The 143,786-nt window shown below is 40.9% G+C and overlaps 4 protein-coding genes and 1 long non-coding RNA gene across 19 annotated transcripts; 3 read left to right on the top strand and 2 right to left on the bottom strand.

Annotated features, from left to right (window-relative positions):
* Positions 1 to 32,877: 32,877 nt before the first annotated feature.
* On the bottom strand, positions 32,878 to 54,872 carry LOC310825560 (uncharacterized protein C12orf50 homolog). Of its 6 annotated transcripts, none has more exons than XR_014555361.1 (13): positions 54,562 to 54,869; positions 50,732 to 50,808; positions 48,756 to 48,875; positions 47,595 to 47,718; positions 45,263 to 45,421; positions 44,615 to 44,692; positions 44,409 to 44,522; positions 41,187 to 41,297; positions 40,953 to 41,060; positions 39,051 to 39,158; positions 38,634 to 38,745; positions 36,470 to 36,559; positions 32,878 to 33,111 (listed from the first exon to the last, which is right to left on the bottom strand). XR_014555361.1 is itself a non-coding variant. In XM_083699378.1 (13 exons), exons 2-13 carry the CDS (start codon positions 50,801 to 50,803, stop codon positions 33,086 to 33,088), a joined length of 1,314 nt encoding a protein of 437 aa, XP_083555504.1. In that variant the 5' UTR covers positions 50,804 to 50,808; positions 54,562 to 54,868; the 3' UTR covers positions 32,878 to 33,085. The 6 variants fall into 6 exon arrangements, 5 of the variants coding, with proteins under 5 accessions (XP_083555504.1, XP_083555507.1, XP_083555506.1 ...); XM_083699378.1 differs by having other exon boundaries at positions 38,634 to 38,837; positions 54,562 to 54,868; XM_083699381.1 differs by having other exon boundaries at positions 38,634 to 38,837; positions 50,642 to 50,808; positions 54,562 to 54,864.
* Positions 53,401 to 60,997, top strand: RLIG1 (RNA 5'-phosphate and 3'-OH ligase 1). Its single transcript, XM_083699461.1, has 7 exons — positions 53,401 to 53,618; positions 55,005 to 55,122; positions 55,825 to 55,920; positions 58,479 to 58,595; positions 59,160 to 59,357; positions 59,808 to 59,977; positions 60,606 to 60,997. Exons 1-7 carry the CDS (start codon positions 53,529 to 53,531, stop codon positions 60,792 to 60,794), a joined length of 978 nt encoding a protein of 325 aa, XP_083555587.1. The 5' UTR covers positions 53,401 to 53,528; the 3' UTR covers positions 60,795 to 60,997.
* On the bottom strand, positions 60,815 to 108,185 carry CEP290 (centrosomal protein 290). Of its 8 annotated transcripts, none has more exons than XM_083698848.1 (56): positions 107,836 to 108,176; positions 106,257 to 106,377; positions 106,073 to 106,150; positions 105,040 to 105,109; positions 104,499 to 104,545; positions 103,288 to 103,431; positions 102,372 to 102,425; positions 101,456 to 101,608; positions 100,589 to 100,771; positions 100,195 to 100,284; positions 99,990 to 100,112; positions 97,943 to 97,963; positions 97,724 to 97,847; positions 96,662 to 96,834; positions 95,935 to 96,097; positions 94,974 to 95,074; positions 94,754 to 94,841; positions 94,070 to 94,182; positions 93,124 to 93,696; positions 92,540 to 92,632; positions 92,101 to 92,185; positions 91,624 to 91,766; positions 90,506 to 90,670; positions 89,957 to 90,106; positions 89,315 to 89,430; positions 88,671 to 88,773; positions 88,046 to 88,276; positions 87,411 to 87,584; positions 86,867 to 86,978; positions 86,065 to 86,270; positions 85,250 to 85,401; positions 83,316 to 83,427; positions 82,732 to 83,187; positions 82,058 to 82,222; positions 81,775 to 81,882; positions 81,512 to 81,646; positions 80,505 to 80,774; positions 79,973 to 80,080; positions 78,897 to 79,096; positions 77,182 to 77,395; positions 76,290 to 76,427; positions 74,732 to 74,953; positions 74,009 to 74,125; positions 73,176 to 73,321; positions 72,661 to 72,816; positions 71,536 to 71,659; positions 68,206 to 68,340; positions 67,881 to 67,967; positions 67,142 to 67,306; positions 66,743 to 66,865; positions 66,071 to 66,243; positions 64,996 to 65,137; positions 64,485 to 64,558; positions 64,289 to 64,392; positions 63,127 to 63,215; positions 60,815 to 62,358 (listed from the first exon to the last, which is right to left on the bottom strand). In XM_083698848.1, exons 2-56 carry the CDS (start codon positions 106,356 to 106,358, stop codon positions 62,170 to 62,172), a joined length of 8,082 nt encoding a protein of 2,693 aa, XP_083554974.1. In that variant the 5' UTR covers positions 106,359 to 106,377; positions 107,836 to 108,176; the 3' UTR covers positions 60,815 to 62,169. The 8 variants fall into 8 exon arrangements, with proteins under 8 accessions (XP_083554974.1, XP_083554973.1, XP_083554976.1 ...); XM_083698847.1 differs by having other exon boundaries at positions 107,845 to 107,976; XM_083698850.1 differs by lacking the exon at positions 97,943 to 97,963 and having other exon boundaries at positions 107,836 to 108,185.
* LOC310825736 lies at positions 83,439 to 96,401 on the top strand. 2 transcript variants are annotated; one of them, XR_014555499.1, is made up of 3 exons: positions 83,439 to 84,643; positions 90,010 to 90,161; positions 96,070 to 96,401. It is a non-coding gene; the product is annotated as an uncharacterized lncRNA (long non-coding RNA). The 2 variants fall into 2 exon arrangements; XR_014555500.1 differs by lacking the exons at positions 83,439 to 84,643; positions 90,010 to 90,161 and adding an exon at positions 95,099 to 95,627.
* Positions 108,186 to 108,412: 227 nt separating the features above from the next.
* TMTC3 (transmembrane O-mannosyltransferase targeting cadherins 3) lies at positions 108,413 to 143,353 on the top strand. 2 transcript variants are annotated; one of them, XM_083699107.1, is made up of 15 exons: positions 108,413 to 108,759; positions 114,622 to 114,716; positions 115,708 to 115,923; positions 118,141 to 118,359; positions 120,831 to 120,930; positions 122,224 to 122,339; positions 124,429 to 124,601; positions 125,905 to 126,157; positions 127,882 to 128,030; positions 132,698 to 132,818; positions 135,032 to 135,143; positions 136,309 to 136,412; positions 137,403 to 137,572; positions 139,136 to 139,362; positions 140,608 to 143,353. In XM_083699107.1, exons 3-15 carry the CDS (start codon positions 115,735 to 115,737, stop codon positions 141,447 to 141,449), a joined length of 2,775 nt encoding a protein of 924 aa, XP_083555233.1. In that variant the 5' UTR covers positions 108,413 to 108,759; positions 114,622 to 114,716; positions 115,708 to 115,734; the 3' UTR covers positions 141,450 to 143,353. The 2 variants fall into 2 exon arrangements, with proteins under 2 accessions (XP_083555233.1, XP_083555234.1); XM_083699108.1 differs by having other exon boundaries at positions 108,573 to 108,769; positions 114,559 to 114,716.
* The last annotated feature ends 433 nt before the right edge of the window (positions 143,354 to 143,786 follow it).

The following is a 143,786-nucleotide window of genomic DNA, read 5'->3' as shown; positions in this document are numbered from 1 at the left end:
ATTCTGGAAAATAGTTTCCTACATTGCAAAGAACAAGTACAAAAAATAAGACCTCCTGCGGTTGCTATATTTGTTCATTAGTGTTGTGGCCACAAGCTATTTTTCTTCCTCTCAAAAACAACATGTCAATAATGGTTGAACATCCTCAATAATAACTTACTTCCTTCAGAAACAAATTAGATCTTGTCAATGTTTCACATGAAGGAATTTATCTACTTCATTAAATAAAAATCTGGTTACTTTACAGATACAGTTACCTGGTCCAGTACAGATTATCATATATTGGTTCAATAAGTAATATATGCATGAGCCCTTTACAAGCACATTTAGTTATTCTTTTCTGTCTTCATGACTAGAAGCAATTAAAGCTGGAAACAGGGACAGGTGAATCTGTCAGTTTTGGTTTCTCCCAGTTTCTCGTTTTTCCATCTCCAGTTCTCCACACCTCTGCAACAATTTGCAATTGGGGGAAAAATTGTTATGAGAATCCATCACCATTTTAGTGCAAATGGTTTATTTCTCCAAATAAACATATTTTATATGCAGTTTTGGCATTTTTGCAAGCACTTTCCCTTAATTTAATGCAATCTAAATGTTATCTTCACTAATATATGCATTTTACACACATTAGTTGGTGGGAGAACTGCATCACCAATTCAGCAAAGTGTGAATTTCAAAGGATAGCTTTGTTTCAGATTATATAGTTGTTTGAGAAGTGAAAATTAGTAATTCCTCATGCACACAAAATCAAATCTCTTCTCCAATTCCTAGCTGGAAATCTCCAACTAAGCATAGTAGTTAATAGGTCCATAACAAGTCATGATCTTAAACTTGGCTCCATGACTTAAGATCCTGGTTTGTTCCAAAGTTGGTAACAAAGTTTCCTGGTGAATTAGTGACATTCTGGTCTAATGGCACCACACTACAAAAGGAGCTTGTGCAAAACACCTGTGCATATCTTGGTGTTAGCTAGAAATAGGGTAAAGATTTGGTTAGCTCTTCAGAGCTCTGCTACAGGATTGGCAGTTTTGCTTAGGAATTTATTTGTTTCCACCATTCTCTGTTTGTATATTTATAAGTAAAGCAAACATTGCAAAGCCACCTTGAGTCTCCAGTACATTCTCTTTGAATGAAAACTAAACCCTTTAGCATTGCTCCTGGACCTCTCACAGAGAATCAATGATTATGTTGTGCTAGATGCCACAGATTTTCCACTCTAGCAAAATGTCAGTTGATTTTGTCCACAGGATGCTTTAAGAGTTTGCTGCTCCATTATCAGGTATCTTGATAATGCTGCATCTTTTTCTTGATTTCTACAGATTTCCATAAACTCTGCTCAGGAATGTAAGTCAATTTCTCTACAATAGTGTTTAATCATAGTCTATATTTTCACCCTGGGCTCTGAAAATGTGGGAGGGGGATTTGTTTACAATCTCTGGACCTATATTCTCAGATATGGAATTTTTTTTAGTATCAATGGACACTGGAATTCCAGCATCTTTAATAAACTCATTCAAATTTCTCACACATACACAGAAAGCTTGTTACCTTAGGACAGATCTAGTACCTGTTGGTGAGGAATTTCTGTTTCATTGTTAAGAGGTGAGAATGTGAAAGCCTTGCTGAAATGCAAAATGGAAGTCAGCCTTAATTACAGAGTCACAACTGGCACTCTCAACATCTCTGGAGATACAAACAAACTCTGCAGAGGCCCTGCCTTGTGGAGTTTGTGAAAGAAGATTAATGATCTGCTGAATTCTACAGATTTGGAGCAAGCCTGCCCATAGAAAATGTCAATAATGTTACCTGTTTATCTTGCACTATATAGCTCAGTGATTTAAGAAGCAACAACTATGTGAAAATTCCTGGGAAATGAATTTCAGGCTATAAGAGAGAAGATATTTCTCCAGTGTTATTTCAGCAAAAATAAGTTTATAATGTACTCTAGATTCCACCCCACCCCACCCCTGCCAACTGATCTGTATAATGTTTCTTCATTTTTTGCTCAACTTCTGTATTGAGCAAACAAGGTCATATGGATGCATATTAACTGTGGGTGATCTATAGCTTGGTTAAAGTTCAGAAAATGTACCTGACAGTATAGATAACAATTTTGTGGTCTGTTCTCTGATTGAAATGATTGCCTCTGGTTAGGAACAATACAAGTAAACTCTGTTTAAATCCCGGACAACTGAAACAATTTCAGTTCATTCATGTCCTCTCTTCCTTCCTTTTGATTAGTACGTACTTGAACAGTGGCAACCGACCTCAGAACCTTTAAGTAGCAAATATATTTAATGGCTTAAAACAACATACACATATAAAAATCACCAGCAGGCATTGTAACCACATTGCAATATTATTTGCTGGGCAACGATTGACTTCCAGCCCACCTGCCAGCAGTGAAACCAAGTGTAAATCCAGCAGAAGGGATTTCTCTGATGTACATCAAACAGGGGGACCGTGACAGGGATTGTTGTCTTGAGGAGTGCTATAGGACCCTGACCCTGCTTGGGCATCTGGACAAAAGCAATTTCTCCCAGCTCCCTTTAACAGGATACCCTACCACTGGAGGGGCAGGCAGAGACCTCTTCTCTATCGAAGACTAATGTTTACCCAATGCTTAAAGTACCAAAATTGCTATGAGATAGGCAGTATCTCCAGGCTGGAGCCAATTTGCCTAGAAGACAATTCCCTGCCCAGCCCTGAACATGGCAACCAACAATGACATAGCAAGGTCAAAAATACACAATATACATCTTAAACAAAAGGGTGTGGATGAGTGAGAGATCTGACATGGAAAACTAGGTGCTGGGTTCAGGGCAGGCCATCTTAAATACGCTAGGAGCAGACCCAAAAGAAGCCTACCTGTTTCATTGGGCTCATCCCCAATGGAAATCCTGCCTCCAAGCCTGCCTGCCATTGGCCAACCTGCAGACAGGCTTGGATCCAGTTCCCAGTCAGTGAGGAGAGCCTTAAGCTCCTCTCTTCTGGCCAGTCAGTCCCAGCAACCTGAGCTTACATCAGATCTGGTAGAGGAGGCATCACTGGCCCTCAAACTCACTGTACCAGAGGAGAGTAAGCAGACCTGTAAGCAACAAAAAGGGGGGTCTCCATCTTTTAAATATAAAGAAGGTGAATAGAACAAGGAAGATGAAGAGCCCACAGATCATCTTGTACTATTATCAGTTCATTGGTAATCTGGCCACCCGAAGGTCTATCTCACCAGGCATGGCCTACTCTGACAGGGAGCGGCTCCCCAGGGTCTCGGACTCCTATGCAGATATTGTTTCTGACATCTCCAAGCTAGTCTCCTTTTAACTTGAGACACCAGGGACCAAATCTAGGATTTTCTGCATACAAGGCACCTGCTCCATCACTTAGCTATGGTCCCTGTAACAATACAGTCAAAAGGTCAGGCAGGAGGAGAAAGTTAGTGACATGCAGGAAAGACACAGGTTGAGGGAACACTGACTCAACCAGAAAGTGACTCAACACAAAGAGTAAAGAGAGAAGCAGGACAAGAAAAGGCATGTTTATTCTGTCAAAATCCAGACTTCAGTTTTGCGTAACTCTGAACTCTTCGTTAATAGCAAACTTTCAGAAACAACCCAGATTCAGAATTCCCAGCCATAGCTATTCAAATGTAATCCCCACTGAATCCAGTGAGACTTACTACCAGGTAAGTCGCAGCCTGAAACGTGTGTTATTTTAAAGCCATTATGCCAATGGCTGTGGTGACACCTAGTGGTAAATACTGTGGCATTTAAACATTGGAAAGTATGGTGTATATGAGAATTAAGTATTTATGAACTCCATGCCAACATGCAAATAGGACTTCCCCAGACCATTTTTCAAACTGTTTTGACTTGTTCACATGCACCAGGGAGATGTGAAAAGCCAGAAATCTTCTTATTCACATGTTAGCTTTCTGTGTGCATAGAATGCAAAAGCATTCAGCCTGGATGTCCCCCGCCTGCAGTCTGAAATGGTACAATCCAGGACAGGCTATAACACAGACAGTACTGTTCAGCACTTTTGGGTTTTCTCTAAAGATGCGTTTGTGCAACTTAAAGGCAGGTTGAAATGTGAGCTGGAAAATGGGCTGAGTCTGAGTATAGAGATGTTGTTAGGTAGCGCCCCCCAAGCATCAGGTCTTTTACACTGGGCCCCAATCTCCTGCAACCCCCACTTTTAAAAAACATTATATTTGCTTAAGGGGTAACTGAGCATGTTGCAAAGTACAATGCCAGTGAGACCCCAGCCATTTATTTAACTTACTCTCCCCCCCCCTCTCTCTCTTTCCACATTATAGGTGTTAATAGCTCATTCATCACCATGTACCGGTAGTCTGAGGGTGGGTTATATATTGCTCAGTACAACTGAACCATATAATGGCTTCAACCCCAAAGACTTGTGGGAAGAGGTGCATCTCTTTACCTAAAATATATGCACAGATGAGGTCAAATACCCATTGGAGATTCCACAATCTGAGGACCACCACAGAAAGGTCTTCTCATGCACTGCTGTCCCTCAAACCTGTCAATGTAAGCACCTTGAGTTGATCTCGGAAGCACACCAACAACCAGTGTCTGCACCACTTGGGGCTTTTGAATGACTGAACAGCCCCAATGGAGCCGCTCCAAATATGCCATGATCCATGGTATCACAAGCTTCTGAAAAGTCTCCTGACAAAGGTTACCAGCCAAGGTGACCAAGGAATGTGTGTACATGCAATTTTGTGTCATGAACCTGTGTTCTGAGTCTTTAAGGCAGAAAGGGTACCCACTTGAGCATATGGAAGTGGAATAGCTTCAGTGTGCAGACTCAGCTTTTTCAATGCATTCAGACATCCTCTGAAGATGATTCAGAAACTGCAGCTAAAGCAGAATGCAGCTGCGACACTTGTCAACTAGAACAAGTAGGCATGCACATATATCACCAGTAATTTGTTTCTGTAACCAAATCAAAGTGCTGGTCTTAACCATTAAAGCATTATACAGCTCAGAACTACCATACCTAATGGAGCAGCTCTGCGCATATGAACCTGCCTGGACCCTGGGACCATCATTTGAGGCCCTTCTCTGCATGCCGCCTCCAAGGTGGACCCAGATGGTGGGAAGAAGAGAATGGTCTTCTCTCTAAAAGTCCCCAATTTGTGGAATGTTCTCTGCAGATAGGGCTATCTCTCACCAATGTTCTCATCATTTTGGTGCCTGGCAAACACATTTTTGTTTTCCTGAACATTCAGGCTGCATCAGTGATATGATAATGCATTGCTAAATCTGTTCTTAATATGTTGATGTGATTTTATTTTATTTTTTACTTGGCTACAAATCACTCCAGGACTTTTTCTGTGGGGAGCAATGTATAAATTTAATAAACCTAACCCAAATAAATCTTAAAGGCTAGTCTGGACCTTGACCTTCTTCAGAGCTGTTGCTGATGGTGTTTTAATATCATTATACTTGGTTTTTTTCCTAATTGTCCATGACAATATTGGTGCTTGTTTCCTGTACTTAGTAAAATTATTCTATCTAGTAAAATAGAATTTTAAAAAATCTATTACCAACCACTTATACTCTGGAGCCAGCAGAGAAATGACTTGTCTATAGCGTTTCTTATTTTATTTTTGCCAAGCATGATCTCTGCTGGAACTCTGGAGGGGTGGAAGTTGTTGAAATTCTATAGTTGTCCCTGATTGATATTTGTATGCAGGGACTGGAGCAGGAGCTTAAACTGCAAATACAAATCCTTTCTTCTTCTTTTTAAAATCATCCCTTAAGTCAAAACAAAGAAAGAATTAATTCCTGTCTGTTGTGGTTCTCACACAAAACATTACAGCATTGCCGTTTGCAGGTAACTATAAAGTTGATTTACAGTTAGCAATTGTTAACACAAAGCATTGCTAAAGCCCACCAAGTTCTGAGATATTATAATCTTTCCCTTGTAAGATACAATGACTGTGCTAGTTCAGTCACGAAGGAAGGAGGCGGAGGGAGAGACTTTCTATTCCCAAGGCAAGCTATTAGTTTAGATAAACATTCTACACTGAAGTGCTTATCACTTTTAAAGATAAAAGTTCTCCTCTCCTGAAGAGTCATACAGAAGAGTGGCCTTCCCTGTTTCCTTTTAACCTTGCTGCTCCATCTATTAGGCTCCACACTGCTTCAGGTGTGCTGTTTTTGCACCCTATTGCTCTGTCCTTTTGTTTTCTGATTCTCCATGACTGCAGGGATGCTGATGAGATTTCTCCATCTTACTGAAAAGGGAAAGGAAAGCAGACCCGACGAGTCTAATCTCTGTGACCAGGGTTAACCCACCTGGTGCCACTGGATTCATCAGAGACTCATCAGTCACAGAAAAGCAAAATATGATGGAGATCAGCAACTCAAAATAAGGATAATCATGTCATTGAACTGTTTTGGGAAGAAAGTGGTGGGATTAGTCATACTCTCCAGAAAGGTTGATGCCTGGCAATGAGAAGAATGATTTCTGTGAAAGGAAGAGGTGAACGAAAGTCATAGGAGTGGGTGTTCTGCGTGGGGATGAATGACTATTCCAGAAAGTTGACTGCATCTTTGGGGAAATTTACAGCTCATGAGGGGGGGGGGATTCGCATTTGCTGTTGTTGGCAATTGTCTGCCTCAAGAGACAATGGAGTGTGCCTCCAAGGTTGGAGTCAAACTACTGGAGAATCATAGCACCTGTTGTGACTGCAGAGACCAGTAACTCGTAACTGTCTCATGAATTGTTTTTGCTGCGTTAGCAGCAGTAAAGTAACCTCTCTGGGGCACAAGCCTCAGTTTTGTATGGGCTGCCCGGACGACAAGACTCTCCTCTTGGCCTCACTGATTTGGTCCTAAAGAAAGCAGAGCAATATGTTTGGCAGCAGCTTGGCTACAGTAGTTGCTGTAAGGAGGCATACATGACACCGTCCAACCATCTTAGGGACTCCACTCCAGATTTGGATACAGTTTATGCCTTAGCCTTTTCTTCTCCTGAAAAATGCTCACTGGGAGAACTTGGGCCACTCACTGTTTCTCATCCTTAATTTATTTCACAAGATAGTTGGGAAGATAAAATGGTCCATATAAGTCACCCTGAGGGAGTTAGGGGAAAGGTAGAATAATGGATATCATAAAATAGGTAGGTAGGTAGACATACAGACTTGGAAAGATGCTTCAGATCTTGTTGCTGGACTTCAACTCCCATCATCCCTGACCACTGGTTGTGTTTGCTGGGGCTGATGAGAGTTTTAGTCCAACAATATCTGGAGAGCATCATGTTGTCTACCCCTGGTCTAGAACTACAAGTTTTAAACTTCAGTAATAAAATCCTAACAGATTTGTCCTGTAAATCAAACACTTAACATCCCAATTAAATGGTTTCTTGAATAGGTGGTATTCCAGTTCAAGGACAGAGAACAGTATTAGACTTCATGAACCACTGCAATCTTGGTAAAAGATTAAGAAGGAACAGAGGTCCGCCTCACTTCCTTTTTTAAATTTTCTGCTGAAGCTTGAGCTATACAACTCTTTTCCAGAATTCTCTTCATATTTCAGAAGCTTTCAGCTTCACATTTTACCTGAGACAACTCCTCTTCCATGGTTTATTACTCTAGGCTGCATTTTCAGATGGATGGAAAAAATCTATGAGGAAATTGAGGCACATAACTGTACTCAGAAGCTGACAACTGGAGATTCTCTTCCTTGATCATTTTGCACTCATGCTAGATAGCTTTCTAATATTTGTATTTACAAACAATATTGGAGATTCAATAGATGTGTAAGTAGCAATATCTTTAGTGATATTCTAAACATTTCATTTTACCCCAAGCATATATGATAGTCCTTCTATCCTTAATCTATAAAACAACAAGCAAATAAATAAATAAATACATGGGTTCTGCCTTTATCATATCAGATCTGGCACCGTGCTTAAGTTCTTCATTATCCTTTCTGACTTTTGTAGGGTACAATTATTAAGATCCATTTAATCAGCTATGAAAGGAAGCCAGAACTACACATTTAATACATTAGCATACTACTGGCTCCTGGAAAAGAATTGATACTCAGGAAATATCATACCTTTCCCTCTTTAATGTGCTTTTGGCAAAGCTCCCTGACTCTTCAAAAATTACACTTAGCATGAGATACTCCAGCCAGACTTGTCACTCGTACCAAAAAATTACAGACGCATTAGTACAGTTCACCCTCAATTATTCCAGCTTACCCATTAGTGGAATGATTAATAACCCGGATATTTTAAATGGCATATAAAACCTTTCACAGTAACATTTTCATACAGTTTGCTAGAGACAGTAGCTGCTGGGCTGCTTTGAAAGATTTACACTTTGATCCTAAATATGGAAATGATTCTTCCTGAATTTAATGGGACCAGTTTCCAAATGAATATGATAATATTCCAGGCTTAAGAAATAAGGTGCCATCTTGCACTGCTTGGATGGGACTACAGCTCCCATCATCCCTGACCATTGGGCATGCTGAGTGGGACTGATAAGATTTGGACTCCAACCACATTTGGAGGATGAGAAGTTCCTCATCCTTGCACTAAGGCCTATATGTCTTTTTGTCTGTTTTATTTTATCCTTACAAATTTCCATGACTGATGTTGGAATGATGGTGACATTGGAATGGAGGGAGAGTAGGATTCAGGTGATGGAGTGATCTGGGCCTGCTCTAACTGGAGTGTGCTCAAAGGACCATCATAAGAACATAGGAAGAGTCTACTGGATCATCTAGTCCAACATTCTGTTGGAATGTTTGCTATGTAAATAATAATAATAATAATAATAATAATAATAATAATAATACCCCACCCATCTGGCTAACTTTCCCCAGCCACTCTGGGTGGTTCCCAATCAAGTGTTAAAAACAACACAGCATTAAATATTAAAAACTTCCCTAAACAGGGCTGCCCTGTCTTTTAAAGATAGGATAGCTGCTTATTTCCTTCACATCTGAAGGGAGGGTATTCCACAGGGTGGGCGCCACTACCGAGAAGGCCCTCTGTCTGGTTCCCTGTAACCTCACTTCTCGCAATGAAGGAACCGCCATAAGGCCCTCGGTGCTGGATCTCAGTGTCCGGGTTGAATGATGGGGGTGGAGACGCTCCTTCAGGTATATATAGGACCGAGGCCATTTAGGGCTTTAAAGGTCAACACCAACACTTTGAATTGTGCTCGGAAACGCACTGGGAGCCAATGCAGATCTCTCAGGACCAGTGTTATGTGGTCCCAGTGGCCACTCCCAGTCACCAGTCTAGCTGCCGCATTCTGGATTAATTGCAGTTTCCGGGTCACCTTCAAAGGTAGCCCCACATAGAGCGCATTGCAGTAGTCCAAGTGGGAGATAACCAGAGCATGCACCACTCTGGCAAGACAGTCCACGGGCAGGTAGGGTCTCAGCCTGCGTACCAGGTGGAGCTGCTAGACAGCCGCCCTGGACACAGAATTAACTTGCGCCTCCATGGACAGCTGTTAGCCCAAAATGACTCCCAGGCTGCGCACCTGGTCCTTCAGGGGCACAGTTACCCCATTCAGGACCGGGGAATCCCCCACACCCGCCCACCCCCTGTTCCCCCAAAACAGTACTTCTTTCTTGTCAGGATTCAACCTCAATCTGTTAGCCACCATCCACCCTCCAACCTCCAATTCTATAATAATAGAATTGAATTTATATTCCACCCTATATCCAAAGGTCTCAGGGGAAGTTCACAGAATAAAATCAAACCACAAAAGATACAATCAAAATAAAAGCAACAACAACCCAATACCCCCCCCCAAAAAAACCCCACATTTTAAAAGGGCATAGGATGTCAATCAAATCAGCCAAAGTGGACACCGTCACTGATCAGAGCACCTTGTCCACATCCTTGAGCCTTATCAAGTGAAACTCATCCAACACAACAGGACTAGACTGTGCTCTGGACACAGTACTTTCTTTTGTCTGTCCTGAATCTTCTGACATTCAGCTTCCCTGGATATCCACAAGTTCTAGCATTAAGTGCTTGATGGGAAGGATTCTAGGAAAGAGAGGCAAGCAGGCAAATATGGCTGTAGAACCTGCTCCAGATGGACTTCCCTCTCTGCCCTCCACCCAGCTCCACCTTAGATGATGAATCTTCAGTTGTCCTGTGTGTAGGATGCTAGGAGAAAGAGGGACACCAGCTTCTATTTTTGTGCTGCTTTCTGTGTTTGCTTTTTCTCACTGTCTCTACAATAAATACATTTTAACTATTTAGCATTACATTTTCCTTTCATGGAAAAGACAATCTGAGCCCATCAACATTATTCAGAAAATCCCATTCACCAAGAGTTTTTTCTCTTCTCTTTAACTTCATGAACTCCTTATATGCTTGGGATATAGTAGATGTCAAGGGTATAACAAAACTGTTTTGAGAAGAGGCTAAAGAAGCAGCTATCATTGTGTGTTCAATGTGATAGCTCAAAATACTTTCATCTCTTTTCCTTGATTAGGCAACTCAAATGCAACACTTCTTTAAACTCAAGAATCTTACCTCACAAAGGGAATTCTGTTAATAATGCCTTTTGAAGTAGGATTTGGGGGCTAACTACAGCAAATTCTTGTTGAACCTTATTTTAGTTTCTTGACATTTGTCTGGTTCTCAATTTTCTATTCTCGGTTTTACTGACTGCGTATTCTGCAGTATCCATGCAATTTTTAAAAGCTATTACAATCCAATAACAAAGAAATGTCAAAGTCATAAGCAAAGACTAGCAGAACCTTAAAAATGAGGCATTGACAGTGGTTTGGGGTTTTTTAACATGTAACACTGAAAAACGAATGATGTTTTTCACATTTCTTACCCAAGGGTGCATCGTGTGTGATCCCATCTTCAGTGTTTTATTTCTGTACTGATGAAATTGCAGCCTTCACGAAATTAAAACACATCTTACGTATGTCTCACATCTTGGATCCAGGAGCAAGGACATGCAAGTTCTTTTTAAAGAGATAATTGAAGAGTGAATAATGAAGTGTTTTCAAAGTTACATTCTCCTTATAGTACAATATGAGATTCTTTTAAACAAAGACTGTATTATCCTGTTGGTTTGGGAAGGTTACTCACTGTGAGAAGAAACTGTGAAATGGGTCTGCCCTAATATCAGAAAGCAACAAGAGTCAAGAAAACTTCAACAGTTGTACTTATTGGGGAAGAACAGATCAATAACACAACATAGCAGCTACACAGGTAAGACTAAAGTTTCAAGAGAGTGGATGTAGTTTCTGTTACAGACCAAGCATGTCTCTTAAAGATGCCAGCCACACACACTATGAAGACTGCATCATTCCATGTCAAGATAATTTACTAGGGTGAAATAAAATGGTCAAAGGACACATAATGCCTTAGTACAAAGCTGGGGAACCTGTGGCCCTTCACATCTGGTTGGACTCCAACTTCCATCAGCCCCAGCCAGCATGACTGGAGTCCAGTAGCATCTGGATGGCAACAACTTCTCTATCCCAACCTTAGAAGCATCTTCGGTTCATGTGTTCATCTGTCAAAAGCTTATGGAAGATGGTGCTACAGAGGAAAGAAATGAGTAAAGTGGGTGGTTGAAAAGAAATGTGAAGAGTTTGTGTCTCTTATTCACAATCATATACACACTTACTTGAAAGTCAAGCCCCTCCCCAGAACCTCCTCCTGCACTTTGGGCTCCCACCTGCAGCCAAGACAGGAGACTGTATATCATGCAGGGCAACCAAGATGATCAAGGATCTGGAAACCGAGCCTTATGAGGAACGATTGAAGGAGCTGGGTATGTTTAGCTTGGAAAAGAGGAGACTGAGGGGAGATGTGATAGCCATCTTCAAATATCTCAAGGACTGTCATATGGAAGATGGAGCAAGCTTGTTTTCTTCTGCTCAAATCCAAACCAATGGATTCAAGTTACAAGGAGGGAGATTTCAACTAAACATCAGGAGAACTTCCTGACAGTAAGAACTCTTCGACAGCAGAACAGACTACCTTGGGGGGTTGTGGACTCTTCTTCCTTGGAGGTTTTTAAGCAGAGGTTAGATGACGGTATGTCATGGATGCTTTAGCTGAGATCCCTGCATTGCAGCAGTTTGGACTAGATGATGTTTGGGGTCCCTTCCATCTCTATGATTCTATGACCCCACAAGTCTATATAAGAAAGTGCTTAGATAAAATATAGGACCTTTGGTGTCTAGATGAAAATGGTTAACATCATTTTCCACAGAATGGTGGGTCCCTGAGATACAGATTACCCTGTCCTGATTTCAAGAGGGAGCCCACAGCACAAGAGGTTTTGGGGAGGCCACTGACTCAGCTGGAGCCGGTGCATCAGGGTACCAGGAGTGGTCAGGCTACAGGACCTTGGATAGGTCCTACAAAGACATCCTCCCCTTGGCTCTGACTTGGAACGTTGAGACTAATTTCTACTTGCCTGCCTCTGACTTATCTCACTTCCTAACCTGTTCTCCTAGGACCTCATCTCCTAGTATAACCAACTCCTTGATTCTACCTGGAAATGCCACCCACAGAAAACAGATCTTTCCAAGCTCAATGAAGATTGTGGTGTTTCAGGGTGTTCAAAGCCCCTGGAAGCTCCACCATCTAAGAGTTGCTATTGTCATATTTGACCATGCGGCCATTATCAATACTGTCTGATTATCAAAACTTTTCTTGGCAATGCTGTTTGCCTTCTAGATGCCCCATCAGATGTTTCTAATTTTCTTTTTCTTAAAGAACTGTGCCTAAAAATGGTCAGTGTGCCATGCTTTTCCTTAGAATAGCTTCCCAACAATTAGGCACTGTTTTATTGGCTAGTTTGCTGACCATGTCAACAGAGCTTGCCAATGACTTAGTTTTTAATTTAGGAAACATATGCTTAATGGTTGTAGTGTTCAAAGTTTCATCGTAATCAAATTTTGTAGAACTGCTTTGATTTCATTTCATTTGGAATTTGGCAGGGAAAATGTCTGGAAGGTGGAAAACAAACATTCTTGTTTATGTACTTTCTCCTGCCCACAGTGGAGACAGAGCATGAATTAATTACGATCCTGTGTGAAGGCAACACCTGGATGACTAGGTTTTGATATATTTTATTACAGCTTTTTCTGATTACATCTTTGCCTGTCGTTTTTCTCTATTCACAGTTCCAAAGATGATTTCTTTTATTGGTAAACATTATTGCTTTGGGGGGAAAACAGGAGCATTTTCTGAAAGTAGGCTGGGGTTTATTTATTTATTTTTGTTGTTGCTTAAGTTTTTATTTGAGTCTATGTTTTCAGAGTGCTTACAAAAAAGAGTGTTAAAAATGGCTGTCTATATCGTTCTTTGTTCTAAATGCTGGTCTTAAATGTACTCCCAGTTAAGTATTGTCCTAAGTCTCATTACACAAACATTATGATTGATAAACGAATATGGTATTGATAGCTGATACAATCAATTGAGATATGATGGATGGGGCTGAGTTATACTATATATATTTATTTAAAATGTATTCTGTTGTCCTCTAAAATGACAAGCCTAACTTCAAATGATGGAGAAGCTGCTATGGTCTTGAGAATATTAGCCATAAATATAAACTAACAACATAAAATATTGCTGTGTTCTTTCTTGCCTATGAGAACTGTATTGCCCCATTTTCAGATTCATCAGTGTATTTGTTCTTACACTGTCAGTACAAACAAAAAAAAATGACTGCATTCAGGGTACGAAAAACAGTAAATTCCCTACTCTTCCTTTCTCTGCAACAAACACAACTTATCCCCAAATAACATGCAAAACAAGATAATGGACCCCCAAGGACTACAAAGATCCTGTGAAATGGGTCGGTTAATTGACCAAAGACCCATCTAAGTCTCAACACCTGGACCCAGGAATGTTGCCTTATACTTTTCCTGCCTTGTTAAAATAACATATGTGACTTCTTTCTTTCCCCAGCAGTTTAAATTAAGATGTCTTTTATCCTGCCGGATCCTGAAAGTGTGCTCTATATAATTCTGTTTAAAATAGTGTGTTCTGACATGCTGCACCTCTGGGAGGGAAGATTGTGTGGCAAGGCAGTCCCCTAGTGGATAAATAAAGCACACAAACAAGCGGATTTTGGTTTATGGGTTCAAATAGGCCACAGATTTATTGGTTACAGAGGTGAGCGTTTTGGCTTATGCATTGAGTGAAGCTAGACTATATCTCGACTCCTGCCCATTTGCTGGGAGTCCAACTAAGGGTAAACCACCAATAAGGCAAGCCCTATGACTTATATAAAGAGGGGCACCCCAAGGGATCCCCATTGGGGTAGTGGTGTGGCCCTATCCCATGTCCAGGCATTGGACACCCCCGGACCCTTTAACAGTATCCCCTTAATGAGGAGGGGCAGGCGGAGGCTACAACCTCCTCTCCATCCCAGCAAAGGCTTACCCAATGCCTAACCTCACAAAGTTGTGACGATTGCTACAAGGCAGGTGAAAACCAAATGGTGGAGCCGATTTGCCAAGTGGAAAAAATCCTGCCTGGTCCCAACAACATGACAGCAGTCCTTAGTCCACAGCAAAGCCATATACATCAAAGCAGAAAAAAGAGGGTGAGGTGGGTGGGAGATCCAGCAAAGGGTGTGATAGGATGGCCTCCTCGCCACGCTGGAGTTTAAATTCCCTGCGGACACATCTGTCAGCACTGATTGGACAGCGAGGCCTGCCCTTTGGGCGGGGCCCTGCCCAGCACCAATGGCATGGGGAAGTGGAGGTGGGGAGAGCGCCAGGGCCCATCTGCAATACCACCTATGAAATAAGGTAAGTATTGCAAGGCTGTTGACAAAGTCAAAGACTCAAGGGGCCATTTTGTGGCTTGAATAGCCACCCTGCTACCTTCCCACCTGTCTTCAATGCACTATGAATCTGACACCAATGTCACAAAATTCTCAATGGGATTCTTTCCTTTTCTCAAGCTTATACATGGGCCAAACTGGATCTTTGTCACATTGGTCAACCCTTCAAAGTTGGGTTGTGGGTTTTTTAGCAAATAGCCAGTGTGGATGAACCCAAACTGTGTATAGCCAACCTGCATCAGTTATTTGATAAAGAAAAATCAGCTATGAAAGACCAAAGTATGTGCTAAAACACAGAGACCTCTAGTCTGACTAGTCCAATGACCAAAGTCCAGTGTTCCACCAGTATCTGGGTTACTGCTGGATCACCCATTTGTGAGACAATAGTTTTTAAAGCATTTGAACAAACAAGGCATAGAAAATAGGATCTAAATTAAAATTCAAAGCACTCCCAACATAAAAGTCACTGAGGCCTAATGCAGTATAATAATAAGTTAAAAGAAATAATTTTTATTTGCAGCAGGAAAATATTAAAAATGTATTTGAGACTGTTGGGGCTGACTCATTGGGGGAATCAATAATTAATTGGCAGGAAAGTTGTGGCTCACTTATAAATATCAAAGACTTTTAATAATTACTTTACAAATCCAAATTAGCACACACCACACAGGCTTCAAACTGTGTGGGGCACAGAGGCACGTTAAGAAGCTGCGTGATTCAAAATTCATCCAACTAAACTGCGGTTCTTTCTTTGAATTATTGCTGGCACGCCATGCAAATTCCCATCTGAACATGAAAGATAAGTTGCTATAGATCACAAATGGCTTTCCAGACATTGCTGGATTGTGCTGACCAGGACTGGTGAGAGCCTCAACAACAGCTGGAGGAGCACAGCTTCCCCATCTTTGTTAGATCTGGTATATAGGTCACACCTGCACCATATATTTAAAGCACTAATATGGTTTTAAATATATATGTAAAGCACTATCATGGTTTCCCCAAGGAATCCTGGAACTGTCATCTGTTCAGGAGCCCCCTATTCCCCTCACAGAGCTACAGTTCCCAAAGTGGTTTAACAATGAATCCCTCTCCTCAGGGAACCTTGGAGATTGTAGTTCTGCAAGAGAATAATTGGTTTCACATCAACTATCCTTTGCAAACTACTGTTCCACAGATACTTTGAAGGAAGCAATGGCTGTTTAAAGTGATATAACAGTGCCTTACACGTTTGTTGCAAATGTGGCCATAGTTTAAGTTCTTGTAATAGTCCAAGTTGAACAGAACAGTGGGTGCAAAGTAGGGAAGAAATTTAGTTTGGTTCACCTTTTGATGTAAGCCTACTTAATTTACCCTGTCAACAAAAGAGGTTTAAAGACTCTCTCAAGGCAAATCTTTAAAAAATGTAGTACAGTGGTACCTTGGTTTACCAACTTAATCCATTCCGGAAGTCCATTCTTAAACCAAGGTGTGCTTTCCCAAAGCAGTGAGGGACTCAATTAACAAATGGAACATGTTCTTATTCCAAGGCAAAGTTCACAAACCAAAACACCTACTTCCGAGTTTGCAGCATTCTTAATCAAAGTTGTTCATAAACTAAGCTGTTCTTAAACCAAGGTACCACTGTATTAACACTGACAATTGGGAAACGCTGCCCTGTGAGCACTCCAATTGGAGAACAGTCTTTACCAAAGGTGTCAGGGACTTTTAAAATGCTCAAATTCAGGACGAAAGGGAGAAACATGATAAAAGAATGGCATGTTTGGCATACCCTCACTGTGATCAACTCATGCCCAGAAACCTATGTCCCCACTGTGGAAGGACATGTGGATCTAGAATTGGCCCCCACAGTCACTTATGGACTCACTGTTAAGACCGTGTTCATGGAAGAACTTGGCTATGAGTGATTGCCAAAGAAAAAGACTTAATTTACACTTCCCAAATAATATGCTAAGCAAAACACAGCTCTCCTTCAAAAGCCTCACTTCTCCAAATTTCACACAGCAAAAGAGTGCATACATAAATGCATATATTAAGGGAAAGTGTGGATAAAAATGCTTATATTAGAGGGGGTAAACAACAAAAATGCATTATGTTATGGAAAGTAGTTTGCAAAGAATGTGCACATTAAGAAAAATGCCAAAATGCTGTAAAAAATTCCATGAGGACTTTTAAACCAACCAACCAACCTGTAAACTGATACAGAAAAGTGGCAAAGTAAACTTAAGAGTGGGTAAAAAGGAGAAAATGAAAGAAATCAAAATAGATAGATTTGTGCATCCATGTCAGCATCACACAAGCTGGTTCCGACATGGAATAAACTCTACTGAACTCACTTCTGGGTAAGCATTTTAAATTGTTTTTGAGGGGTGTAATTATTTATTTTAAGAAATTATTTTTAAATGTATTGTTTCAACATTCTTGCCTTTGCTGCAGGGTTGAAATGCTGGTTGCTGTATAAGTGTAAGAAATAAATAAATATTAAACATGAATAGGGTTTTTCTTTAAACCCCATTTTGACAGGTCCAGGGCTTAGTTCATCTGTGTTTGTCCTTTGCTATCTGTAGGTACAAGTTCATATGACTGATCACCCATGCAGTAACATATACAAATATAGGGGCCTGGGAGACATTCTGGTGGCATTTGTGTGCAACTATTCTCTATTTTGCACATGCATGTTGGCTAAAATATATCCCGTATTTCCATAAATCAGCAATAAAGTAGAAACTTGAAGCTGCTGAATATGTAACAGGAATTATTAGGGAAGATTTCTTGTGTTTGTGGATCAAAACACTGCTCTGGACTAATTTTCCAGTACATTTTCAAATTAGAGTTAATGAAACATGCATTTTTCATATCGTTAGGCAGGCAAAGTAGTTCAGCTACATGCCCGGTAGGTGGGGGAAGATGCTTTGCTTTTCCTAATTGCGAGCCACACGTTTCTTCTGCAACAAGAAGCTGAGAGATGAAGAGTATTTCAGACAGCTCCTTCCTCTGGGTTCCCCTTCTTCATCTTGCACTCTACTTTTGTGCAACTTTCTGTGCTCCAATTCCCATGTGCTCTGTGTTGTTTACCCTTTTCTCTCTGCTTTTCATCTCTCCGCAGTGCAGCTCAGAGGGAATTAGTGTCACTAATATGGCAGCGGGGAGTTCTCCCTGCAAGATGTTGTTGACAAGATGCTTAGAACTTTTGGACTTCAAAGTGCACACACTTCCCTCCGCCCTCCTCAAAGGCATGTTTAAGATAGACCAGGGGAGAAAAATATTTCTTTACCCCTGTGAGCAATTTCACAATTATGTAAGGCAATCAAGAGGCAGCTCTTAATTAAAGGCATACAGCTAAGCAAGATTAATGTTCATTTATTGATCCTTTTTTAAAAAAAATCTCTTGCAGAAATCTTTAGAGGGACTTCTTTTGTTATTGTCATAACCATCCGCCCCCTTGATTATCTCTCTGTGTCCTGGTTCCTTGATTAAAGTTTATGGTTCAATCTTGTCTCTATCCAGCTTTCTGCTCTTTAATCAGAATGCTGCCTGGCTGCTTACTTTGATTTTACAGAAAATTCCAGGTGAGCTTTTCATCAGCTGTTTGAACCAGGACGGTTCCTTTTAAAAAGATTTAAATAGTTTTTTTTTCTTTATTGTTCTGGCTTGTGTTGAAATTGCATGCCTTTTTAAGTGCTGCGAAGAGGCAAACAATATAGCTTAAAATTACAGGGCCACATTTGCCATTATGGTGAGAAATTGGAGGGGCAGGATAATTTAAAATTATTCAATGGACTGGTTTGAAACTTGGCAAAATAGGAGAAGTAAACCTAAGCATGGCCCACGCCAGATTTGGCATAAAAAACAATTATTTTAAATTAATTAAATGTGTGTTAAGTAACTCAGAGCGGCTGACATGTGATATGTGCTTTTCTGCCATAACTTTTGCGGGAGAGGTTTGGGGAAAAATATTTATCCATTTGTATTATGCCTTATGTTTGTTAGTTTAAAGGGGGGGATAAGAATAGTGTCTAGTATGTATCACTTCTTATGAGCTGTTCAACATATTTGTACTGTAGGCGTTTTTGTGACCAAGATTTCTCCCACCAAAGGCTCTGAACCTGTTACACCTGTCCCCATCGTATAGCCTTCCCTCCCCACTGCCATTCCCTTCCCATATTTCTCCCTTGTAGAAATGTGGCTGTGTTGTGTTGTGTGGATGTGCCCATGTGTGCACAACTGGGTATATAAGGTGGGAGAGCAATGTCATCCTATTTGCTTGTATCATTTAGTCGGGATGCAGCAACAGTGGTGAGAGAAAAATGCACTGGTTTGGAGAATGCTGCCTAGGCTACTCCCAGCTATTGCTGGGCAAGTGAATAGGCCTCCTAGATCTTTCTTCAGGCAGGAAGGCAAACTGACAGGAGGCAGTCCAGCAGCACTGGAAATCCCTGATAGACAAGCTCAAGGAAACTAATAGTCTGCCAGTTCTTTGGGAATGAAGGCATGGATAGGCTAAAGGGGGCTCTTAGACTGGATTCCTCTTATTCATGGGTAGGCAAACTAAGGCAGCATCTGGCCCAATCACCTTCTAAATCTGGCCCATGGACAGTCGAGGAATCAGCATGTTTTTACATGAGTAGAATATGCCCTTTTATTTAAAATGCATTTCTGGGTTATTTGTGGGGCATATATATTTGCCGACAAAGGTCCATATAGTTAAAGCTATGGTTTTCCCAGTAGTGATGTAAGGAAGTGAAAGCTGGACCATAAAGAAGGCTGATCACCAAAGAATTGATGCTTTTGAATTATGGTGCTAGAGGAGACTCTTGAGAGTCCCACGGACTGCAAGAAGATCAAACCTATCCATTCTTAAGGAAATCAGCCCTGAGTGCTCACTGGAAGGACAGATCGTGAAGCTGAGGCTCCAATACTTTGGCCACCTCATGAGAAGAGAAGACTCCCTGGAAAAGACCCTGATGTTGGGAAAGATTGAGGGTGCAAGGAGAAGGGGACGACAGAGGATGAGGTGGTTGGACAGTGTTCTCGAAGCTACAAACATGAGTCTGACCAAACTGCGGGAGGCAGTGGAAGACAGAAGTGCCTAGCGTGCTCTGGTCCATGGGGTCACGAAGAGTCAGACATGACTAAACAACTAAACAACAACAAGGAATTCGTTCATTATTTTCCCCCCAAAATATAGTCTGCCCCCCCACAAGGTCTGAGAGACAGTGGACCTGCCCCCTGCTGAAAAAGTTTTCTAACCCCTGCTCTTACTGCTTGTATAGCCTTCCAGTTTGCATCAGGATCACAGAGCAATTAAAGAACCATCAGCATGTGTCCCTGAGGCAATTACCTATGTCCCTGATAGGTCAACCTGAAAATAGTTGCTTTTGGGTACAAAAAAGGGGGGGCAAGAAGTATAAAATGAGCCCGAAAGGAAAATGTCCATGAGAAGAAAACTACTCTCCCTCTTTGTTATATTATAATGCAAATTCAAAGACTTGCAATACCCCACATTTCACAAATAAGTAAAACTCTCTCCATTTTTTAAACCCCCTTCGGGAACAAAAGATGATGCAGAATATACTAAAAACAATTGCCACAATGTCAGATGGAAAGTGCAATGAGCAAAGAAAAGGAAAAGAAAATAAATGTGGGAGAAATGCTTAGCATTAATCCTCAGGAGCATCTTCTGAATATATTATTAAGTAATAATTCACCTCCAACTGAAAGTAGAAGTGTGTACAACCATCAGGTTCTCCAGGAGTCTTACTGATATTGAAAAATGTAACTTTTATTCCTTTTTGGTGACGATATGCATTATACATAAAAGCAAGAACCATGCATAATGGAAATTAATGTCATCCCTATATGTCCCATATGTATCCCTTTCTATTAATCTCTGGAAAACAAGTAACACATCAGGTGAGAGTCTTTGAAGGTACCTTTTGATCATTCTGAAGTGTCACAGCATTCCTTCTGCAAGCAGGGTGGGTAACACATATCTATTAGAGGCACACAGGGAGAGCTATTCGAGAATCCTGTTTTATTTACTAGTTCAAAGAATGGGGTACAAGGGATTCCTGCAGAAAACTGTCTAATAAATGGACCAACAACAGCATTTCCTCCAACATCTCAGGAGGGTAAATCGGGACGGACACTCACACCTGCAGCACCTCTCTGTCCAGCCACCCATTCACCACCGCCTGCACTTCCACCACGTCCTCTGATGTACTTCTGGAAGTGCCAAAATCACAGCACCAGCTTCTGGAAGTACAGAGGAGGAAGAGGAAGGTGCCAAATCAGGACATCCAAGATTGAGAAAGAAGCCAGGTCGGCATCTGATAAATCTGGTATGCCTCGCTCAAAACGGGACAGCTGGGTGGTATTAAACAGTAAAATGGGATATCAGCATTTTTAGGCTGCTGTTTTGGCCCTGGCTCTGCCTCACCCCAATACAGTATAACATACATTAAAATCACCGAACAAATATTCAAACAGCTCCAAAAATACTGACTTTTAAAACATAGCCAGAAATATTTTGACAGGTTAGTATAAAATAACTTTAATCAGATTATTATTATTATTATTATTATTATTATTATTTAAAGCAGCAATTTAACAACAATTTTAAGAAGCGGTAATTCAAAACAGATGAATTTTAAGACATGTTTAAAGGCTTCCATAACAAAGGCAGGAACTACTGAGAAATGAGACTTAATAATATAACGGTAACCTGTGGTCCACCAGATGTTGATGGACCTCAGCTCCAGCGGTCCTGACAATTGGCCATTCTGGCTAGGGTTGAGAGAAACAGGAGTACAACATCTGGAGGGTCACAAGTTCCTGATACCTGGAATACAGAAAATTCAACAGCCAGTACAGTTAACCTTTTTGAGATTGTCTTTTGTGAAGCCATTTCATCTCACAATCTATAGTCTTTTACCTTCTTGGCCTCTGGAACCAGGCCTCGATCTTATGGCACTTGTAATCTCAAATGTATAGCTTTGTAAATAATGGTTTCTGGAGTCTGAGTAAAAGCTGCAGAATTTATCCTAATGCTATAGTCATTGCAAAGGTTAAGAACAATATTGTGTACAACATGATATCTCACAATATGGCCATTCTCTGAAAGAGAAGTCAGGAGGCCTAAATTCTATAGCAGTGATTTTTACATCATTTGATCCTGCTTTTGTTGTTCTCCATGAAAACAAAATGTGCACTGGAAATTGCATTACATTATTGTGACAAGTTTCCCCAGTTCAGGGCTTCAGCCATTGTGGAACTAGGTGTCACGGAGCAGTAATTTGTCATATTAACTGCATCTTACCATCCTGACTCCATAAACGTCCACATTGCCTGTAGGTGGTTTATCGCAGTAGAGATTTGAGATGATTTGGATGAAGTTGTCATCCAAGTTGTATTTCCTGGCCTCTATTCAGGTTGATCAGAGGGATTCTCATGGGTTGTGTGTATTGACAATGAGATCTCCAGAACATGCAAATGCTTTTTTTTATTTCTATCCTACCCCTACCCCAATTAGATCATCCCAGGGATAGCCTGTTTGGACCTCCAAAGAGCCCTGATGGAGTGAACTCCGTGTCTGAGGCATGAAAACCATCAGCAGACACATTAGCACCAAAGAGCATGGCTTAAAGTAGGAGCAACAGATATACACACCCAACAATCTTTTTTGCAAACAGCATGCCTGAACATTCATCACCTGAATTAAATCTGGATAACTTAAATTGCCAGAAAAAAAAGAAAAGAAAAGGCTCATAAGGACTATAAGGACACAATCCTAAGGTCTTGTTTTCCAGACCAACACCCCAAAAGCCACAGGATATTGTGGATCTCCCTCTGGGCAGACAGGGAGGTCAGTGGTGGAGCAGCTCTTGGTGCTCTGACAGTGGAGAAAGCAAAAAAGAAGCATTATGGGGGTGCATTGTGGTGGATCGGTGAAATGTTTGGCTCTGCTAAATCCAAAGCCCTCCTATTCCCCCAATGTGGCCCCATAAAAGTATGCCAGCCTAGGAGTGGAGCACTGAGTTTTCCTCCTCTTGGGACCAATGTGAGGCAAAGTCTTGAACAGAAGATACTAGCTGACAAGTCTGGCAGGGCTTTGGATATGGGAGTTGTTCACCTGTGATTCTCCCTCTCCTGCCCTCTTTGAATGGCTCTGCCTAGGCTACAGCCTACAACACACTTGCTTGGATTGAGCCTCATAAAAAGCAAAGAGATTTACTTCCAAATATACATGGATAGCATTGCACTTTAAATGAAACCATACTGCTTTAGTGGCAGCGTGGAGGACAGCAAAATGGGATATATTTTATATACAGTACTTCATATAACTTCTCTAAAATGAAAAAAAAAATCTATTTAAATGCACAGAAGTCAAAATTTTAAAAGAAACAAGTTTCTGCAATCACCTTTTTTTAAAAAAAAAATTGAGTAGCTAGACTTTTCAGAATGCAACACAAACTCTGTCTAGCCTTGAGTATTCAGAAGCTGCCACTGTTGAATAATGAGGTCATTTCTAAGGATTTAAATCATAATTTCAATAGCCATTAGACATCAAAAAATTGCATGCATTTAGGGAAATAGTTATTCTGTATTAACATCAGGTCTAAAGTGGATGCACATCAAAATAAAAAGTGATAGTGCCATTAATACATAATAATGTAGACATGTTTCCCCCCTCCCCCCAAAGTTGATGTCAAAAATCTGAAACCGGCTTATAGAAAGGAAACAGGCTTCCAACAGAGGGCCCTATCAATGGGTGTGTATGCCGTCTTAAAGGGCAGTTTTAAGGAGTTATTGCAACAGCAAAATTACAACATGGTGGTGTTGCACTGACTATATCAGGTGTAGCCTAGGGAACCTCTTTTAGCCTACAGGCACGTTTCATCTTAGTGTCTTACACCTTATTGTATGAATTATTTCCATTCATCCATTCTGGCTGGGGCTGAGGAGAGTTGCAGTTCAATGTACCAACCTGGAAGGGAACAGGTTGGGGGAAGCTGTTTTAGGATAAGAAACCCCCAAACAGAATTATTACGTCACCAAACCCATTTCACATTCTGGTACCTGCCTTTGCCCACCCACTCTCCCTAAGGTGTTAGCTCTCCATTCGAGTGATGCATTTATTTACAGTTAAGGGTTTCATGTGCAGAAAATGTCAAATCTGTGTATTTGCATTTCAACACTAGCTGTCTCTGAAGTCAGTGGTAACGCTGCAGTCGAAATTTGACCTGCAGAGCCTTGTGGTGTTGCCTGCTGCTGTGTTTGCTGAAATAGTTGGTGTGGCAGACAGAGGACACTTTACCTTGTGGGGCAATGCTAGTGTGTGCTAATTCCAGCCAGAAAGCTGTATCCCATTGTTTAAATCTCATAAGGGTCCTGGGATGTCTCCCCTTTTGCTACACTTGGACATGCTTTCATCTAGTGGTAGTTCAGGGAAGGAGATGCCATGCAGCTACAGTGGTACCTCAGGTTAAAAACTTAATTTGTTCTGGAGGTCCGTTCTTAACCTGAAACTGTTCTTAACCTGAGGTAACACTTTAGCTAATGGGGTCTCCCGCTATCACGTCGCCGCGGCGCGATTTCTGTTCTCATCCTGAAGCAAAGTTCTTCACCCGAGGCAATATTTTTGGGTTATCAGAGTCTGTAACCTGAAGCGTCTGTAACCCAAGGTACCACTGTATTTCGTTCTAAGCGTGAACACTTAAGTCCAAACATTCCCCTTGTGTAGCAGAGTTGGAAAACATTGGCTTGATTACTCTAAATGCAAGTCAGTCAGTTCTGGTTGTACTGAGCTATATGGATCGCTGGCCTGACTCAGTGCCTTAATTAAGGTTACAAACTAGATAATATCGATACAGTATCTTAAATCAGACCAGCTACTGTTAGTTTTTTTGGAGCATTCAGGTTTCCAAGAGATACAGAAATCTCTATCAGACAGGATGTGGTAACCCTAGCTGGTTACACATTTCCATTTACTCTGCATCTAGTGCTCTCTCACTAGTGGTGTTGGTGACCATATATTCACAATGTTAACTACACAGTTCCTTGAGAAATACTGTGTTTTGATGCATTTCCCAGACTCCAAATCAGCTTCAATCTAACTTGCAAATGTTAGCGATATGAAGACATCTGTGACCCCCTCTGTGCCCACAGGCCACAACTTTGAAACACATACAAATCTCATTTATCTTTGTTTTTTTTTTACCTCTATAAGAGTTGCAATCTTGGTGGATCAAGGGAATGCTGGGGATGTAGTGTATCTTGAGTTCAGTAAGGTTTTGACAAAGACCCCCAAGATATTGCTGCAGTGAAACATATAAAATGTGGGTTGGGCAAGGTAACTGTTAGGTGGATTTGTAGCTGGTTGCCTGGTCAAATCCTGGAAAAAAGTAAAAAAAGTGTGGTGTCACAGGGTCCATTGTTGTTCAATGTCTTTATAAACAACTTGGCTGGTGGAACTGTGGGGATGCTCATCAAATTTGCAGATGACACCAAACTAGCCAGGTAGCTAATGTGACAGAAGACAGAATGAGGATTCAAGATGACCTTAACAGATTGGAGAACAGGGCCCAAACTACCAGAATGAAACTCAATAGAGACAAAAGTTAAGTTCTACACTTAGGCAGGACGAACAAGCTGCACAAATGTAAGATAGGGCACATCTGGATTGCCAGTAGTACATGTGAAAAGGATCATGGGGTCTTAGTAGACCACAAGCCAACATTGTCAATGGTGAGTCAATAGTGTGATGCAGCAGCAAAAAAACTAATGCTATTCTAGGCTGCATCAATAGAAGTGCCCCAAGCAAGGGAAGTCACAGTACCTCTCTATTCTGCCTTGGCCAGACCACACCTGGAATATTGTATACAGTTCTGGGCACCACAATTTAAAATGGATATTGACAAGCTGCAATGTGTGCAAAGGAAGGCAACCACAATGATCAAGGGTCTGGAAACCAAGCCTTATGAGGAACAGTTGAGGTAGTTGGTATGTTTAGACAGGAAAAGAGGAGACTGAGAGGAGATATGATAGCCATCTTCAAATATCTAAAGGGCTGTCACATGGAAGATGGAGCAAGATTGCTTCTCCTGCTCTGGAGGGTAAGACTCAAATACCAAGTTACAAGAAAGGAGATTCCAACTAAAAATCAGGAAGAACTTTGACAGCAAAAGTGGAATGGACACCATGAAAAGATGGTGGACTCTCCTTCATTGGAGGTTTAAAGCAGAAGTTGGATGGCCATCTGTCATGGATGCTTTAGTTGAGATTCCTGCAGTTATCTTCTTCATCATAATCAATTAATTAAATTTCTATACCCAGAGATCCCAAGGCAGTTCACAACAGCATTGGAGGGGGTTGACTAGATGACCCTCACGGTCCCTTCAAAGTCTGTGATTCTATGATGCGTACAACAACATGCAAATGGAACTTGAAATGCAGGCTAGCAGGGTTTATCTTGCTGAATTTTAAGCCAATAATGTCTACACAGTCTAGTCTAAATTCTAAGTAAGGCACAAACTAGAGGAAATATGAAAAAATGTATTTCACATCTCTCTGTATGTGGTTCAACAGCACCTACACAGGGTGGAGCAGATTTGGGACTATAGCGTGTACACAGAAGGGGGTTTACCTTTTCCTTCCATGACACAGTCCTAATAAAAAAAACACCCACTCTCCAAGCTTTTCTTCACCCCAGGAGAGAAATTGCCATTCAGCTAATGGCAATGAGCATGTTTCAGGTTAAAGTTTGTTGTTGATAAATTAAAAGGGATTTTCCTAGCCTCCCCCCCTCCCCCCCCAACAATACTGGAAGAAGCCTAGGAAAAGCCTCTGAGATTCATTGAGGAGCAGTGCTTCAAAACCGTGCACTGCGACCAAGGGCAAAGGAGAAGCGAGAACAAAGATGAGTTGAACTTTTGAAGATGTATATTCTGCCACAGTTTCAGCTTGGGCCATGCTGAGAGCTTTTCTAACATGCTAAATCAAAACAGCAGGGTAGCTGTGGCCTCGAGGAAAGAAATATTAAACATCTGCTAGCTTTTAGACTTGAAACATTGCCATAACCTTATCGGAGGGGGATTTCTTGCCGTTACTCCTCTGTGGAACACGCTCTTGCTGCAACGTGGAGATAAAGGTGTCAGCACCTTGACACAAACTGCCACTTCCCAATAGTTATTGATCACACCTAGCGCTGAGTTCCATATTTAGCTACCATCACAGCTTTTCCAATACAGATTTGTTGTTTTTAACACTGGTGACAAGTCTTTTGTGAAGGAAGAGTCCTGAATGCATTGCCATTCTCCATGCAATATGAGATGTAGTAGATGCTATGGGTGCACACCAGCCCCAAAGTTCCTTTTTGTTGTTCTTTAGTCGTTTAGTCATGTCCGACTCTTCGTGACCCCATGGACCAGAGCAGGCACTCCTGTCTTCCACTGCCTCCCGCAGTTTGGTCAAACTCATGCTGGTAGCTTCGAGAACACTATCCAACTATCTCATCCTCTGTGGTCCCCTTCTCCTTGTGCCCTCAATCTTACCCAACATCAGGGTCTTTTCCAGCAAGTCTTCTCTTCCCATGAGGTGGCCAAAGTATTGGAGCCTCAGCTTCAGGATCTGTCCTTCCAGTGAGCACTCAGGGCTGATTTCCTTAAGAACGGAGAGGTTTGATCTCCTTGCAGTCCATGGGACTCTCAAGAGTCTCCTCCAACACCATAATTCAAAAGCATCAATTCTTTGGCGATCAGCCTTTTTTATGGTCCAGCTCTCACTTCCATACATCACTACTGGGAAAACCATGGCTTTAACTATACGGCCTTTGTCTCAAATTCAAGGTTATCACATTAGTGTTTCAAGCCCTAAACAATTCAGGTCCCAAGTACCTGAAAGACCACCTCCTTCCCTACAGATTCTCTTGGGTGCCAAGATTGGACCCTAGGTGGTACCTCCACGCTTAGAAGCTTGGAGTGGGGGGCGGAGTAGTGGTCCTGGAGAGGGCCCAGTGGTGGTGGCCCCCAAGTTGTGGAATTCCCCACAGAGGTGTGTCTGGCACCTTCATTATACAGCTTCTCACAATTGCTGATGACACATACCTTTGCCATGGCTTTTGACACTTGAAGTGGGTATTTTTGAGACCCACCTTATTTCTGCAATTTTAAGTTGTTTTAAAACAACTTGTAGTTGTGTCTGTAGCTTTGGAAAGTAGCCTGAGCTGTTTGGGAGCCACTCCCATTTACTATAATGGGCAATCTAAAATGGCTATAATTTCCTCTCCCTTTTCACCAAAATGGATGAAATCTGCATGTAGGGCAACCTTTCAAGAGTAGATTAACCTTGCCAAATTGTAGCAGGGCATGATTATGCAGGGCATCTTTAAATTTTGATTTAAAAGAAAGAAACAAAGGGGAAAGCCTGTAGGTATTCATTTTCTGCCAGCATTGTGCCAATTTGCAGGCCTGGTCCACCTGCTGAGGGAATGGCGCCTGCCATGGTTCTCACCTTGGTTCACATCATAATTCAGGGTACACAGGGTATACTCAGAGCCTGATGCACACCCCTAGCAAATACCATGGACTACTGACATATACAAATGCCTCAGTCTACTGGCATTTTCATGTGCAGTGATACCGGCAATGATTTGTGTGACACGTTTTCTCTCATTGATTTCAGAACTGCCCCATCTATTGAAGTGAAGTGGGGAGCCAGCTTGTACAAGAATCCCTATGACTGCATCAGGGCTCATGGAACTCTAGGCAGGGAGGAAACATTTCACAATTTCAGGTGGAAATGTCTATGGTGTTAATGACTTAGAACCTTAAATGGTATATAGGATTCCTGGCTTATCATGAGCTGTATTATAATTGGTAAGGCTGTTTTGCCTTCTCTGGCTAATAGCAGCTCTTTCACATCCCCCGTTTCCAGGTCCCTTTTAAGAGAATATTAATAAACCTGAGAACTTCCACATACAAGGCATGTGCTCCCATCCCATATTAGATTTGTTTTTGTAGGTTCAGGAGGCAAATGCCTCACAATCTTTCTCAATATGAAACACAGGACAAGTCTAATCAGGTGTTTACCAGTTGCCTTATCCCAACTTAACTGCTTCCTCTTGTCTTCCAGTTTCTCTCTTCTATTACCCTCTCTGCTAGAATAAAGTCTTTTGAAACACACTTTTAAAAAGGCACCCCAATATAGCAAATGAGATCTCTGTACAAACTTCTTTGTAAATGATAATCGGGTCTACAACTCTTTATTGCCTAAATACCGTGATGGGATAGTTTGATGACAAAGTTCCATGCATGTGCTAATATTGCCCTCTAGTGGTTACTGTTCCATAACCATTTGCATTCTCTCCCCCCCTCCCCTCCCGTTGCTTTTGAGAACCAAATTCATTCATGTTGCTTTTGTTTTTAATGCACCATCCTTGTAAAATTAAAACTTCTTCTTAACCATCACTATCATTGGGTTTGAGGGGATAATACACTATTATCCACTGTGCTGACTCTCACCAGTGAAACATTGGCATTTACTCTCTCTTTTTAAAGTTTTAAGAGTTTTGAAATTTCCTCAGGTTCCTTCATCCATGACAAAATCCCCAAACAGAAATTGTCACATTCCATTCCTGCTATGTAGAAATGTTACCATGTGTGAAGCAGCCCTGAGTCTCAGGGGAAGGCAATTTCACATTTGTGTAGGAGCTTCTTAGAATAGCTCTGGGCACTACAGGAACCATCACCAGTCACTCTCACAAACAGCTGGCACTGTTTCCTCTTAATAGGCAAAAGAAAATTCAAACTGGGGCTGTGCGCACATTTCAGAAGCAGACACAGATTGCACATGTCATCTGAACAGTTTTCCCTATGGACTTGTGAAAAGGCTTATGTATGACGAAAACGAACCCCAAAGAGAGTGCATTCATGCCTAAACTGTGTATGTGCTGATGTATATTGTTGTACACAACCCCAGTCCCTGAGTAGTGCGAGATTCCAGGAGTATCAGGTGCTTCCTCAAGGTCCGTGTTTCCTTTTGGAAATGAGGGGTTCACAGACTTAACACCCCAAATGGGTCTTGTTTCTCCAATAGCTGCACAGCCTTGGGTTCAAACAGAACTCAGACATTGCTCTCAAATGTTGCTCTGACTGACTCTCCAGCTTGCTGCTTCGCAAGTTCCGGGTCACATCAATGCCACTTTAACTCTAAACTCAGACTTGTCCTTCTAACTATCTCTGAGTTGAGAGGGGGACAGCTCATTGGCCGTCTCACACAGAGCCCCCTTTCCTCTTTTCTCCTAATGGTCCATCACCCAGATGATCACCTGGGTCACACAGGAAGCTGGCCAGATTTATATTTTAACACTTGCTGGATTCAGGGGTTGGGGGACGCAGGTGGCGCTGTGGGTAAAACCTCAGTGCCTAGGACTTGCTGATCGCAAGGTCGGCTGTTCGAATCCCCGCGGCGGGGTGAGCTCCCGTCATTCGGTCCCAGCTCCTGCCCATCTAGCAGTTCGAAAGCACCCCTAAGTGCAAGTAGATAAATAGGTACCACTTTATAGCAGGAAGGTAAATGGCGTTTCCGTGTGCGGCGCTGGTGCTGGCTCACCAGATGCCGCTTAGTCACGCTGGCCACGTGACCTGGAAGTGTCTCTGGACAGCGCTGGCTCCTGGCCTCTTGAGTGAGATGAGCGCGCAACCCTAGAGTCGGACATGACTGGGGTTAACTTTACCTTTACCTGGATTCGGGGGTTAGAGAAGGATCTCACATACAGCCTACTTCTTCCATCCCAAACTCATAACAATAAGCATAAATGATGGTGATGATGATGATGATGATGACTACCCACCATTCACCAGCAAGTCTCAGGACAGCTTGCAACGATTTAAAACTCAGGATTTAAAGCATGTTGCAGTCTCTGGAATAGGGTGGGACCTGAACACAAACACCTCAGGTGTCAACAACCAAGGTAAAGAGGTACCTCTATTTAGAAATAACTACCAAGAGGGCTCCCCCTGCAGATCTTAACACCCAAGAGGGTCTGTGGAGAAGGAAGGGGTCTTGAACCAGTCACTGCAGGTCCGTGTTCAAGCAAAACTTTACCTGCAGATTTCAGCAGGTGACAATGTTGTTTCCATGCTATGAAAGAGTTTTTGCCTACTGATTTACCCAGACTGCTGTTGAACATAAAAGCAGGCCGGGCTCTTTCTCAGGCTTATTTTACTATGCTATGCACATACACTTCATAACTCGTTTGTCCTTTGTTTACCAAGGGTCAAAATGTTTGCTTTATTTCCATCAAAAAAATCCCTAGTTTGAGAACCTCCTGGTTGGTGCTGAATAGTCCTATAGAAAAATAGCCAAGCTGTGAGCAGGCCGGGATAATACCCTCCCTCTCGCTTTTCATTCCGCAAACTAAACTTCTTTGGCAATGGGAAGGGAACTCATTCTGCTCTTAAGGGTGCTTAACCTTTAGAGTGAATAATATGTCCCGGCTAGCACGCCAACATTTGCAGACATGAAACCTTAATATTGCACATTATCCCAATGCAATATTTCTCGCACTGAATTACAAAATTGCTGAGCAGGTAGTAATTGCAAAAATGAACACTTCTGCCTGAAAAAACCCTGTGAGTATCTGCCCCCGTCCAAGCCAGTTAACAAGAATTACGCATGAGGCCTTTTGGAATTAAAAATTTAAATTGCTTTGGGCTGTCAAGATGTGAAACATAGCTATAGGGTTATGTGGCCTAGAAATTCAAATGTACAGCATCCAATTAGGAAGGGGGGGGGGAAACAGTTTCAACAACATACTGCATCTTTAGAATGTTAAAATATGATCCTTCTCCCCCCCCAAAAAATAAATACATTTGTCTATTGGCCTCAAAGCTGACATATATTCTGTGCCTCTTCTGTGCTTGTCTTGCTTCTCTTTCTGATTGGAAATACAAGGTAAGTTAGAATGCAAAGTGTTCAGAAAGATTCTGAAAAAATATAGCCATAAGAATGTGCCTGTAAGAATGGGCACATCTAATAAGTCCACACAAGACAACAAGACAGGTTTAAGTTTCCAGTGTAAAGGCAACAGAATGTGAGATTAGTGCCATGATCCTATTCCTGGTTTACAATGCAGAAGCAATGTAGCAAGGAAAAACAGGTTAAAATTGGGTGCTGCTTTGCATGTAGGACTCATGTAGGACTGCAGCATTCTTTTCTTGGAAAGGTCAGGAAGCAAGAAAGCTTAAAAAGGAGATGTATGGTGTTGGAAAATCTGGAGACCAAAGAATTGGGAATAAACTGGAACCATTCACAAGAATTCTGCCACTGCTAATTACAGAAATCCCAAACCACATGCAAACTTGATATATAAACAGTTCCTTTAAAGTCCTTTGTGCACATTTTGCTTGAGATACCTAAAGGCAAAAACAAAACAAAAAACAACCCTCTAAATTTAGGAAAGTTAAGACTTGATCATTTTCCAGTCTAGCCTCCTCTCTCTTGACTTGAGAATCAGCTGGGCAAATATTATTGAAGCTTAGTGGAAGTCCAACACAAGAATTGGACTCAGATACTTTAGAAGGTAATGTTTCCTTTATTCATTCTTGCCCCAATGTCAAATTTGGGTAGCATGACTACTAAGTAAACATGATTGCATTAATTGAACTCTTACAGTGCTTGCATTTAATGAGCCCCTCTTATCCTCAGAATTTCAGACAGTTATTGTCTGTATTGTTCAGAAAACCACTGAATAAGCATTGTTAGGATTAGTCATGCTGAATCATGGTCTCCTAGAATACAGAAAATCAACAGCTTGTACATTCATTGATGAATCACAACATTGTTATTTCAGCATTATAGAAAAGGGGAAATCAGATTTGTCTGTCAAAATCTACCATATGATCCGTACTACCATCTCTAAAATCCTGCTGGCACTGTATTCTGAAGGGGGAGGGACATGGAAACTTATATTCTTTAAAGCTGTAAAACTGTCAAACAATATTTAAACTTCAGTTGCAAAATAACTCATTCAGAAAGATGTGCCTTGTTTACATATTTTTAATACGTATGTTTTAGCCTCTCTGTACTTCCTGCTTTTTGAGTGTTAAATTTTGTCAACTTTGCATCTGCAGTTTAATTCCTTGATAACCGTATCATTTGAATTTTCACTTTTGCTTCCCTTATGATGGCAGTAAGAACAGAATTTCACTTCTTTTTTGCCCTTCCCTCTCCTTCAAATCTGCTTCCACTTTATCTGCTTCCATTTCTTCTGGGCTCTGAAATGAAGATACACACACAATTTGAAAACACAGGCACCCAAAATGTGAAGTTTACAGAATCAAAGTGTTCCACAACAGAGATGCTGTAAACCACTGACTACAATAATATATGGAATGGGGACTATAACTGACATGAGACAGAGCCTCAATAAATTAAGAAATGGAAATAATCTAACTATAGTTGGCAGAGTTTAAAAGTCCATCTATCAGCACCCTGGACAACAGTCTTGGGTACACTTCCTCTGCACAATACTAACTGTTGTCCTAGGGCAGGGGTCTGCAACCTTTAAGACAAAAAGAGCCACTTGGACCCGTTTCCGAAGAAAAAACAACAACTGGGAGCCGCAAAACCATTGCGACATTTAAAACAAATATAACACTGCATACATTGTTTCTTAGCCCAATGTTATCCTCGTCATTATAAAAATAACTTTTTTGACACTTTTTAATTATTTTTTGTTTGACCCCTCAGAATTACTCCTCCTCATAGAAATAAACGTTATATTAACAAGTTACCTTTTTTTGAGTGTGTGTTCTTCACTCCCCTTCAAAACAGTAGCTGCAAATTGCAAAGCAATAGCAGCAAATCAGCCAGCGGCTGCCTGTTGGGGCGGCAGCCTGTTGCCCGAAGCACAGGGAGCCCTCCGGAGGGCTCCCCGTGCTTCAGGCGAGTGTCTGCAAGCCTTGCGCGCCCGGCAGGAGCTCCCGTCGGGCGCGCAAGGCTTGGGGCGGCAGCCTGTTGCCCGAAGCACAGGGAGCCCTCCGGAGGGCTCCCCGTGCTTCGGGCGAGTGTCTGCAAGCCTTGCGCGCCCGGCAGGAGCTCCCGTCGGGCGCGCGAGGCTTGGGGCGGCAGCCTGCCGCCCGAAGTACGCGGAGCCCTCCGGAGGGCGAGTGTCTGCAAGCCTTGCGCACCTGGCAGGAGCTCCCGTCGGGCGCGCGAGGCTTGGGGCGGCAGCCTGCCGCCCGAAGCACAGGGAGCCCTCCGGAGGGCTCCCCGTGCTTCGGGCGAGTGTCTGCAAGCCTTGCGCGCCCGGCAGGAGCTCCCGTCGGGCGCGCGAGGCTTGGGGCGGCAGCCTGCTGCCCAAAGCACAGGGAGCCCTCCGGAGGGCTCCCCGTGCTTCGGGCGAGTGTCTGCAAGCCTTGCGCGCCCGGCAGGAGCTCCCGTCGGGCGCGCGAGGCTTGGGGCGGCAGCCTGCCGCCCGAAGCACAGGGAGCCCTCCGGAGGGCTCCCCGTGCTTCGGGCGAGTGTCTGCAAGCCTTGCGCGCCCGGCAGGAGCTCCCGTCGGGCGCGCGAGGCTTGGGGCGGCAGCCTGTTGCCCGAAGCACAGGGAGCCCTCCGGAGGGCTCCCCGTGCTTCGGGCGAGTGTCTGCAAGCCTTGCGCGCCCGGCAGGAGCTCCCATCGGGCGCGCGAGGCTTGGGGCGGGAACAAAGGAAAATGCGCCTCCTCCCCTCGCCTCCACCCCGGAGCCGCGGCAAAGGCGTTAAAGAGCCGCATGCGGCTCCGGAGCCGCAGGTTGCCGACCCCTGTCCTAGGGCATGCCTTGAAGGCACTTGAGGTTATTACTTTACAAAAGCTAAACATCATCTGGGTCTGGGTGGTGCCTAGATGAGTCAGTTACTGGGAACTGTGTGTACATCTCTTTGGATGCCCTGATGGAAGGAAGATGGGATATAAATGTAAGAAAATAAGATAAAAACAGATAATACTTGGGAGCAGACCTCATTGAAAAAGAACTTCAGGAACGAGTTCCACCAAGCAGAATTCATATTCTACTGTGTATGGCTATTTCACATGAAACTATAATCCATATTAATAAAATTCCTATCTTGCCCTCCCTCCCTCAGGAGCCCAGAGCAGCAACCAACAAAACAATGCAATTAAAAACAAAATAAAACAGTCACATATCCTTACAGCTAATAATTTCAACACTGCAAGGAACAGCATCTTACAGCTGTCAAATGCTTGGGTGAACAGGAATGTTTTTCAGTTCCTTCTGAAAGTTACTAAGCACCCAAAAATTTAGTATAATACAGTAACAGATAATACATTATTATAATAAATAAAAACACACTAAAATCAGGCAGAGAGGACTGGAAACTAAACTTCAAATCAAACAAACAAAAAGAAAGCTGGACAAATAAATGGCCTGGCACTGAAATGGCTGTAACATGATTGTAACATTGGCACCAGTCATATTCCTTTCAGAAAGGAATTCCACAGATGGAGACGCCACAAAGAAGGTTTTATTCCTCACTGACACATAGCAAAGTTTACCCAACAAACACAAATGAAGAAGAGCCTCATCTCGAGATGTTAATACATGGGCAGGACTGTTCCATTTTCAGACCACCTTCTAGATAGATAGGGGATAGCCAGCCTGGTACCATCCAGCTGTTGTTGATTCCAACTCCCATCCACTCCAGTCAGCATGGCCATTGGGGTAAGGGAAGATGAGAGATGTAGTCCACAACATCTGGCCCCACATTGGCAACCCTGGGCTGGTTTTAGGCAAAAGTACAGATTGACGCAAGTTATCATTTTGCATATTTGATTGCCACATGTCATCTGTACCCTCTGTTACTCAGGACATTATCACACTTCCCCCTCCCTTTGTGGTTCTGGTATGTTGGGTTCAGCTTATCGGATCCCCTCCCAGCCCAACTTCAATCCCATATATCTCATTATAGTTTCCTAGCAGACTATATGCTAGACTGGGAGCAATGACGATGGCAGTGTCAGTGGAAATGTGTGCAAATGTGAAAGGACAGCAAGGAAACTCAGGATACCATTCTAGAAGGCACAGGTGAAGTTCCCAGAAGCTCAAAACAGGTGAAGGGGACTATGCTGGGAATGGAGGTCAGTGGGATAAAAAAAAGGGGGGGTGGCTGCATAACTACAGTACCAGGAGCTCTGAGGGATCTTTCACATAAAAAACACCATATAATCTTGATATTTCTGAGATCAGTATTATCTAGTAAAGGACAGAAATGGGTGGGATAACTTCCCATGTAGCCAAAACTCAACTGGCATCTGCATCCAATCTCAGTTACTATGTGAGAGTAACAACTGAGAAAACAGTAAGGGATGTCCTGAGTCAGTTTGTCTAAATAACACAAGTTTAAAGAACAAATCTCAGATGTCAACACTTTTCCTTCTTATCCCAAGTGTCTCTGGGGCACAAGTGCATAGGCTCCAACACTAAACAGATTTCGTGAGTTCTCCCCTCCTATCCACTAGCAATATACAAAGATAAAGTAATCTACATAATAAGATATCCACTCTTTAGAAATGTTCCCCATTTTCTAATTTTCTTTCATTTTTAGCAAATACGTTCATATTGGCATTGTAAATACCTGAATGCATTTTTTCCGCTTTAGTATATACTTTAGTATGTGGGCTTCTTTTTCGCCAAGCTGGTATATTATATGCTGAAGTGCACCTCTCTGTAAAGAAAAATACAGTTTGATTTACATTTTCAGTGATAATTATAATCATATTCTGCCAATCTAGTTACAAAGAGAGAGTGTTTTAGCCATGATGTTACCTGACATCACATAAATCATAGATCACTTCAAAAAACATATTAACCCCAAGGGAGAATGCATTCCATTTTCAATCTGGGAACATGAACTAGATTTTGGGAGAGGGAAAACTTAACACATATGCTTGGCATGACCAGTAAATACTTCCTTAAAAGAAGGTGTGATTCCATTGGCTGTTTGGGACTTTTCAACCGTTTAATTAACCCAACAACTCCTCTGTCAAATTCACTAATCTTACAGAAGTGCTACTGGGACTCCAAGTATTCTTGGATGAAACCAATTATTTAGATCTAATATTCATTTTGGACTGGAACTGCTTTAATTGTCCTGGTGGTTGACTTCCATTAGGAAACAGACAGGAGGAAGATGGCTGTTGATTGTCCAGGTCCTAGCAATAGTGCTTAATAACAATGACCATGATATCTGGATCATCTGTCTGGAAAAGAACTGATAGGACATTGGACTCCAAAGATACTACAAAGTTCAATCTTATTTCCCACGCTATTTAACATCCATGTGAAATTTTGGAGTGAGGTAATTCAGATGATACCCAAACCTCTCACTCATTTCTTTTCTATTTATTTCTTACTGAGGTTTAATATAACAAAACAAGAAGAACTACTGCAAAATGACAAAATATGAAACCACACAGAGAATTAACCAAACATGTTTCTGAGCATAACGAAAGGGTTAGAGCTCGCAATACTTCAATACAAAATTTAAACTAGAGGAACTCATTGTCTGATTTTTATGACATTGTCATTACAAAATTGGCAGAGTTGGGACAGATTTATAAGAAAACAAACAAACAAACAAAATAAACATTAAGGAGGATAAAGACAAAAGAAGAAGAATTAGACCATCCAAACCATTATTGCCACATCTGACAACAAATCATCTCTATTTGTATCTGAACTGAATAAAACCCCACCAAATTGCAGCAAAATCTTGTGGCTGTGCTTTTACCTTGTAATAAACATAAATTATAAGTTGTTTTTTTCTTCAGAAATAGCTATTGACCAGACAGAGACATTACAAACAGTTTAGAAGGTTAAAAAAATCAAGTTCTTATATAAGGTAAAGGTAAAGGTACCCCTGCCCGTACGGGCCAGTCGTATCTGACTCTAGGGTTGCGCGCCCATCTCGTTTAAGAGGCCGGGGCCAGCGCTGTCTGGAGACACTTCCGGGTCACGTGGCCAGCGTGATGAAGCTGCTCTGGCGAGCTGGCACCAGCGCAGCACACGGAAACGCCGTTTACCTTCCCGCTATAAAGCAGTACCTATTTATCTACTTGCACTTAAGAGTGCTTTCGAACTGCTAGGTTCGAATGACAGGAGCTGGGACCGAACGACGGGAGCTGGGACCGAACGACGGGAGCTCACCCCGCCACAGGGATTCGAACCGCCGACCATACGATCGGCAAGTCCTAGGCGCTGAGGTTTTACCCACAGCGCCACCCGCGTCCCTAGTTCTTATATATAACCTTACAAATAATAGATGAGACTGATAGGTAAAAGAACAGTCAACAGTCAACAGTATGGTAAGCCCTGAATTTATGTGGGGGGTTATGTTCTGGAGATCATGCCTATAACTAGTCAAAACACAACTGGGTGCAAGGGCAGGCGGGACTGCCAAACTCTTATCCCCTGGATGCTGACCCACATTCTGCCTCCTATTTATGCTGAATGCACACAAGTTAAATGTGCTCAAGCTGTGGGCTTATTGTACATAAAGCTACCTTAAATCTTGAGAAAATGGGAAGGGAAACTTTTCCTTTTTGTAAAAGAAAGCAATGTTGGCCAAGAGGCGAACCTGCTGAGGGAAAGCATTCCATATCCAGGGCGCCACAATGGCAAAAGCTCTCTCTGTAAGACAGTCTTATGTTTAACTCAAATTTGGTATAACAGAACACAAACTCAATAAGGCAGGCAAACCTCCATGCCAGAAGGAGGGGTCTATGAGACTATGTGCTCACCTGCAGCCAAATTCATCTTGGATTCTTTGGTTGCACCAACTTTACCATAGGTCAGATTGGGTGACCTTGCAGCTGCTGGAGAACTCAAGGAAATACTTCTCCCGCTGGCTCTCTGAGAAGGAACATAAGAAGCATTCTCAGCATTCTTGCTTTGATCATTTTGTTGGCAATACCCTTTACCTTTAGGGTTTGAAGTATGCATTGCTGCAAGAAATAATACGATAATCAATATTTTCCCCAGACTTGTAAGAAGCTACTGAGTGCTGCTCAACATATAGGGCAATGGATGGGGACATGCAATACAAATACAGAGTTTGCCCCTTTTAAGAGATTGCCTCTGACGTTGAACCAGGACCAAATGAGTCAATTGGCCCCGTGTGACTTTTTCAACCTACTAAAAACGGTTTCTCAAAATACCTTTTGCTGTCAATGGGAGAGGAAGGTTTTTGGGTTCCTCGGAAATCCATTTCTTTTTCTTCACTCCTTTAAAATGATGCTTCTTTATACTTTCGGAGTGACTTGTAGCTAAAGAGAAGAAAAAAACGACAACAGGATTTTGCCTCTCAGTTCTAGGGCACTGAGAAAGGAGGAAGATTCCCAGGTTTGTTTCATGCATTCACTGAGGATTCAGTGGGGGCGGGGGGGGGGATCATGGTAAAGGCCAACCTTGCTGTATTCATGACCTGGAATGTGATCCAAAAATGACCGGCAGATAGCCTTACAAGTATGGTTTTAACAATCCTCCCTTTCTCCTCCCATTTTTTGTGCAGTATAAATTGGCCATGTGTGTGTAGCACACCTAACACCTGAGCTGTTCCCTCATTTACCTGCTACTGAATCTATGTGAGGACGCAGGTGGCGCTGTGGTCTAAACCACAGAGCCTAGGGCTTGCGGATCAGAAGATCGGTGGTTTGAATCCCTGTGACAGGGTGAGCTCCCGTTGCTTGGTCCCAGCTCCTGCCAACCTAGCAGTTTGAAAGCACGTCAAGTGCAAGTAGATAAATAGGTACCGCTCCAGCGGGAAGGTAAACGGTGTTTCAGTGCACTGCTCTGGTTCGCTAGAAGCGGCTTAGTCATGTGGGCCACATGACCCGGAAGCTGTACGCCGGCTCCCTCAGCCAGTAAAGCGAGATGAGCGCCGCAACCCCAGAGTCGTTCGCGACTGGACCTAATGGTCAGGGGTCCCTTTATCTTTATCAATCTATGTGAACCAGTGCACAGATGCAACACAATATAGATTTTCTCCGTCGCCATCCCAGTCCATTTTTACAGGAGGCAGCTGGACAGAAGCAGCTGAAAGGAGCTGTCCACCCATACAGAGAGGGGACACAAAAAATAATTGCATGTATTAAAATGAGGTGGCTGACATTTTACGCAACTAGATCCCTGTTGTGGAGGTCAATAATGGATCGTTTATGGTGCTCTTTCAATGGCAGCCAGGGGCACCATGGGGTATCTGTTGAAGCTCCTGCCCTACCATCACTGTGCCCTGATTCTGCTGCTGCAACCATTTGGTATTGTTGCCTGTTTTTACCTGTTGCATCCAAGTGAGTGAGAAGTGACTGGCATAATAAGAAGGGACAGCAGTCTCGGCTTACCTAGTGTGTGTGCGCGCACACACACACACTGGGCATTGGTGAACATTGGGCAGGGAGGGACAGGGCAAGTGAATGGACAACGCCAATGAAAATGTGAAACTGTTCAATAAAGGGGACCCCCTGATTTTGCCTAGCCACCTCCCTCCCCTCCATAGAAGAACCCCCCAGTGCTTCCCCCACCTACAGAATGTCTGAATTTGAGGAAGTATCATGCTGTCAAACAAGGCTATATCCAGGTTAACACAGAAGCATCTTTGGTGGCTGTGATAATTGGCGTTATGTGAAAAATCCAGCTGATCATTTCACACATTTAAATGTGTCATGAAACTGAGCCCGCTATCTAATACTTCTCAGCACGGTCCCCTTTTAGACTCTTGGGAAGTTGCAATGGTTCACTGCATCATAGAACAGTAAAAATGATCACAGTAATTAATTGGATGATCCTGCCAAAGCTAAACTCCGTAACAAGCTTGTGTTGGCACCAAAGAAAATAGACAGAATGAGCTGTAGCAGGGGGTGGGGTGGGGAATGAGCCGAGTGTTAACTCTGATAAGAAAATGAAATTAACCACCAGTACAGTTGAATTCCCTGGCACAAATTATAGAAAAATCATGCAGGCAGCTTGTGCAGATTCATTTTCAAACTGCAGAAAGGAAGAATCATATATCTTCCCAATTCCCCCCCCCCTCCCCCAAAAGACGATACATGAGCTCTGAATACCTTTAATGTTCGAACACTTCAGCATGGCAAATTCTTTTTCTCCACTGAATGCTTTGCTTTGTATCCCTGCAACAAATATATTTCTTTGTGGCAAATAGCAATCACCTCCTACAAAGAGAGACAAATAAATAAATAAATCACAGAACTTGTATTTGCATTTTAGTTTACACTGCCATTTGATTGTCATGTAAATCATAAGAATTTAAATAGTCAATGTACGTTTGAAGTAATTACCTCCATTTTCAAAGGCACTAAGATCAGATCGAGAGCTACAATCTAATGATGCCGTTATCTCCGTTTGCCTTTCTGCAATATTGAACTTTGATGGAACTGCAACGCCATCACCTAAAAGAGCAAGAGACAGAATCATTGAACTTACTAAACTTATTTTAATAGTGGGAAATGTCCATGGCATAGGTATTACCATAGCATTAGTCAAACTGCTCTTCTGTTAACTTCAGCTTTCCCATCTGCAAAATGGGGATCATAATATTATAAGAATCTAATAAGGATTGCTGAGATGGCATTTGTAAAGTGTTTTGAGCACTTGGGAGATAAATAAGGCTGGTAAATAAGACACCAAAGTTATCAGCCTGCACATTTAAAACAACAACAACCTAGACTGCATTTCCATGCTGGGCTACCATGAAAATACAGGCATATTAGCAAGCTATTTTATTTTAAAGATCTTCTAGCATATGGGCTGGTGGAAGATGAGCAGGGCAATCCATCTCGCCTTCCAGCCACCCATTCAATTGCCTACACGGAATTCCTAGTCAACTAGGGTGACCAAGGTGTTCCAATTCATCTTTTCTGAGTAGATGTGTGTGAAAAGACCATTTCTCCTTTTCTGCAGATTCATCCCTTCTCTTCTCCTCTTCCTTAGAAGCACATCTTCCACTGCACATCTGTGGGCATGGTAACAAATCTCTCTCTCTCTTCCAGTTCCTTAGAAGCCAAAGTTTACCGTGCCACCATACTTAGATCCCTCCTTCTTGGTCTCCCTGCCCTCCCTGTGTGAAGTCACTAAATTGCTACAGTGGTACCTCTAGTTATGAATTTAATTCGTTCCGGAGATCCGTTCTTAAGCTGAAACCGCTCTTATCCTGAGGTGCCCTTTCGCTAATGGGGTCTCCCGCTGCACACGCGCCTCTTGCGCATGGTTTCCGTTCGCATCCTGGGGCAAAGTTCGCAACCAGGAGCAGCTACTTCTGGGTTAGCGGAGCTCATAACCCGAAGCGTTCGTAACCAGAGGTACCACTGTATTTTGTTATTCCCCGAGTAGTCTGCAGATGTGTTTAGAGACATCTATCTCAAGCAAATGTGGCAACAGATAATGAACAGCAGTTGACAGAAAAACACAGTTTTACAAATCAAAACGGATTATTCCTTCCTCAAGCAGCTTTTTTGAGAGGGTCACTGTTAAACACCCCTCCAAAGAAAGGAGAGTGACCCAAGCAGGCTTTTTAGGTTTACAGTGATTAAAGGCTTGTTCAAAATATAAAGTCACAGTGTGGTGCCTCTTTAGATTCAGTGGGGTCCACTCTGAAGTCAACATACTGATGAATCAGCAAAATAAATCAGTGAAACTAAATTGAGCCTTCCACTAAATATTTTCTCATTAAATTGACTGGGCCAATTCTTTTTTGTCCAAATTACTGTTTCTCATCAGCACTTCCTAAATATTATTATTCCTGAGTTCTCTTATTTTAAACATGGATTACGTGAGATATTACAGGTTCTTTTTTCCTGACTGCTCCTTTAAAAAACCTACTGGGGAAAACCCTGGGGTCACTAATGGCAGCATAATTTGCCCATTTACAGTGAGCAATGACTTCCATCTCTATCTAATAAAAAGAAATCATATAAAAATATACATTTTTCTCACTTTGTTAATTTCCTTTACATGACCAGTATTGTTTGTTTTTATTTAGTTTGTTGGAAACATTCCAGGGTGGTTTACAACTCAATAAAAACAGTCCATTAAATCCGAATAAGTACAGTAAAAATAGTAACAACGAAAGTAGTAAAGGTAAAGGTAAAGTTACCCCTGCCCGTACGGGCCAGTCGTGTCCGACTCTGGGGTTGCGCGCCCATCTCGCTTAAGAAGCCGGGGGCCAGCACTGTCCGGAGACACTTCCGGGTCACGTGGCCAACAACGAAAGTAGATGGGGGCATTTGTATCAATGTTCAGAGTTTGTTTGCTTGCTTTACTTAATTCAGTTGATTTTGAAATTATAGTAGCAGATTCTGATAGCTTACCCTCACATTAATCAAACAGCTTCAAATATTTAAGACAATATCAATGAGCCACTTATATTAGCATCTTACTTTTAAAATAACAAGAACAAGACTTCAGCACATATATCACCACACCTCCTGGACCTGAAAACTCAGGACACATAGTACCTCTGTCTTATCTGGATTCAACTCAGTTTACTGGCTCACTTCCAGCTGGCTCCAAGCACCACTTCAGCACCTGAATTGCCTCTTGATGGTATACGGTGAAAAAGCTGAGTGCCAGCCACAGGACTTCTTGGGGCACACACCACTTCCTACAGTCCTTCTTTGGGACAACTGTCTATTTATTCCTACTGTCTGCTTCCTGCTACTAAACCAATTTCCGATCCACAAGAGGACCTCTCCTCTTATTCCATGACTGCCAAGCTTCCTCAGGAGGCTTTAGTGAGGTACCTTATCAAAACCTTTTGAAAGTCCAAATATACTATATGTCAACCAGATCAGCACTAGCTATATGTTTGTTGACACTCTCAGAAAACTCATTAGAGTTAGTAAGTTAGTAAGACAGGACTTAAAAAAAAATAAAAAAAAATTATTCATTCTTTTTTTTGACTTGCCCCCCTTTCTTTCTTTTTTGTGTTGGTGCATTTTTATATTTTCATTTAATGTTTATGTGCTATTTTTTTCTGTGTATGTGATGAATGAAACTTAATAAAAAGAATTTTAAAAAAAATAATAAAAAAGTAAGACAGGACTTGTGGGACGCGGATGGCGCTGTTGGTTAAACCACAGAGCCTAGGACTTGCCGATCTGAAGGTCGGCGATTCGAATCCCCATGACAGGGTGAGCTCCCGTTGCTTGGTCCCTGCTCCTGCCAACCTAGCAGTTCAAAAGCACATCAAAGTGCAAGTAGATAAATAGGGACTGCTCTGGCGGGAAGGTAAACGGCGTTTCTGTGCGCTGCTCTGGTTTGCCAGAAGCGGCTTAGTCATGCTGGCCACATGACCCAGAAGCTGTACACCTGCTCCCTTGGCCTACAGAGCGAGATGAGCGCGCAACCCCAGAGTCGGTCACAACTGGACCTAATGGTCAGGGGTCCCTTTACCTTTACTAAGACAGGACTTGCCCTTGCAGAACCCATGCTGGCTCTGCTTCAGCAAGGCTTGTTCTCCTATATGAAAAATAAAATAGAAGTTATATTGCTCAGGTCCTTGCCTTCTTGTAAATCTCTACCAGTTTCCATGGTTTTCAAGAGCTCGTTCTCCAGCACCAAAGGTATGTTTTTTGTTAAGTGGTTTTCCTGAGAAGTCTGAATTCTGTAGTATTCTCCTGTTTCACCCCAAGGAAGAGAAAATGGGGGCAGTTACCAGAGTGATATCAGCTGAAAAGTGAGATAAGAGAATCAGAAACAACATTCTTACCAGATTTATAACACATTTCCTTTATTGCCTTTTCTTCTTCTATGTCTTCTGGTGTCTTAGACAGTAAATAAGAGGCATCTGTAGGGACCGAATTTCACAGAGCTTACTAAGCAAAGATCTTGCCAGATATCTTCTTGTACCGTGTAAAGCAAAACTTAACTGCAATTGCATTCATAGTACAAATTGCAATATAATTTTTTACTGGTGGGATTCTTCAACTGGACTGTATTCTGGAGAGTTTTTCAATATTCTGGATAAAATAATATTATTGCTTAACATTCTATTTTTTATTAATAAAAGTTTGAATCCTCAATTCAGCTGTAATTTATTTTAGGAATAATATTAAACGCAATAGGCCAACTTCTATTATCAAACAGGGTTGGTCATTTATGAAATATATTAACATTACTTTGGGATACATATGGGTAGGTAAAGTCTAAAACATTTTTTCTTTGTATTTGTTAAAAGATTGAAGTCACATTGCTTGGGATGGGAGCTTTTAAATACTATTACAGTTATCACAAAAGCGCTAAAAAAAACCTCTAATATAATGTTATATGAGATCCTATTTTGTAAACTTTTTCTAGGTAGATTCAAATTGCTAGAAACATTGAACAAGCACACAAAAATGTCTGGCAAAGTATTTACATTTCTCCTCCTGTTCTTCTTCGTCGTCGTCCTCAAGATTGATGGTAATAATCAGTGGAGGATGTATAGGTCTTAATGTGTTTTCTTGACCTTTTGTGGAATCTTGATTTTGGGCAGGAGGTAAAATCCCTTCCTGAACTTCCCTTTGCAATGTAGAATCTATAGGAAGGAACTTAAATTTCAGTATAAAACTTTGAGTAAAACTTTGAAGTCCTCATCATACTTAACTCACTCATAAAAGCCAAGACAGTGGTTTGGTTTTGTTCTTAGACACATATGCAGCGGATACATATTACAACTTAGGCCATCAACTAACTAAATCATAGTTGATTAATTGTATGAATCCTACATAGAGCATTGCTTCATATGCCCACTATTCTGTTCTGTTGAGCTCACTCCTAAGCTAGCGTGCAGAGGATTGCAGCCTATTAATTGATTAATTAAGGTTGCAACCCCATGCACACTTACTTGGGAACAAGCCCAATCAAATTCAGTGGGGCTCCCTACTTCTGATTAGGTTTTCTATTTATTATTTCGATTTCAAGACCTCCCTTCACCATTCATGTTCCCAGAGCAGGGTACAACATAAGACCCCAGTACTATCAAAACACCAGTGAAAGCGTATATCACAATTGAAACCTGAAACACAAATATGCAACCTTTGCAACACAGTAGGCACAAACCCATAATCTCACAGATGGCCATATCAATTTACCTCTGTTGACATGAGGTGGACCTAGACTTAAGAGTGTGCCTTCAAATGAATACAACAATGGTGCCATCACACTCATGTTAATCACTTCCTTTGCTACCTCTGTAAATCTAGAGCAGGGTTTCCGAAACTTGTGTCTCCAGCTGTTTTTGGACTACAATTCCCATCATCCCATCCCTGACCACTGGTCCTGATAGCTAGGGATGATGGGAGTCATAGTGCAAAAAAAAAGCTGGAGACCCAAGGTTGGGAAACCCTGGTACTGTATAGACAATTCTATGCCCCCTGTCATTATCATAGCTTGGGGGGAGAGCTTTTATTCCACCTGTTTCCTCTCCAGTCAGAGTTAGTTCAGAGAAAATATATTTCTTCTGAGCAGGAAATGCATGTGGAATCCATCAAGAGTGGAATGGAAATGCACATGCATTTTGCAAGAAGGATACACGACAGAATTCAATCTGAGGACCTTTCCTGCAATATCCAAGCTGATTCTCTCCCCCACCCCTGCTCATTATAATACAATGCTTTCCACATGTATTCTTCCATATACAAACATATTAAATTGGAACCATATTCTTGTGTTTGAATATAAAATGTAACATTCATTCTTCGATGGAACATGTACACTTACACTTTAAACAAAATAAACAAACAGAAGATCCTGAAGTTATGTATTGTAAAATATTGTGCTTGAATTCCTCAGTAGCACAGATACAGACACTGGCAGCGCTGCAACTGCCAGCCACCTCTCCCCCTCCTCCCAGGATTATCTGTGGTGCTGCTGTAATGGGCTGGCTGGAAGCAGAGGGGTAGCTTGTCTCCAATTGGCCCCTGGTGGTCACCATGGTTTCTCCCGCTTAATGAAGTGTCTGGTTGTCAGGTCCAGCACCTGTATTACTGTGGGGATGGCAAGGCAAGGCAGTAATGACAGAGGGATGGCATGGAGGGGGCAGCAACTCAAGTCCATGTTTGGTGGTGGCATTGGTGACATTATGCTGAGGGTCCACTCAGCCTGGTGCCTGCCCTGTTCTTATCCATATGGATGGGCCATTAATATGTTGCCCCATTTGCCTTGAATTCTAGACATTCTACTAGTGATGCCACCCATCTCTAGTTCAGACAGCTGCTCCAGAAGAATACATGGTAAATGGTATCAAAAGCCACTGAGAGGTCGAGAAGAATTAACAGGGACATGTTTCCCCTTTCTCTCTCTCGACAGAGGTCATCATATAGGGCAACCAAAGCAGTTTCTGCACCAAAACCAGACCTAAACCCCGATTGAAATGGATCCAGAAAATTAGTTTTTTTCCAAAAGTGCCTGGATCTGGTCTGCCACCACTTACTCCAGAACCTTGCTCAGGAAAGGGAGATTAGCAACTGGCCAGTAGTTAGTTAGGTATTCCGAATCCAGGGAAGGTTTTACAACTGCCTCCTTCAAGAATGTTAATCTTGAAAACACTGACCTCATTCTGATCAGTCAGGCAACAGCCCAGAGTATTTCAGTGTGTAAAAGACAGTGTCCTTCTACAGTGATGTCCTTAATATTTTAAGACTAGACTCTACTCTAGAACATTTATATCTCAGTTTTCAGAATATGGAAAAAAAAACATTTGTACTCACCATTACTAGGTGGCAAAAAAAGTCCATTTATGTTACGAGGTTTCCGGTGATGGAAGACACAACTGATTCTCACACAGCCCAATGGCTGTGTCTCCCAGAAACATGAAATGCTGTTGTATTTTTGCTACGGAAAACAGAAAAAAAGGTGGTTCCATATTTAATGATTACAAAACTGTAAAGCGGGTCATGACTGGAACACTGTAATCCATAAAACTAGACAGTGAAGAGCAATGGCTGAGAAATTGCTGAGAAGTCAAAGAAGGCTCTGTCCCTTATATTTTGCAACTTGCAGAGACATCAAAAAAAGATGTGTGAGAATGTGATCTTATTGAAAATGACTTGGCTGATTTCCCTACCCAATCAGCTATCAAAAGAGAATCAGGCTTCTGGTTCTTTATACATTACACATTTTCCGTTGAATCTAAAGGTACGCTTCCAATCACAGGAGTTGTGTGAGGCAAGTAAAACTCAATTCAAACTTACTGTTCTACTTGTGTAGAGTACGAGCACTTGAACATTTGCATTATAACATAGTATTAGTGAGCTCTTCCACTTTTGCAGAGCACTGCTAGTGGCTTTATCTTGTGAACCACCTTGAGACCTTTTGGTGAACATATACATCTAATAACTAAACAATAAAGTGAAATAAGTATTTCCCTTCTGCCCATTTCCTTGGGTTCCAACCCTTATGTGGTATCTGAGAGAGGAGGAGGTTCCCCTGCCCAGCTTCCTTTTAATCGACTTGAAGCGCAAAAACATGTTGCCACTAAATTTAAGAAGACTCAAAATTTGACTAAAGGAAGCTCATTTTTCTCCTCTATACTCACTGCAGTATAAAAACATTCTATTCTCGCAGTGCAAAGAAGAGCGTTATGGGAACATAAAGCTGTAATAAAGTACAGATGAAGGGATCCTTAAAATTCATGGAATTCGTTCAGCTTTTCAAGTGGGGTAGAAGGTGTGAACCAGTTCTATCTTTAGGTGATAAAATGATGTTTGACTATTTCCAAAGCTGATGTCTGGGCGTCACAGGAACATCATGCATCTTAACTGTGAAACTTAAGATGTCACATCTGCAGCAGCAGAGGCGAGAGACAGCCAATAAATGCTTATAATAGATCTCTTCACAAGAGAACACTTCAAAGCGCTTGCTGTTTCTACCTGTATTTCCATATGTCTAAATTTGCAAAGTTGATGGGAACATCTCCCCTCTCTCCATAATGAGCACACGGTGTCACTGCCAATGGCTTTTTCACAGTGACGGAATCGGCACTTTGATCCCTGAATAGAGAAGAGAGAGAGAGGTTGGAAAATTCGGCCAGGCAGCATTTCTTTTAGTGTTCTTTAGGCTGCCCTTCAGTTTCCAAAAACTCTAGCATGGCTCACAAACAAACAATTAAAAATACAATAACATTCCAGTCAGAGAACCAGCAGAAAGGCAGCAGTGCAATAAAAACCAAGCTGAACTAATAAAATAACAAATAAGATTGGATTATATCAGATTATGTGACATGCTAGAAGGCCTGAACAAATGAAAAGCACTTTTTGCCTGGCACGAGAGATACATCAGATGTGGTGTCAAGCAAGCCTCCCACGGGAGGCCACTGCACAAACAAGGCCACTGGGGTGTGTGGGTGTGAAGGAGATAATGATCCAGACCACCAGAAAGATCCAGTTCCACCCCTGCCTTAGGACAAAGACTGAACGTAGACATTATGCACGGACAGTATGGGCCGGAAACCAATGTGGAAGCACATTTAACATACTGAAAGGGCTTTGTAGGTGTAGAATATTGAGATGACCATGCCAGTGAGCGCATTGATATTTGAAAACTGGTGAGGTGTAGGGACTGTCTGTAACTGAAGGAATTTCTCGCTAGTGTTTGCAAGTGATGTGGAAGTAGAATGGTGGGAGCCTGAAAGGATGATTAGCTAACTGTAAACACTGTTTTGTTTTGAGGGACAATGATGGTCCAACTTGGGAAGATGTATATCTATATATACTTAGTCACACAACTCATTCATTGCTAATAGAAAAAGATCTTCATAACCGATAAACAGCTAACTGCACATAGCCTTGTATGTTCCAGATTTTTTGTTAATCTGTTCAGTTATCTCCTACTGGAGAAGCCTTGTGATCACCACCACTCTTTTAAGCCATATTTGTAATGGAAGAAAAGTCATTAGGGGAAGGCTGCAGGCCCTCTTTAGTCTTCTAAATGGGATGCCCATTTGAACTTGGAGGAGGTGATCACTCCTGCTGAATGGGGAGAGCAGAGGAGCAGCAGAAAGTAGTTTGCACTTTCCATAATTATTGTGGGTTTCAATGGAAAAGGCAAATGAACCTTTCTTCTGTGGGGGACAAGGGGAGAGAAACAGCAAAAGTAATCTGCAGTTTTTTTTCTAAATGGTAGAAACACAAAGAGGTAGATCAACTGAGACCTGAGAATTTCAAGGTGGATAAACAAAATGAAGTATTTGTGCTCTCTAGGGCCTCTCTTGCCCATTGTGGGAATGCATGTTTGTTTTTGCTATGCAATCATCATCATCCTATTACAAAGACAACTGAAGTCTCCAGTGCTCTTTCTTATTCAAAGGAACAAGACTCCAGTTTTCTACACATACCTGGATTAGACTCTGCTGAATGGAGCTTACTGCCACACAAAAACACACAAAATTGCTCTATGAACCCTTCAGCACCATCCCTGAAACATCTCACTACTTGGAAAAGTGGAGGGCACATAACAACACAATAGATGCAAGCCATTATAAATTGTGCAGTATTTACCTTTATACAGGTTGAATGAAAATAGAAATAGCAGTCATCCCCAACTTCTGCCATTGCCACCTCTTGTGCTTCTACTCCACTGCCTTTAGAAAGGTCTCAATGCAAATGTAAGAACTATCAGCGTGTACGGAAAGAACATTCCCTTTTGTTCTGAATACAGCTGTATTCGGGATCTAAATTCTATTTCCTCTTAAAGGGAGACCTCCAGTTGAGAGCTTTATTCAAAGGGTTACTTATACTAATTGTAAAACAGACGGTACCTTCTCCAGGTTTGTTGAAGTGCTCACAGATTGAGAGTGGTTGCTAGACAGTGCGCAAATTCAAACTTCCAGAATTTCTCTCATTGTTACCTTGGTTCTTATGACATCATCACAAAGGCCACCATACGACCCCTCAAACTGGGAGTCCTCGCTTATTTTCATCGCTCCTATGTTTAAAAGAGAAAGAAAACAGTGATTTTTGTGTAGCCTTTTCATCTCGTTGTACCTTACTAAGTCAGTAGAATTCAATTAAGAGAGGAACATCTGTAACTTATATAATTAAGAGAAGCACAAGGATGGGAGTGAAAGCAAGTGAAAACATCAGCTCCTGCCCTCTTCAATAATTGCCTGCCTGCCAAAGCCTTGGTTTTTAAATATATTTTGATCATTGATTGCTGCTGACTGGCATATCTACCCTACAAACTGAAGTTACCTGGGAGTGATTCTGTACATTTCTGGAGGGAGGGATTCCTGTTTTGCCTCCTTTAAATTATCCTCTCCAGTCCCACAGAGTTCTGTTTGTCATTAAATGACAAGATTATTGGAGGATTTGGAGTTCAGTGCCATTAGTATTGCAGTTAATACTCAGTTACATCTCTGCTTTTCCTCAAATATTAGTGAAGCAGTGGAATCCCTGAATCATGACACAAAATCAGTAACATGCTGGATGAAGGCCAGTTATCTAGAAAAGATATGGATTAAGGTGGTTTGCAGGACTCTGGATTGTGGAATGAATGAATGGTCTACTCAATATAGAGTCTCACCCCTCCTGAAAGAACAAATTTGCATTCTATGACTTCTGCATCTGGCCTTATTCCTAGACTATCAGGTGGTGGTTGTGATCAGAAGTAACTCCTTCTGGCTTCACCCGGTACACCAGCTGCAATCTCCTTTGATGATGCAGCCTTTGTGAACTATACTTTGCAATATCTAGATTGGATTAATGTCCTGGAAGACCTGGCTGGCCTTTTCCCACCTGGCCTGCAAGGGCGGTGTATTTTTATTTTTATATTTTATTATTATTTTATATGCAAACTGTTCAATTTGGCTGTGCACTTTTTAATGCATTTTGGTTATTGCTTATTACTACTATTGTTATGTTTGTAATTATGCAAATCTTTTCAAGTTGCAAGCTGCCTTGAGCCTGGCTTTATCTATGGAAAGGCTTTTAGGTTTTTAGGCTTTTTAACTTTTAAAGGGAGTTGCTTTCAAATTGGAGAATGGTTGTTTTAATCCTTGTAATAAATATTGTTACTATACATTTAGTTATAATTACAATTAATATTTTTGTGTGGTTTCTTTGATAACTGTTGTTGGAAACCAGTGTACATGTTTAATAAACACAGTTTACATTTTATACAGGACTTGTTTTCTGCCTTAAAAACTGAGCTAGTCACACCAAAGAACACACAATGAGTTTAGAAATAAGTTTTAAATAAACAGAACATTAGAAGAAGAAGAAACAATGAGAAAAGGTTAATGTAAAAGATTGGTCCTGAACTTCTTGCTATTAAAGCTTGGGAAAACATAGAACAGTACCAGCTACAGCTATTCAGACTGTGTATGCAACCTTATAAAGCATGTTTACCCTAATGGTTCTTGTAGTTCAGTGGCAACTGGTGTTCCTTCCATAAATGAAACCATGAATAAGTCATCTGAATGAAGAAACAAGCTGATTTGGTATTATTTTAAAATATATTAATATATGTGGCTATTGTCAGTTCTCCATGTGTTTAATAACACTGAAACCCTAAAATTCCATAGTCAGAAGGAAGTTCCATTGTTTTCAGTAGGGCTTCCTCCCGCTTAATCTGTATGTAATTGAAGCCAAAAGTAACATTGATCTAATTCAGTCTAATGCTTGACATGGAGAAAGGGCACGCTTATTTTTATGACAGCTCATAGTATAATAATAGAGAAGCCAAACACTTCTGCTGAACAGGCTACATATCTAATATAATATTTATAATAGTAAATTGTGAACATACATTTCTCTACAACCCTTACATTTGATTTTAAAGACTAGCCATCATTTCCCCACCCAAAGGGAAATCACCTGAAGACTTGTCTATGCAACACAGAAAGTTATGGAAGCTAACAGCTGGACACATGCTATAGAAAATGAACCAAATTGCCCGTTTAGATGTAACTACATTACCAAACAGCAGCTGCAGGGATAAACATCCAGTGAGTGCACGGATTTAGCCTGAAAAATGGTATAAACTCTGGAGATGTAACATGTGTGTTGCCAGTGCCCTCAAAAGACAGCACTCCATTTGAAACATTGCTCAAGGACAGTCCTCTATCTGAACGCATTGCTGGAGTTGTCCAAATCCATTTTTAAAGTATATATGTGTACAGCTTTAATTCTATCAACTTGGCTTCTTTCTTTCTTTTGAGCGGCTCCTCTTTTTCACTGCCAGCCGCCTTGAGTCCCGTCGGCGGTGAAAGGCGGAGTATAAATACTAACAAACCAAGTGGAAAAAGCTGGCCACCAACAGGGAGCACCTGGGTGGTTGTTGTTGACTGAAAAGCCATGCAGGTCACTTTGCTCATACTTTTCCCCGCTAGGGGGAGATGTACTGTCTTATTTCCAAGCACAATCATTTCTAACTCTTCAAGTCTGGCATACGCAAAAGCTGCGCTCTCTTTATTAGGGACGAGCGGGCGGCCCGACCAGCCCCTCTGCGCTGACGTCACGCGAGAACGAGTCCCTCAGCTTCCCTGCCGGACTACATTTCCCAGCACCCCTTTCAGCCGGACCTAGCTACGCTTGCTGCTCCGGTCGCCGCCGAGGGGAGGCAGCCTCTAGGCCCGCTGCTGCTAATCACCGGCGTCGCGCGCGGGCCGGCCGGCCGCTGCCTGCTCCGAGGCCGGAGGGACCACCATGAGCCGCCTGGGCTCGGTGCAGCAGAAGGTGGCCTGCCTGTTCGTGACGCAGGTGAAGGAGGAGCCCTCGGCCAAGAGGGAGCGCCAGGTATGCGGCGGGGAAGGCAGAGCGAGCCCCGCGCCCGCCGGGGGTAAGCCGGCGGCGGGGAAGAAGAAGCCAGCACGGGGGCGGCGGGTCGGCAGCTGGGAAAGGAAGGCGCTTCTTCTTCCCCGACTGCCTTCTTGATCGCCTCGCCTCGTGTTTTCATCCCAAGTGAGGCGGCTATTATTATTATTATTATTATTATTATTATTATTATTATTTTATTATTAAAGTCTCTGTAGTCTGTGCTTCGCATGCAAGGGCACTTTACCTGCATGCACCTTTCCTTGTAGAAATGTCTGCAGGAGCGAAATGGCCCTGAATGTTTTGAGGACGTTTTGGGGCACCCTTCTCTGCTTCCTGGCCCTTGCTAGGGTGGGTCGTTAGGTACTTGAGCATCATATTTGGGCTAAGACTTAGCTCGGCTTAGCCTCCCCCTTCCAAAAAAAATCCACCCATCCACCTTGCATCTCCTCTTTCAGAAATCCCATACAGTATTTCTAGGCCTGTACACAACATCAACACCACTACCCCTCCTTTGGAATATGTGAGTCTCATTTAACGCAACAGGTGTATCTTATTTTATTTTTGCACCTGCTGCTCAAGTAAGTGCTCTCTGTCATTTACATTGATCTACCCAAGTGCCATCAGTAGCTGGAGTGGGCTGGATACTTGTGAAGGTGAAGATGCCTCCCTGCTTTCCCCTCTCGGGTATATTTTCGCATTCAGGCTGAACCATTATAATGCACTGAGCAAGTTCCTTAATAACTTTTCTGTATTCAGATGCTAAGAAACAGCAGTAACCGCAAGCCATCAGAATACATCTCACTCTTTCTCTGCTTAAGTTTGATGGCAAAAAAGCTTACATTATAAGTTGGATTTTCGTAGTGTAGCCATCTTTTAATGAGATTATCCCTATGAATTCAAAGTAATAAACACAGCTACGTACCATTATTTTGTTGGTGATACGGCTTCTAATTTCAAACTGAAGCCTTGAGAGCAACTGTTGTTCCCATGATAAATGATGCATGGAATCCTTGTTGCCATGGATATAGTAGCTTTTAAGATTCTGTAACCCTAGGCTTGATTCCTTCAAAATGGAGAACCCTCTCAAAATGACTTTGAAATTCAGGAGGAAACAGAGTCTACGTTTTATCCTGTGAATTGATATTGTTATCATTACTTATGACATTTATATACCGCTCTTCATCTAAATATCATAGAGCGGTTTACAACATAGAAATGATGGCTGTACAGTGTCTTGGAATCAATGTTATTAAGAATGAAGGTTGCTGGGTTTGGGGGTGGGGGTGGGGGTGGGGATGGAGAGCTAATTCCTGCCTTGAAAAAAGTTATACTTCCAAAATACTTTGACACCTATTTTCTCCTTAGCCTTTTAAAGTGCTGGCCACCGAAACTATTAATCCAAAGGCATTAGATGCAGATATATACAGTGCAATCCCAACTGAAAAGGTGGATGGAACTTGCTGCTACATAACTACGCACAAAGGTAACGTGAAAGAGCTCTGTTAAGTAGTCCTTTTTATAGTGAAAATATGCTGTACATAATTCAAAATATGGGCTTTATCCATACTGAATTCATGGCTAAGTGTTGGGCTCCTGTCGATGGTCAGAGGCTGAAGGGTAGGTAGGACAGCCTCCTTTATTTGCCCAGGCTGATGGAGATGAGTACATCAGCCCACACTTCCTTCACTGATAAGAACAGTGATAGCCTGATGTCACTGTAGCCACCTTGGGCAAGCCAGACCTTGGGCAATTGGCATAGTCGCCTCCTTCCATTTCTCTGTAGTGTTTCCTCCCTCCCTCCCCGCAATTGAGTGAGCAAGGTCTTCCTCACCACATACTGATTGGCAAAAGGGACTGGCTGTTCTCTTCTCCCCCCTACACATGACTCTCACTTGCAGGCATCCGGGCTCCATGCTTTCTCTTGATGCTTTTGTAAGTTTCCTTCCTCTAGGCAAGCGTGGAAGCACGGGGCTACTATCCCTCTAGCAGGCCAGCAGAAATTTGTGTAGATTCGTAACTCTTGTGGGTTTACTTCAAAGACTGTTGTAAGAACTTATACGAGTAGCTGCTCCATGTCAGAGTTAAAAGCAATATTCAGTATTCGTTGAAAGGAGTTGGCTAGATTTTTGTTTGTTTGTTGTAAGGAACTCCATGATAAATTTTGATGCCATTTTGTTCACTATAGGGCAGCCATACCTTTGGGCCCGGTTGGATAGAAAACCAAACAAGCAAGCTGAGAAGAGGTTTAAACGTTTTGTGCACTCAGCAGGTGACTCAAAAGGTTGGTAGCTGGGGTTTTGGTTTTTTTTTGGTAATCAAGAGCTTATTTATTTATTTTAAATATTTTATTGGTTTACAAAAGTACATGTCTTATCTCTTTTGGTTGTACTGTCTTTCTTACAAATCAGTTAATTTGTTGTGAGGCATTAGTGTTGAGTACAGTATAAGGTTGAGGAGGAAGAGGAGGAGTGGGGTGGTGAGGCTTATATTATTTTGTATAGTGTACGTGTGGCGTTTTGTGTCAATGTCAACTGCGTAGGTTTTCTTTCTATTTGTTTATTACATTTCCTTAGTAGTGAGATGTATTGGGGGGGAAGGGTGTGGATGGTTGCATTGGGTGGGGTTTGTTTGCATTGGGGGGGGCTTGTTGGGTCAGGTAAACCAGAGAGATTCATATGCTGTCAGTCAGTAGATTCTTGTTGGGCTGATAAAGGGGAGCCATACTTGGGTGAAGTCTTCTATTTGTCCCTGTGTCAATTTTAATTTATTGGCTAGCTTTTCTAGCAAAGCTGTTTCCCATACAATTCGATACCATTGGTTCATGTTTACTTCTGAAAATTCCCTCCAGTGTCTGGCTATGAGGCTTCTGGCTACTGAGAGTAGGTGGGTTATAAGCTCTATATAATGTGAGTGGTCATTATGATCTTGAAAGATGTTCAGTAGGGCCAATTCTGGGGTGAGTTCTAATACCTGTTTAGTTATTTTGCATATCTCTTATAGGACTGCTGTCCAGAAGGGTTGGATTTTAGGGCATTCCCACCACATCTGGGGGTATGTGCCTGTGGAGATGCAGCCTCTCCAACATCTTGGTGAGGTTTCTGGGCATATCCGTGCCAGTTTCTGTGGTGTTAAGTACCACCTGTAGATGACTTTCAGATTGAGTTCCCTTCTTTTGGCTCATACGGACTTAAAGGGAGGTTTAGACCACATTCTAGACCATTGTGCGGCGTTTATTTCATAGCCTATGTCATGCTCCCATTGTTCTTTGATAGCATCAAGGCGGGCTGTGGGATTTTGGAGCAGTATTTTATATATTGTGGATACCATCCCTTTACTGTGTCCCTCTGCTGTCAAGAGGTTTTTGAAGGTGGTCCAGGGCCTAGTGGCTGCTGATTCTACTGTTGGATTGTTTAAGAAGGCATGTAGTTGATGATGTGTTAGCCAAGTTATTTGGGTGTCCCCTAGTTTGTCCTAGTTTGTTTCGTGTTGGTAGGGGTTGGCTGTTGTTGTAGAAGTCTTTTAGACAGTGTTGGCCTTTGGCTAGCCTGGTTTTTATCTGGAGGTTTTGTGTTGCATGCTGGAATAGGGGGGTTAGTGGGGATGGGGATCGTTTGCCTACTTTTCCATTCCATGCTTTAAGCATGGACTGTTCAGTGTTGTGGGGATTTTCTTTAGTTTATTTTGGAGAAATGGGGATGCTGTTGTGGGGATGCTTTCAGTGGTTTCTCTCTTCAAGTGGACCCATTGTTTCATCTCGTCTTCTAGAATATATGTAGTGTACTTGGTTAGCGATGTAATATGATTCTATGTTAGGGATTCCCCATCCTTCTTAGTTGGGGAGGCACAGGTATTTGAGGCTTATTCCTGGCTTTTTGTATGAGAAAATAAACGAGGGTAGTTTTTTCTGCCACTTCTGGAGTTGGGCTGGGGGAATCCAGGTTTGCAATAAATAGATTAGTTTTGGGAGGGTGATCATTTTGATCATGGCTATTTTGTCTGAGAGGGTGAAGTTGGTATAGTTCCATTTCCTCAAGTCTCTTTTGATTTGCCACCATGTGCATGTGCTCCTTTCTTCTTGTTGACTGGAATATCGGTATTTTTAGGAGGAATATAGGAAGGTTCAAAAAGTAAATGATTCTAAATGTGTGGGGCTGCCTTTAAAAGGTGACTTGGAAGCTACAGTTAATCCAGAATGCAGCAGCTAGACTGGTGACTGGGAGCGGCCACCGGGACCACATAATGCCGGTCCTAAAGGATCTACATTAGCGCAGTACATTTCCAAGCACAATTCAGAACGTTGGTGTTGACATTTAAAGCCCTACAAGACTTCAGCACTGTATACCTGAAGGAGCATCTCCATGCTCATTGTTCAGCCCAGACATGGAGGTCAGTTCTGAGGGCCTTCAACAAGGAACCACACAGGTGGTCTTTTTGGTAGTCACACCTGCCATGTACATTGCATGTACCTCCTGCCAGATGTCAAAGAGTTAAACAACTGTATAATTTTTCGTAGACATCTGAAGGCAGCCCTATTTGGGGAAGCCTTTAATGTTTGATGTTGCTGCTGCTGCTGCTTTTCCTGCATTTTTGCTGGAAGTCATCCAGAGCGATTGGAGTAAGCCAGTCAGATGGGTGGGGTATAAGAAAAATAATTATACATACAAATGCAGAATCAGCATTTTAATATCCTTGATAATACTCTTAACAGAGCAGTCCATACTACTTAAATTTATAAAATCCATGTAATCAATTGTTATTGCCAGTTTTTTTGTCTTAGGATAAATTGTGTTAATACTTGAGAAGATAGAAAACAAGTGTATTTCATATTTTTGCTTCCAGGATTTACTTGGAATATTGAATATGACTTCAAGCCTGTTCCTGAATGCTGGATTCCAACAAAGGAAATAGAGTACTGCAATGGAAAACCTTTTCCTGATGAAAATGGACATATTCCAGGTAGAAAAACATAGCTTAACACCAGAAAAATCTGTTCCAAACTCTAGTTATTTAGAGATCTTAAATACTTTATGTAATAATTTATTAATTTACTCATTCAACAATTATAACTGAAAAACAAGCCACCCAGTTAAATTTGTTCTAGAGTAGCCTATAAATATTGTAAACAAGTAAGTTGGGAATTACCATGTCAAAAGTCATACTTGCATGGTGAATTAGTCCTTGTATAGCCTATTTCTTGTTCAAGTAGCTTTATATATCTTGTTTACCTTCACTATATTATTGAGGGACTAAGGTTGAAATATCATGACAGGGCTGATCTGAATAACATGGATTCTCCAGATCACACTGAAGTGCAATATTGAGACAGAATTGTTGGAGGCGTTCCCTAGTGAGCAATATGAATTTGGATATATGCAAGACCTCAGTGTCCGATTAGAGATTATTTTTAACCATTGGTTTTTCATATTTGAGCAATATTAATGTTCATATCACCTGTAATATTTTTATAAACAATGGAGCCAACCCTAAATAGGGGGGAAATATTGTTTTGTTTTTTTACAGGCTGGGTGCCAGTGGAACAAAACAGCAAACAATATTGTTGGCATACCTCTGTTGTTGACTATGAATTTGAACTAGCACTCATTCTGAAGAATCACACTGAGGAACCTGGTGTTCTGGAAATTAGTCTATTGCCCTTATCAGATCTCTCAGAACAAACTCTGGAGCTTATTGGAACAAGCATTAATGCAAATCCATATGGTAAGCATATCTTATATTTATCAACAAGATATTTTTCTGAGAGCTTTATATCAGGCACTGGAAATAAACACTGTGTACCATTATTGCAATCACAATCTTTTAAGAATTACAATACACAGCAAAACCTTTGGCAAACAAACATATTAATATGCAGCTTGCTTTAAGTGTTTACAACTAAACAAATAACAAAAAAAAGCATTATGTTGATAAAGCCCTAGGGCAGTGGTCGTCTGAGCTGCAGCAAACAGAAGGGTTCCTGTCTGTCTTTAGCTGAATTGCTCAGACTCTAGAAACAAAATATTTGGAAAACGTCTACAAGTAGCATGGAGCTATAAAAGCAAAAGCCCAAGAGGGAGCATCATTGACGATTAGGAAATGAAGGTGGGACTTGGGAACTTCTGTAATAAAATAAAATAATTGATTGTATTTGTTTAATAATCCTTTAAATAGGCTTAGGAGACAAGAAACATCCTATCCACTTTCTCGTACCACATGGAACATTTCAAATAAAAAATGCCCCTCCACTGAATCATGATGACATATTGTCTTGGTTTGATGAAAGCAAAGAAGGGAAAATTGAAGGAATTGTATGGCATTGTGCTGATGGAAACTTAATTAAGGTAATTCTGAAAGATTTATTGAATAACCAACATCTTGATTTTATCTACAAATGAAAGGCCTTTAGTTCAGTAGCTTCAACATGCTGCCAAGTTTATTTTTTAAAAATTGAGCAAAGAAGAAAATGGATTTTCAGCTGCAATTGAAAGCTTAGTAAAAAAACAAACCACCAAATTATGTTATCATTTAATTCCCTAGAAGCACTTTCACATTATACATGAATGCATTTCAACATACTAGTGCTTACAGAAAAAGCTGCATGGAACATGCAAATATACACATGTGAATCCATATAATATCTTGGTGTTTGCTCATCATTCAATCTATTTGGCTGTTTATTTTAGAAGAAAACCATGGGAATGAAATATTAAGCCTCCAGAGTCATTTCCAGATGTCAGTTTTGATTTGGTGCAATTTGTATCTTCTATTTTATGCTTGTAATGTAATTTTGGAGAGAAGAATGGAGTAGCTGTTTCAAACACAAGTAGGAAAGGATGAAGCCTTCAATCATCAAGAATTTAAAAACCTGTCTCAGTGATTGAGTATTAAAATGTGTCCGTGCAGTTATTTCAGACTCTGATCTGGTACTTAGTGCAGTTAGTAATGTAATTGTTTTTCTTTTCTTCATAGCTCCATCGGCATCATCTTGGCTTGTGCTGGCCAATTGCAGACCCTCATTTGATTTCTCAGCCAGTTGTTATCACCTTTAGTGGTGCCAAATACAACTATAATTTTGAGCCAAAGACACTTTTCCATTATTTTTCAAAATTGGAGGGACAAAGATTCAATAGTCTCAGAGATATAGTAAGTAACCTGTGACCAAATTTTTATATATATATAAAAAGTAGCCATCTGTGTGATTGTTCATTCCTTAGATAGGGGATGTTAAAAGGTTTCCATTGTTGAAATGCAATGTAAATAGTATTTAGGCAACACATGGCTCAGTGTGTACATGTATATATAACAAATACTGCTGCTTATTATGTAGCAGACAAGCCACAAATAAAAATCTATAAACTTTTGAGCAGTTTTTTGTGTGGGAAACATACCTATTGAAGTGATGGTTACATACCTGAAATCTGCTTTTTGTTTTAAATTATTGTATAGTTTGTACATTCAGTTGTGGTAATGACTAATTTGTATGGATGAATTTCTTCTAGCAACGTTTAACTGAAAAGCATATTTAAATTTTGCAACAGATCAAACTATAAAGTGAAAGAAAAATTTCCAAAAAGCTTTTTTTAAAACAGAATGCTTTACTGTCAAACTTTTGAGGAGTAGAACATTATTCTTCACTAACTTTGGGTCAATTGAGTAGCCTCGGGGTAGCTTTCTGTTTATATTTTATACTCTGCTACAAATATTGTAGCAAAAAATACTTGTGTGCATTAAATCAATTCTGAAGAGTTACTGTGTGCAAATTCATTGCTGTTTCCTCAAAAATACATACATGTAGTGATTTTGTTGCTTCCATATATTTTCAAAGGAGCAACATATATCTTATGAGTAATAAAAGTAAGATATATGTGTATATGTCATGGAATACAATGTTTGAGAAGCCACTGGCATTTGTTTTAAAATGTTTAAGTTAATAAGATACATTTCTTTTGAAATACATGTGTTACAATACTACTGTACATTGTTTGCTTAAATTATGTCAGGGCAGCTTTACGTAAAGTCGCTTCTGATAATGAAACTAAAATTCAGTCATACTAATGGAACGCAAAAAAATGAGAAGTAAACTTGTTTAGCAAGTTTGTATATATTTTATTAGATAAAGCCCATATTTCTGGACTGTCAGTTTTAGGGTAAATAAGCATTAAACTGTTTGAATAATACACTAGTAATGAACAAATGTAGAAAAATAAATAATTTCTAAACTGCATTGAGTTTTATACCTTCACTGCAAGCACATCAATGTAAGATCTATAAAAATATAACACTGACTATATAATAAATTAGCACAAAAAACAACAGTATAATAGTACTATACCTTTAGTTCTTACTTTTGCTTCTGTGTTTGCAGAAGTGAAAACAAGCAGTAGCTCATGGAGATGCTTGCTTTGGCAAGAGCTGAGACACATTTCTGAGAAAGTATAAAAAAAGCTTGTTTGACCCCTGACATAAGAATGTTCTTGTTTCTTTTCTGTGCCAAGTCTCAGGTCTTCTTTAAAAACATTCTGTACTTTTTCATTTAATCAATAGAAACTCTGGCTGGAATATCTACCTGAACACCAAATTGTTCAGAAACTGTTTTCAATTTCTCTTCCAAGAGAATATTTTTTTTAACTTCTTCATTATAGTTGTATTTTAGATCCTCAATTTCTTCAAAAAAGGATGGATCAAAGTGGTCCAGTTCATTTTTCAGCTTTCTGACTTCTTCCTAATGAGGAACAGCAAAAATTTCACACAATAAATCCTTACACATTAAATCCTAACAATTTCATCTCAGATACATGTGCATTGTTTCATCTTTCACTTGGAGCTTTGATGTAAAATGTCGGCCATAAACATAATGGGCACAATCCAGCCAAAGTTAAGTACTTTTAAATCCCAGAGATTCTAGTGGGGATGTAAGAATGTAGCTCTTTGCCCACTAAAATCAATGGGACCCAGAAGTCTGGCTAGCTCACGCTCTGAGTTTAAGAATATGGATGCAACATTTCACTGTAGCAGAGGAGTGAATCTTCAGGTGGGTCGTTTCTCTTCACTTTGCTAGGTAGGACTGTAGAAATACAGAAATGTATTTCTGTGGGAGAGAGCCTTGCCTTAGCTCCTATAGACAAGCTCTGGGTTTGCTCTGCCATTTTCTCTGCTTGCTGGAACTTCATAGTTTTTCTTCTTGCTAGATCTACTCTCAAAACCCCAAAGCTTTGCACTTGGGACAGTTTCACTATTTTTTCCGCTTGTGCCTATACTGTTTAGTATCTTACCTTTGGGAATCTACAATCCAATATGGGGAAATTTCACCTGTCTTGAAAAGCTTGATAGGAAAGAGGTAACCTGTGAGTGGCAGGTGAAATACCTAGCAAGGAATGACTGTTAATAGCTTGCCTCAAATTGTGGCTAATGATAGCTAAAGCACATTCTGAAAATCTTCTCAATAAACAGATACTTATCTGGAAGAAATTGGAATATTTACAACACTTACATGAAGTCGCTGCTGTTCTAAATCGGAGGTTTTCAACTGTGTCTTGAGGCTTGTTACCTCTGCCAGTAGTTTATAGTTTCCATCTTTCCCTACGGATTCAAATGGAAGATTTTCCATATGTATGTGTGTGATGAAGATTCCAAAAAAGTTACAAGCTAGAAAGTCCATTCTCTACTGCTACAAAGTTAATAATTTACTGCAAACATTTACAGGCAGCTCCCCATTTGATTTGCATGTGGTGCAAGGCACCTGGAAGTGGTACCCAGAAATGGGGAGCATCTGGTTAGCCAAGCGCTGCTGTCCCATACATGTCAGCTGTGCCTGCTATGCCACCCCTATGAGCGTTATGTGCCAGTTAACAGCCTTATGTGCAACAACTGTATAACCTCAGAGTACAGGAAAAACTACCACTACTTTCCAGTGTTCTGTTCTCGTTTTCCTGAAACATAATATTCTAAATCTAATGTGATTTCCCTCAATAAATGTAAAGTTTCCAATACAAGTGGAGTAAATGAAGCCATCTCATTGGTCCAGCCAGGTGAGTAAATAAAGTCCTTACATGACAATTCAAGATGAGTTTTATCATTAAATAAAACCGGGGAGTCCCAGGTTTTGTAGCGCTTCACCTGAGTTGTTTTGTGACAAAAAGTGGATATTCTGGGAGAATGATTCTACAAAAACTTAGGTTTTTGAATGCGAAGTAAATTACAGTAAGCAGTATCTATTAAAACAAAACAAAAAAATTCCTTCCAGTAGCACCTTAAAGACCAACTAAGTTAGTTCTTGGTATGAGCTTTCTTGTGCATGCACACTTCTTCAGATACACACAAGTGTGCATGCACACGAAAGCTCATACCAAGAACTAACTTAGTTGGTCTTTAAGGTGCTACTGGAAGGAATTTTTTTTTTGTTTTGCCTATGGCAGACCAACACGGCTACCTATCTGTAACCAGTATCTATTAGTCAGAAGTCCTAAACCTTCCCTTGCTTGAGTGGAAGGCACTTTTGCTCACATACGTCTACCATTTCCTTCCTCTTTCAGCCTTCCACACTTCATTCAGCATTGTTCAGATATGTCCCTGATTCTAGGGAAGTAGCTTTTCAGAAGCTTCTTTATATTTAAGTCTTTGGTAGGTTTGATCTGTAGTATTTTAAACGTTACCAGCTGCAAATCCACCATCTTCCTTAACTTCAGTCTGTTTTCGAGAACTCTCCACCTGGTAAGCTAACTCTGCTTTTTCCTTTTCCAAACGATCATTGGTTAATCTGCAAACGCATAAAACAGGACAAAGATCTAAATAGTCCTCAATATTTTTCCATGTAGATCTGAAGAAGAAAGAAGCTTTTCTTTGCTTTACCTGAGAAGCTGAAGTTCTTTGGCAAGCCCTTGCTCTGTTTTAGCACCCTCAGGAAAGTGTTTGAGAAGTTCAACCTTTACATAGAAGGAAAAAAAATACTTTTATTTTAACATTAGAAATTTCTAGGTCTTTGCCAGATTGCCTGTAGCAGAGCAAAGAACCCAGAAGACAAAGTTCAGCTCCTGTGCTGTCTGGGGTTGGGGTGTGGCATGTGGACAAGAACAGGTAGTGCATACCTGACTCCAAAGGAAAGAAAAAGCTAAAAAATAATGAATTAAAAAGCCTGCTGAAAATAAAACTATAAGGGACTTTAAAAAAAAAACCTTTGTAAAGCCAGAAGACGTAACACAAACAGAAGATGGTGCTATTCCAAATGCAAGGCCTTTCCTCTAGATGAGGAAAGGAAAGTACAGCATCCTAAACAAAAGGTAGATTGTGCATTAAAAATTTGCAAATAAAAATATAAATTAAAGATGGTCTGCAAATTACACCCAGAATCATGTTTACTTACCTGTTCTTTTAAGATTTCAATATATTTTTCATTTTTTTCTTCACTCTCTGTGGATTTTCGTAATGCCTGTTTAAGATCACTAATGGCTTGAGTTTTTTTGGCAATATCAGCTTCCATTTCTTTCATCTTATTTTCATACATTCTGAAAGAGAAAATTAAGATCTGTTCAAAACATTGTTTCTAGACGTTAGAATAAAACCTTAAGCTGCTATATCAAGGGAGTGCAGCAAAGAGGGATCATTTTACAAAACAGTGTGGGAAAGATGTTTTATATGTCAAGACTTGCTGATCTACAAATTATATTAAGGCACCACACTACAAATTTTGCATTAAGGAACTTGTGCAACTTGCATTTATTTTTCCATTAATATACAAAGCAGAAACATCCAACTAATGAAATTCACAAGTGGGAGAAGATATAAATAAGGAGGGTGGGCAATTTTTTAGCCATTTCTCTTCAGTAAATATGAAACCAGTATGATGCTTTATCAATTTGGTGATGGGGGCTTTTTTTTTTTTAAAAAAAGGATACTTTCCCTCTTTCCAACATTGTTGCTCAAAGTTCAAAGAAAATACCTACAATATGAGAAGAAATCTATATGATGGTGAGTATTCATGAGCACACCATTTTCTATGGACCACTTGATGCCTGTTAGTTGCTGGGAATCTTGCAAAGTATCCTGGACTGGGCAGAGCCTGGTTTGATATAGCCAAGGCGTTTATTATATTCCTTAACTGGAGTTCAAATTAAGGATAATTTATCAAAAAGTCCCAAAGTATGTCCTCTTTTAACAAATGTGTAACGTGTGAATGGACCACTGAGACACTTAATAAAAATAAAAGCAACCTGAAATCAACTATTGCACACTGTATTATTCACATTAGTCTAACAACAGTCAGCAACTGTCCCAAACAGCATTTATGACTGACTAAATAAGTATACTGTATACATGACTCAGGATCATATACTGGATATGTACAATTTTTTTTTATTCTGAAAATAAGTCTCTCGTTTATTGGCAATAATGAGGACAATAGACAAGCAAAGCTATCCAATTAATGTTCAAGTTCTTACCTTGTTATCACAATGGATTTCCCACCCTTGCCATCAGCTCCCTCAAGCTGCAGGTTTCTGCTTTCTGCCAAGCTTAGCTTCCTTATGGTCTCTTCCAGTTCTGCAGTCAATTTCTCGTTTATTATCTCAAGATTATTCTTTGCAATCCGCAGCTTCTCTGAATTCTCTGCTTCCTATTGACCAACAAAAATCCCCCCAAGAACACTGCATGCATTGAACTGGTTCAGATGGAATTTTTCAAGACAGGGTACGCCTATACCGTATGTCAGCTTAAGAACCGTTCAGTTCAAACTAGAGTTGTTCATTATATCTGAAATGAGAAACTGTTTTAATACCTGCTTACAAACCTAGATCTCAGAAATCATCTTTCATTCCTGATTAGTAAATACAAAAACATATTGGCTTGTTTCAGATGTAATGAAGAACCCTGCTCTGAATAAAACAGAAGTGTGGAAGCTGTTGTGCAAGGGAAGGGCAAAAGGAGAGTGTTAATTCCTACTTGCTATATACTATGTTTTAACATGCCAGGGTTTTTATGCCCCAAAGGATCCATTTTTAAAAAAATTTAAAAAGTTATATTAGATATTCTAAGCTAGAAGGCCTTTGTGTTTTGAGAGAAGAATTGAATGATAATAAGAATACTTCATGATATCAACGTTTTCACAGATGTACCTTTTTCAGCTCCTTCCGGATTCTCTCATTTTCAGCAATTATCTTTTCTGTGCCTTTAGTTTTCAGTTCATAGCGCATACTCAATTCCCCTCCAAGGTGAACTTTTAGTTTTTCCATTTCAGACTTAATTCAGAAATAAATAAAAGAGTATTGGTTATCTGTCATGTTGATATTGCTACAAACTGGAAAAAAGCACCGTGCCCATTTAAGTATAGGAAAAAAACACACCAATTTATAGACAGCTGTGTGTGATTCTTTAAAAATCACCAATAAGTTTAAAATAGAATCCTACACTGAGCTTTCCATGTATACATTGAAAGTACTGACATGGATCTTATATACATTTAATTTTTATATTAAGGAACAAAATCATACGGCTTTCAAAAGGGAATATGTTACCTTTAAACATTCATTTTCTTGTTCAAGGCTGGCCAGTTTTTCATTGGAGACTACTCCAGGTGCTTTCTTAAGCTCTTCGTTTTCTCTCTGAACTCTCTCCACAACCTTTTTCATCAAACCAATTGTTTTCTCTAATTCTGGAATAGTTTTCCCACTTCTTCCAGACTATACAACAAAGAAATATTTGTCATTTTCATGTCAAAGAACTCCAGTTATTAGACAGCACCAGTTCATTTTCATTTAGTTCTCACAGAATCTTTAGCTTTTTTGGAAACATTAGTTATCAAGGGTTGGCAAGCCGGAATTGTATTTTTGCAGGACCACCTCTATCTATCTATCTATGGATGATAAACTTGGTCATGCAAAAGCCAAACGTTCCCTATAATCTTAATGCAATCAAGACAACTCGACACTTGGCTTGAAAGTTCTAGCCCTGAAACTCATCCATCCAGAGTCACATGCCCAGAAAAGTACAGATAATTGCATTCCCTTTTTACTCACTTGGAAATTTCCCTATCAGTTGCCACAGTGGCATTTTGTTCTCTAAGATAGCTGACTTTAATCCTGGGACTCAGGGAGTCACATACGCCTCTGCTTCAAAAAACACTAAGTTATTTCATATTGTTTTTTGTGTGGATAGCTAATAGCTGTAAAAGAAGTATGATTTAGGAAAAAGGAAACAAAATATTTGGTTTACTCTTGTTCTTAAAATTCAAGCTCCACAATGTTTAATACATACCCCTCTGACATTGCCTAGCTTCCGCTCAGCTTCTGCCTTCTCTCGTTTCAGGAGCTCACACATTTCCTTTAAATCAGCTACTTGGTTCTAAAGAGAATAAAATAGTTTTACCCAGCTGAAAACTATACTCTAAAAATTATGCAGTTTACACTGAAAATAATTGATCAGAACCATTATTATCTAATGAATTTTTCTGTTTGGGGTAAATGAAGGTTATATATGTGACTTATCATATAAATGATTTATAATGAAAGGACTCATGAACCCCAAAGTATACACTGGCATTCCATGGCACCAGTCAACACACTGCTTGTTAAAAATATACCTTTAATCTTGGCAAGTCTTTGTTGGCCTGTTCCAGCTGGAATCGTAATTCCATATTTTCAGATGATAGCATTAGGTTTTCCTTTTGAAGCTCTTGTTCTTTTTGATATTGATCATCTGATCCTAATCCTGATGTCTTAGCAAGCAGAAAAGAAGAAAGATTAGTATCAAAATGCTGAATATTTGCATTGTTTCACTTGACAAATAGCAATGCAATTGTAACATTCTGGTAAATGCCTGATCAGTTTATCCATAAACAGATCAGGCATTTACCAGAATGTTACAATTGCATTGCTCTTTTTGTCTTTGGGTTTGTCACTGATATATGGCGTCTGATACAACACTTGTCAAAAAGAAATGTTGCTCACTGCTAAGGCTTTAAAGGGACTAGCAGTTTGAATTGTGTTTTGAAATGGGCTAGAAGTCCATTTCCAAGAACAGTCCCAGTAAGCAGAACTAACAGCAGCTGTCACATACACATACACATTATACACATACACATTATAGTAGTGAATCCTGGGTCCTATTCACTCGTTAATTCTGTGAGTACTGTTCCACTGAATTCAACCAGAATTTAACAGTAATATTTGATTTGAGCTCAACTCACTGCAACACCTGCCATGGTTCCGTTATGAAAATATTATCTACTTTATACAGCTAGCCACTATGCACAGAACTGAATGCTAATAAGCTGCTCATGGTGGCAAATAACTACTTGTAGTAGTATATGCACAAATAGCAAATTCAAGCCCTATTTGGGTGCACATGCAACACATGGAAAGTGGTAAGGCAGGTGGCAGGGATGTAGCAGAGATATGAATGCTAGATGTTTGGGCACCTTCCGACTCCCCCCCCCCCAGTGACTAATCACATGAGGGGCCCCTTTTCCAACTCTACAATTCTATGACTGAACATATAGGGCTTGAACAAGCAACTGCAATAAGACACATTCACAATGAACCATAAACAATGCTCAGGATATATGCTGGAATGTTTCTCTTGTAGAAGTACAAGCTCATATTTTAGTACCACCACTACAAAAAACAATTCTTTACATTTCATTCACCGTCCTGGATATTGTGGCAGCCTATTTCATCCTATGCACTTGTATTCCAAAGCAAAAAGCCTCAGGTGTGGACAGTTACTATGATGGTGCTGTAGGTTAAACTAGGAAATGATGGGGTTTCTGGTCACACTACATGACACACTTCAAGCAGGATCAGCTACACAAAGGATTGGTAAAGGGGGAAAGCAGGGAGTTCTTGTTTTTGGCAAACCTGAGGAACTTCACAAAACTCTGGAATCAGGTCAGCCCTCTCTTGCTCAGTTTGATGGCTCTCACAGGCATCTTCTACTATGATCTCATCATTATTTTTTTCAACTTCTGTATCGGAATCGCTGGGCTGATTAGCAGCTTCCTCCGAGTTAAGCTGAATGGAGCTCTTTCCGTCAGGACAAGATTCATGCCCGGTTGCTTTTTCTTGTTCATCTTCCCCACCTTCATCTCCATCACCACCACCACCACCGCCGCCACTAGAATGCTTGCAAGTTTCTTCTGTTTCTCCTTTGGTTATTTCACATTCTTCGTCAATTTTCTCTTCTTCAGCAGAAGCATTTGTCTGTTCTGCATTCTCTTCAATGGAACTCGTTTTTGGAGAGCTGCTCTTTTTACCTTCTGATGCTGCCTCTAAATCCACTCGATTTCCCCCATTTTGAAAGTGCTGTTCTGGAATGCCATTGACAGCAATACCTTTGGCAGCCTGATGGGATTCGTCTGTAATATGTGCCCCCTCATTGTCCCCATCATCATCATCTGTGTTAGTCATATCATCAAAAGCTTGGTGTCTTGACTTGGTGTTGCCTAACAGAGTCCTCTTAGGCACGTGTTTCAGATGTTTGTGCTTAGTGAATTTGTTAGTAGTAATAGAGGTATTAGCCAATGCAGCTGTCTCACATGGAGAACTCTGATACAGAAGAAAGAGGTAATGTTGCATAGAAATAAAAGTAGTAGATAGTAAAGGAAGGATGACACCTATTCACATTAATGTAACTTAATCGGAATATAGCTTAACTGCAACAAGAAACAAGATGCAAATCAGGATGATGTGGACTCGTTCAGTACATCAATTTTATCTGGTTTCAGTTCTCTAAAGCTTAATTCATCCTCTGCTTCCACTTGTCTCTAAACTAAGCTGCCATATTCAAATAAAAAAGGGAATTTCTTTTCCTGGCCTTAAATCTAACAGAACTTTCTGGCCCATCTAGTTCAACATTCTGTTTTTAACCAGTCAGATGCTCCTGGTAGGTACTTCACTGTTTGTCCCTGCATCTAATACTCTGAGGCGGACTGCCTCTGGAGACTGAAGGTTCCATTTGGTCGTAACAAAAGAGCCACTAAACAGACCTTTGAGTTTGTCTAATTATTTTCCAAGTTATCCAAGCTAGCAATTATCACTGTATTGCAGTAATGACTACTATAAGCAGACCACAAGTTGTTTGAAGAAGTATTTTCTTTTGTCTTTCTTGAATACACTGCCACATCAGCAATTTAACTGTACAACCCTGAATTATAACATTATGAAGGAAGATAAAATTTTCATAATTTAATTTTTTCCATAACGTTAACAAGTTTTAAAAATCAGTATCATTCTTTAGCCTTCCTTTTGAACTTAAAAGCCCAAAACATTTTAACCTTTCTTAAGATGAGAGTTGGGTCCAACCCCTGATCGTTTAGTGCCCTTTTCTAGTTCTTGAAATAGCAAGGTTAAAACTGCACAATATGTTCTTGCATCATAACATAAGGAGACACTGACACTGATTTTATATCCTTTTTCTAAAAAGTGCCTTACTCTGAATTTGCATTTTTCATTTCCACTCAGCTTATACCTTTAAGTGGGAGTATTCAGATGTTACTAAGTTCAGTGTATCTCTCTAGTGGAGATGGAATTGAAATTCCCTTTTTATCTAAGCCTGCTCAGGCAGTAATTCTTCCCCCATTACAGGACTTTATATGCTTTCTCATCACCCCTCAAGACAGGCATTGATGCTTCAATCTTCTCACTTCAGTCCTTGCAATATAAAATATGAAGGTTCTCCTAATGTTAATACAATGCTATCATTACAAAACAACCAGGTAGAAACCCATTGGTGTTCAGAATTACAAAGCTTTGAGTACCCGGTTTCTGCAGCACTTGCACAGGCATTAAAATTCTCATCAGCTGAGATAAAGAACAGAAACAAGACAGCTTACACAGTGAAGGCTACAAGTTGAATGTAAACACACACACACACACGGTTGCATAATTCAAGTAATAAGAATAGATTAACCTACCGAAGGTCTTGAAAAAGTGTCTCTGGAAAGCTGTTTTTCCAATACAAGAAGCTTTTCTTGTAGGTATCTGTTTTTTAAGTGTAAATCTTCTACAACAGAATCTCGAGGGACAGCATACTGTGTCCTACATAAAAAGCGTGTGAGATTGCAGAACCAGTGCATGACTTGACATACGATTTACATTTTTATAATTATTCTACTTAAACATGGGTAAGGATGAGTAGCATTAGATATGCACCAGCTTTTCTATAATGCACATGCTATCCTACAGCATTACATAAAATATATTTATCCACACACATATTGATCTGGTTCAGATGCAATGCTAAACTATGCTTTAGTTTTACATGCATAACTCTCGGACTTGTACACTACCCATTCTCCTCTCCTCCTCCAACATGACCATGAACAATTGATCAGAAGGTTTCACTTCCATTTTCAATTAACCACAATTAATCATTTCGTCAGAACTCCTAAAAATATGTATTTCTGCACTGTACTTGTTAATAAGAGGGTGCCACAGAAAACTTTAATCCTCTTTTAAGAAATACCTGTTTGTGAAAAAGCAGCATTCCTCTCTAAAATATCAAGAGTAGCCTAATTTGAACATAAAGCTAACCCATAGCTATTTAGCTAAAGTATGGTTTTTCTGAAAATCTGAACCCAGCTTACTACTTTACCCATATTTGTATCTGCCAACAAACCATATTGTGAAGCCACAATTGGTTATTGGGTTACAATGATTTGGAGTAACGCCCAAACCCCAAAGCTCTGCTTGACCATAGTTTGTTGAGCAAACTCACCCCAACCACTCACCAAGCTACAGTCATGAGGCAGGAACAACTGGAAAGCAAACTAAGCTTTAGAAAAATAAGCTGTGGCTTGTTTGCCTGTCTGCTTCTTGAACAAAACCATGGTTAAAACAAACAAGTATCCAGCATTGTCTGTACATTAAAACTAACTAATGTAATTTTTTAATGCCATGCTTGTATTAATTCCTCAAAATGGTTAAAATGTTCAGCTTCCAGGAAATGTACTTAATATAATAAATCAAAAGTGCCTATTTAGAAAAGACCACAAAAAACAGAGCACTCTTAATTTCACTTTTTTTGTAGTATTTCTTACTTTAGGTGAACAATCTCATTCTCCAAATCTATATTTCGTTTTCGTAGCTCTTCCAGCTCTCTCTCTGATTCAGAGGCTCGCACTCCTACAACCTGATCAACAGTAATACCACAGCTCTTGAGTTTCTTCTGCAAAGTAATTTTTTCTTTATCCGCCCTGTAGTATTTAATGGATTTTCATTAATATAATGGTACATTTTCTTCCATACAAAATAACATTTGAAGATTTATTGGTCTGCTTAATTTGATGCATGCCTACTCGGAAATCATTCCTACTCAGTTGAACGAGTTTCCCTCTCAGGAAATGTGTACAGGATTGCAGCCCTATTTGAGGAAGTTTTTTCCAGGAGTACCTACAATTGGGAGATCTAGAAAACTGTGCCAATGGACTACATTTGAGAAAGTGCTGTCTGCAGCCTTATAGACATACAATACACTACTATAGCACCATGTCCTTGATCAATGAATAGTGGTATGTCATATTGCTGTGAGTTTTGTTAATTAAAGAAATCTTACTTTGAAAAAAGTTCCTTTACTGTGTTTAACTGTTTGGCTAAGGACTCTACTTCCTTCTCCTTTTCTTTCAGTTTGTTCCTCATTCCTTCCATTTTCATCTGCCATTTCTTACTTTCTTCCCATCTAATTAATTCTTCCTTAGAGCTCTGCAAAATGATCAAAAACAAAAATGTAAAGTTCTCCAATTTTATTTCTAAAGAGTGAAAACATCCATATTTAAGTCTGCTTATTTTTCTTTAATAAATGCACGCATAAATGTTTGATGTGATTTTTCTATCCTCTTCCCTGTGGAATCGAGAACCCTTTTTGGACAGACAGGAACAATCATGCTATCTGACCATTCATTCATTTGCATTCTGCCTTTGGGGGCACAGCCTACCCAAGAAGCCTTGCAATATCAAAACAGTATAAAACACATCACACATACAACCTAGCATTAACAATGATCTAAAACAGGGGTGGGCAACCTAAGGCCTTCTCAATCTGGCCCACAGATGGTCCGGGAATCAGCATGTTTTTACATGAGTAGAATGTGTGCTTTTATTTAAAATGCATCTCTGGGTTATTTGTGGGGCATAGGAATTCATTCCCCCCCCCAAAAAAAAATATATAGTCTGAGGGATGGTGGACCGGCCCACGGCTGAAAAAGGTTGCTGACCCCTGATCTAAAACAAAACTTTAACCATCACTAGCCCAACCCTGCCCACAAAGTATTGCATTCATAACAAAGCAAAGGAGTCATTATAATGCACCCCCCCCAAAAAAAAAGAAACCCAACATGACAGTGAGAAATGATGTAAGCTAAATTTATTTTAGTTGTGCATCTCTCATACCTTGTCCTCTCTTGGGGTTTTCATTTCTGACTCATCACTCTTCTTTCCTAGTTCACTTTCCAACTTCTTAATTTTTCTTTGAAGTTCCTCTATCAGGCTTTGGTCATCAGCTTTTCCCTGAAAAATTGGGAAAGGTTTAAACTAACTCTAAATTGCCATGCATCATGACTGTGGACATTGGGAGCATTTTAGCAGGTATCACCACTGCACAACCAGATGCGATATGCAAACCCCATTGAAATGAATGCAAAATACACAGTGGCTATCTTTTCTGGATTATGCTCTTAATTAGAGAAGCACTGGCTCTAAGAAATGATTATATATATTATACACACACACACACACACACACACATATATATACACACACAGGCACACACATTCTACACATGCAAATATTCTTCATTCAAATAACCAAGTTTAATGCTTCAAGTATATAAATAAGATTATAATTAAGATTTAAATAAGACACAAGCACAGATACATAGATAAGCTGGCTGATTTGCACTTAATCATAGTTGCCAGAATTTTATTTATTCAATTCATTTATATATTGCAAACTCAGATATATATGCAGTGTACAAAATTCTCAATTAGATCCAAAACAACGTTCAGTTGATTTGCTGCAGTGCAAAACCAGCCAACGAGTGACTCAAGAAATATGCAATTTATTTGTATACTACCAAAACAATGTTCTTTGTTTTATAATTCAAAAAATATTTACCTGAATTGCATTGGTTAGCCTTTTAATCCGCTTTTTCAGTTCTTCATTTTCTTTTTCCATCTCTTTTTTCTCCCTCAGAAATTTAGTGTAGGCTTTAACTTTTTTCTGAAGCTCGTGATTTAAATCATCCACCTCATCTAGTAATGAATTCTCTTTATTTTTGCTTAGCTTGAGGGCATCTTTAAGTCTGGAAAGTTGGTCATTTAAATCTTCTAACTGAATCTAAGAAAATATTTTTTTATGATATATTATTTCAGGACTGCCAACAAAATGAACAAAGAAACGAATGACAATGGCAGACAATAAACATCTTTGCTAATATTGTGTGATATTATGGTCAATTAAACCCAGAACGGATCCACTGAAAACAACATACAAGTCAAATGATCTCTATTTGTCTACTCTGAATGTGACTAATCTTAGATATCACCTACTAAAAACACAGTTCTAAAAACCCTGACTCTGTACATTTGTGACCCAAAAAAAAGCTAAAAGGAGAGACCCTTTTTTTCTCAACCACACCAAATACTCAGTTGCATTAAGACTCTATGCTGCTGGATTCAACATCAAAAGCTGGGGCCGTTGGTGCATCAAGCCCAGTATGATAAATTCATATAGGCAGCACCTGTCTTTTGGAAAGTTACTAACTGAAATATTTTTAGGAATAAAGGTAAACGTACCCCTGCCCGTACGGGCCAGTCGTGTCCGACTCTAGGGTTGTGCGCCCATCTCACTTAAGAGGCCGAGGGCCAGCGCTGTCCGGAGACACTTCCAGGTCACGTGGCCAGCGTGACAAAGCTGCTCTGGCGAGCCGGCACCAACGCAGCACACGGAAACGCCGTTTACCTTCCCGCTATAAAGCGGTACCTATTTATCTACTTGCACTTAGAGGTCCTTTTGAACTGCTAGGTGGGCAGGAGCTGGGACCGAGAGACAGCAGCTCACCCCGCCGCGGGGATTCGAACCGCCGACCATGCGATCGGCAAGCCCTAGGCGCTGAGGTTTTACCCACAGCGCCACCCACGTCCCAGGAATATATGTACACAAAAGGACATGGTTCACCACATAACAGCCCTATTATCACATAGTAATTGCTGAACTGCAAGCCTAAATCCAGCCATTTTTTCTAAACACCAATAAAGTATTATGATGTATTCATTTATTGTTCTTCTAGGGAAGAAACCATGCAAAACCATGGGTCCTATACATCTTGCAATCCATGTGCCAGGTTTCCAGGAAGCACAAGTCTGTTTTTTTGTGGAATAGACCACAATTACAGACACATTATCAGTGTACCTTGATCACAGTAATATGGAACACCGTTTCATTCAATTTTGTGCAAGAGGCCCACACACAATGTGGTGAAATTAACAGGAACTGCTAAGTAGCAGTGTCTGGGAAAGTGCATCATGGGGCTTTTAACACTCAAAAGTACTATTTGAGGACTGGAAGATACAGCAACATATTGGTGTCTGTAATGCTCACAGTGACATCTATCCGCTCTGATGTTCTGCTTTCACATCAGGCCAATATAGGTAAGACTTCACTTCCTGCTCACCCTCAGTTCCTTTGTTTGCTTGTCAACGATCTGTTGAACATTCATGTGTGCCTCTTTTTGTGATGCCACAGAAATAATCTGTTGTTCTGCAGCAGCTGTCATTTCTGCTCGGAGCTCCAGAAGTGCTTTACTCAAAGCCTGAAAAATACTTATCAATCTTAAAAATGATAAATTTGATGAAAAACAATAAACACAAATACTTATAACATCTAGGTCAAAATTTTGCAGTTATATACCTATGTGCTTTGCTGGACAGCTGAAGAAAGCAAGCAGTTAAAAAACAAACATACAACCCAACAGGGATAAAAGACAGGAGTAAGATATATGTCTATGACACAAAGTGGGAAAAGGTTAACAGTACATAGAGTTAATATTAGGTTTAAATAATAAAGTAGCCTAATATTCAACAAGCTCTCTGCCATCATTTCTGGTGGCAGTTAACATAAGGCAGTAAGAAGAGCCATGCTGGTTCAGACCAATGGCCCATCTAGTTGGGGTAACCCAGTCAGATTTGGGGGGGGGGGTTACAAGTAATAATAAATAAATAAATAAATAAATAATTGTTCAGCATCCTGTTCTCGCAGTGGGAAACCCACAGGCAGGATTTGAGCACAAGAGCATTCTCCCCTCCTGTGCTATCCAGCAACTGGTTAAGTGTTTGGGGTGAAGTTGAGCCCACGACATTCATAAGTTATAGAATTAAAGCCAATGTTCCCTCAATTAATTCTTTATTGTTCTTATTTCACAAAAGTGTCTAAAATATACTAGACACTGTATGTAAGAAAAATGAATAGGTCCCTGCAGAGAGGCTCACAATAAAAAAGGTGAAATAATTCTGGTTTGTTAGAGAAAATGAGCTGGTTTACACCCAATTACTAGTTTCCATGCTTACCTTCTGCTGTTTCTCTTTTAAGGCTAGCTGATTCTTCAGCCGTTCCACTAGATTTTTCATTGTAGTTGTTGGAGCTCTATTATTTGCTTCTCTTTGGGCCTCCAGCTCCAGTTTTGCATTCAGTAATTCTTTCTCCATCTGTGACAACAAACCTCTTAGCTCATCCACTTCATCTTTCAATTTTTTCACTTCAGCTGCATGCTTCTCTTCAAGCCTAGCAGAGCAAAATAATAAATAATAATGACATCCATTGGCAAAATTGAGCGAGTTCCAGATGGACTAACTAGGCTGAAGTATTGCATCGTTTCGATTATAATTATACATTATTACCAACAGCAGCCTAGAGGAGCAACACACTGTCAAACTGTCTTTGTGATAAGCAAAGTCAGCTGTGTTCTCTCATTTATTTTCTTCATAGCTCATTAACAAACAAATGTCCTCACTTTATTTCACCTCGTGGCTCAAAAATCTACTGTTCAAAACATATGCTTGGGAGGAGAATCATCAGGGTAGTCCTTGCCACCACCCACCGCATAAAAATCCTGAGAGGTCTGCCAGATGTCTGCTTGTTAAGTTTCATGTTTGAATGGGGGTTTATCAAAGCTGAATCTAATGCATGTGACCCAGAAATGAGGAAACTGTGGCTATTCAGATCTTGTGGGACTCAGTTTCCATCAGCCCCATACAGTGAAGCCAATGGCCAATGAGAATGAGAACTGTTGTCCAGCAACATCTAGAAGGTCATGGGTTGTCCAGCAATATCTAGAAGGTAATGGGTTTTCCACCCAACTGTACATTGATTCTGTCATGACTGCAGAGACCAGTGAATGGATTCCAACTGACCAAACCTTCCAGTAATTCGAAGGCAAGTAGTTACAATCCAGTCATGTATACCTAAATCTAATTTGGGGGGAAAGACACTATATAACAACCGCAGGGACAAGAGGTTAATTATGGAGGGAAGGATACCGTCTACATAATGCTTATTCCAGAGCATTGAAGCTGAACTAAATAGTACTACAGGCTATGGACTACAACCATTTTTATTCTTTTAACGAAATCCTATAAAAACCAAAGGGTGGTATCCAATGAAGCAGTTCCACTAGCCCAAGTAATGAAACTTATTCTTCCTCTCCTCTCCCCATGCAATCCATAAATATGTTCTGGGGTTCCCCCAGAGCAGGTTGGGGGGCCTGATTGGAGAGAAAGCTCCACAGTTCAGCCAAAAGGGCTTGTGCAAGAAGAACTGTTAGTTGGATACTGCCCAATGAACTGATCTTTTCAACATACCTTTTAAAGACATACCTTTTAATTATTATTATTTGAATTTATATACCACCGTATACCCGGAGGTCTCAGGGAGGTTCACATAAAAAGATCACAGTATATAAAATAAAAATAAAAGCAATAACCCAATAATACACTCTCCCCCAGCCAAAGAGCCACATTTTAAAAGGGTATGGGATGTTGATCAGGAGGTTAAAAAGGAACATTTTTGCCTGGCGCCTAAAGGTGTATAAAGAAGTACTCCTGAAAACAAAAATAACCCATTATTTTTATATAATGATAATGAGCTCTATGTTTAAGCTGAATGCTTACCTCTACGATTATTATATATTTTAGCCAAGGTTTTCTAAAGATTGATGAAACATGACAACTCTCAAGATCCCTGCAGATCATTTAAAGAATGAAGTATAATTCTAATCTACACTTACTGGACCCTGATGTTATCAAATTCCTTGATTTTTGCCAAAGTAATCTGCTTTTGCTTCTGCAATTCGGACGATGTTTTCTTTAATTTGTTCAGAAGGGATGCAAGGGAACTGTCCTGTTCTGCTACAGTTTGCTCCATCTCTGCCAGACGAATTAAATGTTTATTTGCTGGGACAGCTAAAGATGGCTTTTTCACCAACTCCTGTGGAACAAAACAGGTTATCTAATGAATAAATATTCCATTGTTTGTTTGATATTACTGTTTAACTCGTATCCTGGATGTAATGTATAAGCTAAGATGCATCATATATTTGCATCTTAAGTAAGTTGAGGTACTGTATGGCTCATTTGCCCTTATTTACATGGTAAATTCTTGAAATATAACCATGTTTTTCATTCGCATGCTGTGAAGCCCTAACAATAGCTTGTCTAAAAATAGCGTTTTACAAAAATTCCTAAAAATGGTTTCCAGAAATCCTTTTTATTACCAGTGTGTTTTATTACTTTTCTATCATCAGGAATGCAGTACACTGTGGCACTGATGATATCATCAGAAAGGCACCTTTGTTGGTTTAAACATTGGGCCACGGTCACAGGATATGAAGTCATCACTGCAAATTTGGGGCCCAGATCCTTAAGAGCTTTATATGTCAACTCGTCACTAATGGTGCCCCAAAGGCTGCAGAAAGTCAGTGGAAGCCTGATGGAACTCAATGGCTGGATCCCAAGTGCTCCTGGTGTGAGCAGACATTGATTCAGCTCACTCAATGGGTGGGACAGTGATCTGCGCTGACTTCCCACTCCATATGTATTTCTCTTTAAAAACAAAACAATATGCATTCCTCTTTAAAAACAAAAAAACAAAATTCCCAAGGTTGTCTCCAACCCATGGGACCAGCGTTTTGATTGTGGGGTGGGCAGCTGTAAAAAGACAGCTTCCACAAATTACTTTACATCAGAACTTGGCTGGATCCAAGCCAAAAAGGATAAGAAATCACTATATTTCAATTCTGTCCCCATCTTATCTTTATTCCCCAAATCCTCAAATGCAGAAATCATGAACAAAACTTATACTTACTAATGCAGTTTGCTTGAATTTGTTAAAAGAACTGTCAGCATGTATATCTAACTTTTGATGTAGCACTCTGAGGTCGTCTTCATGTTTCTTTGCAATTTCCTCTTGTTCCTGAATAGTGCAAAAATATATATATTTGTTTCTGTGTCCATTGTATTCTACAAAAATTTCAAATAGTTACTAATCTTATCACGCTAAATGCAAAAGAAACTGAAAAGGATGTCCACAACAAAAGGCAATACTCTTCAAGTTTTCCAAACACAGAAGTCACTTTTAACTTCCTTTACTTCCTTATGCTACATATTCAGGACTTTTCCCCATGAATGGCACTCAGAATAATGCAGTCCCAAGTCATGTTGGAAACACCAATTCACACAAATGGCACCTCTGTGCCACCACTGCCCAGTTCAAATGGCCCTGTGTAACCCAGCATTTTCCATTCATCCATTCATTAAAAAAATTCTACAATGCCCTTCAATTCAAAATTTCCAGGGCTGTTTACAATAACAGCTCATGCATTTTGTACTGTAAATACCTCTCTTGCTTTGGCCAAAAGGTGTTGGTACTTTTTCAACACTTCCTCTTTTTGATTTAATCTTGCTTGCATATTTGCAATTGTCTGGTGCGCAATTTTCAGAGCACGAGGAGAGGCAGCAGAGTCCTCTTCTTTTGGTCCAAGCTCTGCTATTATTTTCTCTCTCTCTGATGATGCTGGCAATCGAAGTCTCAGTTCATTTATGATCCTGTCTCTGGATAAGATACTTTGCTCCGCTTTCCACAAAGCAGCTTCTTTTTCTTTCAGCTTCTGTAATAAAATAAATCTCTGTTACCAAAAATGACAAATGTAATTGAGAGGATTTCTTCTTCTTTTTTCAACATGGAGAAAAGAGTGGGGAAATAAAGGCAAGTGGGGAGCTGTGAAAAACAAGAGGTGGGGGCAGGACCAGAATAGGTAGGTAGGTAGGTAGATAGATAGATAGATAGATTATTCATTTTTAGGTCAAGAGAACTAGACAACCAACAAAGAATATCACAGAATAGCTGTTTTAATCAAAGGCAGGACCAACTGAAGTGCATTCTGGGAGCTACCTGCTTCCCAAGACATTGTTCCTGCCTTTGACCACCAGGTGGAGTCAAAGCCCAACCTGATAGCCTGGCGCCTTCATTACATATCTTTAAGTGCCAGGCCAAACTGTTTCTCTATAACCAAGCCTTTGGCTGAGTAACATTCTGCGGTCTTTTAAATGGGTTTGTAGAAGAAATTATTCGGATTGTTTTTCTTTTTGTTCCATTATGAATTTTATGTTCTCATCTTATATTTTTACGTTGTGAATCACTGTGTGATCCTTGGGTGAAAGGTGGCAGACAAATTTAATAAATAAAAGGTAAAAAAAAGATTTTAAAAATTGAACAGCTGTGCCGCCTTCTGGAGTGAGAGGAAGGAGCAATGCAACTAAAGATACCTTCCTCTGCCGGAGGCAAAATCTCTACTCTATAAATCACTAAAAGCATATGATTCAGTTAGCTGAACAATCCAATCACCTCTTCTAAGGATTTGCAGGTGGCTTGCACTTCCAGGATAGTTCGGATGTGTTCTCGTATTTTCCTTAGAGCTTGCTCAAGCTGATGTGCAAGGGGCAAGCTGGGGTCTGGAACTGATCCTGTAGCTTCATCAAACTGCAGAGAAGTAAACAGAAAGGGTTGTTTTGCGCAGACAGGCGGAGACCCCCCCAACCCCAGGTGACAACCAGGTGGAATAATGACATTTGACGTGTTATGGGACTTATCAGTATGAAATCAGGTACCTTCTGAGCAGTTCTAATTATGTCCTTCTGCTGACGGTCATAAGTGTCGAGCTGACGTTCTAATTCTACTTCTCTTTGTTCCCAGGCCAACTGCCGCTCCTCATGGAACTACAAGATTTAAGGGGTTTAACAAGGACTGTACACAGCCTCTGAGAGCAGCACAAATATATGCTAGATACAGGAACATTTTTCACGTTACATGCAGCAAAACTTTTGTAGGAGTTTTCTCTGCAGAATTTCTAAAGTTATATTAATTTTTTTTAAAAAACTTGCTTTTCTGTACCTTGCTCTGCTGTACAATTTCTTCTTCCAGGTTATTAATGGTACGTTCATATTCAGAAAGGATATTGTTCAAATATTTAATCTCTTCCTTTTTCTTGGCTAATTCGCGGTTCAGTTTAAGGTCCTGAAGACGAAGCTCTTCAATTTTTATATGCCACTCAATTACCTGACAATATACAAATGACCAAATCTGACAACAATTTAAGGACTGAACTGATTCCAAATAGTGCCAAACCACTGCAGAAAAAAAGATGAACTAGCTCAGCTCAAAAATCAGGAGAATTTGGTTGAAAGGAGTGGTGGTTGGGAAAAAATACATAACCATGTGGAATCCTTAGTGCATAGGTAGAGGCACAAGCAAGCATCTCATGAATTCTTTGCATTTTGGCCCAGATTAACAAAATGAAGAATGTGTGCATGTGATTAAATATGAATACAAAAGAATCTGAGTGATGAAGCACTAATGGACTACAACACACATTCAAATGGGGGTGACTGACATTTTTACAGTGGAAATTGACATTCTGTCAATTGACATTGATAAATAGATGCTGCTTTTACCTCTTGGCTAATCAAGGCAATAAAAATGAAAAATCAAATCAAACATACCCCAAAACTTTATCTGAACTGAGAGTCAATTCTCAAATATATATTTAAAGTTGTTATATCACAAACCTTCTGTGCTCCTCTTGTATCTTTCAATGTGGCTATTAGTTCTTCTAATCCTTTTAACTTTGTCTCCAACTCCAGTGTTCTGTTCTCTGCGTTTCGGCGCTCCTGCTGAGCAAGCTGGACCTCATCCATAGTCTTAAGTTTGTCATTCTGAAGCTGAATCATAGTTTTGGAGAACTTCTCCTGCTGAGCCAGGGGCAAAGCACCACTGAATTGTCGTCGCAGTGACTGTACAGTCTGGCGGAGATGCTTAGCTCTATTCCTCCCCTCGAGTCGTGTATAGTACAATGCTTGCTCTTTATCATCCAGTTTCTGCTCTAGGCGCATATTAGCCACCTCCATCTTCTGAAGTTTTGACATGGCAGCCTCTAACTTGGCCACAGAAGTGGCTTCACTAACCTGAAGGGCTACGATATGTTGATGTAATTTTGCAACAAGTGTTTTTTCATCTGATTGTGCCTGAATGGCAAGTAAGATAAAAATATATATAAAATCAAATGCATTCGCCAAGCATTTACATGGTATTGGGCTTATTATCTGTGTCACAGGGATGAATGGTTATGCTTCTAAGCAGAGATAGCCCATACCTGAAAATCCAAAATCTGCATTCTGAGCGATTCCACTTCTTTCTCTCTGGATTGCTGGCGATTCTCCAAAGCATCAACTTGCATCTTGGCAATATCAGACAGCTCTTTTAGCCTAGCAAGACAAGTGAAACATATTTACCAAAAAAGACTGCAAGGGTAACAGTATTCCCTTTTTCTTTTCCCCCCAATATGCAAATAATAAACAGTACTAAAAGGATATATGTTGAATGGAACTACTGCACATTTAAGGCTAGCAGATGAAAATGTCTAGCAGATGAAAAAGCTGTTTGAGCCTCAATGCCTGAAGACCGTTTACAGGTTGAGAATGTGGTTAAAACCTGAAACATTGTCGCAACAGCACTATCACTAGGTCCATATGCAGTGCCACATGGAACAGTTGTGTCACACAACACTACTGAGTTTTGATGCTATAAATGAGCTGTTTACATTAAGTTGTAGCCCACCACATACTGGCTGCATTCATATGCAACACGGTTTAAAGCTATGTGGACAAGCTACAGCAAGCCTGAGCAAAATATCTGGCCCCCAACACTGCCCCTTTCGCATTCTTCTGCAGGTCTGGTGAAAGGACATCTTCAGAGTTTAGTTTCCCTTTTAAAGACTCTTGACTTAGGATTACATTTCAACCAGGTACATTTCATAGGAAGCCATTTTCAAACCCTAGGTTCTGCTGGCTTGTGAAACCATTGTTTGATCCTTGGTTTGTGCATAACGCTAAGCCAAGATACTATAACTTAGCAGAGGCCTTCTGAATACAATGGCGAAGCAGGGCTCATTTAAGCCAGGTACTTCATTTGGGCTCATTGAGCCTCATCCATACAGCACTAAACCATGATTTCACATTAAAGTCATACCTCGGGTTACAGCCATTTCAGGTTGCGTCTTTTCGGGTTGCTGACCGCCAAAACCCAGAAGTACCGGAATGGGTTACTTCTGGGTTTCGGTGGTCGCGCATGCGCAGAAGCGCCAAATCTCAACCCATACGTGCGCAGACACAGGTTGTGAACGTGCATCCCGCATGGATCACATTCGCAAGCCGAGCATCCACTGTACAAAGCAATCCAGACCACTATGTTAAACACGTCTAGGTTTTTTTTATAGCTGCTTCCAAACATAGATTCTATTCTGTGGAATTGCATAGGTTTCAGTTGCTGACGCTGTATAATTTTTTGTAATGTTTTTATATATTTATTATGTATTTTATACCTGCACACTCTGCCTTACAGACCTTTTCCCACCTCGCCTGGAAAGGCTGGGCCCTGACTGACTTCAGCTACAAAAGCTGAGGCTGTTGAACAGACTCTTAGGTTGTGATATTGTTTTTGTATCTTTATTTTTGTAATTTATTATTTATGTGGGTATTTTCAATTTGGTTGTGTATTTTCTGATGTGATTTCTTTGTTGTTTATATCTACCTTTGTTAATTTGTAATTATGTAAATATTTTCATGTCGTAAGCCACTGTGAGGATGGTTTTAACTATGGAAAGGCAGAATACAAATACAATAATGCGTGTATGTTTACTCTTTTATGATTATTTTATCATAAAGCTGCCTGAAAAAATGACCGATAAAATTTTAATTAAGCAAAACTAGACTCCAAAAAGCAGCATGCATACACAATTTCAACATTTCCTTTGCAAATCTTCCCCAAAGTCCTCCCAATTACTCTTTAAACTTCCCCCAGGTCATAAAGCAGCTCCAGGATGAGGAATGGTTGGGTTTTAAAGTGAAAAACCAGTGTCATTCCCCACAATTTTCCCTTTAAAAGGCTCCCATGACATGTGTGCATGCATATAAGGGCAGAGGGGGGCAGTTCTAGAGGGAAATTCAAATAAATTTGGAAGTATTCTCCCCCCCCCCCCCGCCACCTCTTCTACGCAGGGCTGAGTAATGCAAGAACCTTTAAACTTACTTTGATACTTCAATCTTGAGCTCAGTTTCACTTTTCTCCAGGTCCATAATTCGACGTCTATCTGCCTCGCTGACTGCTTTACTCACACTGCTTGATAGTTCATCTCGCAAAGACTGTTCCACTTTCTGTGCTTCAAGGTTGATCTTTGTAAGCTAAAACATGGCAAGTTTGGGAAAGATATTCAGAATCAGAACACTACATTCAGTCCAAAACAACAACCTGTTAGTACATGGGTAGACAACATGCATTATCAGGTGTTTGTGGCACTCTTTGATAGGATTATGAGGACTCACAGCATGCACAGCTGGCTGTAATGTAGAACACCAGCATGTCTTTCCTGGGCTGAATTTCCGCCTGCTCTGACTACTTCAAGATACAGGAGCCTTACAAACACTAACTACAAACAATGTTGGATTCAGCTTGTGATAAACTTGCCCCCAAACGCCACTCTCTTAGTTCATGTGCCTCAAGAATTAACTGGGTGAGAGAAATGGAATGAGAGCCTTTCAGCAGAATGAACCAACATCCTGCATATTCACATTAATCCACAGTTTATTTCTAACTACAGTTTAATGTGATGTTTGGCTTGGTCATAAAGCTGTTTCTTCTAGGTGTTAGGAATTTGTCAACCTTATATGCCTACTTTTCCACCTTACTCAATAGTGTCAATAGATGCAATATCTCTAAATGAATCTAGCTCCAAGAAACTATTGGGGGGGGTGCGGAGGAATGATAGGAGTAATTAAAGAGAACAGTATGCTAATGCATTTTCCAACACCTTAAGCAAACTATGTAATCACAGCTCAGCAGCCAACCTCAGCAAACTTTGTTTCCAGTTCAAAATTGCGTTCTTCCACTTGTTTTAATGTGTTCCGTAAGTGTTCATACATTCGCTGGGAGTGCTCTGCCCTTTGCCTTTCATTTAGTTCTTTCATTTCCAGCATAGTAATTTTCTTAGAAATCGAAACAATCTCACTGTTTGTTATGGCTTTTGTGGCCTTATCTGTAGCACTGTCTCCGCCTACAAATTGACAATAATATAAATGGAAAAATTTAGTGACAGACACATTTTAAAAACAAAACAATATAAAATCTGCAGTACAGAACAGAGGCAGAAATCTTCAACTTTTTCAAAATATTTAAAACATCTTCTTTTGCATAGTTCAGAACTGGAATATCATTTATAATTGCCCTTTACCTTGTTTAGTTATTATTACTTCCCTTTTTTATCAAAGGGACTGGGTTGATCTTTTCAGACTTTGGCAAAATCTTGACAGGATAGCTCACTTCTAATACACTATAGGGGTTGTCTTCGCAAATAAAACACTCTAATAACAGGTAAGTTGTACTAATGATCACAGATACCTTTGGGGATATATTGAGCTCAACATCATTTTCCCTTTTATTTTTCCCTTTAAAAAAAGGTCTAGGCTTGTGTGAATACCATTTAAGAATACTAACAAGCTTTCAAGTGAATGTTGGGATTCTTGTTAATTTAAGAATAAGAAGGCTTGTGTTTCAAAATGTTGTTCAACTCTACAGTTTAAGGTACCAGGTTTACAGAGAAAACATGTATCATCTCATTGCAATAAAATGATCATAATACAATGCACTCACCCAATTTTGCTGTTTGCTCCCAAGCTTGTTCAAGTGTATGAAGTTTCTCTTTTGTAATTTCCAGCTCCTTGTTTAAAGACTCAATCTGTTCTTTCAGGGATGCATTTTCACGCTATATGGCATGGCAAGATGTAGCACACCAAAAACAATTTAAAGACAAATTAAAATATAATAACAGTTTAAAAACAAAACAAAAATATTGCTTTGTGCAAGCAGTGAGAGAATGTTAGACACCAATTAAAAGAAAGAGATCCAACCGCACAGTGCTTTCCCCTAAGTTAAAGTGTAAGTAGCTTTCAAAAGAGATCACTATGAAAAGCACACCTAAGTATATCCTTCCCTCTCTGTTTTTATAGTTAAAGCACTAGTGGTCTGTAATAGTATTTGGGAAGGACAATAAAAAGTTTGTTTTCCTTTCAACTCCTGGCAGCTGAACATTAGGCAGCTGAATCTTCTGCTGGACCTGCACTACCAGCATAAAAATGAGATGGAGAAATGTAGATACTCAATCTAAAGTTATCTCAAAGTAGCATGGTAGTATTACCTCTAAGTGCTCCAAATTAGTTGTTCTTTGAACAAGCAAGTTATCTTTTTGTAGCATATCCCTGTATTTAGCCGTTAATTCATTATACTGCTTATTAGCCATTTCCAGATCATTCAGAGGTACACAATCATCCAACGCTTTCTGCAATGCTGCCATCTTGAAAGTTGCCATTTCCTGAACAAAGAAGGAAGAAACAGTCTATATGGCATTCGAAAAAGGAGGAATGCTGAAGGTGCACACAAAAATACTGCAGCAGGTCACTAGGAATATAGAAGCCAAACTGCACTGTGAGAATAGCTGTGGCATATATTGAAAAGTGCAAAAACAGCTTGGATTTTGCAGACACTTGGAAAGAGTACATGATAAATCCTATTGAAAAAGTGAAGTATCGAGGCTCCACACAATCAGGACATCTGATCTGAGTAGGAATATGACCCATATGGTGCTCTTATGAGCAGCTTGTGTGCAACACTTGGGATTCCTTTTCAAATGTTGGGTGGCACACAGTCGGTGCTGCCTGAGGATGTGATGCTGGAAATGGTTCAGGAAGCACAACCTCACTGCTGCTTTGCATACAAAAGCGTCTTGCACACAATCGTCATCTGAGTAGAGCTGGCATGATATATAAAACATACCTTAAACCTTTGCAAACGGCCAATCTTTTCTCCAACTGCAGCCTCCACAGCTATTAACTCGGCCTTCATCTTCTCATTCTCTTTCCGGAGATGCTTCTCCATTTCAAGTACGGTCGTGTACTGCCTTGCCAGTGACCTTTCATTTACCCTCAGAACAGTTATTTTTCTACTGTAGTCCGCAAATAGCCGTTTAAAGTCATCACTATTCTTTTCAAGTGCATCTAATAAATTCTGCGGGAAGATTAAAAACATCACTGGCACTGTGATGTGAGTATTAACATGTATTTTAAGCAGTCTGTGGCATTGATCTAGCTAAACAGAAGCAGATACATTGGTGCATAACAGGCCTCTTCTCCCCTCCTCCCAGTCCTATGTACTCTTGGAAAAGCCACTCCTGAGAACCGCATGAGATGAGCCATGGGCATGAGAGAAATCACTGCAAATCTCCCCTCAAAAACCTTGCCAGACCCCACATTATTCTTTATAAAATAATCCAACCTTTAGAAACAGCATTTCAGGAGATGAAAGGGCATTTCAGGAGATGAAAGGTGGGAAGGCCTTGTTGTCTCAGGTGGAACTTGTCATTCCTGGCACCTAAGCCCATGAATATAGGATCACTACTTACATAATATTCTTTTATTTTTACATCATCTTGCTCCTTTTGATGTTCCAATCTTTTCTTTTCTTCTTGTATTTTTTCACCAGCAGTATGCCAGTGTTCCCTTTCACTAAAATAAGTAAATGGATGTTTAGAGCTTTTTTTCCTTTTTGTAAAACACATTATTGCAACTATTGTGTCATATTGTGCTAGGTAAAATCTGAAGTCTGAAAGTTCAGAACAAAACATTTATAAGCTGTCAATAGAGGGGAAACAGATTTTGGAAAGAGCAAGTTAACTCTTCCATCAATGCAGAGCATGGCTGAATATAAGTATTATGTACTAGAGCTGAACAATCCTTGGCACCAGAATTATTAAGGGTATTTGAAACCCTTTTAATTAATTTATATTTATTTAATATGAATAAAAAACTATTAATAAACTTTTTTATTAAGTACTAATTTATTAAGTTTTATTAACAACATTAGTTTGCTGCCCCATAACTATTTTCTAGAAAAAAATACAATTTTTGTTCCAAAAAAGATAAAAATACACTATTTAACTGTAGTGTTCGATTTTATGGTTGCATTGTAATTCACCTAGAAACACCTTATTTATTGTAATTCACCTTCTTTGGCTACTATACCAAGATATCATCCTTAGAATTATACCTTTGATATTCTTTATACAGCAAGCCTTGCTGGTGGCGGGCAACAGCAACTTTCCTTTTATAGTCTTCTAGCGCTTCTTCTAATTTCTTCAGCAGCTTCTCTTTATTTTCCAGTTCCTAATGATACACGTCAAATTAATGACATAGCTTTCTGGCATATAACATATGAGATATCTCAGCTTCAATTCTAATGGATAAAAAATATATAAAATGAGAGTGCCTTCCTATAGCTATATGCTTTCTGAATTAAAATATTCTACAAAGACTGACCTCATCACATATATTTGTCTGTGGGAAAAGTTGCAGTTCAAGATGTAATATCAGTTTTCACCTTAAATAATAATATCAAGGTTATATAAAAGATATGTGAACAGGATTTTGTTCCTTTCACTATTACTTTAAAAACCATTTGTGAGATACTGAACTGCCATGAAGAAGAAACTTTGAATATAGAATGCTCTGTTTTTCATTAAAATACTGCATCGCTTTGAAACCACCATGGTATATACATACATATGCACATACGTGTGTGTGTGTGTGTGTGTGTGTGTGAGAGAGAGAGAGAGAGAGAGAGAGAGAGAGAGAGAATGGACAGAGGTAAACATGTTAAAATACACCAACTCATCAGTTTTAAAGTATTTACCTGCAAAAGATATATTAAATATTCATTCTGTGAATTTATTATGTTTACACTAGATGGAGCCATTCCTTCCGGAAGATTTACTGCTTTGAACACCATACCGGCATCTTCTGATTGCCGCAGCAAATGGATCTCATTTTCTAAAGAGGCAACCTGAAACATATAAGCAACAATAGGGCGCAAAGAATCACTGAAAAGCTTTAAATATGTTAAGTATATCATTTACATGTATTGCAAAATATTGTCATTACTAGCCAGAAAGCTTACACCAAATAAAAATGTTTCTGAAGCGCCACAATTTTTAAAAAGCGGCTTTCAGTGATGGTCAGATGAGCAGCTGTTTGGGTGTGCAGAAGTGACAGCATCACTATCAGGGTCCCAGTACGCACCCATAACCCCCCACACTAAAGCAGCACTGTTTCAGTGGGTCCTCCTTTGTCTATCAATAAAATCTTGCATGACACATATGAGGAGCTGTGGAAAGAAACCCATGTGTACTTCACTTTGTATTGCTACCTAGGCTACTTTTGAAGGCTAAGATAGGCTGCATACCTTAGCATTTGCTTTTGAAAGCTGATTGGAAAAATTCACTGCTTCTTTTTGTGCTTCCCTCAGTTCCGTCCTTAATTCTTCATTTCGTCCTGTTAGTTGGTCAACTTGCGTCTTTAAATGTATGCTAGCATCGAAGTTTCCTTCTGTATTCTTTAATTCAATTGCCTGCCAACAATTGTTTCACCATAAAAGAAAGTAAGTGCTTTCCATGAAGTTAAACTCTCTTCTCCTAGCCCTACATGGAGATACAAGTCTGGTAATTTTCCCCATGCAGAAATGCACTCTACCAAACGCCTAGATTCCTCTGTTAACAAATACATGCCAAGTTCAATTAAAACTATATAAAGCCAAACAGTAAATCTGGCCATTTAAAGAGTAAAACATGCTATCTGCATGAGGAATAAAACTGCAATGGAAAGGAATATTGCAAAAGTGTGATTCTACATATGGCGAATGTATTGGGGGAGTGTGGACCTTTTCTGAAGCTGTTAATTCAATTACCACATGATTTGTATAGCATTTAGCACACAGGACAGACAAGAATCAAACTGGGAAGTGCAGCTCAGTTGCTTAGCCGCTGCACTACAGCAGCTTGACTACTATGCAAAGCAGATTCCCTGAGGGCACACTACAGCAACAGTCCAAGCCAAAAATCCCAACGCCCAAGTCTTTCCTTTCTTCCACTTTGCCTGTCAAAGGGAGGAAGCCAACGCAGATTGGCTCTTTACACTAGGTCATGGCCCTGTGACCATTTGCTGAAGAGGGATAAGAAAGGCTCAAAAGAGATACCCTATGCCTTCCAGTGCAGACCATATCATAGTTGGAGAGAACAGCCTCCCCAGATAACAATTATGTAGGAAGGAAGCAAAATCCTTAAATTTCAACACAAGTTTGCAAGCACCTGAACTATATTTTTGCTGCCCTAGTTGTTTAAAAAAAATTCTACAACCCATTCAAAGTATTTGGTAAGGATACACTTTCCCCTCCAAAACCCAATTTCCTTTATCGTCTCATACCTGTGTCATGATGTACATAAGGCAAGCAATCATGAAATCTTTTTAGCGTTTTCAGCTACACAGATTCAGCTAAGCTAAGTAAGTAATGAAATACAGACTTACATTTACTAATCGTTCCAGACTAGGAATGATTACAGCAGTTTCTCCACCTTTCACACCTGGATCTTTCTGCATGTCCTTTATAGCTTGTAGGATTTCTTTCATGCCTTCTTCAAGGTGCTTATTTTCTTGCACCAATTCTTTTACTGCAATTACATTACATATAGTTCACTTCCGCACGCTTTGCATCAGACAATTGCAAGTTCATATGTATTTCAGCTGGGTTTCTAGTTATGGTATCCACACTTCCAAGAGGAGATATTAGTGAATTTTAGCAAGAGTTCTTACTCAAAACGATTTATTCAGAAAATATTTTCAAACTTGGATTCAATGTGGATACTACAGGGTTTGCAAGATTTATAAAACAAAACAACAAGATGGTGTATTTTTGCCTAACCATTGCTTTAGCACTCTTATTTTATAGGCCTAACCATTGCTTTAGCACTCTTATTTTATAGGTAAATTAAAATTTATGCTTACATTTCAATTGAAACTTGGCTATCATGGCCCTGTTTTGTTCCAAGTCCCTGTTACGTTCCTCTAATTCTTTGGTAAGGTAGTTATTCTGCCAATAAAAACAGAATTACCATAAAAATGTGTTTCCAGAACTTTAAAAAGGCTCATTTTTTAAACTGAGTTGTTGAAAAAATGTTAAATGAGACAAAATATCATATCTAACCTGCATTTTGAACAATGTATGACAGCATATTGCATTTCATGTATTTCAAACAAAACAACAATAATGTTTTTGTAATAAGGAGATAATAATAAAAATAAGAATGTTTTTGTAAAAAGGGAACACTACAATTTGAATGACAGTATATTCAGTCAAATAATACTAAGTTATTAGAAAAATACTTATTAGTCTCTTAATATGGACTATCATGACTTTATCTCTCAGGGGGAAACCCTGAACTACCTCAAACTCCTGGCTCCTGTGTCTGTCAAGCTCTAGCTCTGCGCTTTTATTCAGGGTATTCTTGGCGAACAAGTCTTTCAATATCTGCTCGTTCTAGAGAACAAGTAATAATTAATGCTTTTGAATTTCAACTCCTAAAGACTTTTACATTCTATATGCCTCACAATTCAGTTTTAACTATTTGCACTTGCCTTTCATAATGAGTCACAACAAGGTATCTATCAATAACACAGTCACTGCCGTTTTACTGGGATGATCTTATTTGTAATGATGCAATGATACCACCATTCTCAAACACTTTTATGGGTGAGTACAGCCAATCTTAACATCAGACAGTGACAAATAATTGGTTCAGATTTCTGAAGTCCCAGTCTTTGTGCCTTTACTCTAGAAAGCATATATATATATATTTATTACATGTTTGCAAATGTGGCACATTCATCTGTATTGCAGTGGATTAGTTTTAAATATGAAATTGTTTTTTACTTGGTAATTGCTTCATTATGTTTCAAATGAAGCGATTCATAAACAAAACAAAACAATTATGGAAGGCACAAATTTAAGCACATATGAAGATGTCTCACCTCTGACCTAAGGAACATTAATTCACTCCTCAACTGCCTTATAAGACTCTCAACTCGATCTATCTGATATGTATTCATTCGCAGGCCACAATCAAGTCCTTCATCCATGTGTTCTACTGGCCATGATTCTGGAAAATAGATCTGGTCTTTCTCCATCTCTCTCATATCAGTTCTTAAATCCAACAATTTTATTTCAGAATTGTCCTTCTCATCTCGCAACAGGACCTCCTGCACTACGTAGGAGGACACTGGCTTTCCAAGCAGAGAAAGAGGCAGCCCTTCCTGGAAATCCAGTGACAGGGTCTGAACCCGAGATGCTTCAGTTCTCTCCATCTGCCTTTCCTGTCTTTGTCGTCTTTTACTAGCCCTTTGTTTCCCTTGCATAGCAGAAAATGATAGTGGACAGTCTGCTCTCAGTTCTTTCGATTCACTGTAACTGACCGGACATAAAGCTTTCCCTAGCATTTCTTTAGATTGCTGCTTTACAGAACTGTAAAGTTCCTCTACTGTAAAAGACTCGGAGCCATCACAGTTATCAGTCACTTGTATCTCTGAATCAAGCTGAAAACTCAACTGAAAAGAAAAGAAGATATGCTTTCACTTTTTGAGAGAAATAAACTTTTAACACATTCCAGATCTTCTCAATCCATTCCTCAAAGTTTTACTTTTTTCCTCTGTTGCCTCCCACAACTCTGAGGGAAAAGAGTATCTCTTTAGGAAAAGCTATGCTTTTCTTTCTGTACTATACTAATTGATATTTACAGAATAAAGCATTCATTATACGTGAAAGCAATTAACAAGATGGCCACACATTAAATAATTTCAATATAGATTTTTTTTTTATGCAATGCTTTATTTTTATTTTAAAAAAAGATATTTCAATGATACTCCAATCTAAGAAATCAGTCAAAATGGAATTTACAATGAATAAAACTTAGGCCATTACCTTTTCTTTAACCTCATCAACGTTAACTGTACTCATAAACTCATATTTACTCCTTCTCATCTTCAGATCTTCAGTAAAGGTATCAATCAGCTGTAGGTCATCTGTATCCAATCCTAATCAGAACAAAGTTTACAAGCAGTACTTTAAAATTTAAAACAATGCAAGGCTGACCTCAGTAGTGATAAAAAGTCTCAAAAGCAAGTCATGTGAAAAAAACTCTGTATGTAACTTAAAAGAAAGATCTCTCATTATCTCTGAGGAGCCTGCAGCACAAAAACACTGGTCCTCACGCATCCAACCTGATTTAGGAAGAGATTAAGGGTCTAGATAGAACACAGATAGGAACTGGCCAACCCAGATGCCGAGATCTCACAGGAGGTAGATATTGCTTAAACGAAACAACAATTTAGCAGATCAGATTACCTAGGGAGGTTTAGCATCTCCCTCTAGATATATATTCAAAGGCAAATGCTATAATCATCAGTTTAGGACTGTCACAGAAGCCCAAGACCACACTAGATTCCCAACAAGAGTTCAATGAATTTGAGAAGGATTGTTTAATTCGTTTCCTCAGCGGTACCAAAAATTCATTATTCAGACTGTTCCAAGAGATAAAGAAAGATGTTCTTCTGGAATCATCTATTGTTTGCTGCATGGCGCAAAGTAACTTCAGAGACAGCCTACCTAATGTTGCAGCTCTTCTTCCTTTCTCCTGAGCCAGTTTACGAATATGTTGTTTCAGGGCAACTCTTTCTTCTTCTAGTCTTTCAATCTGTAATGTATTCAAATGCCTAGAATTATTTATTTATTTATTTATTTATTCAATCTTATTGAAACAGTATGGAGATGAATCAACTGAGATGCTTAGACAAGAAAATCACAACTATGTCCATTTATCACTTGCCTCTTTCAGCAGGATTTGGTTTTCAGCCTTGTACTGCTGCTGTTTCAGTGCTTTGCTGTTTCTAAATTCCGTTAAATCAATCATTGTCTTGGGATCAAGACCTGAAATGTAATACATTGCAGAAATTTGTATATTCAATTAGAAGAATTCCAGTCAAGGATGATGGCCTGAGGGATCTAGGGTAGGGAGGGAATTGTCGCCCTACATATCACTCAGTTGGATATTTTTGCTAAGATCCTCATTTAGCCAGCCACACTAGGAGCAGTCCTCAGCCGTTGCTTTCAGCTTGTTCATTAAAGGCAGCAATGTGCTCTAGAATTCTCTAACTGCACTCTCATATACACTTATGAACATGCAGTAGGTGGCAGTTCTAGACACTTCCTAACAATGGCAAATAAACCAACTCTCAGATCCTAGTGAAACGTTTCTCACACTGTCCCTGGTGCAGCAGTGAGAGACTACTACTTCTGTAATTAATTAGTTGTACTTTCCACTTTTGGCACAGGGATCATAATAAGCCCTGGATCTCTTGCGCTGAGGGAAGGTGGGGAGCGAGAGGACCCAACCTTATGATTACATGATGCCAGATGGTCCTTCCCCACTGCCACAAAAAAATTCTGCAGTCCTTGTCCTAACACTGGAGCTTCAGTGTCAGTAAGTCAGTAAATATGGGTTTGCTGGGGCATACCAGGGGAACAACTGGTTCCTAAAGATGCAACACCTTTCCAGTATCCCAACATGTTCCTAAACCAGAGAGTATGATAAGCCCTGGAACAGGGGTAGTTCAGACCCATTTATTTCACTTCCATTGTTTCCAGTGAGAATAAAATAATTAAGGGGGAAAGGATGGAGCAGCACAAGAGGATCAATTGCCTTCAGTTCATAGTCCCCCTGGTCATAGGAAGGTTATCTAAGGGCCACTATACAATTAAATATCTCCAAGAGTTAACATGATACATACCCAGTCGTCCACGGAGGTCTTCATTTTCATCAAGAAAATCATTGATTTTAAGTTCAAGTTTGTTAACTTCTTTAATTAATGTTTCAATTTCATGATCCCTTATTTTAATTTGCTTTTTTAAATCTTTTATTTCAGCAACAGCATCTTCCAGGCCATAAATTCCCTTAGAAAAGGAAAAGCAGATAAACCAAGAAGTGCATTAACCAAATGGATTAACCAAGAAATATAGTAACACAAATTCACGGAAGATAAGGCTATCAAAGACTACTAACCATGATAGATATGTTCTACCTCTACTGTTGGAGACTTTTGAATACCAGCTGCTGGAAACCACAAGAGGGAAGAGGGCTGCAGCTACAAGCTTCCCACAGGCATCTGATTGGCACTATGAGAACAGGAGGCTGGACTAGATGGGCCACTGGCTTGATATATATATGCATAATTAAACTTAATGAATTTTCATCTTTTCTGTGGTTCTGCTATCATGATCACAAGACATCGACCTATTAATGGTCTAACAACTTTGGCTAATTTACGGTAATATATTCAAGGGAAGGGGCAGATCTGGCATGGACAGAAATTATAAATAAAGAAAAGGACTCCAGGACAAGATTCTTTCATCACCTCAGGGACATATTATTTAAAAGTATGTGTGACCCATTTAACAAATCTGCTATTTGTCTTCCCCATACCCTTTTAGAGTATTGTGCCAAATCAAACTACATACCGATTCATAATCTCTCATTCGTTTCAGAGTGTCAATAAGTTCTTTGTCCTTCTCCCTTGCATCAGCTTCTGCAAGTTCTGCTACCATTTCAGCTTCTTTGGTTTTCTGTTCCAACATATGTAATTTCTCTTGGATGTTCCCAATATGGCCCTGTTGAGCAGAAGATGACAGACCTAAAAAAATACAACAGACGTCCATAGAAAGTTGGTGAGAAACTAACTGGAAGACATACTGACAGTGAATTCAAATTAAGAGACTCATAGCAAGTAACAATCAAACCTCCTTCCCATCATATATATCTAATTCAGGAAGGGGAGAGCATTAAATATTCAGTCTTGCATATAAAAGCAGGAGCTTCTGTAAGAACTTGCTTACATGCAATAAGCAGGACCAGAACTGGGTGAGGTTTTCTCCAAAGGAAGGTCAAACATCTGCAGTTATAAGGACAAACCTGCCTGTGGAATGTGTGAGACCTCAGGAAGAATGGTTTATATTCATAAATGCACCATAAGACATACAACAGGAAATGAAATATCCATAAAAGGTTCAGGCCATTGGTAGGGAACCTCTGGACTTAATTAGATCCAGCAGGACATTTGGAATAACCAATACCTACCTCTCCCATACCTAACGTCCTCTGATGCAGACATGGGGAAAGCTTCAGCTACTGGGAAAGGAAGAATCCTCCTTCACAGCCATGGCTTGAAGTTTTAATCACCTGACATCATATTAACTCAGGTGATTGACTGGTGGGTGGTTTGGCCCACTTGTGGAAGTGGCCTGCAGAGGACTGGCCTCTGCATGTGGCCCTCCAACTGGTTGAAACGTATCATTATGAGGCCATGCAGACATAATGCTCCCACTCAGTAGTGGTCCACAAGAATATGTGCTTTCTTGTCTCATGCACAAAATCCACAGTATTAGTCACGATAAATGGGTTCAGCACAGACAAGAATCATGGTTAACACTAACCAAACTTGAGTCTTAACCAGGTTATAAAATCAATTTCAAATCCAATCAAAACATATGGCTAAAGTTACACAAAACACATAAACAAGTTACTTTTTTCTTTTTGAAGCTCTCTTTTCATGTCCTCAATAAGCACTGCATTCTTTTCCATCTCTTTCGTATACTGTTCAACCTGTTCCGTGAGCAGTTTGATCTGACTGTCTCTTTCTTGCACACCCTGAAAAAATATAATTTGGTACCTAATTAATAGCACTGATAGTAAGCCATGAACAAACAAAAGATCAATCTTAAAAGAAAAACAGAAGTACTTACAACATAGAGTTCTGATATTATCTAGAAGAACGACAAGGAAAGGCAAAAGCAGCAAAAATAAAAGCAGAGAGGTAAAAATAAACATGCACATCCTGCATCATCATAAAAACGAGGAACTTTTTAAAAGCTAAACTCAATTTAATTTGTACTTTGGTCCAGACAGATATTACTTACCTTATACTGTTATATGAAAACAGAACTAACATTTTAACTGCATACAACAGTTTTTTTTTCATAATTTACACTAGGGTAACATATGCCAAAGAGCCACATGTTAGTTACTATGGGTACACAGTACATGCATGTGAAGTTTCCAAATTAAAATTATAGCATAAGAATTTTCCAGGGGTCCACAGATTTTGGGGGGAGAAGTGCTACCACCCCCCCCTCACTCTGCGCTTTTGGAGAAAGTACAAGCAAAAGGTAAACCAGAGGTTGCTGTTCATTGTTGAAGGCCCCACAGGCAGAACAGGCAAAGAAGTTGGCATGCTTTCAAATAGTGCCACAGCCCCACTGATGAATAGTGACCCTCAACTTCAGAGCTAAATGTTTAGTGTCTGAAGACCATAAGTTATACTCGGAGTGGATCCATTGAAATCAATAATCTCAGGTTAGTTTAAATTCCTTGATTTCAGTGTGTCTATTCAGTGTGTGACATAGTTGGGTATAATATAAGATTATAACATAATAAAATGTAAGCATGTGAAAGAAGGTATAGTTCATGCTGGAAAGGATATATAGATGTTTCAGCTGAGTTTATAGTAAGTTTTAATACATGCAGCTCATTAGAAAATGAAGCACTGTTTTAACAGATACACATTCTTGGTCTACAACACCTATTAAAATCCTAACACATGGAGAAGTCATCAGATTTCCCCTCCAAATGAAACTTAGGTTTCATATTTCATAAGTAGGAACCAGTGACGGTGAACCAGTGAACCTACTCTATAAGTAGGAACCAATCTGAACCAGCGAAGGTGGTGAAGGTCTAGTGTGAGTGTCTAGTGGTGGTTGGAGGATGGATTGTGGCTAACAGATTGAGGTTGAATCCTGACAAGACAGAAGTACTGTTTCGGAAGGACAGGCAGGTGTAGAGGACTCCCTGGCCCTGAATGGGGTAACTGTGCCCCCGAAGGACCTGGTACACAGCCTGGGAATCATTTTGGACTCACACTGTCCATGGAGGCACAGGTCAATTCTGTGTCCAGGGCAGCTGTCTACCAGCTCCACCTGGTATGCAGGCTGAGACCCTACCTGCCTGCAGACTGTCTCACCAGAGTGGTGCATGCTCTAGTTATCTCCCACTTGGACTACTGCAATGCGTTCTATGAGGGACTACTTTTTAAGGTGACCCAGAAACTACAACTAATCCAGAATGCGGCCGCTATACTGGTGACTGGGAGTGGCCACCGGGATCATATAACACTGGTCCTGAAAGGCCTACATTGGCTCCCAGTACGTTTCTGAGCACAATTCAAAGTGATGGTGCTGACCTTTAAAGCCCTGAACGGCCTCGGCCCAGTATACCTGAAGGAGCATCTCCACCCCCATTGTTGAGCCCAGACACTGAGGTCTTCCTCTGAGGGTCTTCTGCTGGCTCCCTCACTGCAAGAAGCGAGGTTACAGGGAACCAGAGAGAGAGCCTTCTTGTTAGTGGCACCCTCCCTGTGGAACACCCTCTCTTCATATGACAAGAAAATGACCAACTATATGACTTTTAGAAAACATATAAAGGTAGCCATGAATTGGGAAGTTTTTAATGTTTGATGTTTTAGTATGTTCTGATATGTGCTGTGAGCCAGCCAGATGGGCAGGGTAAAAATAATAAAATTATTATTAGTTAGTATTATTAAGATTAAGATTACATAATACACTGTACACTGAAAGCACATATATTGATGGTAAAATCTGTAATATCGCCACTCTAAAACAGGGACATAAAGTAAACTTCTGTTCATTGTGCAGTACTCTATACTCATGCATAGATTTCTAATGTTTGTTTAACACAAATATTTGTTTGGTTTCTTCTTATTGGACAGAAAACTACCTGCTGGAGGGCCATAACGCTACTCTTGTCAGCATCAAGGTGGGCCATTTTCAGTTTCTCTCTCAGAGTTAACAACATTTGCTGATACTCAATGATTTCTTCATCTTTAGAAGCCAAGATTCCCTGCAAAGCAGAATATGGTAAGGTGGAAAATCTTCAACAAAACATAAATCTTAAAAGGTAGCTGAAATAAAATATGCAATACCTTCCATTCTTCCACTTTTTCATTCACAGCTGCCATGAGGGGGTCATCTTCTTCATTCTTTGCTTTAAGTTGCTCCATTAACTCATGCACCTGTAAGATACCATCAATATATGATGCATCAAATATGACGTGTGAAAATACAAGCTATGAGTGTATTACTCCAGATGCATTAACAAAGGGAATCAATGGTAATCCAGTTTTTACTCTATTTGTTTACTGGATCAAATACTTATTTAATGATCAATTTGTCATCAGTCAGTGGTCACATAGGATGTGTCATCTTTCTGATTTGATCTTTCTGTTTTGGTCCATTGTATTCCAATTTTAAGGTCTTTTATAGTTGTACAGTATCTTTACTAATCTGCTTCTGGAAAGAAGGTAGGTTACATTTTACCTGAAACTTATACTGTTCCTTTTCCTTTTTTAGTTGGTCCACAACAATGTCAGATTGCTGCACGATAAGCTTCATTTTATTGTACTCATCAGTCATCTTTTCCATTTCTTGCACCGATTCTTCTAGATTCTTCCTCATTTCCTGATTCTGAGCCTCTAATTTTTCATTAGCTTCAGTCAAACTCTACGAATTTAAAAATAAAATATTTATAATGAGAAACCCATTTCAAAATTGAAAAAAGCCAGATCTGGCAAACTCCAAAATGGACTGATAGAGCCAACCCTGGATCCAAGTAAAGTAGGATGAATTTTTACCACAAGACCACCACAACTGACAACCACTGCTGAATCCACTGAAATATATTACTCACTTACTTCTTAGCCCCAAAGTCTAAAACAAAGCCATCTGCAACATTAATAATCAAGAGATCTTAGGAGCCATATCCTAAGTGTCATATTAACGTCCATCTAGAAAAATTGGAGCTATGCCATCTTCATATCAGCAGAAGATACAAAATTCACTGAATGCTGATGTTTTAAATTCTTCTGCTATTTTCGTGCTGCTGATTGTATCAATATACAGCAAAAAACAATTTGAATATTTTTTAATACACTAATACTTATATGCTGTTTTGGTCATTATTGTAGAAAAGCAGGATAAAAATAAATTAAAACACCACTGTAACAAATTTCTCTAGTTATTGAAAGGTGAAGTACTCATCACAATAACCCAAATTCCTAACTAAGTATCCTTGGCACAAGAAAGACTCCGAAAGTCCACTAGATAGAATGATACAGTCCGAAGATTTATATTAGATTCAAAATTCTGAAAATAAAGACAAGATAAGGGCAACCCCTTTAAGTTTACCTGAATTTCATCTAGATACTGGACAAGCTCGAAGTTCTTTTTTGATAACTGTGACCTGTAATCTGATTCTTCTCCTCTTCGTGAAAGAAGGGTTTCTTTTTGTGTATCTATCTGTCTCTGATAGTCAATTACATCCTGACGAAGTTGTTCATTCTGCATAAGACAAACAGGAGGAATTGGGAAAATTATACAAATCAAGCATTTGAAGTGTGCCAACAAATGCCACAAGTCAATGTGTGATCTACAGTATCTGAAACAAACTACAATATCACACACAAATATATCCAATAATCCTACAAACTATTAAGCTGAATACTCACCCTCTTTTTTCTTCGCTTTTTCTTCAAAGGAAATAGAGTAGAATAAGAAAGAAAATCAAGGCTAATTAACATATAACTTAGGAAAGCTTAAAAGTAAAAAGAAGGGAGCTGTTCATAATTGGCCAGGAAACATCAAAAAAGCACATTAACAGCGTAATGCTATGAAATTTATATTGGCAGTGGCTAATAAGTTAAAGTGAGAGGTCTTTGTGCAAGAAGGTGAGGATTTCCTTTCTCCTTGCATCAGAATTCACCCATCGCAGTGATTTAAATCATTCCAAATTAATGGGCCTAAATTTAAAAAATATATTTAGGACTTGGATACAAGCCAGAGGTAAGAAATGATAGACAGACAGCAGGTTAGAAGTACAGTGCCTGATAAAACAGTTGTGACAGTAAGACAAAGAAAACAAGCAGGTTATAAAGAACACCTATGAAACAGAAAATACTCCTTAGTAACACAAGTCCTTGCCGCCCTACAACAGAGTCTCACTCTAAATTATTTAAAATACTATTTTAAACCAGAGGAGGGAGGGAGAGCTGCATGCATGGGAGGAAAGGTCAATCAAACATTGATTCCAAAGTTCTTCACTAACCTCCCTTCTCAATTTGCTGTTTTCATTTTCTGCATCCTCATTCCGAAGGGCAAGCTAAAACAACAAAATTAGTTAGCTAAGAAAATGTATCAAGTTCAAAACGAAGGCATATTTTCCAGAAGTATCAACACTCCTGGAGTACATGAATAGTAAATATTGTATTATATATGCATAGATAGGTAGGTAAATAGATACACACAAACACACACAGGGGGAGGGCAGCTCCTGCTCGCATTTCTCATCAACCCTTCCTACCAACTACCCCAACAAACCCTTCAATGCTATTGCCAGTCCTCTTCCTTTACAACTCACCGAAAGCCCACATCCCCTCACAGCTCCTTAAACGAATTCAACTGATCTCAGCCTACCTGCCAACCCACCCCCACCATATTGCCAATCCCTCCCCCCTCACAGCTTGCTCCAATCCCAAGATCCCTCTGTACTGCTGCCACTGGGGAGGTGCAGGGGATTGAAGAGAACAAAATATTTCATCCCTTTGCTCCTCTTAAAACTGTACAAGACTGCACTGCATTACAGTGGTACCTCGGGTTACATACGCTTCATCTTGCAGACTCCGCTAACCCAGAAATAGTACCTCGGGTTAAGAACTTTGAATGAGAACAGAAACCGTGCTCCGGTGGCGCGGCAGCAGGAGGCCCCATTAGCTAAAGTGGTGCTTCAGTTTAAGAACAGTTTGGCGTTAAGAACGGACCTCCGGAACGAATTAAGTACTTAACCCGAGGTACCACTGTATATTTCTTATTTCCCGGTCTCATAGTGTATACACAACCTCTGTTTCGTGCAAATGCATACATCATTAACTTTTTTCCATTTCTAATGCTATTATTCAATACAAGTCTTCAATTTTATATTATTTTCCACAGTTTTACAGATGTCTACTTAAAATACTGCATACCTGTTCATTGACTTTCTTTTCTTTCTCCAGCTCCTTCTCCATATCTGCCAACTCTCTGTCTTTTTGTTCCATCTGCCTTTCCAGCTGACGGATCTCATCACGCAAAAAGCGAGTATCACGACCACCAGTAGATCGATGTGCTGCCTTAAAACACCATTAAAATATAACAAGCTATGAATGTGTTTCCAGTTAAGGTAAGCAGGACAGTACAGAACTGTTTTAATCAAAATTTCAACACACACACAAACACTTTGCATTCATTCATTCTGCACAAGTTGGGAAAAGTCAGGTTATACCTGACTTTAATCTAGTATTTGTACTGCAGGGTATTTCAGCTTCAAAAATTCAAATGGTTTAAAATAAAGGTATGTCTTAAAGGACTAACTATGCACAATTATATATATTTTAGCTGTTTTGCATTCCCACTATATAAAGGAAAATCTAAAAGTGATTTTGTTATAGCGTGCAGTAGGAACTTGCCTTTGCTACATTCTAAAGGCACTATGCTACAGATGAAACCTGTGATCAATATAGCTGTGATTTTGACCAATAAGGGTCTGACCTTCCTACAGTTAAGCAAATTCAAGTCCTGCTTATTTCATGTGCCCTTTGAAATTGCAGGACAGCGTTAAAAAATATCTAACTTTAAAAGGTTGAATTACACACTTACAATTTATAGTTATGTCCCCAAATGTTCTGTTTATGTTTAATCAAATAAAATAAAATGTTAAAAATAAAGACTAGAAACACAATCCTATTCTCCTCTCCAATGTTTACGATTGGAAGGGATTAGGATTATATGTAGTTTCCATCCTCCAGGGGGAGACTGCACAGAAAGAAAGCTAAACTTTCCTCAGGCACATGGAAAGCTATGACCAGAAGTTCTTGCCAGTATGAAGCTGGGATGTTCCACAGTGGGGTTTGGGTCCCGTAAAGGTGTCAATTATTGAACCCATCAAGAGTGCCAGACTCAAACTGGCACAGCAGAAAATATGTTCTTTCCCACTTCTTCTGCCTTGGCCAGAATGAGCCAGCAGGACTTGGAATGTATTTGGTGGACTTGCTGTTCCACTCCACCACTGCCCTGCCTCTCGTTAGGATTGCTTTGCCAATGCCCATAAAAAAGAATAACTTAAAAATGCAATACATCAACTAGTACCACCAAGAACAAAATAAATAGTATTAAATGCAACTTTACATTTTTGACATACCTCTAACTCCTTTTCCAATTTCATCACTTTAGTTTTTAACTGATTTTCTGTTAGAATAAAGACACACAAAATTACCAAAATATATTTCCATAAGCCTCCAAATGAAATCTACAATAAGCTTGGTGGCAACCTCTGCTAACTTTACAATGAGTGATTTATTTGAATCAAATTTTAGTAACAACAAAATTGAAGCTATATTACGATACTTTACATAGTTTTGAAAACAATAAAACAAGCAATAGAGGAGATATTGCGAATCACATGTTGATGGACTGTCAATATAAATCATATAAATGACTAGTGTATCTTATACTTCACAGAAAGAATACAAAAATAGGAAATGAGCTGAAAAGAAAAAATGGGGACAGGATGAATCAGAGGAGCCAGGCGTAATAAAGTTCAAGACACTGAACTCAGGAACTTAAATATGCTTTAACTTCTAATGGAAGTTTCCATCGTCATCTACTGACCCTGCTGAAAATTGGAAATATACAAGTATACATTTAAGTGTGTGTTACTTATCCACAAAAACTGATGCTACCAAATTTGGCTTGCTCCTCCCCAGCTTTCTCAACTTCTTCCAATGCCAGTTCTACTTCTTGATTTTTCATCTACAACAAATATAGGAGTAAGACAAGTGCCCAGAAGAAATAATTACATATGAAGCTACAAGATTATGTAGACTAAAATAAGATGCATGTTACTACATACAGATAAACACAATATAAACAAGCAGAGGTTTTAGTCTGGAGGAATGCACCCGTTATAAATTTCAGCAGATCCTATAAAGCAAGCAACAGGGAGCGATTCATCCAGCTATTTCCAAATGTGCCCTTTTGAAAAATGACAATGCCCACTTTTCAACTCCTGGGGGGTTGGGAATGGATCCATGCAGCCCTTAGCTTAAAAAAAAAAAGCAACCTCTATACTATGCATCAGAAACCAAGAAACTTTCTCATTTTCACACTTGCAATAGGAATTGGGTAGAAAACTTTATGACCCAGAAGAAGAACTCCAGGGAAATTAGACTGTTTCCTAAAAGGGTTATTCAGACTAAGGACTGGGAATCTTTCAACGAGTGTACACCTTCCTATAGACCAGGAGGACAAAACTCAAATTACTCAGGGCACTGTCACTAGCATCCAAGAGGGTTGCATTACTGCATTAACTATGAAAAAGCATTTCTATCACATTTTTCCTAACTGCATTTATCAACCAAAGGAACTGTAGATGGGCAGGCCAAAATGACGTTTCACTTCAAAATTCTAATTTATCCCTGTAAAAAAAACAGTAATTACCCTGTGACACAAACATCAGAACTTCCATCATGGATTAAGTGAAAAAGACTGACTTTCCACAACAAGATGGACTTTTGCCACACCCCTGACAGGAACAACTGCACTTACTACTGTTGGGGGCACCTGCTGACTTGGCTGGAGGGGAAAGGCTGCAAGCAGAGAGTTTGCCCTAGGATGGAGGAAATAGACTCTGCATTGCTGCCTAGCCTGGAATGGAAAGCTCATGCTCATGCACAATTTGCTTCTTAGAAGTAATTAGGACGCACCAGTACTGACCCTCATTAGTGACTGAGAAATTTTAAAAAGCTGAATTAAACGTTCAGGGTTCTCATCCTTCAGATCGCTTCCATCAACCTAAAGATAAAAGCAAAATACTTTATTACTATTAAACAGTTTAATATTAAGCATTATATCCATTTAGTTTCTTCGCATAAAATGCTCAATTCACTGTTCAAAATACCTTAGCCAACATCTCCAGCAAAGTATCTGCTAGCTCCTCCTGACGAGGTAAAGAATCAGGATCTACTCTCATAACCTTCTTCCATTCTAAAATGGGTGCCATCTTGAATGTTCATCTATCTCTGAACAAAAAGAAAAGGAAAGGTATTTTGAGAAGAAATGAAAATACCCACAAAGGTAGTCATTCCCTTTACAAAGATATTTATAAATGAAGCAAAAGACATTTACAAAGATATTTACAAAGGAAGCAAAAGTTTACTAGACATTATGTTCATGATGTAAACAGAAACACAAAACAGGTCATTATTAGAATCAAAACATTCTTGCTTGTGCGCTCAAGTGCTTCAGCATCACTTCCATTTTTAACATCTCTAACTGTACCAGGAGTAGTTCAGGAGGGGCCATCACTTATAGGAGGGGCCCTCCTGAGCTACTCGTGTCATACAAGAGAGGGAAAGGACAACTCTAATGGTATATGTGCATGGCTTTGTTGATCTCACGTGGGATTGAATCCCACAACTTTAGTCGCTGCTAAGAAAACCCTAAAGTACAGATGGTGCCTTTTGTTTTTCATACAGTAGTTGTGAGATTTCCACACGCCACTTCTATCCCTCATCCAACATAGCATATACCTCAAGTGAGGATAACATTGTAAACCATCAAACTTGCTCCCACAGGAAACCGATGATGGCTAACAGCTTGGATGGCTTTAAAAGAACACTGGACAAATTCATGGAGAAAACCATTCATGGTTACCAGTCAGGATATGTTACTCTGCTGCTACAGTTGGAGGCATTAGAACCAATTGCTGGGAACCACAGGATGGCAGAGGACTATCTTGCGCCATGGATCCTGCTTACTAGATTCCCACAAACACCTGTTTATCCCCTGTGAGAACAGGATGTGGGGCCAGGTGAGCATGGCTCGTTTTTTTCTGTCCTTACCTGATGCAGTGGGCTCAAGTCCACAACCCCTACGGTCATGAAGCGCACACACTTTCAAGCGAGTACACCCTAAACCTATAGAGGTATATAGTTGTACCTATAGTTCACCGGGGGGGGGGGGGTATATAGCCAGTGGCGTAGCGTGGTGGGTGCAGGTGGGGCCGGCCGCACTGGGCGCAACATCTGGGGGTTAGGGTTAGGGGGCGCAAATCCACGGGTTAGGGGGCGTAAATCCACGGGTTAGGGGGCGCAAATCCACGGGTTAGGGGGCGCAAATCCACGGGTTAGGGGGCACAAATCCACGGGTTAGGGGGCACAAATTACTTGCCTTGCCCCGGGTGCTGACAACCCACGCTACGCCACTGTATATAGCTGAGGTATATAGAGGTATATAGTTATAGGTATATAGTTATATAGAGGTATATAGCTATATAGAGGTATATAGTTGAACCTATAGTTCACGGGGGAAGAAAAGATTAACAGATTGGCTGGTCTTTCAATGTCTATTACAAGACTCTCTAAAAGGCGTTTAAACACACACACACACACACCTTCGCCATAAACCTTTCGAAAGCGCCTCTTGACCCTCCGAAGTGGGTCAGCTGGGAAAGGAAGCGAAGCTATGAGCCTTTTTACCCCGGATACCTAGGATGCGGAGGCTTCACGCAATCTCTCCTGCGCGCTTCGCAGTGAGCCAGTAGGTTTACTCCAGAGGAAGCGGGTCGAGGATTGCAGCCATTTGTTTCCCCAAGCAAGGAAGCGCCTCTCCGCTCTCGGAGCCAAACGGGTTGCGAGGAGGGCAGCCTAGTGGCCGCTAGTCCCCCTTCCGGAGCCCCGCCTCGCCCGCCAGGTGCAGGCGACGTTAATCCGCGTTTATTTGTTCACGAAAACCTCCCTCCCTCCTTCTGGCTCGCTGGTTTCCTCAAGTCGTTCACGGAGGAGGCGGAGCAGGCCGCTGCTGCTAGGCGACGCCCTCAAACACCGCTCGCCCTCAGCCGGAAGAACCCGGATCTTCTTAACTGGAGCGAGAGCCGAGTCAAAACTCCCGCGGGACTACAACCCCCATCATGCCCCAGCCGAAGACCACAAGTCCCGGCATGCCTTGGGGTGAACAGACCGAAAGGGAACAGCCGAGGTGTGGCGCGCGCTGAGGCTGACTCCCCACTGAACAAGGGGCAAGCGCGCTTTCCCGAATGAGCGTGCCTGCGTGCTTGTTCACGGCATGCCGCGGCCTTCAGCAGGGAAAAGATACCACCGAAGGAATCTTAGGCTAAAGGGCGGGAGCCACGGAGAGGACTACATATCCCAGGCTGCTTCGCGCCGTCCAAGAGGCAGACGTCGGCGGAATATCCGCCGCTTGGAATGCCGGAGGAAGGAGTCGGGCTTCCCAGCATCCCTTGCCGAGCTCCGTGGGTGACAGGGGGAAGTGTCCGCGCGTGCGCACTTTCGGGAGGGAGGCTCCGATCGCTCGCCCCGGGTTCGGTTTTCCCAGGGAGGTGCGGCTGAAGCACCAGCGGAGCGAGACATGGCGGAGAGCGTGTGCATCGCTGGCGGACCCAGGTACAGGATCGCGCGCAGCTAAGAGCTGCGGGGAGAGTCTCGGGCCGGGGTTCTGAGTGAAGAGAGCGGCTGGGGACGGGAGAGGGACGGAGGGGAAGAGGCGGGGGTGCCTGGCTCTGCCCGGTGCGGTTTCTTGCGCGACTCTCAAGGGGAGAGCTGCAGCTTCCATGCCAGGTACAGGATTCAACCCGATGTAGGAATGAATGGCCTTTGCTTTTGGAATTGCGCGCTGGACCTCGCGTGCAATTCAGCAGCTCGCGGTCTCCCTTAAGGTGGGAGATGTGCTGCTAAGATATGGTCGTCCGAAGGAAAGGTTTGCAGTGTATAGCGTGCGTGTTCACACGTGACGCTTGTAAAGACCCCCGAGTTAAGTCGTGGATTTCTTCGTGCATATGGGGGGCGGGGCAGAGAGGAAAGTGCTCTCTGTGTAGAAAATAGTGGCTGTAACGAAATAGTTGCACATGCCCCATGGGAAAACCTAAGTGTTTCCCAACTTCTTAGTGCACCGTAGGCCCAGCACAATCCCGTGCATCTTTACTCGGAAGCAAGTGTTTGTGCATTCTATAGGATCTACTCCGGAAGTAAGCGAGTTTAGGATTGCACCCTGAAGCCCTGAAGTTAAATGGCCGCACATTAGTTCCAACTGAGTGATAGGATTGGTTACACTGTGCTTAAGCGCTACTTTCTCTTACTTTCTCTGTACGTATTTATACTGTGGAGATTCCAGTTACTATGTTAACAAGTTATGAGCAAACCTTCCAAATAACGTGTGGCGTTTTTCATTATGATGTTGATTTCATCAGGTAGCTAGTAGCAATGCAGAGTAAAGTGACTGCTGTTACGTTTTGTTGATATTCTACATGCTATAACATTTGTTAAGGAATGCTTTGGAGATCAGGCTGCAACAAAACTCATTTGGGAACAGGAAGAGGGTAGAGGAAATATATACCCGAGCACACACACAGTAATTATATATAAACGTGGGTATCACTTTCGTTCTGCATAGATAATTTATTAGCAAGGTTTAATGTTTGTTGGTGACTGTATCTATACTGTATCTATTCACAATTTACAGACCAGGAGCTGGGCGGGGGGGGGGGGGGGAGAGCTTGAAACTTTGAAGCAAAATGTGGTTCTGACTGTTTTATTTGACCTCTTATCATAAGCAGCCTTGAGCAGCTTGAGTAAAGAACAGTCCAGTAATTGGGATGCTCAACAATACTGAACCAAAGGCATTCTAATTGTCTTCTTTATTCATGTCTCCTTTTTTTGTTAGCATAAGCCTGACAAGGAATAATCTGTTACATGTGAATATTCTTGATATGAACAGCTTCTCACTTCCCAGACTCTCTTTAAGAACCAATAAAAATATCATAGCTCTCTTATAAGTGCATTATTGCTTTTTTATGCTCGGAGAGAAGCTTGCATACCTTACAAACAAACATTTTAAAGCAATTAGTGCAATGCAGAATGCCAAATGGTCTGTGCAAAAGTAGTAATTGACTCTACTCCAGTTCGACAAAGATGTTTTTAATATACCGTATAACTGGATGTGGTGATTCAAGCCCCAGTCCAATAGCTATTCTATCTACTCTGTGTGAGCCCAAAGACTTCTAATTGTCATCCCGCCGTTCCTCGACCTGGTTCGGTTTCCCCGACTTGGTTTGGGGGGGGAAATAAAGGGGGGGGAATTTCCTTTATTTCCCCCCCAAAAAAACTAGGTGCGTCCTATGGGACGAAAAATACGGTGATCAGGTGCGTCCTATGGTACGGAGCGTCCTATGGGACGAAAAATACGGTAATCAGTGAAATTGAAACAAAGTTGGAGTTCTGTGCTTCAGTTGTTGGGCTGCAGGCAAAAGTCTGACTACCACATTTTGAAGAAATCAACCTTTCACCATTCACATTTTAACAAGGCAAGTGTACAATAGGCTTCTTCCTCAAAACAGTTTGTAGCACACATCTTTCTGTTCACAGTGAGTGAATTCAGGAAGATTTACATCACTTAGTTGCCCTATATGATCTATTCAATGTCTTAGTTATACTATCCAGTTTTGTGCAACAATATGTCCAGACACTTCTGTTCTCCCATAGGGCATTGGTGCTCAGCATTGTCATTTGAAATGTAATCCATGGTTCATGAGCTGTCCGAGTGAATCTACAGAGGGATGAGCCAGACCCATGACTCATTTTTCCGAACACATTTTATTTCTCATAGCCAAGATCCCTTCCATTTGGGGAGATCCTTACCTTGGATGTTAGAAAGAATTGAAGCACAGCCGTCTCTGTAATGTCCAAAGGGCCAGTCCAGGCCTGGCAACTCTCTTTCTAATCTACTCAACATGCTATGTTTGAAACACCTGTTGGGCTACATGCAAGATCTGCAGACGCTACAAAGAAAAATTCCAGCTGATGTTTTAACAAGCAACTCTTTAAGTGATCATACGTCTTCAATTAGTTTTGTGCACTGGTGGTCAAACCCTTTACTGAAGGGGAGACTCCCAAAAATTCCTTCACCTTTGCAGGCAAACAATATTTTCAGTAGCGAACATTCTCCTTGAGGCCTAAAAAAGGGGCAAGACTAGTGGCATAATTCCAGTTGCCTGCTCTTGCATAATCCCTCTTCATTTGAGACGAATTGTGAAATCATTTGTAGCTGAGTTAGCAAGATGGGGGAAGATGCTGAAGATGTAAACAGAAGATTCCCTTGCTCCCTTGACTCATGGGAAATCCTTGTCTGTTCCAGGTTCTCTACAGTAGGCTAAAGGTAAATTCACTGGGAAATACGACATTCTGTGTCTCTAGAGACCTTTCCTGTGGGCGTGCACCAATACACAAGTAGTCCATGTACATGCCTAGGGATGAAGTATTACCTTGTCAGCTACTTATTTATTTCATATAATTTATATACCGCTTAATCGTAGAAAAGAACTCAAAGTGCTTTCCAAAAAAGGTGCAACAATGATATTATCACTAAAAAAAATAGTCATACCTCGGGATAAATACGCTTCAGGTTGAGCGCATTCGGGTTGCGCTCCGCGGCGACCAGGAAGTAACGGAGCGCGTTACTTCCAGGCTTCACTGCTCGCGCATGCGCAGACGGTCAAAATGACTTCACGTGCATGTGCGGAAGCGGCTAAACGCAGCAGGCGCACTGTTCCGTCTTACGTTATGTTCAGGATGTGAACCGGGCTCCAGAACGGATCCCGTTTGTATCCCAACGTACCACTGTATACAGCAATAGTTTTAAACATGCAAAAAGTGAAAACAAAAACAGGCTGAAACAAATTAAAACTTGCACCAGCTTTCTAAACATCTGGGTAGGCTTGTCTGAACAAGAATGTTTCTAGCAGGTGCCAATAAGAATACAGTGGATGTACTTGATTGATATTAATAGTCATATGGGTCATGTGAAGGCTCAGTTGCCTGCCCAGTCTTTTGGGCAGCAATGGGGAACCTGTGGTCTTCCCAATGTTGTTGGACTCTGAACTCGCACCACTCTATCCAGCATGTCCAACGATCTGGGGTGATAGGAGCTATAGGCCATCAACATTAGGAGGCTTACAGGTTCCCCATCCCTGCTGTAGTGAGAACTTGGTCCATGATGGCAGATCAAAAGGTAGTCTTCTCAAGAGCAGTCTGTGCAGCTTCTCCAGTTGAGGATGCCAAATGGTTTTCTCTCGTGGTTAAAGTGTGGAACTAGGACCTTGAGGGACCTGGGTTCAAATACCCACTCAGCCATGAAGCTCATCTTGGGACAATCATTGCTTCTCAGTCTAACCTACCTCACAGGGTTGTTGCTGGGATTGAATCAGGAGAACCACGTATACCAACTTTAAGAAGATTTTTTTGTTTTGTTTAAAAAAAGCTAACAATGGGGAGAATCTAGCTGCATCTAGCTCTTTAGAAATGATCCATTTTCAATGTAGATTTTGACTCCTATATATGCCTGTTAGTTTGTATTAGAAACCTGCCCATTTCCCATTGGGTGCCTATATCCTAGCGACATCTTCCCTGACATAAAAATTGCATCCCTTCTGTGTGAATTATGGCAGGCAGGTCTCCATTTAACTGCTCTTTAAATAGCACTAGGAAGAAAAGAAGACAGAGTTCTCTTTGTTGGTTTTTATCTTTTCTTTTTCTCCTCTGTAGTGTTTTTCTGGAGATCTTAAATGACAGCTTGTGAACTTTCTGATGTTTGGTTGTTTTTATTTTCTAATTCCCAGGGTGTGAGATACATTCACTGTCTTCTGATTTCTCACCTATGCATCACACCAAATGTGTGTGTGTGTGTGTGTGTGTGTGTGAGAGAGAGAGAGAGAGAGAGAGAGAGAGAGAGAGAACCTACTAAGCATGTTTTAATTCTCTGCTGTAGAATGTTAGGGATGTGTGTTTTCTGGAAAATGTTAGCATAGAAAACATTCCTAAGTAAATTGAAGCAATTTACACGGAAAAATTTATAGTGCCCTAGAGAACAATCTCATATAACATGCTTATTTTACTTATACTGAGTCAATTAAGCTAAAAATGGTTGCCGAATACTGTATTTGCAATTGGAATGATTAGCAATGAACTCAAAAAATGGACAGATTTACACAGAAAAGCAAAGCACTAGAAAATTCCCACCCCACATCACACTTTTTAATTCCATAACATAAATGTGTACTGTACTGGAAATGAATACTTCACCTGAAGTTCTGAAGGACACAAATATGCAAGATTCAAGTAGGTAGCCATGTTGGTCTGATGCAGTCGAAAGAAATAAAAAAAATAAAAAAAAAATTCAGTAGCACCTTAGAGACCAACTACGTTAATTGGTCTCTAAGGTGCTACTGGACAATTTTTAAAATATCTTTACAAATATGCAAGCAGAACATTGCACAAATGGAGAGACACTCATATTCATATTGGTGCTTTAGATTGCTCTGTGCAAATATATGCATCTGGCTGTGATCAGTGAGGTGCATGGCAAAGAGCTCTTGCACAGAGATCTTTATGAATGCTGTGTATTTTTGACTCTGCACCCACCCACCCCAAAAAAAGGCACAAGAAAATGTGAACTTTGTGCAAAATTAAAGCAGTATAGATATATTGTTCACTTTTATAAAACTTGACCTGTTTCTCCTAGTCAGGCATAAATTGAATTTTCTCTGGGTGAAGCATGGGCTAAACCTCTGAGTTTATGATCCCTCTTCTGAGCATTCTTCACACACTTTCAAGACTGACTTTAAAGCTTTTGTGAGCAGAAGAGGAAGGCAAGCAATATTTAGCAACTTCCGCTGCCCCTTGAAGCCCCTTGGGGACTCCCCCAATCCTCTGGAGCAGATTTAGGGGATGCAGGGAGGGGGAATTGCCAAAAACTTCCTCCACCTAAATGTTTAACTGTACATGTGGGACATGTACATTGTAACATGCTACAATAGTAATACCAGTTCTGATATATTAGAGGCCAAGTTTGTTAAACAGGTATCTTCAAATATTACTAGTTACTGTTTATTAATGTATAAATTGCTTATATGCCAAGTTGGATTCTAAGCTATTTACATCTATAAAATCAATTATAAAATAGATATAAACTAATGGGGTTCCCCTTGCCAGTTGGAAAGCCCTATTTAGGCATTGAAACAGAAGATGGTTTTGGAAGTAATTTAAAGAGTGGTTTCATAAATTATTTCCTGTATGTACGATTATTTGTATACTATCCTGTTTATTACACCTTGCAGTATTTTAAAATATATATTTTGTCAGCTTTCAACTATCTGGGTGTGAGGGCTTTGTAATTGTATGGGGAAATCACAGTTCTTTTAGCAAAATGGTAACTAACTTGCTAATAATAATAATTATTATTCTCTGTTTTTCTAGTAAAGATCCATAAAAATCCAGTGCTGATCACAGTGACTTCAAAACAGATTTTTAAAGAAGAGAATGCTTAAATGAAGAGATACTGTGCTTGAAACGTGAGTCAAAGATTTTATTAAAGATGTTCAGCAGACGCTGGGCATCAGGTTCATACTGCTTTAAATTATTACACGCACACCCCAAATAAAATCTAGGTAGTTGTTTCCTTCTAATATAAAGAGCAAAACTGAATATATTTTTTTAGCAGCAAGCATTCTTTGTGATATTTTGGGGCATGTCTCTTTGTTCCTGAGATCAGAATGTGAACCCCAGGTTGTTAATAGAAGCCAGTATTTGCAACTAATTCCTGTATTATTTTTTTATATATATAATGTGGCTGATCTCACTGATGGGGGTGGGAAATGACCTGAAACCCTGACAAGGAACAACTAGTGAAAGAATAGTTTGAATTGTCCATAAATTTGCTTTTGGAGACCAGCACTGTATGGTGGTTAAGAGACAGAGCTGTGAAACTATAGTGCTGTGAGCTAGGAGTAATTATTTACTGCTGGGATACTTCAGTTGGTCCCAGCATGAGACTCTTAATCCCAGGGTTGTGGGTTCAAGTCCCGTGTTGGGGGAAAGATCCCTGCATTGCAGGGGATTGGACTAGATGACCCTCAGGGTCCCTTCCAACTCTACAATTCTCTACTTCTATGATTCCTATAAACTCAATCTAGCAGCTCAATCTTAAGTATGAATTCTCATAAGGAATCATCATTTGTCTTCAGTAGGGCTGACTCCCAGGTATGGGATTGCAGACTAAAATCTTATCCCCTCGCCATCTAAAACAGGGATGAACACTACTACCCTGACTCCTCTTGTTATCTCAGGATTCAGGTTTGTAGGTTTCTCCTTTGCACCATTCATATGACCGCACTGGCAAAATACCAGTAGGTGAGAACACTGAAATATATGGCTTGGTTTTAAACACTCTGGAGGGCACCAGGTTGGCAAATGCTGTGCTAGTTAAATCAGCCATTTTGATTTGCAAATGCCGATTTTTACTGAAAAAAAGATTGTTAAGACATGTTTGAATCTGTTCCACAGCTATAATTTTTGAGAGCTCCGGAGAAGATGGCTTATGTTAACCTAAAGGAAATTGCACTAATAGTTGGAGTGGTGGCAGCTTGCTATTGGAACAGCCTGTTTTGTGGCTTTGTTTTTGACGACGTTTCAGCCATTTTGGACAACAAAGATTTGCATCCTTCTACTCCTTTAAAAAATCTCTTCCTGAATGACTTCTGGGGGACTCCTATGTCTGAGGTAACTGATTATCATCCTGTAGAAATATTGACAGCATTATTGAAATGTCTTGCTGAGCCGAAACATTGGCCACATTAGGACAATCATATATTGGCTTAAACTGGTTTTTGATTGAAGTGGGGGTTTGTTTTTTTTGCCTGTGTCTGCATCCCCTTCCCTCCCATTTTGCAAGCTTCAATTAGGTCAGGAAATCTCTAACCATGATTTCCCATTCCACCCATACTGGGAAAGTAGGGTTACCAGACTTGAAACGAACCAGAACGTTTCACAGTTTGAACTAGTTTGAGATCTTGGCTTGTTCAGAAACCAGTAACACAACCTTCCCAGATTGGGAAATGGTGGTTTGTTAGAAATTTCTTGGTTTAGATGTTACTCCTGCAAAAGGAGGAGTGAAGGGGCTTTGTTCAAAAGCTGTATGCAGACAAATGCCGGCTCCCTCGGCCTATAGAGTGAGATGAGCGCACAACCCCAGAGTCATCCGCGACAGGACCTAACGGTCAGGGGTACCTTTACCTTTATTAAGCTGATGTATAATTATCTAAAGTAGGCCAGTGGCTTGCAACACCCAAACTTTAAAGTTTTTAATGAGATTTTTTTAAAAGCTGAAAAATTAGTATTATACCTTCCATAAACTTTATTTTGTAATGTATATGTTCATAGTCTTGATCATGGGTAGACAAACTAAGGCTTGGGGGCTGGATCTGATCCAATCGCCTTCTAAATCTGGCCCGAGGATGGTACGGGAATCATCATGTTTTTACATGAGTAGAATGTGTCCTTTTATTTAAAATGCATCTCTGGGTTATTTTTGGGTCCTGCCTGGTGTTTTTACATGTATAGAATGTGTGCTTTTATTTAAAATGCATCTCTGGGTTATTTGTGGGGCATAAGAATTCGTTCATCATTTTTTTTCCAAAATATAGTCCCATCCCGTCCCCCCAAGGTCTGAGGGACAGTGGACCAGCCCACGGCTGGAAAAGGTTGCTGATCCCTGGACACAAAGGAATACAGGGACATTGAACATAATTCAAGCTGTAGTACCAAGAGAAGAGCAATATTTCTTTCTCTATGTCCAATTCATGACTTCATGAGCTGGTACAAATGTTTCCAAAATAACAGCACCCTTAAAAAAAAGATGGGAGGTATTGGCAGAGCCAGGTAACCATGAGGTTTGCAGGAGCACCAAAAATGTCTGTTAAAAAAAACAAGTAAGGACTCAATGGCTATGGATTTCTGTCTAATTGGGTTGAGTACGGGATTGTAGAGCAAATGGGAAGTGGAATGGAATGGGGCCACTAAGAGGAAGAGGAACAAAGATATAACAAGGCACAGACAGAGAAGGGAAAGAGTGGCTACAACCCCAAACAGAAGCCCTCCAATCTGCAGCAGTTTGTTCTAGAGCTCTGCTTGTATGATCTAGAAACCAAGCCCCATCTGCAAAACTGCAAGGTTTGCAGTAAACAAATAATCAAAGGACATAAGCTCACAGGGGAGTTGGGACAGGTTCTTTTTATATGCTACTGGGGTGACCAGGCAGAATTGGGGTCAATGCATCCAAAGCTCAGAAAGACATCGGGGAACCTCCCAAGCTTCCATCAAGTCTTCTCCACAAGCCAGCAAACTTGGGAGAGCAGTGTTCTCACATTGCGCTGAGCTTTATTAATGTAGAGTATGAGGCTTTCTTATGAATTCTGTACAATGCCCAGCAATCTCAGGGGCAAGGATTTGTGTGTGCAGTCAAACAGAATCCGTTCTGGAAGTCCGTTCGTCTTCTGAAACGTTCGAAAACCAAAGCACAGCTTCTGATTGGCTGCAGGAAGGTTCTGCAGCCAATTGGAAGCAGCGGAAGCCCCATCGGACGTTCGGCTTCTGAAAAGAACGTTCAAAAACCAGAACACTCACTTCCATGTTTGTGGTGTTTGGGAACCAGAATGTTCATCTCCCAAAGGGTTCAGGAGCTGAGGTACGACTGTATTGCTCAAGGTAGGGTTTTTTGCTGCTAGTGACCATATTTGTGAAGCCTGCATATCTTTCTGAATGTTGGGAGGTTTTCTTTCATGGTGTCTGCTTTCTTGGGAAGACTCAACTATTTGCAATGTGTCTTGCTTTTAGGCTTCTGATTTTATGCTCTAGTTGAGCTATATTACCCCAAAGATGGATATATCCCCCCCCCAACAGTTCGATCTACATGTGGGTCTGTGTCTTTTTGTTTTTTAGGAGCGAAGTCACAAGTCATATCGGCCGCTCACTGTGCTCACGTTCCGTTTGAACTACCTGTTCAGCGAGTTAAATGCTGTCTCTTACCACTTCCTAAACGTCATCTTCCATGCAGCTGTTTGTATTGTCTTCCTCAAGGTCTGTAAGCTTTTCTTGGACAACAAGAGCAGTTTGGTTGCTTCCATACTCTTTGCAGTGCACCCAATACACACTGAAGCGGTAAGTAAGTCTGAAAAGCCTCTGTTGAGTTCTTGTTAAAGAATAGTTCTCTTAGCAACAAATGACAAACTATCAGCAATGACAGTCTTTTATCTATCTTGGGAAGGAGAATAGGAACATAGAAAGCGGCCTTGTATTGAGTCAGACCTAAATCAGACCGTGGTGTGTTGAATTTGTCAACTTTCAAATTCCAACAATCTCAAGAAGTTGGTTTGGCACTGTAAAAAAAAATTCCAAGAGTACAACAGGAGCATTTTTTTGTCATCTTCTCTGTGGTAGGTTTCAATGACAGGCATTGAAGTAAGCTGTCACTTGTCTTTAAAATGAGCTTACCTTGTTGGCTGTGGGAATTGTATCAGGGTTAACTACAAAGAGAATTCTGCTAGCTACATAGCTCATTTGCATGAACAAATCCTTTGGATGATGGCCTAGATTAATATGTTAATTTTCTCTCTCTGTTTCTTTCCATCCCTGTTAGGGCATGGGCTGGAGCTCAGTGGTATAACTCATCCTTTGCATTCAAAATGTCCCAGATTCAGCCCCTGATTTCTCTAGACTGGCGAAGGTCCCTGCTCTATAATCCTGGAGAGTCATGGCCAATGTTGACTATACAGTGGTATCTCTGGTTGTGTATCCTTCGGGTTACACATGCGGGAAACCCAGAGGTATTTTTCTGGGTTTTGCTGCATGCGCAGAAGCGCTCTACCGTGCGCATGGACAGAACAGGCACCTCCAGTTGCAAATTCCTCGGGATCCAACCGGAGCTTCAGAATGGATTCTGTGCACAACTGGAGGTACCACTGTACTGAGCTATAGGGTCTGACTTCATATAAGGCAGTTTCCTTTCTTCCTGTTGCAGTGTTCAGTTTGGGCAGTTTCATAAGCCTGACAGCTCCTTGAGTCCCTTTTCAAAAGATACACTTTGTCTGTGAGTGTCATCAATATCTTAGCTTTTGCATCATGCCCTCCAGATGTTGTGAACTCCAGCTCCCATCATCCCCAACCAGCAAGTCCAGTGCTCAGGAATGCTGGGTGTTGAATTCTAGTCAGCTTTTCATTGCCTGGTTTAGTGCTTCAAAGGCAGCAAGCGGCGCTTTGAACTAGACCAGGAAACAAACCAATGCAAAGGGTTTGCAAACCTGCTCCCATCACTTGGTTCCTCCAGGCAGCTGTCTTCTGCACCAATTGAAGCTTCTGAATTTAGCCAAATAAATCAGTGCAGAGCAGTGCTTCTCAAGCTATCTGATCTGGAGGACTGGCAATCCCTGCCCCACCCGCCATATGCCAGGGGCCTGTACCATACAGTGGTACCTCGGGTTAAGTACTTAATTCATTCCGGAAGTCCATTCTTAACCTGAAACTGTTCTTAACTTGAAGCACCACTTTAGCTAATGGGGCCTTCCACTGCTGCTGCTTTGCCAGAGCACGATTTCTGTTCTCATCCTGAAGCAAAGTTCTTAACCCGAGGTACTATTTCTGGGTTAGCGGAGTCTGTAACCTGAAGTGTATGTAACCTGAGGTACAACTGTATTTGGTCCATGAAGCATCCTGCCCAAGCTGGGCTGTGATGTTGTTGTTATTCTTTATTGAATTTATATAGTGCCCTATACCTGGGAGTCTCAGGGTAGTTCACAGATGGGGTAATAGAGTCACTGAGGATGAGCAGCCAATGACTCGCAGACCAGCACCAGCCTGTGTACCATCACTTTGAGTAGGATTGGAGTAGAAGTTTAACCGTGGATTTGAAATGCAAGTTCTAAACATGGATGATCAGTTGTAGAAATAAACAACACTGAAGGTTTATAACAGTCAAGCTCCAAGCACTCAACTCCTGGGAGATGGTTCTGCTAACTGAATATGTTCTATGTTCCTCTGTGGTGCTTTTATAAGCTACTAAAAGCCTCAAAAAATGAACAGTGCATTTATTATGGCAAAGGCCAGTCTTCCCAATCTGGTGCCCACCAGATATTTTGGGCAACAACTTTATTCGGCACCAACCAGTATGACCAGTGTTTGGGAATGGTGGTGGTCTTGTAACCCTTGGAGGGTGCCCTAGGAAAGGCTGAGGCCTCTGGAAATTGGTGCATGCATGTCTTTTTGAGCAAGCACTTGCGCATGTTGCACATGGTGAGACTATAAATGCATCCGCCGAAAATGTCATTGGTTAGGCATGCTTTCTCACCACGTTTTGTACATAAAAAACACAGCAATCCTAATTAGGATTTGAGTACTTCCATTTATCAGCCACATGAGGGCACAATAATGCTATACTTGACATTGTCCGTCACCAAAGTAGTGGAAGCTCACTCCACTTGTCTTTGCTTTTTTATTTAGTTTACTTTTGGTGCAGGTGCCCCTAAGGATTGCATTTATCCTGTAGTCTTTGTTCATCACTTGCATAGCTGGTTTACCTTCTGTCTTTACATCCTAATTTTGTTTACCTAATGATCACTCTCTCCTCTTCTGTTTAGGTAACTGGTGTAGTGGGCAGAGCAGAGCTTCTCTCCTCCATCTTTTTCCTAGCTGCCTTTTTGTCATATACCAGGTCCAGAGGTCCAGAAAACACGATTGGTAAATACCTGCTTTGGGTCATGTAGTTTTATTCACAGACACAATGACCTCTAAGGGTGTAGTCCGCAAAAGAAAGCTATCAAAACTTCCCTTTGTGTTGGTCTCTGGTGCTCCTTTTTTCTAATAGTGCAGTCCTAGTAGTAGTAGTTCCTACTACCAGTGGTATACCAGTAGTAGTACACTACTGGTGAGAATTAGTGAGTGTGAGTAAGAGGCACTCTTCTTAAATCAATGCATTCTGATTGTTTTTACTCCTCATCCAAACCCTGTTTGGCCTCAAGCATCATTAGGAACATAGGAAGCTTCCCTTGGTTATCCATTGGAACATAGGAGTCAGACCATTGGTCCAACAGTTCAGCATTGCCTATGCTGCCTGGAAGTGGCTTTTCAGGGTTTTAGATGGGAGTCTCTCTCAACTCTGCCTGGAGATGCTGCAGGTGGGAAAGGAGCTGCTAGGATGGATTCTTTTCATCTGAATGTGCTTGTTAAAATGCCAGTTTTTAGGTTCATTTTAAAGGAACATATAGCCCTACTTGCCACCTCTAAAAACTTCAAAAACAGGCAGCGTATACAAGGATTGCTTTCTAAGTCTGCATCAGTAGGTGAGAATGCTACATTATTGTTAGCTTTCGGTACAGTAGTACCTTGGTTCTCAAACGCCTTGGTACTCAAACAACTTGGAACCCAAACACTGCAAACCCAGAAGTAAGTGTTCTGGTTTGCGAACCTTTTTCGGAAACTGAGCGTGCTCCCTTTTGAGTGTTAGACTGAGGTCTGTCTGTTTTTGCTATTTATTTTGCTTTTGCGGCTCTTTTTGTTTTGTTTTTGTAACTGTGTGGAACCCAGTTCAGCTACTGATTGATTGGTTGTGTGACTGCAGTACATTGTTTATTGCTTTGATTTTATGGATCAATGGTCTCATCAGAAAGTAAAATTCACGTTAAATTGCTGATTTAGGGGTTGTTTTTAAAAGTATGGAACAGATTAATCCGTTTTGCATTACTTTCTATGGGAAAGTACACCTTGATTTTGGAACGCTTTGGTTTTGGAATGGATTTCCGGAACGGATTAAGTTTGAGAACCAAGGTACCACTGTACTAGCAGTAGGAATGCGCTTTGCTCAACCCAATGTGATTGGCTTGCCCACCTCATTTAGTCTACAAAAGGATAAGGAAATTGATGAGAGCTCCCAGTTCATAAAGTATTGCTAGTCATGCTCTCAGCAATTACAAATGACCTTTTTCTTTCCCTAGATTTTTTGCCAGCTAACCGTTTGTCTCTTTTGCATTGCAGTGTGGACTCCTATTGCAGTGACTGTGTTTCTGGTGGCTGTGGCAACATTATGTAAGGAACAAGGAATAACAGTGGTGGGAATCTGTTGTGTCTATGAAGTATTTATAGCTCAAGGGGTAAGGAACTTGTGCAATCTCATTCTAAGCCTGTGGTTAAACCAAGAATTGTGCAAATTTCTAATTTTGTGATAATACGTCATGCTCATGTGACCACTTATTTTATTTTGTCATGCTTGGGTGACTTGCACCCCTCAAAAGGTTCGTGGCAACATAGAACTAAAAATCACCTCAAGATAATCTAGTCAATCTTGCTGTGCCAGAACAGACTGACTGAAAACATTCCAGGCTGGTAGACTCACAAGGTACAGTGCCACTGTTGGAGAAATTTAAAAGGGGTTCCTAGACTGCAGGTTACCCTCCCAGAAACCAAAAATAAAAAGGATGCAGGCTTCAAGTGAAAAAACAGGCCTTTATTGAAATACAAATGTGCATAGGGACAGCCTCAAAAATGAGGAGGCCGTAAAAGAACCACATCCAAAGAAATGGGCTTTTATACATTTCCAGTTTACACACATGATTTCTATTCATGGATCAAACCAAGCAAGCTTAATAAATGCAACCCATCATCCTGAACCAATAAAAATATTTTGGCTCCTCAGATCAGCCCTCAACATAATATCATGTGATTACATATAACCGCTTTTCAGTGTCTTTCTTTATTAAGATTTTGATTAATTTTCCTAGTCATTAAATGTCTCTCAGGATCCTGAGTGTAGACTCTTTCATATTTCTAGAGATCCACTTCTGAGGCAATAGGGGAATAAGTAATCAAATAATCGCCCTACGTAAATGTATGCTGCTTACAGTATTAAAGGGGGGGGGGAGAGCATGCAAGCACCCAACAAAATATCAATAGAAATGTTTTCAATTTAAAACAGGCCGACTTTTTAATTTGGTGAACTTTAAGACTTTTAAATCAAGATTTAGAAGTTATAATTGTGGTGGTTAAGAATGAGACAAATAAGTTTCCTCCACACACACACAATCCTTAAAATTAACTTGGAAAACATGCTATCCTCACATTCCTTGAATCTACCTCATTCTCTTCTTTACTGGAAAGGTTCTCCGAAGTTGTTCATAATGTGTGTATATATAATATCTGCATTCTTCGATATTTTGCAAGTTTGAGTAATTAACATTGTGGACTGTCACAAACTGGATTTTGGGTTGTGTGTTTTTCTTCCTACTCCTAGGCAGCACCATAGGTTGGCCATCCGTGATACATAGATTAGATAGATGATAGATAGATAGATAGATAGATAGATGATAGATAGATAGATAGATAGATAGATAGATAGATAGATGATAGATAGGCAGGCAGGCAGGCGGATGGATGGGTCAGTGGGTAGGCATCATTCTCCCTTAAAGCAAAATAGTTAGGCCTTTATTTTCAGAAAGATCTTTTGTCTGAGATCCAACAAATGGGGAGGGGGAATACTTAATGATTTGGCGATGACTAGGTATGCAGTCCACACCGCCAGGGCCAGACTGCCCATGAGGCACAGTGAAGCAGCCACTTTGGGTGGCAAAATCTTGTGGGGCGGCATTCCCATGGGTGCCCTTCCACCATTGGGGTTGCATGGTGGCGGGTTCCCCGGAGATCTCACCAGAAGCTGCCACAGCTGCACAGCCTCAGTAAGTGAGGCGGGGGCTGCGAAATGGGATGGCTCGTTCCTGTGCTGCACTGCCATGCCACGACTCCCCAGAGAAAGCAACCCATCCTGGCAAACCTCCGAAGTACATGAAGTCAGGGGCACTGCATGGCCCAGCAGCTATGGACTCTTTGCAGAGGCTGCTTTGGCTCTGCAAGAGCCACCACAAAAGCTTCCAGCAGCTGGAATCCATGAAAAATACAGCAGCAGCAAACCATTAATGGCATCCATAGAAGCACTTCACTCTTGCAAGGCTCGTGGACAGTACTTATAGCTGTGCTTACTTTATGCTGCCTCTTGTTGCCTTTATGTGACTTTATTGCTTGCGCTTTTATTGTACGCTGTTTGGGGAACTTCAAAACTGAAAAGTGGTCTATCAATTTAACTAACCATAACTGTATTCATCGCTGTTGTTGGTTCATGGCAGTGAATGGCAGTGAAAGGTTTACTTTGCTTGAAAACTAAGCTTTTTCTCCCCCCCCCCTTTTTTCCAGTATACCTTGCCTATTCTTTGGGATACAGTGTTACAGATTCTCCGAGGCAAAGGCAGCATTCCTTACTGTATGCTCCAAATGCTGTTGAAGCTGATAGTTCTGATGTTCAGTACTCTGCTTCTTGTTGTGATCAGAGTCCAGGTCATTCAGTCGCAGTTGCCAGTGTTTACAAGGTAAAAAAAAAAAAAAAAGGACCCAGTATATCATTATGAAATATTACAACTTGGTGATGAGTAAGTTTCCACCAGGTGTCCACTTGGATTTATTGCAGAGCTGATATTCTTTTATATCGTTTGATTTCTCTGAAAACTAAGATATGTCCCTAACTCATGTCCTTAAGAAGAAGATATGCAAAGCCTGTTGGATCAGTCCAGTGTTCCACCTTGTCTGTCATCTTGTTCTCACCAGATGCCCAATTTAATGTTACACAATGAGCCTCGGCAAGTCTTGGGCTTGAACGGCCCCCCTCCTCTGGCAAAGCCACAAGGAAGGATATGAAAGGTTTTGTGTACATTTTAGATTAACCACAGCTTTCCACACTGGCTAATCTTTACTTGTTCTTGCTAACCATAGTTATGATATGAAGAGATCTTATTTTCACTGACCGTAATAGAGATTAATAGCCACAGTTTTGGGTTCAGGCAGAATGCCTGTTAACTGTGGTTAATCTAAAACCGAAGTGGAAGCTTCCAGTCTCATTGCAAATACACTAGGCCATGGCCAGTTCTGTCAGTGCAGATGGAATAAAACAACTTTTTTAATTAAAAGGAGCGTTTTCAGAATGCTAGCCATTCTTTTGCAAGTGACCTTGTTCTTGATGACAGGCTGCGTGGCTGATGTGTGTTTCTGACAGAAGCACAGTTCTACACTAGTAGCTCATGCTATTGAGACAGAATATATGAGGCAGATTGATTCTATTTTATAGTATTTCAGGTGGATAAGAATGCAGCCGGACAATGACTAGGCTATCTCTTTTCTCCAGTGGTTTTTGTTCTAAGGTGAGGCTCCTGAAGGAGTTGCTGGGGGAACAGACAGGCCTCAACTTGACCTCTACTTGTGACTCATTATTAGGTCATTGCAAAGACTTGAAGGCAAAGGGACTTACACACAGGCTGTTAGAAATCAGAAGGCACATGTAGCCTCCCCCTTGCAGGCCAGATGTACTCTTGCATGATTCACTTGTGGACTTCAGTACGCTCTGAGGTTCTCCTTAATCCATTCTGGTCGCTGAGCAGCAGTGAGAAAGAGTATATGCTGTCAGATTAACTTAACTGGTACGGCCCATGGCTTATATTTGTTATAACAAATTGAACAATTATGGAGTTGGAGATTTCAAGATTTTTCTCCTCACTCCAACTTTTCTTACGGCAAATTACTAAGATTTAAGTTCAGAATCTGCTGTTCGTTGCAGTGTCTTGGGATCTCCTGTTACTCAGAACGGTTTAAAACGGAACCTTTGTTGTTGCTTCGAACTAGGTTTGATAACCCAGCTGCCGTCAGTCCATCTCCTGCAAGGCAGCTGACTTTCAACTACCTCCTTCCTGTGAATGCCTGGCTGCTTCTTAATCCCTCAGAATTGTGTTGTGATTGGACGATGGGCACCATACCTTTGGTAGAATCTCTTCTAGACATCAGAAATGTTGCCACCATCGCCTTCTTCTGCTTTTTGGGAACATTGCTCATCTTCAGTCTCCGCTATGCTGGAGATTCTTCCAAGACTGTGTTGATGGTAAGTGATGTCTCACTGTGATTTAGAATTGAAATGGAAGAATGGTCCATGACCAGAATTCACAGGAGAAAATCATCTTGGCTATTCTTTCAGACAACCCTTCCCCTGCTCCAATCTCCTGGTGCCTGTCTCCATCCTGCCACTGTACCTGAAAATATCCATATTCAGATTATAATGGAAACTTTTTTGCAGGTTTCTTCATGAATCTGATTCTGAGAAGCTCTTTAAGTCTAACACTAGACGCATCAAAGGGCCCTGAGTGCCAGAAAATGAAGATGCATTAGTGTTGATAGAATGATTCCTTAAAGTGCTGCTTAAACTGGTTAACAGGGAAATCCATTTCCTTCCTTTTAGAGCCTTTGGGTATGAGCTGTGTTCATACACCTTTTAGGGGACATGCACCAGGGACTTGCACTGCCAGATTCCATTGCTTCATATTAATTGATCCTTGCTACATATGTGCTCATTCACCTTCACTACTTTGCTTCCTTCGTTAGACCATTTTGCGTTCATTCACTGACATGTGGGTCCTTTTAGACCTGGAAAAGGGTAGAATGGACTTAACATGTGGTCTGCTGACGAATGCGAGGGCCAGGAACGTAACCCCTAAATTAACTCTCTTTTATATATTTGTTACCACCACCTAGTAGGTCCTAACATGGATTTCTATTATTTAGCATGACAACATATCAAGCTGAGTTAGATCGGTGCTCCTAAGAATGTTTTAAAGGTAAAGGGACCCCTGACCATTAGGTCCAATCGTGACCAACTCTGGGGCTGTGGCGCTCATCTCACTTTATTGGCCGAGGGAGCCGGCGTACAGCTTCCAGGTCATGTAGCCAGCATGACTAAGCCACTTCTGGCGAACCAGAGCAGCGCACGGAAACACTGTTTACCTTCCAGCCAGAGCCATACCTGTTTATCTACTTGCACTTTGACATGCTTTTGAACCATCAAATTGGTACATTGTATAGCTATAGTTTAAGGTTGCATGGTATGTAGTGTTTGTCAATAGTTTGCCCCATTTTTCAGTGTATCTCTAACTTTGCACTGTCTGCTTTGCAGTGTACTTTCGTGACTGCCGATTTCCCCCTCTACTCTTATCGCCCCTTGTAATGTATCCCTCCCCTCCCCCTCGGTAATGTGTTCACGCAATGTGGGCCGCGTTGGCAGCAAAGTTTTTTTGTCAGGTTACGACGACATCATGCCAGTAGCACCAGGAACAGTTTGAACATTAGGACAGGATGATTTTTTTCTCTCTCTCCCCCACACGCTCATTCTAGGAATGAATCAAAATTTGTGAACAGCAAGGATGCTGGCAGCTGCTCTATTACTTGTTAACAGCCATCCCTGCTACAGAAATGGTGTGAGAATTCAAACAAAATTCAATATAGGAGCAGTCCCCAGGGCGATTCAGGACTCTTGAGTAGGCATGTCTTGCAATCTGGATCAGCTGAAGCCATAACAAGATTTTTCTTCCGTTCATTTTACAGCTCACTTGTTCTACAGATTTGATAAAGTGTGCTGTTGGTCATGGTTTCGGTAGAACTGAAGGCATGCCGTTTGCACTTCAAAATTATTGTTATTTTATTATGAATGTCAGAGTGCCAAAGAAGAAAGGTGGTGGTAAAGAAATGTAGTGAATAATACATTATATGAATATATGCACAATTTGCAATTCTAGCTAGTGTTTGTGTGTCTTTTTTTCTTTTGCTTTTTTTTAGGCACTTTGTTTAATAGTGTTGCCATTCATCCCAGCCTCCAACCTTTTTTTTCCTGTTGGCTTCGTAGTAGCAGAGCGAGTGTTGTATGTTCCCAGCATGGGATTCTGCATGCTAGTAGCCCATGGGTGGAAAAAGCTCTCAAGCAACAGGTAGGTTAAAAGTTACGGCTTGCGGGTGAGAATGGGGTTCACGGGGCAATTTAATGTTGTGGCGTTGCATGCATGGCAGCTGTCTCTGTGGCTCAAGCTCTTAACTCGCTTTACCATCTTTTTCCATTAACATGATTAGCAAAGTCATGGGTTAATGTGCCCTTATGTGTCATTCCATTTGGCCAGGAGGCCATTTTTGTGGATATCCCGTGACAAATGTGACAACTGCGACTCTGTCCTTCAATATGAGGATAAATCTCCAACAATAATTATTATCAATATTTAAGAATTTATAACCCGCTCTTTCTAAAAATGCGGCTTGAACAAAATCAACACAGTACAAAATAATACCATTTTTAAACGTCTGATGAAAATCTCTCAGTTGTATGCAGTGTGCATAGCATGAAATTGCCTTGTTTAATATGTAAAAATATTTTGAAAGTAGCTATTTAGTAATTTGCAATGGACACCTATGTTTGCCTACCCACCATTGCGTTCAGTGAGGCTTACTCACTGGAAAGTGTGCACAAGATTGCAACCTTAAAACACTCCTTTAGGCAGCAATCTTATACACACTTACCTGGAAGCATGTCGACGTGAACTCAGTGGCGCTGAGGATTGCCCTGTTAAATCAGTCTTATAAACAATTCTACAGAAGTTACTAGCCTGCAGAAAATGTTCACTAGCCTTGGGATTGATGGAGGAAAGACAGGCAGCTCCATCTCTTTTGCAGCAGCCCACTACATTTTTTTAAATGGTTGGCATGGAATGCTTCCCTGGCCATTCACTCTATTCCTCCTGTAATATGTTTGCCTACATGCAGTCACTTTGACTACCAGGCAAGTGCTTAAATGCAAGGCTGTATAAAATGGTAAATACCCTTCTGAAATGAAAAGTTACTCTGGAACGTACGCTGGAATGTACCGCAAAATATTTCAAAACGTTTAACCTCTTTTATGCCCACCACAGCAGTTCTTCCATAGTCCAGTAGTGAAGTTAACCCCATTATGTTATCTAATAAGTATTTGTTGAAAACAATCTTGAGTACATCCTACACACTGAGTAAATTCCCCCCCCCCCTTTTCTCTTTCCCTTGGTTCCCATAGCTATTATGTATTTGTGTTTGCTTCATATAATTTTCCACTAAATATGATAAAGGGATCTTTTTAAATATTTGATTGAGCACTTCTTATAATTGAAACATGTGGCTATTATAAAATGGTTGTGTTTTCAATTTGAAAACAGAACTCCTGCTTTTCCATAAGTTGGAGGAAGGAAGGAAAAGCAGATTGGGGAGTCGTCTCCATTGTAGTTTAACTGTACAGCTTCGTGAGGCATGATTTAAAATCCATACTTGTCTAAAAGAGTAATTTCCTAAAATACATCTCACTAGCTGACATTATAGTTTAGGGATCACTAACCCATTGCCCACAGGCACCAGGTTGGTGGCCCTTGTGTATTAATGGCTGGCACTTCCTTTGTCCATAGAAGAGTTTTTCTAAATGGGGAAGAGGAGAGGTTTGAATATTGTGGGTGGGATGAGATTGAGAGAGGTTCCCTGTGGTAGAGAGGGAAAGAGAGAAGTGTGTGTGTGGTCTCTGTGGGAAGGAGGTGTGGCGTGTGAGAGAGGAAAAGGTGTAAATGGTAAGTGAGAAATTGTGTCTATGAGTGTGGTCTGTGAGAGACAGGGAGACATGTACGGGCAAGAGCAAGTGAGTGTGGTATGGTCACCTCGTATCAATCTCTATTATGATTGATCAACCCCAAGCCTGTGCATCTTTTGTATATTTTTCCTGGTATTGGGGTATGCTTCTTCCTGATAGATGGCAATAGCATTGTTATGGAGAGGGGGACCATATTGTATGACACCCCCTCACACACACACAGAGTCAGGACCAGCTGGACATAGGTGACTTCCTATGGAAGCTTGAGGTTGTCGCAGGGGCAGTGAGAATCAGCAAAGACTGTATTTACCCTAATTTGTATTGGGCAACTGTTGCATTATGGTAGTCCTATCCATGGTAGGGAAACAGGGTCCACCAGTTTGCGTATTGCCACCTGTGTCCTTTCTGTGTGCTGAAGAGCACAAGGGCACTTTCCCTGCAAACAGGGACCCTTCTTGCTTTGAACCTTATTCCAAGGATTCCAGTAGGCAAGGAACCCTTCTTGAATCCTTGCAATATCCCTATCCTCTCAATATCCCTGCCCTGAACTGAGCCACATGGTCACCCTGCCTGCCTATTTTCCTATATAGGACAAAGAAGGGGCCTTAGCCTTCATACGCCACAATAATGTGTGTGCATTCACAATACCTCCATTGACACAAATGGGAAAGCATGAGCAGCAGATCTCTATCTGCACCTCAGATGCGCACACAGAGAGAGATCTCTAGATCAGGCTTTGTGTTCTCAAACCAAGAGTCAGATATGTTTTCAACATCTCTTTGAAAGAGCCATAATTGCTTTCCAACATTGTACTTGGTGTGAAGGTATTTGTTACAGCTTACTAATTACACTTCTAGCCACGCTAATCCTAATAATTAGTCTCAGATCTTTTTATATCAAAGAAACAAATGATTAATTTTGTTTCTCTCTTACATTGCTCTCTCTTTTTAAGAATGAGAACAAAGAAAATGTAAATTAGGTGTATCTAAGGAGAATCTGTTCCAGCTTGACTTTACTGGAGGGGGAGATACTATCAGTTGCTGATTCCCCCCCTCCCAACAGATTTTTAATCATTATTATGAAATGAGGTGCAGTTTATTAGGTAATTAAAATTCCTTTTCAAAAGTACATTTTCATAATATCAGGGGCTATATATAGACCCTGAGTAATATCTGGGAATACCAAACATGCTCTCTAGCCTTAATCATTTGAATCCGTCTTAAGAGCTTAACAAGATGTAAAATAGCACATCATTTTGGTAAATTATTTCATTTCCCCCCATGAGTGCGGAAGATACCATAAATCCACCAGCAGCCTTGACATGTATATGAACAGAGGCATGTAAATTGCAATACATGCTTTTGATGGGATCACAACCACAGTGAATCAATACATGGCAAGAATTCTGAATCTGTGGCACAGTAATGCGGTTTTCACCAAGCGTTGTTCTGATTCCAGCCCCGTGTGAATTGTACCAGCAGCTGTTGCTTAACCGGTTATTGTCTCAGCACACAAACAACACGGTAGATGGTGGAATATGATAGTTGTGATCTACCTTTGAAAGCCACTCTCTACATGTTGTGCTTCTCCAACTTCTTAGTGCATTATTCAGTGTTGCCTAAACATTGCTCAAGCTCTCTGTCCTTTGATATTAAAAGCAAGGTGATCATTATCTATCGACAAGGATCAGCATGGAAGTTTCAGTACTTAGGGTGACATCTGTGTGTAGTTGCCCTTGTCCGCCTCCATGCCCTCTCTCAAATCTGTTGCAGACTCTCTGGAGCAGATGTTAAGGTTGCAGTGGGTGGGAAGTGGGCACTACCCTAAAATTAAAAGGGGCCCCCATTAATGTCACATTTAAATTTTCAGTGGTATTTTCTTACTCATTATTTAAATTATAAATCACCTGTTCTTTCCCCTATTCTGATTCCCACCCTTCAGAGGAATGGTCTGTTTCCTTTTGCTTTGCCTTTTGCACCTTCACATTTAGTGCTGTTTCTCTAACTTCCCTTCATAAACTAACCTCATCCTCCCTGCTCTTCTGCTGCTGCCGCCTAATTGTTGTCTGCCCTCTCTCCTGCTGCTCATGGTCCCTTCTACTGTTTACCCCCTATTAATGTCTTGTCTATGAATTATTTAGATTACCTCTTGGATGAGGACTATAAAACCACAGAATTTCTGGAATGACATTAACAGCAGAATTATTGGTATTGGTCCATGAAGCACAGTATTAGTGCTGGTATTTTTAAATCTGGAAAATAGTATCAATAAGAAATCAGACAAGGAATAACTTTTACAAAAGCAGCAGAAATATCTTACTGCTATTAAATGTCCCAAACCATTAACTTTTCTTTACAGAAATCTGGTCAAATGTTTCAGATTGCTGTTTATTTGTCGTGTAGGCGGACATCACCATTAATTTGGCCATTACAGCTAGAGTCCAAATCTTTGAAAGCCGTTATCTGACAGTTGGAGGATTAAGAGTCCTGCCATTTATGGGGAGTTAAGATTATAGCCACTGTTCATAGATGTCAAGCCAGTTCACAATTCTCTCAACACAGAGAGCCTTCCAAGCATCCTAACAAAATCCTCAGAGAATTGAATGAAAGGATATAACCAATTATAGCATTAAGAGCAGAAATGACTTCTGAAAAGTCTTAATCCCCAGTTTGAAGGGTGGATAAAAATCAGCTGCAGGTTCAGAACATTTTGGGCACCTTAACATCCGTATTTTATTTTGCTTTGTTTCCAAGCTGTTTGAAACTATGTGGGCAACTCCATGCGGCAGGCTCTGTACTGTAGTGGGGAACTAAGTGTGAAAAGGTGGAGTAAATGCATGACTTTGATGGGGGTGGGTGGGGGTGGCCAAGAAAGTAAGATGGGTTCATATGGGGCAAGTCTGGTATTTGCTTGCACGGTTGGGGTGTCTATCATCCAGTGATAGAAATGGAATTAAATGTATTTTTTTAAACTTGCTCCTCCCGCCTTTTTCTTCCCAAACAGTGTCCTAAGAAAGCTATCCTGGGTTTGCCTCTCTCTGGTGCTGTTTATCCATGCCTTAAAAACCTTGCACAGGAACTGGGACTGGGAATCAGAATATACACTGTTCATGTCTGCCTTGAAGGTAGAATATTGCGATTCCAACTTTCTCTTACTTTTCATCATAGAAAAGAACTTCAGATCTGTAAAAACCCTCTTGGGTGTGTTCTGTACAGTGGTGCCCAGGATGACCAAATTCTCTTGGTGTCTTTTCTTCAAATGTGAAATTCTGAGCTTCATATCTAAAAGTACACATCCAAAAATAAAATTGTTTTATGGCTTCCTCAAACCCAGAAAAGGTTCCTCAATTTAGCCCCTTAATATAGTGTTGAATTGAAATCTGAACTTCTAAAGGGGGTTGTGTTGGAGATATCTGTTGTTTGATAGGTAAAGCTATTGGGGAAAATACAAGTTGCGGTTTAAATCTCAATGGAGTCTCTATAGGAAGAAAGTTGATAGAGGAGTCAAATTTCCCAAGCGCACATGAAATATATTTAGGGTGAAAGGATACCTGGATATTACAGGGAAACATTGTTGTGCCTACCCCGTTTTAGATTTAACAGACTGCTACAGGCATTTTCTTCCACTAGGGCAGTGTTTCCCAACCGGTGTTCCGCGGCACACTAGTGTGCCGCGAGACTTTGCCTGGTGTGCCGTGGGAGGGAGGCGGGCTCCATGTGCTTAGAGCAACAGGCTGCAGGGTTGCAGACACTCGCCCGAAGCACAGGGAGCCCTCCGTAGGGCTCCCTGTGCTTCGGGCAACAGGCTGCCGCCCCAAGCCTTGCGCGCCTGGCAGGAGCTCCTGCCGGGCGCGCAAGGCTTGCAGACACTCGCCCGAAGCACGGGGAGCCCTCCGTAGGGCTCCCTGTGCTTCGGGCAACAGGCTGCCGCCCCAAGCCTTGCGCGCCTGGCAGGAGCTCCTGCCGGGCGCGCAAGGCTTGCAGACACTCGCCCGAAGCACGGGGAGCCCTCCGTAGGGCTCCCTGTGCTTCGGGCAACAGGCTGCCGCCCCAAGCCTTGCCGCCTGGCAGGAGCTCCTGCCGGGCGCGCAGGGTTGCAGACACTCGCCCGAAGCACGGGGAGCCCTCCGTAGGGCTCCCTGTGCTTCGGGCAACAGGCTGCCGCCCCAAGCCTTGCGTGCCTGGCAGGAGCTCCTGCCGGGCGCGCAAGACTTGCAGACACTCGCCCGAAGCACGGGCAGCCCTCCGTAGGGCTCCCTGTGCTTCAGGCAACAGGCTGCCGCCCCAAGCCTTGCGCGCCTGGCAGGAGCTCCTGCCGGGCGCGCAGGGTTGCAGACACTCGCCCGAAGCACGGGGAGCCCTCCGTAGGGCTCCCTGTGCTTCGGGCAACAGGCTGCCGCCCCAAGCCTTGCCGCCTGGCAGGAGCTCCTGCCGGGCGCGCAGGGTTGCAGACACTCGCCCGAAGCACGGGGAGCCCTCCGTAGGGCTCCCTGTGCTTCGGGCAACAAGCTGCCGCCCCAAGCCTTGCGCGCCTGGCAGGAGCTCCTGCTGGGCGCGCAGGGTTGCAGACACTCGCCGGAAGCACGGGGAGCCCTCCGTAGGGCTCCCTGTGCTTCGGGCAACAGGCTGTCGCCCCAAGCGGCATATAGTCAATATAGGCACAGAGTTAATTTTTTAAACATTTTCTAATGGTGGTGTGCCTCGAGATTTTTTTCATGAAACAAGTGTGCCTTTGCCCAAAAAAGGTTGGGAAACACTGCACTAGGGAATATGTGTGTGCATTACTGTAATCCACCATGAGTTTAAAAAATCATTTTTCTATTATGAGTTTTGTAGATTTTTTTCTCTGCATTGAGTAGCTCAGTTTCAAAAGTCCTTTGAAGTTACAATGCACACATGGAACTCCCATGTATGAAAGACGGTCCTACACAGACAGGTACTTAATTGAGTACAACCCTACATCATAGTGTGCACCAAACGACTTCCACAAGTGCAGTAGAACTACCCCCCCTTCCTTCCTTCCTTCCTTCCTTCGCTTCCTTGCACACCGCCTGCCATACCCCCCAAATCTACTTCAGAGTGTTGGAACTCCAGAGCAGATTAGGGGAATGATAATGTGGGGGGGGGGGGGGAGAGGGAAAGTGCCCTTGTGCCTGGAGAAGTCATTCCATGAGGACAATTATTTTGTTGGATATGGGTGTTATCCAGTTCCCCTCCACCCAGTCCAAAGGATTTGGCAGATAGGCTAACGCTTTCACAATCAATAAAATTGCATTACTTAAATTTGTATGGCACATGGCTGTGTTGGATGCACTTAAGTTTGCTTCTCTGTGGTCAGGTAAATAAGAACAATGCTAAACTCTGGAATAATGTTGGCCATGCTTTGGAAAATGAAAAGAATTTTGAAAGGGCATTGAGATTCTTCATACAAGCCACCCAAGTGCAACCTGGTGAGTTTGGAAACAATTTTCTGGAGGGACTGGCCAGGAAATAAAGATTGTACTCTGTCTTTGCATAATTACTCTGTCTTTGCATAATACTGTGAAGTCATAGGGGGTCTGTATTATTTACGAGGGTGTATGGCTGGCTAGCTTATTTTGGATCCTCAGTTCAATAATAGCAATATTTCAAAAAAGGTATTGAAAGGGGTTTTCTCTGTTTCACCTAGCTATTGCTAAACTGTATTGTAAAACAATATTAGCCAGAGAAGACATTCACACCATGCCTTGTTTCTGCAAAGTTTGGTTCATTTTCCAGCTATTCTTGGCTTGTGCCTTCATGGCTGGTGAGTGTCTAGAATGGGGAGGACCAAACAAACTATGTGTCAGGGAACTGCCATCAGAGCCGGAGGGAGAGAGCGGGCTCCAGAGGGATTCCAGAGAGCGTCCCGGGATGGGGAGAGGCAGCCCATCTTCTGGGGAAGGGAATCAGCGTAGCACCAGTGGAGAAGGGGGGCAGATGGGGGAATCGGCAAGGCGGTCCCATGACTCCTTGCCGGGGACCAGCGGGGAGAGTAAGGGTCCTCCGCTGCCCACACCCTCCTTGCGCAGAAGGCTTCCGCGCAGGGAGAGTAGGCGGAGACTAGGCGTCAAAGAGCTTCTTTGCTGGAAGAAGTTCAAGAAACGGCCACTGACGGCTTCTGCCAGCGATTGAGACAGCCACGGGCGAGTGGCTGTCCGGACAGAAAAGGTTCACTCAGGCAACCCAACTAGGTGCCGGTTTAAGCACGAGCAACCCCTAGAACCATTACACTATGGTTAAGGAAAGATGACAGCATTACACATTCCACCAAGCCATAGTTAAAACGAACTAAGGTTTGTGAGGTAATAGGAAACCATGTCTTCAGATTTTGGTTCTTTGGTCACAAACATTTAAGCCACTGGGCTGGGTTTGGACAATCGAACAAGCCAAGGTTTTGTTTGTTTTTTAGCAAATGATGGCTTTATGTTATATGAGAACCAGACAATTGTAGTCAACCATACTTGGCATAGGTGTTGTATTCTGAATAAAACTTGTGCCTGTTTATTATATCTTCGGATGCCATTTAACATTATTCCCAAGGCAAATGTTTTTATGGGAAAAGAAATATGAATATTTGTTTCTTTACATGTGAAGATGATATTGGTGCCCACATGAATGTAGGAAGGACTTATAAAAACTTAAACAGAACCAAAGAAGCTGAAGAATCTTACCTGATTGCAAAATCATTGATGCCACAAGTAAGTAGGACAACAGCTCTTCAAATGCACTTTCAGTAGATCCGGAATATCATTTTAAAAGCAGCGGAGTTTCTTTTTCTTCCTTTTCATTAATTATTTGTGTGGATTGCAGCATCCTGACTTAACCTTTCCATTATCTTGGAAAAACGTATAAAATTATGGTCAAAAGAAGATGTGCATTTATTTGCACGATTCATCAAGATCCAGAATTTCAGTCGCTTTTATACAGTGTGGAGCAGCAAATCTTTGGAAGCCTGCCCGAGTGGTAGCAGTGGAACTTAACTCTGTTCTGCTTCCTAAAATTTCTGCATTCCTTTAAAAAAATTACAGTGATGCAGTCTAGATATTGCCTGCAGGTCATTCACTGCATGGCTTTGCAATGACATGTTTACTTTTGGTGCAATTGGAAGTAGCTCTTTCTTTGCAAAATAATAACATTTTGAGATATATTGAGTTTTTAAAAGATATACTGCTGTTTTTACTACATAGCCCTGGTTTGCAGGTCACTTTAAACCATAGTTAAGATTAACCATGGCTGAAAGCTGAATGGGCAAGCATACTGGTGCACAGGTTGAAAATCGTAGTCCCTGCTGCTGGAAGCTAAGTTATTATTTTCCTTAGTGTTAGACACAAAGCGAGATTTGTGGTTTTCTCTCCCAAAAAAATGAACCGTAACCAAGGTTTTGTTTTGGGCTTGCTGCTCATGATTTGTCAAGGCAAACGAACTATGAGCTTCAGTTCAGATGCTAAACCAAGCCATGTAGCAGAAGGGAAAAGCTGTGCACCAGCATGTTGTGTCCTTCAACCCTTAAACTATAGATAAACCTAACCATGGTTTAAAGATATGTGTGGACACTGTCACTGATCTTGTCAAAATAAATAAAAAAAAATTAAAAATTGTCCAGTAGCACCTTAGAGACCAACTAAGATCTTGTCATTCAGCTCAGTTTAATGCCTTCAAGGCCTAAGAACAGTTTCTTCTGCTATCAGATTATTCCAGGTAAAAAATACGCTGCCCGAGTCGCTCCTAACCACCTGAATGTTTATATCAATCTTGCAAACCTGATTCGAGCGAATGAGTCTCGCCTTGAAGAAGCAGACCAGTTATATCGCCAAGCCATTAGCATGAGGCCAGACTTCAAACAGGCGTACATAAGCAGGTATTTATTTATGTTTTGAGATATTTCCAGGCATTCATTAATGTAAGCAAAATAGTGTGCAGTGAATAAGGGGGCAAGGTATATTGCTTTAAGACATCTCTCAGCTGGGCAAGAGGGTTATCTCTTTATAACCTTGGGCCTTGATCAGAAGAAAGTGCCTCATAACCAGTATAGTCTTTGCCAACCTGGGGCCCTCCAGCCATTTTGGACTACAGCTTCCATCATCCCCACCTAGCAATGGCTGCCCTACTGCATAATAATGTTGTCCTTCACACAGTTTTTTTGCTCCCTCAGCTTCCCAGGAACCTGGTCCCCATTTCCATTGACTACCTCCTGTAACAATCAGCTTTGGCAAGATGCATAGGTGTGAAAGGTTCAGGTTCAAAGTTATTGGAGCAGGAAAACATTTCACATTTCCCTAAGTTTCAAAGGAAAGGAGTTAGATTACCATCATCTACACCGGTCACTTAAAACAAAAAGTTTTGACCTTATGATTCAGCATCAACAAAGATGCATAGTTAGAATTCCCTACAGATGTATCTCCTTCTTTGCAGGAAATACCCTTGCACACAGCCAGAGCAGCACACCATTCTCCGTCCATATTTAGCATTAGATTCTGGACAGAGACATGTTTAAAGTTCTTGGTGTAGACTTGTCATAACACCACAACTTATTTTTTGAGATGATCTGGGAAAGAATACATGTCCAGTCTAAAGGGCTTTCCCCTATACACTGGGTCTAACTCCAGCCCCGTGACTGCTTGGATAACACAAAGGAACTATTTAGAATGAGCAAGGAATGTACTGCTTTAGCCAGCCAAGCTGGATGGGTTCTCCTTTTGCATCTGGTTGTAGCTCTTCATCCTGTGTACACTTCAGATAATAATAAAACAAAGGAGTTCATGGGCTTGGAATGCACTCTTGAAAAGGCCAGGCTGGGCATTCCTTCTCCTTCCAGAATGCTATTAAGAAATGGGAACAGAACTTTTTGGCACTTAAGAAGCTGACTAAATGCATCATGAGCAAAATAGGACAGAGGTGGGGAACCTGTGCCCCTCCAGATGTGGTTGAACACCCATCGGCCCTAGCCAGTATAGCCAGTGGTCAGACATAGTGGAGTCCAGAGAACATCTGCAGGGATTCTCTGCCTCCAAAATTGACTCTTGAAGGGTGTAACTGCAAGAGTGGGCAAGCCCATAGATCAGCCATGTCCAACCTGGTACCCACCATGGTTGTTGTGGGACTGCAAAGCCCACCACTCCCGATCACTGGCCATGCTGCCTGGGGTTGATGGAAGTTGAGGTTCAAAACATCTAGTGGGCACCTGGTTGGAAAAACCAGCCAATGCTCATGTTGTTCATTTCTTTTAGGGATGTGTAAATCTGTTCTATAAATTGGTCTATGTTGATCTCAAGTAACAAAGGCCCCTTTTTCAACTTGAGATCTTGTTCTTCTAAAGAACCTGAAGATGTGGGGCCATCCAGCTAGTCTCTCACTCTGGAAACTCTGCGTCTTACTTTGTATTCAAAAGACGTCAGACTCATTGAGTTTGATTCCTCAACAGGGGCGAACTGCTTCTGAAAATGAACAAACCTCTGCAAGCCAAAGAAGCGTACCTTCGAGCCCTCGAACTGGATAGGAGCAATGCAGACCTGTGGTATAACTTGGCAATTGTTTACATTGAACTGAAAGATCCGACGGAAGCTCTGAAGAACTTCAACAGGGCATTAGAACTGAATCCTAGTCATAAACTAGCACTATTTAATTCTGCACTACTAATGCAAGAATCCGGTATGTGTGTGTGTTCACTTAAAACTCACAAATGTATTACGTGCACACCAAGGGCTATGTTATGTTTCTTAGTACTCAGCTATGCAGCTGCAAATATACAAATGTGACTCTAGATGGCGATGGTGAGCTGTGGCAAATTCAATATATTTTTCAAAACATTTTTGTTTTTTAAAAAAAATATTTCCACAGTGTTTTTTTATATGTGTGTAGATTCCACCTTAGATTGACACAGAGCACATGAATACAAAACAGACACTGAACCCCTTTAAAAGGTGCATGAGCAGGACAGTGTTTTATCTACACCTCAAAGTACAGCAACAAATGGTGCAATTAGTACAGTTGGCAGTGTTCAATGATGTCTCCTCCGCTGATAGAGAACATCAGTTGGTGAAGGAGGGTGTAAAGATGATCTCCACTGATTTCTCCTTGTCCCCACCCCATTCCCTCCCTAAACCTGCTCCAGAGGGTGCTGGGACCATCCAGAACAGATTGGGCTGGGCAGAAGCAGGAGTTGCAAAAAAAAAAAAATCCTTTCCATCCATGGAGGAGACAACATTGAATTCTCATTCTTTTCAGCTTCAACACCCTTGCATGGTTAAGTAAATCCTGAGTACTATTCCAGTTTAGATTTAATACTAATGTGTTAAATGTACTCAATACTATAAATGTACTCATGGCCTTGCCTACAGCATAAGGTTTTTTCCCCCCTTTAGGCTCAGTATGCCCATAGCCCCCCCTAATCCCTCTTATTATTCACTGGGGGGTTCTGGTGAGTCTTTTATTCCTCCGGAACAAAATCTCAGACTCTTCCCATCATAGGGCACCCATGGACACCATGTGCTGTGTTTGACTGCCATTTTCTAGTTACTGAACCCCTCAGAATTCTGTATTCATGGCATTCACATCTCTCCTGTCATTAGTGACCTTGTAGAAATCACTTGCTCTTCGGGTCCAATTTTATGGGTCTGGTATGCTGCAGTGTCTTCCTGCAATGTCCTCCTTTTGCATTCAAAGTCAGTTGCTGTCAGTCATTCACTGAGGCTCTGTCTCTCCTTCCTCCCATTATTATTATTATTATTATTATTATTATTATTATTATTATTTTACTGGAAAACAGAGCATGCACAGCATGCAGCTAAAACTACATAGTGATCACTTTCGTTTAGAATATATTCATGTTCTGTATTGTCACAGCCGTGCAGCAAAAGGACAATTTCATAATACTTTTCTCCCTCTTTCCTTTAGGTGATGCTAGACTTAGGCCGGAAGCTAAGAAAAGACTTCTAAATTATGTGAAAGAAGAGCCTCATGATGCAAATGGCTATTTCAACTTGGGCATGCTTGCGATGGATGACAAAAAGGATGCTGAGGCAGAAACCTGGATGAAAAAAGCCATAAAGCTGCAGCCGGGCTTCCGAAGCGCTCTGTTCAATTTGGCCCTGCTTTACTCCCAGACTGCAAAGGAGTTGAAAGCTTTGCCAGTTCTGGAAGAGCTGCTAAGATACTACCCTGATCATACCAAAGGTTTGATCCTGAAGGGAGACATTTTGATGAACCAAAAGAAAGATATACGGGGAGCTAAGGAGTGTTTTGAGAAGATTCTGAAAATGGACCCTAACAACGTACAAGGGAAACACAACCTTTGTGTGGTTTATTTTGAGGAGAGGGACTTGATCAAAGCGGAGAAGTGTTTGGTGGAGACTCTGGCCTTAGCGCCGCATGAGGAATACATCCAGCGTCACTTGAGCATAGTCCGAAGTAAAATCGCTTTGCTCGGTCCCGGAGAAGCAGCTACCATTCCCTCGGAAAAGACGACAGCTTCAGAGGGAGGGAAAACTCCTCCTGAAGACTTGAAAGGGGCAAAAAATGAAAACTTGAAAGTGGCCAAAAATGAACAGAGGAGCTCTCGGACCACAAACAGTGACAGCAACAAAGGGCAGGCGAAGCCCAAGAAACAAGGGGAGAAGAACACCACAGACAAAGAGACGAAAAAGAAGTCTACAAAAGAAATCAAAGACATTGAGAAAAAAAGGGTTGCCGCTCTGAAAAGACTAGAAGAGATTGAGCGTATATTGAATGGCGAATAATTTCTTGGGAATACCTCCAGTGCCGGAGGTTTTTTGCACCTACTTCCGAGGTTCTGTGCGCCTGTGCGTCTTATGTTCAGTCGGTATGACTACTAGGCAGCTTTTGAATTTGGAAAGAATACTGAAACCATATCATCTTTAAAAAGAAATGCAAGAGAAGGCTGTCCCTACTACACAAAGAAATAATACGTCAGAAAAATAATGGATTTTAATCTAATGTTTTTGGTTTAGGGTTTTGAACATAACTGACAACATGGGGATTTTCCAGGTACAGTACCTGCAGTTCTAATGCTGCTGTTGAGAACTGCAGGCCGAGTCACAGGAAGCAAGCCCTGCTGAACTCCAGTGGTGCTTGCTTCAGAGTAAACCTGCTTAGGTCCAGGCTGCAAATTACTAGCAATCAGGTATCTTCAGTTCTTCGTGTCCTCTAAAGAACTGTCAAGTGCTAGAAGGCAATTTTTTAACAGGGGTACCTCAGGTATGATGGCTTCCAGGCTGACTGTAAGGGAAATTCACTGGTGCAAATGATTTAAGAACGCAGCTTTCGTTTGGATAACTTTCTTTGCTTGGGTTTACTCATCAAGTCATTGGTGATTTTTTATAGGTATTAAGTTATGCATCATACAGTCCATTTCTACCTACACCCTGGAATTACAGGCATTCCAGAATGTGTTGAAGGTTAACTAGGAAATATCACTCATGTTATGTATGTGCATGCATGCATTTTGTAGTTTTTTTCAGTCCTGCGCAGATCATATTAAAGGTGCAGCGGTCCGCTATGCCGGGGTGGGTGCGGGACATCCCTGCAAAAACCCCACAGAGGTTTGTATTCAACAGTGACACTCAGTTGACGCTAAGGGTTTCATCAGTGGAGCAGAGAGAAGCAATTTTCAACTGTTTCCCTTCCCCCTAAAGCCCCATCCTTGTGTCACTCACTGGGGTTTGCATTGGGAAGGGAGATTGCTGAGTGGCTCCACTGAATATTATTCAAGTTTATTGAAATTCCCTGCCCCTTATGCTATTTATTGCAATCCTATGGAGCTCTTAGGTTTTAGAAACAAATGTGATTGTTTCTCAACAGCCCCCGGCCATGCTGTAGGGAATCACTTTGTGTGAATCCAGTGTGGAAAATTTTGTGGGTTTTCTTTTTCCCCTTTGCTTTTCAATTGAGCAATATTTGTGGGGCATCCTGTGCTTTTAAGTTTCTCACAAATTGACTCCTAAAATTTTATGGCTTGCAAAACATCACTACTCATTATTTTATTTTTTGCAATCACTGTAAATGTGCTTTAACTTTTTGACATAAACCAGTGCTTGTCTGTCTAAGGTTGCAATCCTGCGCACACCTCCTTGAGAATAAACCCCACTGGACTTAATTGGGAAGATCCGCAGCTCAGTGGCAGAGCTCACATCATTTGCATGCAACAGGTCTCAATCAGCCCCTAACAGCTGTAGGGCAGGCTGGAGAAAACCACTTCCGCAGGACACTGGAGGACCACCTGATCAGCCTTCCCCAACCTTATTCCCTACAGGTGGTTTTATACTACAGCTCCCATAATCCCTGGCCATTGGTCATGCTGACAGAGGCAGATGGGAGCTGTAGTTGAAAACATTTGGAAGTACCAGGCTAGGGAAGGCTGTGTAGTAAAAGCACTTCCTGGTAGGAGAGAGCATGCAACGTTTGTGGATCGATCATGTGTCCATAAAGCAAATTATGATGATCACACATACACCTAATGTATATTCCATTTGGAATTGATGTGTAATCTCCTGATTCTGCATTGTTTCCAACCTTGAAAGACTGACTTCTGGTTTGATTGCTAACACACTAAATGTTTCACTTTTCATGTCAAAAGTTCTAGGGCTTTTAATTAAATATTTATTCAGTCTGCTAAGTTTTCAAATGGTTTCCACTAATGTCATTGTTTTTCTAAAATGAGTTAACCCAATTCCTTATATGAAACATGGATTGATAACTTCTGCATTTTATATTGGCGGCTATGCATTCCCCCCCATCTAAATATATTGTTGGATTGCCTAAAAAAAATGCTGCTTTTTGTTTTGTTTTACTGTGAGCTCTTCAGTGTGTTCAACACTGGGAAGTCAAGAGTAATTGACGCAAGCAAACATTTTTCATCTTGTATTTAAATTGATCGCATGAAATACCTTGGAATTAATTTAGTGCTTAGTTTAAGCTCTGAACACTCAGGATTGTTTTTTTGTTTGTTTGTTTTTTGGAAAAAGGGCAGCCACAAGACCAGGCAGTTTGTGCACACCAAAAAAGGATTTCAACTTTTACCATATCACAAACTGCATCTCAAGTTCCTGCAAGTGCAA

Source organism: Podarcis gaigeae (genome assembly GCF_964106915.1).
Source record: "Podarcis gaigeae genome assembly, chromosome: 10".
NCBI lineage: Eukaryota > Metazoa > Chordata > Lepidosauria > Squamata > Lacertidae > Podarcis > Podarcis gaigeae.
The sequence above is the reverse complement of the archived record's forward strand: the minus strand, read 5'-3'. Positions and strand labels throughout refer to the sequence as shown.

What these genes read in the sequence shown, in the direction of transcription:
- LOC310825560 (XM_083699378.1), bottom strand. Translation starts at nt 50,803, where the DNA reads ATGAAAATAAGCGAGGACTCCCAGTTTGAGGGGTCGTATGGTGGCCTT. An exon ending in AGAAGAACAGGAGGAGAAAT is followed by an intron (nt 44,693 to 45,262) that starts GTAAATACTTTG and finishes CGGTCCCTACAG; the next exon opens with ATGCCTCTTATTTACTGTCT. An exon ending in TCTCCCATTGACAGCAAAAG is followed by an intron (nt 38,838 to 39,050) that starts GTATTTTGAGAA and finishes TATTTCTTGCAG; the next exon opens with CAATGCATACTTCAAACCCT.
- RLIG1 (XM_083699461.1), top strand. Translation starts at nt 53,529, where the DNA reads ATGAGCCGCCTGGGCTCGGTGCAGCAGAAGGTGGCCTGCCTGTTCGTG. An exon ending in CTACATAACTACGCACAAAG is followed by an intron (nt 55,123 to 55,824) that starts GTAACGTGAAAG and finishes TGTTCACTATAG; the next exon opens with GGCAGCCATACCTTTGGGCC. An exon ending in CTCAGCAGGTGACTCAAAAG is followed by an intron (nt 55,921 to 58,478) that starts GTTGGTAGCTGG and finishes TTTTGCTTCCAG; the next exon opens with GATTTACTTGGAATATTGAA.
- CEP290 (XM_083698848.1), bottom strand. Translation starts at nt 106,358, where the DNA reads ATGGCACCCATTTTAGAATGGAAGAAGGTTATGAGAGTAGATCCTGAT. An exon ending in TGCTGGAGATGTTGGCTAAG is followed by an intron (nt 106,151 to 106,256) that starts GTATTTTGAACA and finishes TTTTATCTTTAG; the next exon opens with GTTGATGGAAGCGATCTGAA. An exon ending in GGAGGAGCAAGCCAAATTTG is followed by an intron (nt 104,546 to 105,039) that starts GTAGCATCAGTT and finishes TTATTCTAACAG; the next exon opens with AAAATCAGTTAAAAACTAAA.
- TMTC3 (XM_083699107.1), top strand. Translation starts at nt 115,735, where the DNA reads ATGGCTTATGTTAACCTAAAGGAAATTGCACTAATAGTTGGAGTGGTG. An exon ending in GGGGGACTCCTATGTCTGAG is followed by an intron (nt 115,924 to 118,140) that starts GTAACTGATTAT and finishes TTTGTTTTTTAG; the next exon opens with GAGCGAAGTCACAAGTCATA. An exon ending in CAAAATCATTGATGCCACAA is followed by an intron (nt 136,413 to 137,402) that starts GTAAGTAGGACA and finishes TTCTGCTATCAG; the next exon opens with ATTATTCCAGGTAAAAAATA.